The 120577-nt window shown below is 44.8% G+C and overlaps 3 protein-coding genes across 17 annotated transcripts in view; all 3 read right to left on the bottom strand.

Moving 5' to 3' along the window:
* Window positions 1-9078: 9078 nt before the first annotated feature.
* LOC126533794 (monocarboxylate transporter 12-like) lies at window positions 9079-19091 on the bottom strand. The gene is made up of 4 exons (XM_050180989.3): window positions 16899-19091; window positions 14752-14895; window positions 11314-12291; window positions 9079-10896 (listed from the first exon to the last, which is right to left on the bottom strand). The coding sequence occupies exons 1-4, from the start codon at window positions 17119-17121 to the stop codon at window positions 10775-10777; spliced, it is 1467 nt and encodes a 488-aa protein (XP_050036946.1). The 5' UTR covers window positions 17122-19091; the 3' UTR covers window positions 9079-10774.
* Window positions 19092-23298: 4207 nt separating this feature from the next.
* On the bottom strand, window positions 23299-92734 carry LOC126533798 (monocarboxylate transporter 3-like). Of its 12 annotated transcripts, none has more exons than XM_055072378.2 (8): window positions 70838-70951; window positions 68271-68339; window positions 66910-66991; window positions 54049-54250; window positions 51610-51859; window positions 50905-51048; window positions 33283-34260; window positions 23299-23457 (listed from the first exon to the last, which is right to left on the bottom strand). In XM_055072378.2, the coding sequence occupies exons 5-8, from the start codon at window positions 51830-51832 to the stop codon at window positions 23330-23332; spliced, it is 1473 nt and encodes a 490-aa protein (XP_054928353.1). In that variant the 5' UTR covers window positions 51833-51859; window positions 54049-54250; window positions 66910-66991; window positions 68271-68339; window positions 70838-70951; the 3' UTR covers window positions 23299-23329. The 12 variants fall into 12 exon arrangements, with proteins under 12 accessions (XP_054928353.1, XP_054928359.1, XP_054928351.1 ...); XM_055072384.2 differs by having other exon boundaries at window positions 54156-54250; XM_055072376.2 differs by lacking the exons at window positions 54049-54250; window positions 70838-70951 and adding an exon at window positions 73426-73546.
* Window positions 92735-105837: 13103 nt separating this feature from the next.
* LOC129380198 (monocarboxylate transporter 3-like) overlaps window positions 105838-120577 on the bottom strand; it is a 16683-nt gene continuing 1943 nt past the window's right edge. For 2 of the 4 annotated variants that reach the window (XM_055072387.2, XM_055072386.2), the window contains exons 2-6: window positions 117750-117834; window positions 113436-113693; window positions 112710-112853; window positions 108288-109265; window positions 105838-105999 (exon numbers count right to left, since the gene is read on the bottom strand). In XM_055072387.2, the coding sequence (XP_054928362.2) occupies window positions 105872-105999; window positions 108288-109265; window positions 112710-112853; window positions 113436-113658 (1473 nt within the window). In that variant the 5' untranslated portion in view covers window positions 113659-113693; window positions 117750-117834 and the 3' untranslated portion in view covers window positions 105838-105871. The remainder of the gene's footprint in view (window positions 106000-108287; window positions 109266-112709; window positions 112854-113435; window positions 113694-117749; window positions 117835-120577) is intronic. The other 2 variants (XM_055072388.2, XR_011895827.1) reach the window with 2 other exon arrangements.

Below are 120577 nucleotides of genomic sequence, written 5' to 3'. Positions count from 1 at the left end.
TTAAATATATCCGGAAATCTTATTGCAGGCTTGAGCAATCAAATAGCGTTGGCTCGCTCCATCTTTCAACGCTATTTCCACTTTTGTGGAAACGCTTTCAACGTTTTTGCACTTCCGCAATTTGAGAAAATTTAGAACTGTGATAGTGCAGAAATCTAACACCGAACGAAGAGTGTGGTATCGACAGGGAGAAAGGAAGCCTTGTGAAGAATCTGTAGGTAAAATCAGCCACGAGTTTCATTTTACAGTAAAGCTGTATATGGCTAGTTTCTGGACAAAATTCCGTTCGTCTATCGAGCCGTGTAGATCGAGAATTTCTCCCCATACGTGGGCCGATGCCTAAGATAGTGCGATGCCGGGCCGACCCACGGCGGTCAAGGAGGCTTTAAGCACTTCGCCAACTTGCAAAAATACCTTTATTATCTTAGGTCCAAATACAAGCAATGGAAAGCGGAGAGGTGTACCTGACAAGCATCTGTTTTGCTACTCTGCACTAAAGTAAGGAAAAGGGAAACTAGAAAAAGGAAAAGGAAGGAAAGAGTCCGCATTGAGTTCACGAGGAAGCATGCGCAGGAGCACTATGGACGGGCACTCAGGCCGGTGCACCTCAAACGATGGATTAGTGCACGGAATCCCTTTTTTTGCCAGCGACATATGTGGCTACAGTCCGAGTACTTTTTTTACTAATAGAGCGCTGAAGAGTTCATAAGGTTTAAGGTTGTTTACTCGTAGTAAGATCAGGTACACTCGATAAGGTTTACTCGTAGTAAGATCAGGTACAGAAATGCCCGGTCGTTTTCTCGCACCTACAGGAATCGCTTGCAGGGCTATCGGTGATTCCAGTTTGGTAGGAGCAAGCCTTGGTAAACGCCACTCGCACCCACAGGGGAACAGCGACGCTACTTCGCAGTGGGAATGGCTAGATGGCAATTTTAGTCGTAGCTTTTAGTCCAGCTTGCGCAATAGGCGGTTTAAGACAAGTGGGAAAATTAAGACTGCTTGTGTCCTTTAGTGGGCAAAAGAAGTTCCCGACCAACGTTCATCGTCTCCAAAAGTATTCGAAGCGTCGGGGTGTATTTGTGGACCGGCCGGTAACCTTCGTCAGAGTAGTCCTTGCTAAAGATTACAAGTGCGCCGGAAGCCACTTCACAAATATGTTGCGCCCTGTTTACGGAGCATATTTGCCTAATACAGGAGCGCAGATTGTGCGCTAAAATAGGCTTCTACAGAATGGCTTGTTTTTAGAATAGCAAAAAAAGCATAAATAAACAAATATCCTATATCCTAAGGAGAGATACAATAAATTTAAAAATAATTATTGTGTAGTGGAAGTCGACGCCGCATAGATCCGGCAACTGAGTATTTATGGCAAGCAGCTTCAGGTATTTGCGACTTATGGGTGTTCCGTAGTTTATTCCTTGTTGTTACATGCGCGTAAATAACTGATTAAAACAGCTTAACCTAAACAATCACAATGGCTGCTTGGTTCTTGCTGGTTTCCGCCATCGCTATTTGATTTGCTGGACGACTCTGCAACCACAAAGGGTTCATACTGACGCGGAATGAAACAATAAAATCATGTTATAAACCTTAAAAAAGGTTACGTCTTTTTCGAGTGCTCAAAACCTGCATTTTCTAAAAACTGAAATTTACGTGCCAATAAAACTGCTACTTCTACAGTAAAACATATTTGTAGTTGGCAAAAGTGGCCAGCTGTTCAACATCATCACAGACTCAGGCCCACCCAGCTGAGACACGCCCCAAGTACTACTACTACTACTACTACTACTACTACTACTACTTGTAGTAGTAGTAGTAGTGGGTAACACTTAACAAGCTTAACGATTGAGTGCTGCCGCACGCATGCGTCAAAATCCCCAAAATAAAACAAAATGAACTGAAGGTAAATATAAGAAAAAGAAAACAAAGAATAAAAATAATAACTTCGAAACGAATACTGTATATACAACAAATTGCAAAGTGAACACAAAAGAAAAAGGACAAGAAGGGCATTGACAATAATGCAACAGTGCTAGAACATGGTCCATTGTTCGCTCTAGGAAAGCGGTGATGATATAAGCTTAGAGACTTTTTGTGGCCCTATCTATAATGTCAGTGTTGGATCTAGAAACGCCATTTCAGGCGCCGACACTCATTCAAGCTGAGGTGGACAGATTGTTGTCTACAACTTGCGGAACGGTTTAGGAGACATGAATTCCCTCTATAGTTTGGAAACACGACCAAGATAGCACAAACACCGCATTGCAAGACATTTAGCGGGAGCAGAAAAGCGTGACGTTACATAATATATTCACCGACGATTACAATATTTCCTAATGCGAAATTTGTGCGCAGCTATATCTGTGTTTTTATTTCGATATATATTTGCTGGCGTGGAGGATGTCTCGTGCGGCACATTGCAAACGGAGCGAGCGCGATTCACAGCAGCCGCCGCAGACAGACCTCCCCTCATGGAGCGCTTTGTTTCCATATATGGTATCGGTGTCGTCATCAGTGAACAGGCGACGCACGTTGTTCTGGCGCCATCTCGTGGTCATCGTCGGCGCAGCGCGCGTCTTGCATGGCACTACTAGTAGTGGTTTAATTTGGGAAAGGCGCTTTTCTTTTCAACCTTTCGCCATAATCTCCTCCCCCGCTTTCCTCCTCATGGTTTCACTGCACCCACCGCCTCGGCTTTGCTCCTCTTCACTATCACCGTTATTCATTCCCCGCTGCGCTCCGCGTTCGCTCTTTCATCCTTCGCTGTGTGCCTTCAATCGTTTACGACGCCTACGGACGCCGATGCTAAGCGCAGGAACGGTCGCCTAAGGGCTGTGTTCTAAAAAGTAGACCGAGATCATTGATCTTACAAACTAAAGACAACACAATGCACAGAATAGAAAAAAGATATCCTTGCTGTTTTGAGTGGGAAGGTCATGACATGGAAGGTGAGGTTATTATCTTTGCACCATTTAGAAAAAGAAGACAGGTCACACTTTAGGATGCGACAGACATGAACAGTATGAATTTACTTTAATATATTGATGTCATCGGCCCATATAAGGAAAGAATTGCGAAGAGCAGGAAGAACGGTAATAATAAAATTTAAAGAAAAAGGAGTGGTCATAATACTGATCCTTGCAGGACGGCGCTAATTTCCATGTAGAAAGAAGATGTTTGGCCTTTGACGTAAACACAACATGATCTATCAAGAAAATAACTTCACTCAATGCACAAAAATAACTGGCTTTAATGAAGCAATTGAGAAGCAAATGATGCATTAGTGTATGCGAGTGGCTGCCTTCTCCTGTAGGTGCCCCTGTAGATGAGAGAGCGGACGCTATACTTCTCAAGGACGCCTTCACAAAGAAACCAACAGTCAAAACAAAAAAGCGCAATTTGCTGCTACTTTTGCTCTTTTTATACCCTGCCACTTGAGCTGTGTGTAGTAAAATGGCATAATCTGTCGCAATGCACTCTGACTTATGAAATAAAAAGAGGATTGCGTTACACCCCGGCACGGGCGTTAAAAACTTGCAGAGGTACCAATCTATATGCACAGTCATGCCGGCGGTTCAATATTGAAAGGAAAACCCTGCTTGACGACCTGCAAAGCATAAGTGTTCCCCTAAAGGCCAGGGATTGTTTTTAAAGAGATCTCACGCCTTCTACGCGTATTTACACGCGACATTGGTGATATAAGCATATAGCAGCAACTTCATGAACAGTTAAAAGATACGAACAGGCAGAGAACTTGCCGGCCCGCAACACCAGGCTAATACTGCCTGTACGAAACGCCGTAACCAACCGAACAACCTACGTAGTAATATACTCCAAAGCCTGCATGGCGGTAAATGCTAAGGCTGGGTGCGCCAAGATGTACTCTGAAAAGAGAGGTAAAAATGGCAGCTTTATATTTATAAAATATTACGACAGAAGCTGCGGCTCCTTTTTCACACTACTGCTGAAGGACATGGACTGGCGGAGCTTGTGCTCCCTTTGTTACCATTTGGAACGATTAGTTATTCTATGGCAAGGAAAGTCACCATCCACCCGAGTGTAGCGAGAAGCTTGAAATGAAGCTTATCTGGGATTCTCAGAAACCTTCGCAGTTGAACAACAATTTGCTCTGGCCTTGGGAACGAACCCAAGAGATAGCACCCTAAATTTGCTCTGGTCCTGCGATCGAACCCAGTAATACCTTTCCAAGGCGGGCATTGTGCCATTAATACCCCAAAGCACAGAAAGATGAAGAAAAATTTCTCCTGGGGCTTCGAACGAGAGAGTATGGCCTTTCCAGGGTGGTCACTGTGCCATTATTATTTCAAAGCACGGGAACTTTTGCGCTGCTTCGAGTACGAAATTACTTCGCACTGCGGTCAGTGTGAAGGTGAGGCGGGGGGGGGGGGACACGAGGGGGGGGGGGGGCTGATGCTGATGATGATTATGATTGCCCAATGAACAGGCCGAAAGGAACAGACCCAGTTTTGCGCTTTCATTTTGTCTATGCAATGAGTGAAGCGGGTGAGCTTTCCGAATTTGTATAAGGTAACATGAAAGTGCGTATGATGTTCCCATACAGCATGACAAAAACGTGCAACAGGTTTTCGCTCTGTACAGCAACATCATGAAGCCATGCATGAAAACTGGCCCGAGCGTCCTCGCTTTTAAGCCTAATATTCTATATTGAGCAAGCTGTCGGTCTGAAGGGACAGGGTCGCGCCGTTCATATCATTGGTAATTTGCCGAAGTTGAAAGTGCACATCTATTGTAAACCGGCAGAAGGTACCACGCAAGAAGACACATGTTGCTTATTAACATAGGTAGGGCTAACAGATTTTACGTGGTTGGAAAATGGAACCATTGCTATATATGTTAGGTGGATAAGGACAAGCTCAGGCACTTGACACGCTGTGGTACGTTCTGTGTATATGTCTTCTCGCGCCAGAGTTCTCAACCCGACCGTGCACCTATTTACGTTTGTTGGCGTTGCGTGTTTGCACAAAGAGTCCATAAAAAAAATAAAAGAGAGCAAACAATGAAAATATACAGAAAGACTAAGCCAAAAAGATTTTTCTATCTCTATTCTACTTGGTGCACTGGTTAGTTATTTTCGTCTTGGCGAAGTAACCCTGAACCCTGTGCCGTAACGCCGAAGCCCGTTAGCGGTTTTTCTATTTGAAGTAGTGCCAAGAGTGATCTCTCACTGCCAGCCATAACAGGGCAATGCTTTCAAGCCGCTGACGAGACGAGCACAAGGTCCCGTAGGCAAGGCTGCTTACTTAGCCTTGTGTACGCAAGATGCTAAGAGTGCGCGGTAACCGATACAGGGCACGTGTTTTTCCACTTCCTTGGTCTGCCAGTCGTCTCGGCATGCGCTGTGCACATTGCATAAACAGGTGGACACTCGTTATTTAATCTCTAATGTAGCACGTTTTTCTAGCTATTTGATTTGTTTACACGGAAGCTTAAACCAAGCGTAACTAAAAGTAACCTATAATTTAGAGGAGTAAAACGTACCTTTTATTTAGGCAGCTTGTTTAAATCCTGCTAACATGCATAACGAGGTGCAGTTGAGTATAAGACGTGACGACGATGGCATGACATTACTAAGAAATCACGAAGAAGTAACGACAAAAACCAGGAGGTGCTAATGCCAATTGTCGCTACTATTTGAAGATCCAGGGCTTAGCGCAACGACAAAAACCAGGAGGTGCTAATGCCAATTGTCGCTACTATTTGAAGATCCAGGGCTTAGCGCCTAATTTTAAATTAGATCCCTGCGCCCTCTGGCAAAGGAGGAGCCCAGTGTCGGGACGTCCTTTCAAAGTTGTGTGCCTGCCAATGCGTCCAAAATTTTGCCAGCCTGCTGTCGGTATCACGTTGATTTCAGATTGTTACCCTAGTAGAGCGCTGTCTGTTTCGCTCAGCAGGGAGTGCAATGTATCGTCGTACGGCACAACCACCGAGTCGGACACCGCTTTTCTAACGTTTTATGAATCGAGTATGACACATTAGCTGAAGCTGTAACATTTATGGGCGTTAGTCTCATGGTCAACAAATGCTCTAACATAGTTGGCATAGTTATGTATTTCACGAATGCCCTCCAAGTTTACCTGCCAATTGCGAAAAAAGAAACATTGCTCGTCATTGTGTCCCGTTGTTTTGAACACTGATAGAATGACAGAATATGAGATGGAAAGATGAAGTGGGATCTACCAACTGTTCATTTTTCTCCCTGAACACGTCTGAATACGGGGTGATGGAATGAAAAAATTGAGTAGCCACCCTGCGAAAGTGGATTCCCACTTTGAGAACGACCACTACAGCTACTGAGGAGGATACCCAATGTTTTATTGCGTAAGAGTCATGGTAGTAACTGTAATTTAGTGTAATGGTACTGGTACTGTTACAGCACACCACCGCTGGTCATGCTGGCGTTTCTTTTTCCCTTTGTCACTCCTAGTATACACGCTACAACTCGGGACTCCTAAATACGCGTTGCCTACCCATAACGGTGCAGCAGCAACCATGAAATAAGTTGCTAGGCTGGTTCTTTTATATTCTAAAGGCTAGGGATGTCACTCCCGACGTCGCAAGTTGCGGTCGCTGTGGCAGCTAGCGCAACAATAATCTTTACCGGGTAACGTATGTGGGGAGCGCTGCATGCTTCGAATTCTTATCAGGAGCGCCTTATGATTAATTATAAGATTAAGATACTTCTTTTGGCCTTGATTTTTATTGAAACGAATGGTGTTCAGTATGTTGCATGCATGATTCCAAAAAAATGTATTCACAGCCGCCGCGGCTCGGCCCGCTATCGCACCACCTCCGGGATCGGCCCGCATTGTGGCCCACGGATATGAACACGAAAAACGCCGACCAAGGCGAGGCTAACAGCTTCGCTGTAATGTGTGTAAAGATCGTAACGTTTGACGACGCAAAAGGCAAAAAGAAAAAAAGAAAGATTTTTTTTTTTTTTTTTTGGCCTGCACCCGTCGTATCCAGCGAACTCTATTTCGGCGTCGGTGAACGTTATTAAAGGCATGCATACACACTTGAAGTTTGTTCTTTCGTGATAGCAGAGGCCTCCCTCATCTCCCTTTGCGTATTTGTTTAAATGCGATTCGCATTCCTAAAGTGACTGAAGCACGTGGCAGGGGCTGCCTGTTCATGTCTATTACCATTTTCTCGCCCACCTGGATAACTGGGCACTCGTCGTCGAATGATTAGCACATCGGGCTGCTGCGCTGATTCATTGCTAGTCTGGTGTGCTCGTCTCGCGTTCAGGATATGGCCTGTGCATTGGTAGCAATTCAGAGTTTGATAGACGTCGGGTGTCGGTGGGTCATTGCTCCCGGTGGTAAGCACTGCCCCGGGTATCTCGAGAGTGCTGTTTAAGCAAGCGACGGCACAGGTGGCACGTATGATCACCCGCGTCTCGCAAAAAAGAAGTGGCATGAAGGAGGAAGATACAGTCAAGTTGGTTAAGAGCCTCATAATCAGCCGGATTACGTACGCCCTCCCATATTACAACACAAACAAAGGCGAACGGGACCAGGCCGACGCCATCATAAGGAAAGCGTTCAAAACAGCGCTTCACCTGCCGGCCAACACCTCGACAGAGGAGCTGCTGGCCCTCGGACTCCACAACACGTTCGAGGAGCTCAAAGAAGCACAATTAGGGTCGCAGCTACTCAGACTCCAGCAGACTACCACGGGCAGAGAGCTCCTAAAAAAACTGGGGCATAAAGAAATTGAAAGGGAAGAACAAAGAACGGCAAACCTACCCGATGAGTATCGCAGTACCATCAAGGTAGGGTCCCTGCCAAGAAACATGGACCCGAATTTACACACAGCCAGGCGGAACGCTAGGGCAAAGTATGTAGAAAAATACCTAGCAACCAAGGCGAACACGGTATACACGGACGCCGCGCTATATCCTCGAGAACGAAGGGAAAAAGAACAAAGAGTCGTCGCGGCAGTAATAGGCTCGGACTATAGGGAAATCGCTTGCGCGTCGGCACGGGATTGTACGGTAACCGAGGGAGAGGAAATGGCTGTTGCTCTAGCAGCTGTGGAGGGCTACCGCACAAATAGATCCCTTATAATTCTAACAGATTCCAAGGAAGCATGCCGAAACTACATTAACGGCAGAATCGGTCTAAAAGCGCTCCAAATCTTCCTCCGCGCAGGCCAACAGAATAAACCCATTAGACACACCATCTTTTGGGTACCGGGGCACACTGAGATTGAGGGCAACCAAAGGGTAGATAGGATCGCTCGCGAGCATACAAACCGAGCGGACCTAAACAGAGATCCTGAGGACTTCATGACAGTGATCCCAACGTACTCTGACTTACTAAATTACCATAGAGGGACGAGGATCAGATATCCCCCGCCTCAGAATACACTCACTCAAGAACAGGCAGTTTACTGGCGAAAGCTGCAGACAGGAACTTTCCCAAATTTACATAAACTATACAAAATGTTCCCAGGTCAATACAGGGACACATGCCCGTGGTGTGGCGCAATACCCACACTTTATCACGTCACATGGGAGTGCAATACGAATAAGGCATTCCACAAAATAGAAAATCCGAGTGCGGAGCAGTGGGAGAGCGTGCTCTCCAGCGGCGACCCTAGCCTCCAACGGAGGCTGGTGGATCATGCCCGACGAGCAGCCACGCTCAGTGGTGCCCTGGAATAGGGGCGCCAACCATGCAGGCCGGAGATCGGCATCAACCAATAGAAGATGAAGACATCCGGCCCGACCGCTGAATTACTCTTTCTAGGGCAATAAAGTTTACTTCCTCCTCCTCCTCCCCGTTTTAATGCGTAACCAAGTTTGGGCTAGTTCTATTTGAAATTTGTTCGTCTGAAACACGTGACACGATGCGCGCCGTAGGTAAACACGGTGTATATGACAATGCCTTATTACGATGTGAGTACTGAGATTTATGACTATAGACCTACAGTCAAAGTCGACATAGAAAAAGAAAGGTAGACCACACCGGTCGGCACAACAATTAACGCTACCATGTTTCCGCAAAATAACCCGTGTAAGAGTCAGCAGACTAAAACATTTCATTTCATTTTATTTAGAAAAGCACATAGAACCCTTACAGTTGCCGCAACAGTCAGCGCTAAAAGAAACCAGGCCGTACACTTTCCAAAAAATGTTACTATACCACGAAGAAAGAAAGCAGGCCACTACAGTTCCAAAACGAGCAGCTATGTTCTAGAGCTAGCGTAGAAAGAAAGCAGGTTACTATGTATACACTTGCCGCGACAAGTATACCATACAGTCGGCCGTATACCGTAAAGTCAGAAAAAAATCTGATCCCTGCAGTCGCCGCAGCAAGTAAGTATACTATATGTTTGGTCATGCCATACCGTCGGCGCAGAAAGAAAGCAGGCCACTGCAGTTTCGCAAGGGACTGTATGATACAATTAGTGTGGAACAAAAGATATAATGATATTTTATTTTTAGTATTTATTTTTGAATACTGTAAGCCGTGAGGCGGTTACAGGGTAGATGCAAACAATGCAACTTAATAAGCGCACACAGCCACAAGTATAACATTCATACAAACCTAGTTCGATTAATTGGAGACCAACAACCATGAAAACATAATTGCCCAGCGCCCGTGTGGATCCAGACCGGAAATACAACATATTTACCGACTTATAGTCAAATACTACGATCGGTTTCAGACCAGAGGAAATCGAAAATTCCACGAAAGACATGACAAGAAAGACTAGAGAATAACAAGAATTTCTGTCCCGATAAGTAACGGGACGGACAGTGTTCGAAATTGAGCAGGTTATCTGCTTGTAAGAGAACCTGAAGCAGAGAATTCCATTCTGCTGTTGTTCGTGGAAAGAAAGAGTACTTAAAGGAGTCAATTCGGGGCGTCGTGGGTGTAATCTGATCTTTGTGAGAAGTTCGCACAGCTCGCGAAGAACGCTGCTCAGGTAAGAGTTTGTGTTTAGGTTGAAGTGGTTATTGCGCAACAGATAAATAGATTTTCGCCTGGCGGCCTTTCTTCGGTTTGAAAGTAAAGGTATGTTTAGCTCACGGAGCATGTCAGTCGCTGAATCTGTAAGTTTCAATCTAGACAAAATTAACCTAGCCGCCCTTCTCTGAACTTTTTTAATCTTCTTCAAACATATTGACAGTACTGGGCTTTACAGCCTATGGAAATCTAGACTGTCTGGTTGTCATACCCGAAAGCCTGCGATCTATAAGATCCTTTTTTTTCGAGAAAGTGCAGCTTGTAAGAGAAGTGTGCATGCTACGCAGGAACCTCTGCCTGACTGTATGCACTTGTTGGACACCTGTGTGCTTGTCAGAGTTTTGGTTTTGTAGCTATGTCCACTCTGTAAAGAACAAAAGTTTGGCATGGTGTAGTGGTGAGATACTCGGTTCAGAAGCGTTAGGTCGTAAGTTGAAATCCCCGGATAGGGAAATTTTATTTTTTCACTTCCTATTGCACTAACAAATTTATGCAGTCATAAGAACTCTCTGTCGATTTTTAATTAAATATTGATCAATAACTACAGGACGTCCCAAGATACGACAAAGTGGAATTTTCTGTTGTGTTTTGCAACTGGGCGGGTTCACAGATTTGCTTTCTATGACCTTAGAAAACCACCTTGAAGCACCTTAGTGTCCTTGAACACGAAAGTGACGCGGCATGGACATCCTCAAATAATTTGTTCTCTGGAGACTACCTTACGCAAGTATGAAATAAATAATTCTAAGTTTCGGTTATCTATGCTTTCTCCGGCGTGCAGAATACTTCGCAGCCCACACGCAGCAGAGGACAATGCTAGCGCCAGCTATCATATGAAGTAGCATGTCGTAGGACCCGTGGTGATCTCGACAGTATCCTGTAAGAAACAAGTGACCAAAATTAATCCACCTTTGTTCGCGTTTTCCATTCAATCGATAAGAGCTGAACACTTTTGGTGCCACTTTGCCTTCCAAAGGGTCAAGATCTTTGTAATCCTCACCGAGACAAATTATGGTGAACTGTCACAGCTCTCAAAACAAGGATGCATACTAAATACGCAATGAGCGCTGAGTTCGCATGTTTAATATGCTTAGAGAATTTGTTGCGCGAGCGAAACTGACACGATGAGATTCACCAAAGAAAAGAAAAGAGGGCAATATTCTATACAATTGAAAGTAAGCATGACATGGTTGTATACAACTATTCTATGGGCAACAAACTTCTTCCTACATTTCATAATTAAAAATAAGAAGAATAAAAATTGTGATGTGGTACAAAAGCTGTACATACGCACCAACGAGAAATGGTCTTGTTAGAAGAATGACGCCATTGCAGAATATAACTCCACCCATCAGCAACGGCAGCGAGTCGACTCCAAAGTCGTTGACCAGACACGGGGCTTGCAACGAAGCCCGTAATCCATTGCTGACGCCAGCAAGCACAGAACATACGAGCAGCGACACAAATGTCCTTAGCCACACCAAGAGTTCATAAGAAATGCACTGAAGAAAGAATCCTAGGAGCATTACACCTTCCAATGACAAAAGTCCTGAGTCGATAACGAGACCACTGAGGGGTCTAAGCACAATATCGCCAACGGCAAAGGCGTTGAGAAGAAAAACTGCTTGATATGGAGCGACGCCTTTATCAGTCGCAATGTCCACTGAAAGCAGAAGGAATGATGCCACCCCAAACATTATAACGGCGAATGACAAGGCGTTGACAGCGAACGCCAGGGTCCAGAATTGTCCGAATTCTGTGGCCAAGCCTTGTCGCCTTTCTTGATTCAGTCCTGCGGGTTTGCGGCACGGTGTTATCAGGCGAACGGCTTTAGTTACGATGCTGTTTTTGAAGGATACGGGTATTTGATTGCCACCTAGATATTTCACGTTTGGAGTAGATGATTCGTCTGTTTCGATAGTGCTTTGTGTTCTCGATTCGAGAGAAGGCAGTAGCCGCTCTTCTGCCGTAACTGCTGACTTTTCCAACGCTCCGACGCGTAGAACTGTGGAGGAGCTAAGCTCGCGCGTCATCCATTCTGGGCTTCGGGTGACGATAACTGCTGGACATGCGTTCAAGGTGATGCCTGCGAAAAGCAGAAAAGTGCCGCGAATGCCGTAGGTGACACGGAAGAACTCTGCAAGCGTTGGCACAAACAGCATGTTGAGGCCAGCGAAGAAAAAGATGATGCTGCAGGCGGTTGCGCGCCTCTTCTCGAAGTGCTGCGACGCGAGCACGTTGACCGCAACGTGGATGCCCGCCAGTGATACACCTGCATTCACCAAACAAAAAAGTGTGCACATCAAGAATTTCCTCGAAGTCCGCTTGCAACGCAAGTGGGTCTCTAGCATACAGGTATAAATCACACGAAGTTATAGCTTATACCACCTTCGACATCCTTTTGAAGCAGACTCACAGCGCTACAAGAACTGTGTAAGGTATAGTGACCAAGTGTAGATAAACGATTAAGGCAGTGGTGCTATGTTTATCGGCGCCTAATCATTGTACTGCTTTTCAGCAAATTGGAAACAAGCACCGAGAAGTGCCATTCGTCTATAATGTAGAGAAATGGAAAGTGTAGTATAGCCACAGATGTCTTGAGAACTGTTTTGGGGATCAGCACGCAGCTTGCCCGTTGACGTTCTGCGTCACAGTAACCAGTACCGACACATGTCAATTTTGCACCCTAAATAGTGATGGCAAAGTTCCGTCTTCCTGTCCCAGTGATTTTTGGCAATGAACAAGCAGAAGCTTAGAGCCACGCTTCATGAATGGCATGTTCAACTCCATTCTAGAACATGTCCGAGAGATACTTATGGTTTCCTGTTAACTACACATTAACTCTTCCTTAGCAGACGTCTAGTTCTATCTTCGAAGATTGGACGTTAAATGCTGAGCTGAAATGTTATAATTGCACCTACTACATACAGAACGTTGATTTTTTCTTCTTACCACGTTGTAGTTGACACCACTCCTAACATCACAAAGCGAGCTTATGATTCTGAACGCTGCTTACCGAAACTGCACTGTAAAACACAAGGCACTCACCTCATTGGGATTAAAAGAACAAGAAGTAGCAAATGAAATGGCATCCGAAATATGTTGTGTCAGTTTTCATCGAGTTTCCTTTAACTTGTCTAACAATTAAGCACTAACACGCGAATAGTACTGCCAGGCGGAAAACAATAAGACGAATCCATAAATAATGGTATCTTAGCAATCTATCTATACTTTAAACGCAATGGTGTGCATGAGCCATGTAATTGCAGAGAATAGATAGAAGCGTGAACATGATCAGTCGTGGCATGGCAATATATGTTAACACACACCTGCATGCGTATGTTTTTATTTTATGTTTTTAGCAGAAAAAACAACAACTAAAAAGCGGCAACTAATAAGAGCAATAAATAAATAAATAAATAGACAGTGCTTATCACATGTTATAAGGCTAATATTTTCAAATTGTTAGCAGTGACGACAATGGTGCCTAACAGCACACGTTATACAGGGTTTTTCAGCAAAGTCGAGCCAAACCTTGTGAAGTGCAAGTAATCGTTGCGAAAATGAACCAACTTAGCACTGTTCGCTGTCCCTTTGCGTAGTTCAAGGTAGTTTTTTGTATACTATCAGCTTAGGCAATTAAATTACAAGAAATGATTAAACAACTTTACAGTCATATATTAAATGCAAGATCTTCAACGTAGAAGCTGGAGTGCCTAATGAGAAGTATTCAAATAATTTTTTTTCCACGATCATAGCCGCTGCAGTTTCGGTTTCTCCGGCTCTAACTATAGCGCGGGAGATTTTGAATAGTGCCACGTATATACGCCCTTAGGCGCAGTGCAATAGCAACCTCGTACATTGCACGTTTCGATGCAGGACGCAGACCGAAGTCCCGAACCACCCTTGAAGAACTGAGATGTATCGAAAACAGTGGTGTTTAGTTCAACGTTCGTCGAGATATCTTCTCAGTCGAAGCGACGGGATATGCGGTAACTGACGCATGCCGATGCTTGAAGCTCTGGCAGTGTTGCTGTTGACAGGTTTTGGCTGCCGATGGCCGTGAATCAACAGAGGAACCGGGGGTCCCACTGCAGTCATTGACTTTGAGACCCGCGACTGCGTACTGTTTGTCCCTTACTCATTGTTATCGAATGACGAATAAACAAACTGAAACTGAAGAGTGTGGCCGTGACCTGTCATTCTTGCTAGAGGACTATTCAAGCCTCCGGTTCCTGCGTGCCTATTAGATCCCTTGTTGGTAGAGTGCTTGAGAGCCCTGACGTCGCAACACGCAAGCGAGAAGTCACGTGACCTTGTTTTTTTCGAATATCGCACGCTTTCTCTGTAGCCCTGAAAAATTAAAACTACCGCAGCTATCAGCACAGAAACAAAATATTCGGATATTTCTGAATAGTTTCTACAACTTCTACACTGAAGAGCTTGCGTTTAGGTTAATGCTTTAAAGTTGGTGAAATATTTATTGGTAAATATCAAAAAGCAAAAAATCTCCTCAGTTGCTCAAGGCAACAGCGGACAATACTAGCTTGGTCGCATTCCCGTAACTCACACGTGGATACTTTAATGTTTCCCCCGACTTAGCTGAAATATGGTGTTTGTAAATTATCTATGCTGATGCCCCCTTACAGTCAGGTTCTTTTTCACTACTGATACGTCCTCTTACCAAAAATTGGACAAGTGCATGGTGATTTTATAAGCAACTTGTTCTTACCAAGTACAATGCCAAAGAAAATAGTAAGTATAAGAATGCTGTCAGCCAAGGAGCAGATGCAGAGTGCGATACCGGCTGCCACTGAGCAGACTAATAATACTGCTTGGCAGGAAGCACGCCGGCAGAGGTATCCCATGAGTGGCCCTGCAATAAAAAAAAAGAAAGAAAGAAAGTGCGTTAGAATTATGTTTGGGATTTTTAGTGTTATGTTTGTTGCTCCTTGGCACACATGCCTTTGTAGCGAAATTCCACCCTTCTTTCAGTCAAAACTAAAACAGTGAAAAAATATTTTTGCAACTTATTTCTTTTTTTTAGAAACAAATGCAGAAGGAAAGCAAGGCATTTTGGGGAACATTGTATTTTCTTGGTGTAATGGTATTCAACTATCTCACACGTTGCTCAATGAAAGAATAACGTAGGAATAACTCCGTTACAGAACAGGGCAACAGACCAAAGAAATGAGAATGCAAATAGTCCAACTTAGCGGGCAACAAAAAACACAGCTGGAGCTTTCAATAAGACAGCAAGAACTTTCACATCAAATGAAAAGTTAGCTGCCCACTAGAATTAGGGCTGAAGACTACAATTTTTAACAAGATATTTAGCCAACGTAGATAGATCGAAACGCAAAGAGTAAAAAAAAAATACCTCGTCTCTTTCCTGTAATGGTTCTCTTACGATTGTTCAATATTAGCCGCTGTGGTGCCACAAGAAAAACAGTATACACGAAGTGTAGAATCAGGCATGCCGAAAACTGTACAGAATAGCGACAATAAATAAGGAACATACTATACAATAGTATCGTGTAGCAAAGTAAAGAAAGGAAAATAAAGACAGGTAGGGAAGGTCTTGTGCTATCTCAAAGCACATTGCCATACTGTTTGATGTTCGAGAACAGCTACTTGTAAAAATTATCACGAACGCGACTAGTGTGTAGCGTGTGAAATTGGTGCAAGAGGCATTGAACATGATCTGCCAGAACATAATAGTATCCAGCCATTGAATAAGGTAGAAGCAGTAGGCTCGACTGAAGCATATGAATTTGAGGAAAAGCAGGGGAAGGAACTGAAACTACAGTGCAGTCTAGTAGAAGAGGCCTGGAAGCCTGCTTACTTGAGGAAGTAATAACAATGTAATTGTACCTGGTAGCGAAGCTTCCATAGAAGCCCATAAGTTCAAGAAATGGCGATTCATCCGGGGTTCATGGTGCTTAGCGCCATTTGTATCACGAGGGAATACTTCCAGCATAAAAAAAAAGATAATGTTACGCCGTATTCGTTTAAAACAGAATCGACGTCATTTTGTTCTCAAATGTGCGAAATTCGTTTTGGTGGTCGGCCATTAGAGCTGTATATTCAAACGGCCCGCCATTCGCCTTGATGTCTGTTTCGAACTTTCAGCGCGCTAACCGATGCAGCAGAATGTCAGCCGTACTGGTTTAGATATCGCACCCCTTCATAAAACACACTTTCTTCGGAGGCCAATGAAAGCTTTGGATGTAAAGTAGTGGTCCCGTCGTTTCTAGTTTCCACTGAACAGGTAAAGAAACGATGAAACTGCCCGCGCCACATTCACAAAAATGTTGACAAGGAAAACAACCCAACTTGTGATGATAGCGCATTGCAAGAGGTGAACTTTACAAGCGCGCCTCTCTGCGCTCTTCATTGCAAGTGATAGCGGCGTCGTATAGTTGGCGAGAAAAAAACACATATTTATTGCTAGCAGTGAAGTAAAATAGAGTTCTATTTTCTTTGCTCGTCGCGCGTATATCAAGTTGACAAGGAATGGTATTTTCGTTGAATGCATCAAAGTGTATCGCATTTCAATGAAAAACCCCTTTTTAACTTTCTCAACGTTTGTTCTCTCGTCACATTGTCACGCTTGAATTCTGACCGCTTGCTCTGAACCGCTTTTCGCTTGAAGCTTCGCGATACATTTGGATCTACCTTGGTAATAACGCAAAGAATGGAAATTTTACTCACATTCGCTTAGCCAAGTGTGCGAATAGAGTTGAATTTTTATATGCGTTAGCATCTTTCAAGAGGCCAACATTCGTGGCACGTGTCACTGGAACGTTCTCAATGAAAAAAGGTTCGCGTCGTCCTCGTAGTCATCAGGCATGCTTACGTTTGAGGTAGTCAACATACCGCCCAAGCAGGTGCAGCTACCGCACAGTATGAGAGGCCACGACGCCTCTCCCCTGCTGGCGCCGTAGCTGTGCACGATGCCATAGAAGAAAACAGCCAGGGCTTGTTGAGAAACGGTGGCCGCCGACAGCAGCCAGCTAAGGAAGCCCGCCGTCACCCAGCTCCAGCGGGAGTCAACCCCGAACCACGGGTCATCCCGCAGTGACGTCCTTGAACGCACCATGCTTTGGCACTGGTGAGGTCACCGGGGATTTAGCTGCTACCACCAATGGCACAAGGTGAGATGGCGTAAAAATGGTCTGTAACACACAGTCTAGGCGTCTCTCAGTGTCTTGATTACCTGCTTCGGCATCCTAGCTGTCGCACCTTTCAGCTGCTTATCATGAGGCCGTCGGAAGCTATCACTCCTATGACAACAACGTGGCGATAGCTAGAATCGACGGCCAGCTGGCAGATGGGAAAGAAGCCAAGCTGACACCTTCATTTGCGGAGCTGAAGCACCCAAGGCTATAAAATACAAGTCGCAGGGGATGTACAATTACGCGATGTTTACGTTGAGGAAGAATATGGAATGTCAGTTACCGTACCACTGTAAACAAAGGCGCGTGTAACCATAGATTATATGAAACATAATTCCATGCTTCACAGCAGATCATTATTGAGAAATAATAAATTGTTGTGCACATTTTATTGTGGACTCTTTCCTAAAACCAGGTGGGTTACTCTTGCTACTGCTTTTATCTAGTCAAAATTGTAAGAAAAAAGAAACGAAAGAAAAGCAACGACGTAACATTTAAAATCACTGTAATTGCTCCGTCTTTGTTAAGTGGTTTTTCCCGTCTCACAAGAAACACGCAATGGCAATTCTTGAATGCACTGTTTCAAAATATGTACGAAACTTAACGGCAGAACCAGCGTGGTTGGGTCGCGAATTGGGCAACCAGTTTGTCGTGCCACCTACGAATTCTTTGCGGTTGAAAAAATTCGTGACAACTTTGAACTTATACTCTATGATGATAGATCGGTTTGCTATATGCGCCTTCATAGAGAAGCTTTCCCTGTCCAATGTCGTGGAAAACCGCACACTACTTGCGCATAACGTTAGCACGTGGTGTCTGACGTGCCGCGCATTCAAATGATGCTAGAGTGAAGAAAAAAGGTTAGCTCACCTGTATTTGGGTCGGTTCTCTCCGTAGCTTTTCTTGGAGAAGGGCACCCACGTTGTGAAGTTGGTCACGCAGTTTCATACATCTGATAGCTCAAAATGTCTGCCGCGATTTCTGTAAGGTTGAGTAGACAGGCGCGACCACTGAAGAGCATGGAAAAGCAAAACCACATTGCAGGGTTTTGGGTCAAGGCCAATTGAGTCTCAAGTGTGGCGCCATGGGGAGAAAGACGGGCCTCTCTATTCGAGGTTGCTGTGCAAACATCCTCGATAGATAGCATGTCCGACCCAGTTTTGCCGGCAAAAGTGGATGTTGGTGCCTTGAAGTGGGCCTTTATTCAGCTTTAGATAGCGGAAAAATGAGAAAAACATAAATAAACATAGACAACGCGATTGTGCACACATTCAGCTGATGAGAACTTGTTGATATAATATGTTAGTTGTAAGAACAACGCTGTAGTGAAATTTTGATTTGCATAGGCCCGTTTCCCGCTTCTCGCTTGAACTTCAAAACATCACGGAAGAATGCTTTTTATTTATTTATTTATTTATTTACCTACAGAACTCTAAGGGCATCAGTACATTACATAGGTGAGAGGAAAAATAGCAAAATAGAACGACAAGATTACCGGAAATGAAGCGTAATACGTAATAGGTTAAATGGTTTGTTCTAAATGGGTTGCTTCTGTATGGAAATAATTTTCTAGTAAGCCCGAATGCGTTAAATAAAAGAACGTCGAGATTTATTATTAATAGTAACGGCATAGATAGCATGAAAACATAAAAGCCGTGCACGGACTGCCCTCACTGCATTCCGCCGCAAACATTGCAGAGTTTCCAAATTTCACCAAATCTATTACGATATCCTGCATCTCCGCGTTGGTCTCATTTCGCATCCTGCGTATATTTTTCACGCTTCGATGACAGTAATTAGGTAAGTCATAAAATGAAGTATAAAGATGTATTATTGATGTTAATAAAACACCACAACACGAAATAAACTACAATAAACTATAGCTGCTGCGGCGATCTCGTCGGTGCGACGTTTACGCTCGGCGGCCGATTGGACGAGGACTGGTCGAAGGACAATCTGCACACTGGCTTTGTCGGAGTCAGCGCCACGAAATGCTGCCGCACTGCGACGACTCGCTGACGCCGGTCGCGTCGCCGGCATCAGACATCTTTAGAATAGCGTTTCAAGCAAACGTAAACGCATTACGTACGCAAAGAAAGATCGCCGTCCTCACTGCGCATGCTCCCAGCGTTATTGGGTTTCTGTGGTTTACGTGCGCTACGATAACGTACGTTATTTGGCCAGTTGAACGTTCGTTATGTTTACGGACGCTAAGAAATGGCGTGGTCGAACATCCTAAGCACGAGGTCGCGGACGCAAATCGCGGCCGCGGCGGCCGCATTGCGATGGGGGCGAAATGGAAAAAAACGTCCCTGTCCCGTGCATTATAGGCACGTTAAGGATCCGCTGATGGTTAAAAATAAGTCGGAGTTTGAGCGAAGGCATTATGTTTTGATGATCATATCAACTATTTGACCAAAGCTGCAGATTGCAACGGCAAAACTCGAAGCGTGGTTTTCGTTCGTGCGAATCAAATTTCAGGTCACAAAAGTTACCATGAATCTCCCGACATCTGCATATAAACCGAACTCTACGCATTTGCAAACGACCCTGGAAAAATTTGCTAGGGGGCTTTTAAATGAGCGCTGAGATTTCTGAAGTAGGAATCAAAAATATTATGAATGTACATGGTATGTATATGCCCAGGATTTGTGCGTGTACACGCTATCGTATGCAAGATAATTTTGCATTACGCATCTCAAAGCATCGCTACAAAATTATGTAAAGTGCCTTTGTCACATCTTCATTGCATATAAATATCGTGTCCATTGTATATACTCAACATGTTTTTATATATCGTTACAATTAGTTTATTTGTAACTGCGTTTCCGCGGGCCAATCATGTTATAGTCATAGTAGTAGTGTTATAGTCATAGTAGATTCAAGTCAGGCCATGTGGACTCGGGCATTTCTTCGAACACGTGCCATGTATATAATCCTTCATACTCTTGCGCATGTTATTGTCCTGGCGGAATTGTGCCGTCATGGGAGTCAAAGTTTTCGTATTGTTTTTGGTTGAAATAAACTTTTTCTAAGCACGAAACTTTTTAAGACTGTCTATGGGAGATACCAGAATTGTAGCCTATCATTCAAATTACATTTTTTGTTGATTTACTTTATGGCGCATATTTCAATCTAAGAATTCTAGCTGGTGAGCGTGCAAGGCATAGCTTATTCAACACGAATTGACAAAGACTGCACCAGTGTCTCCATATTAATTTTCAAAGTGTCCGACGGCCTGCATTAGCGTTCCATGGTTACTTTCGGCCACGAAGCCCTGAAAAATTACAGTAGTTCCGAGAATTGTCTACTAAAGCGTAAATATTGTCTGGCTCGGCTGTGACTTTGTTTTTGCTTAGTGTTACTTACCGCATTTACTCGATTCTAAGCACCCCCTTTTTTCATGATCGCGATGCCCAAAGTGAGGGGGGGTGCTTAGATTTGAAAAATCTAGAATGACCCCCCTCCCTCTTTTCGCTGCGACATCACGACGAGATGGGTGCGAGAAATAACATTTTATTTTGCAAACATCCAAAAGAAAAATCGGTGAAGACAGTGAACTCACCGCTTTTGTCGGCTGCTCAGTCACTATCCCTGCCGCTCCCGAGTCCGCGCGGCTCTACAGTCCGGCTGTGCGGCAAAATTGCGCCGCGGACGCCGTTCCACCTCGGGACTCCGACGGCTCCGGCTCGATGACAGAGCGAGCAAGCGCGCTTGGCGGCCTTGGCTGTGCGCTCTTCCTAACAAATAGCGGGGTGCTTAGATTTGCATGCAAAATTTTTTTCCCAATTTTTTCGCGAAACTTGAGGGGGGGGGGGGGGGGTGCTTAGAATTGGCGGGTGCTTAGAATCGCGAAAATACGGTACTCGCCTTTCCCAGCTTGTGCACGTCTGCCAATGCACTTGCCGGTGGCAAAGAATGCTTAAGCTTTAATAGACAATTGTTAGATTTTCTCGCCCCATGCGACCACTTGAGTGCAATCGTACCAATTGAGCCGGAACGCCAGGCAGGAGCGCGTCTCGCAGTAAAACACGTTGTGGGGCTAGTTGGTGCATAGCTTCCAAAAGATGAAACGCCAACTGTGACGACACACGAAGAAGGAACAAAGGAGAGGACAAGGCGCTTCCTGTCTTTCTTCCGTCTTAGTGTGTCGTCCCTGTTGGCGCTTCACCTTTTGAAAGAGCGCGTCTCGGCGGGACAGAGCGGTCGAAAGAGAACACTAGCTGCTGAAGCAGCGCGGGAGGCGTTGCGCGAGGAACAAGTGCATCGCCGCGATGCCACGCCACCCTCGCTGTCGCTCTTGCAAACCTGTGTTACGCGCGCCCGTTCCTTGTCCACACAAGCTCTCGCCTGCGTTCTTGCTGCGGCCTCGGTAAGGCCCAAATGAAAACGCGCCAAGCGTCTCAACGCGCTCGCTTGCCCGCGAGGTGCTCATAAATCGAAGGACGCTCAGCAGTGCTCAATTGGAAGACATTGGGTCAGCCCAAAATCTCAAGCTGGGCGACACCCAAATTTCAAGTCGGCCCGCCCTCAAATTTAAGCTGGCCCATCACCAAAATTTCCTATCACTGCTCGCGCGTTCGTCGTCGTCTTCTTCCACAGCTGGCTGGCTCTATCTAGAAAGAAATCGTCTTACGCCTAAGAGGGACGGACGGACAGTTTTCTCGTTGGGTAACCACAGAAATGCTTACCCATAAAAAAACCATCTGCTTCGAGTGGTAAGGAACCTAGCAGGAAAGGCGTAGCATCCGTCGATCCATCATGATCATGGACCGCATATGGGGAAGTGGAAGTACAATACTGTGCACGCCAAAGGGCTGACAGGTAGGCAGGAACGGAAAGAGGAAAGCAGGCGAAAAGTAGTGTATGAGCGATGCAGTTATGTAAGAGTAACAGGGCAACATTTAGCAAAGATTATCACAGGCGAAGAGCTAGAAAAATATTAAGCGGATTCTAGGCGTTCCTTGTTGCCGAACCCGTAGAAAGAGGAAAAGAAGCTATGTCACATGCCACGCACCCGTACGACTGGAATGCGACAGCATCACTAGTAGCAGTAACTGCCACCCGTCTATATACACTGCCTCTAGAATCTGCTCGCTATACAAGCAAAATTGAAAGAAACCCTTGATAAGACACGTATCATGAAATCGGGTCTAGGGGAATTGTTCACCAAGTCAATCTTTTTGAATCCTAAGTGTCCGGCAGAAGCGAGAATTTGATAACACAATCTCCGGTTTACGTAACACAATCTCCGGTTTACGATCACGCCTGATTACCACAGTCGTCAAGCTTCCCGTCCCGCCACCGTCATGTAGGCGACTTCTGCAATGAAATGTTCACTCACCGTATTCTTCCAAAAACGGAACGCTCATGCGCTTGACGCCACTACGACCGGGCCGGTTGGTTCGGTTCCATAACTTTAGACAGCGCAAGAGAGAGTAAAGACGAAGAAATACACACAACAATAGCTAGCATTCGGTCGGCTAAGCGAATGAAAACAGGTGAAGATCGGCTTGGCGAATAAACAATGGTGGCGCTTGTCCTCTGAATTCCTTACATTTCCGTCTCTCCTGAACTGTGACTTCCAACATCATGGTCATATTTTTCGCCCGGAGAAAACAGCGAGGACATGCCGTCACCTGACGGACGCTTCTGGCGTTACTTTGACGGGACGGGATGGTTGGCGAGACGACTGCTGGAACCGGGTCTAAATTTTTCCAGTGTAGGTCAGCTTCTTGTCATGCCACCTCCGGCACTCAGCCATTGTGCTCTTGCGTGCCCTATGTCGAGGATCAACATATCTCGCACGAATAAAACACACGAAAACGGTCACGTCACCAATCGGGAAGGTACGCCAATGCTGCTGCGCTTATGGTGGTGATGCCACCGGTTCTATAGCCGGCTGCTACAGTTGCCTCAGGCTTACCTGTCAATCAGATACAAGGATAATTGTAGGTAATGTTGCTGTCATTCTCAAAGGGAAAACGCATCGAGTCACGTATCACATTTGATATCATGACAATGGAAACCCAAAATTGCAACCTCTGAGTAAGCATCACTGAAGGCAGTTCTTTGATAAAAACTAAAGAATAGAAACAATGTTCCTTCGCCTAAACACAAGTTTTTATTTTCCTATATAAGCCGTTTTTGCCGTCTCAGCACGTAAAGCTTCGCCATCCATATGACCGCAACGACAGCGTTTACTATAGCCACGAAATGAAGAAGGCCATCGTAGGATCCCAGGTGGTCCCTCCAGTAACCTGAAAAATTGGGATATAAATAAAATAAAGAGCCTCTCCCAAAGTATCGTGTCTGCTAGCGTGCAATTTTAAATCGTGTAAATGAGTTCGATTCGGGGCTACTAATAATCTGCTCGACACCCAAATGCGTCCGTTGTATCGCAGAAATTCATTATGTACGAGTAATTTAATCCCAAATTTACTTGCAAGAAAAGTGGGTAAAGGAAATTTCACCGAGAATTTGGTTCCCTCACATGCGTTCGCGTTTCGTCGCTATGAAAGATCACAGTGCGTGCCCAGTATGCATAGTACCAAGCCTGAACTCTGTTATCGCCTAGCAAAAATAAAAAAAAAATAACATAAATGAATAAATAGGTAAATATAAGAAACAAACCAAAAGGAAAAAGAACACATAGATTTACTATCCTCTCAAGTGGCTTGTTCGAAGAAGTCCATAAGTACTGAGAGGCATCGTGTCGAAGCTGATATCGCTGCAGTAAGCTGTATGGTCGCTCAGTTTCGCAAGAGTGGCGCGACCTTATCCTCGGTCAAATAGAGTGATGAGCTTTCTGCTGCCAAATTGATTGCTGTTTGCCTTTCTCGTCACGTGGCACATCTGTTGGTGCGGTGTCTGAAAGATAACACTGCACTAAAACACTCCGCGTTAGGGCTTTTTTTTTCTTCTTGTTGTGGAGGGAAACTCCCATTTTCTTGGCCTCAGAAATGTCACCGTGTAGGTTTTATAGAGCCAGGGAAAAATGGAAACGTTTGTAACCAAGAATTAAGCAGTGGAACCGGAGGACAGGGATAGTCAGAGGTAATAAATAATGCTGAACAAGAAAAAACACTGCAGAGTCGTCAGCTGTTTTAATACTTAAGAAACGCTGAAGAATCTTTTGCCGAGCTTTGCCTACGATAGTCACATTTCCCTAATTCGATATACTTATTTCAAAACTCTGGGACCTCCTGCTGTAATACTATTACCATGTAACTACAATATGACTATTGCAATAAAGTTCACATGACTTGAGTTTTAAAAAAGAAATGATACTTGTATGAACAGTTATAATGAGACCATGAAGCTTTGCAAGAGGCTCGTCCAAAAACGTGTGACAAGGGCATAAAAAAAGTTAACATGACAAACGGTACAAGAAATATTGTAATTCAAAAAATTGTGATGGTACATGGAGTGGCTGATCACTTTAAGTTAACCAGATAATTTGAAAATTGCTAACAAAATCCTAATTGATCCAAATGAAGCAATCAACCAGTTAGACTTAGATACCGATTAGCTTGCCTTCAGCAATGTAAAATATTATGAACAATGGTACTTTGGCACAGTTATCTAAACAGATCGCTTCAATAAATCCAGGAAGAGTTTTTTTTAACAATCATAAATAAATACGTTTTACTTTCTAAATGAAGTACTTTGGAAGTTTTTTTAAAATACCTGATATTTTTATATGTGACATTCCATGTGAGGCATATGCCCCCTTCCCCCAGTGCAGGTTAGCCAACCGGACGTGCGTCTGGTTAACTTCCCTGCCTTTCCTGTCTTCTCTTTCTCTCTCTTTCCTCTCTCTCTCTCTTTCTCTCGGAGCAGTAACGGAAGTATTCCGTAGTCAAGCTGAATACTAAGCATATGTGGCCACCTTCGAGGAAAAGTCCACATATTCTACAGCTGTGACATCTATTCCCAGGAAACGCAGAAAAGTATAGAATAAGCAAATAACTAACATCTGTTGCTATGGGACCTTTCGTTCTAGTTGATTGTGTACTAGTGTTAGGGATGATGTAGGCGAAGCAAACACACAATCTCCAATCAAACGCAAAAGCTGTGCACTTTAACTCGCAAAGGTTCTTTGCAAGCATCATTTATAGAACTTATATACTTATACAAGCGACTATAGAACTTTCCGAAGACAGCGTATCAGAGAGAACAATTTACCAACACAACCAAGATTGCTTGTGTTGGTAAACACAAGCAATCTTACGGCTTCATGAAGAGTCGCTGGCGCCCCTGGCAAAACATAACTGCCGGAGATTGCCGCGAGACAATTGGAGATGCGTCATTTTCCCTTCCCCATCAAAGACCCCATAATTATTAGGAAAGATGTTCCTCGTCTGTACTCAACTTAACCGTTCAGAGTAAAACAAAGCTGTTCTAGCTTTTCTGCTTCTCCTCTCACATGACAGCAAAACTCTTTGCGATAATGTCAACCTCGAGCTTCATGTTGTTTCAACGCTGTGCACAACATTATGGATCAAGAGCACGAACTTGGCGCTAGAGACGATGGCAGTTAAGAACTTGGTGTCTCCTGCTGTGCGTTGCACACTTTTTCGCAATAGGTTCGTACGCTTCGTTACTCCTTTGGCCAACATATTTCGAGGAGTTGTTGTTTAAATCTGACGCGATATGGAGCTCCGAAGCGGACCTGCCCTGGCGGCGTATCGACAATGCCGCGTGACGGAGAGGCTACGGCAACGGTGAGTGCAGCGGTGGCCACATTTACTGCAGGCACTCGCTCTCGGCCCCGCTAGCGCCCGGTCAAAATAGACTTACATCCCCACCCACACGGATAAATTATTCTGAGCTACTCTTAAGCGTCGCTAAATAACTTTACCTGAACCTGCAACCTCTACGCGCACTCTGTCTCTAACTCCACTACGCTTGCAGACTTTTTTTTTTCTGGAGGTTTCTAGGAAATATGGCATTGGGCAAACACAATCTTTTTTATTGAAGCACGCGCGGCGCATGCTCAAGATTAGATATGGCTGATTCTACTCTGCCTGGCAGTTCAGAGGTCAATTGCGCCTCCGAATAAGGAGAACTACGTGAGCAGTGCGTCGGTTCTTGGGCCAGCAATCCACATCGTTTCCTACATAGGCAGCACATTCGGTAACGGTGATGGTGTATGTTCTTATTTTCGAAAGACGCAAGGTTAACGCTGAAAAGCAGAGGGGGAGGGAGGGGGCGAAAGAGTGCTTGTGGTTGGCCAAATATAACATTACAGAACACCCGAATAATTTGAGCTCGCATGAATCATTTGGGATACAATTTCACTACCAACTTTGGCTGCCATGACATCACTGCAAAGGGAACAGCCTCTCGTGTTCGCACGCGTTTTGAAATAGCCCCCCCCCCCCCCCCCCCCCATCCAGTATTGCTTATATGGCACGCATTCTGCGGATCTTTACGAGGAAGGTTTAGCCCGCGAGCTCCTATCCAAACACATCAGACGAGAGAAATCATTTTTCTCGATGACCACTGCGCGAGTCCTCATCAAGTTTGTTGCACCTAAAAACCAGAAATGAATGTGTTTGCGTCACACATAAATTTTTAATACGCCAATGGTAAATTACCAAAAGCCAAAATTATTGGGTATCAAGCTTACATGTCTAACTAAGCAATCAGATATAATATAAATCCTCGAACCTGCACTTAATAATACATGGTCCTGTTGTTTGTGTTCTTCTGTCCTGATCTTTGCGCCCTGCTCTTCAAAAATACATCCTAATCGGAGAAAATAATGCATGACACCCTTCTGAAATGCACTTGTAATTTGTCTGCAGCTCTTTCGAAAAGTTTTTCGTAAACTAATAATTTCAAAACCGCTGAATATATGTATTTCACGTTTGTTTGCTTTAAATGAGCAACAAACTCATTTTGGGTTACTGCGATACCTGTTTTTGGTGCGCACTTATTGATATTAAACCACGGGCTTTGAATATTTTGAACTCAACACCTTCTCGAGAATTTCTCAAATACTAGCTCGGGAAAAGCACACACAATAGAAATGGAACAAGAGGTAAATTCGCAAACGGGTGAAAGCATGACTTAAAGTACAATTAAAAAAACTTGCAGGTCTCGTGTACTGTGGGAATCGGTTTTGGCTAGCCGGCATAGCAACATGGGCATCATGGTACACAAATTAGAGTTTCGGATGTAACGTGAAGCTGTAACAAAGTAGGTAGCGAAACAAGTTGCACAATAAGCCTTAGAGTGTTTACTGCGGCGTTCTTAGGAGGGAATATTACCAGGTTTAAGCAAGCAATCTGCTTTCGAGAAGCAAAAGAAAAGCATGTGTCGTATTCGTTGCGGAAGGTAATTCCTCGGTTGCTGGGGCGCTATAACGTAAAGCTATTCCAAAAAAGTTTTCTCTTCCAGTTCCATAATCAGCCATCCATGGTTGGTGAAAAACTTTTTGGACCACCTTCTACATTCGGCGCGAAGCGACTGAATCGGCCACTGGAGGCGGAATGATCCCGTTTAGAGCAAGCGAAAGGCCGACGATTGTGGTCTAGTAACTTTAGGATGGGGTAACGGAAAGGCCCGCCGAGCAAGTTGATAATGTGACAAGATTTCATGGAAGGAGAGAAGCGATCCCTGTACAGTCCTAAGTCGCCGGCCGTGAGTCCGCCGGAACCACCGCATTGTGAAAGACCTCGCGCACAGTCATGGGCCAACTGATTGTCGTTATAAAAAAAATTGTGGGGTTTTACGTGCCAAAATCACTTTCTGATTATGAGGCACGCCGTAGGGGAGGGCTCCGGAAATTTCGACCACCTGGGGTTCTTTAACGTGCTCCTAAATCTAAGTAAACGGGTGTTTCGCCATTTCGCCCCCCATCGACATGCCGCCGCCATGGCCAGGATTCGATCCAGCGACCTCGTGCTCAGCAGCCTAACACCATAGCCACTGAGCAACCACGGCGGGTAACTGATTGTCGTTAACATGTCCTCAGAGTGCACATTCCCATATGGGCCGGGAACCGTTTGATGATATTGTTACGTGTGGAAAGACACAGACGAGATATGCTATTTACACGCTATTTACACTGGAGCCAGGCAGCCAGGCTGACACTCGCTCGTGCCGAGGGCACCGACCAACTTCTTCGTCGTTCTCGCGGCTGCTCGTCTCTCGCGGAATCATATCGTAATATCACCCCCCGGCGGCAAAAGCACCGTCACGGTGCTGTTAAATATCCAAGGGGCATGGAGAGTTGTAGGGCTTGAGTCGGGCAACGTGGACAATGTCACTGGTTGTCACAGCGGAGGACGTCGTGGGCGTGGCTAGAACGATTTCATAGGTGACATCGGTCACTTTGCGTATCACGCGATATGGGCCTGTGTAACAGAAAAGCAATTTTTCACAAAGGCCGACTTTACGCGATGAGGACCAAAGCAACACGAGGGCTCCGGGCACAAAATGGACATCACGGTGACGGAGGTCGTAGCGTTACCGGTTGCCACTCGGATGCGTAGAGGTGTGGATACCACACACATAGCACGTGGACTACTCGTGAAGCTGTGAACGCATACGAGACAAGCATGCGGCCTTACAGCAGGAGACCTTGTGTTCGGTTTCAAACCGATTAGCACTGCTTACGGTGGCAGGTATTTCTGATCTAATTAACTAACAAGAGGCAATGACTAAGGACAAGATGAGGGGTTTCGGTGGGGTCTAGCTAGCGCAGAGAACTATAGATAACAGGGTGATGAGGGTGGTACTGGCGCCTGTGACTGGAGCGTTTTCCGCCAGCTAACCTTCATTGACTGCTAGACTATCGCAACGGTGCGCAACCGAACTGTAGGAAGGACGATATAATGAACGCTCAGCGAAGACTAAATGGCAGAGTGATGTCTTAAACGTTGCGAAAGGGTTCCACGATCTTATACTGCCACGTAAGAATTTTTATTGCACTCGAACAAATTCATTCTCTCAGGCAGCTCCGAGGGACCAGCGCTACAGTGACCAACGGGCAGAAATCTTCCATTTAATTTTTAACAGGGCTGTTTGCGGCTCTTGCGCGAAAAGTCACTTTTATTCCGCATATTAATGCACATTTAACGCGTGCACGTTGCCCTGACGTGGTGCGTTATCGCGGTTTTGTGACGCTGCATGAATGACAGGCGAAGCGGGCACATACCGAAAACTTGTGTCTCGTAGCGGAGAACTAAGGGCGAAAAAGCACTGAACCAGAAATAGTTACTTTCGTTTTGCTTGCTTTAGACGTGCACAGCAGGTGTGTACATATTATATCGAGCAGGGAGTTTTTGCGGCTTTCGCGATGTTGCGTGACAGACTGGCGAAGTGGGTGTGGCGCAGACATTTTTTTTTGCTAACACAGGAGGGCTGGTTGATAAAATTAAATAGAAACTGTTTTCAATAGTTTTACGTTATAGCGCCCTTATGTGACGGTACTTCGAGGCATCATAAATCCAGCTTGAAATATGTCAGCTAACGGAAGCTTTCATTTCCAGATGCAATAATGATCATCAGCTCGCACAAAAGGTGTTCGGAGTTCTGTCGAGAGACAAAGATTTCGACGTCAAGGCTGCCAGAGAGAACGAAAGCAGCCATGAAGGCGCGATGTACGTTCGAAACAGTAAAAGAAGAACCCTCGCACTTTAGGTTGAGAACGGAGCGCCTCTGGCCGTCACTATGCAACATGAAAGAGCGACATGCCACGCGTTCGCTCGTTGTACATCATGCTGAACACGATGGTACTGCTGCTTGTGCACTCATTGGTTGTGACCGCCTGGTGATCGCAGCGTTGTAAACAGTGTCTGTACATACACCACATTATGCATTGCGATCAATGCACCTTGATAGAAAAAGAATGGAAGAGTCACTGAGAGGTAGAATCCTAGACCAAACTATGTTGACCCTCAGGGATATATATATATATATATATATATATATATATATGTATAATTTCCTAGAGTTCATTTTGAACCACAGATAATTTTCCCAATGCTTTCCTTGGCTTCATTGTCTGTTGGCTTTACATGGCGATGATTGCAAAATGTCAATTACATCGCTTTTCCTGCTTCTCTATCATTCATAACGAGGGCCTAGAATCTGGTAATCTTGACGTGCCATAGGTTAATTAGTTAAACACTTAGTTCGTGAATTTTTTGTTGATTAGTCGATTCAGTATTTCTACTTTATTTATGCAAATAATGTCCACCTCTACGATTAGACCAGCTCATGTACTAGAATGGTACATGCTTATACCACAGGCCATTCGTAATTGAAATTGGTCGCTTAAAAAGCACACACACACACACACACACACACACACACACACACACACACACACACACACACACACACACACACACACACACACACACACACACACACACACACACACACACACACACACACACACACACACACACACACACACACACACACACACACACACACACACACACACACACACACACACACACACACACACACACACACACACACACACACACACACACACACACACACACACACACACACACACACACACACACACACACACACACACACACACACACACACACACACACACACACACACACACACACACACACACACACACACACACACACACACACACACACACACACACACACACACACACACACACACACACACACACACACACACACACACACACACACACACACACACACACACACACACACACACACACACACACACACACACACACACACACACACACACACACACACACACACACACACACACACACACACACACACACACACACACACACACACACACACACACACACACACACACACACACACACACACACACACACACACACACACACACACACACACACACACACACACACACACACACACACACACACACACACACACACACACACACACACACACACACACACACACACACACACACACACACACACACACACACACACACACACACACACACACACACACACACACACACACACACACACACACACACACACACACACACACACACACACACACACACACACACACACACACACACACACACACACACACACACACACACACACACACACACACACACACACACACACACACACACACACACACACACACACACACACACACACACACACACACACACACACACACACACACACACACACACACACACACACACACACACACACACACACACACACACACACACACACACACACACACACACACACACACACACACACACACACACACACACACACACGCACACACACACGCACACACGCACGCACGCACGCATATATATATATATATATATATATATATATATATATATATATATGAACCAGAAGAAAGAACACGGACAGGCCCGATTAACATGAGTGGCATTCCATGAGGCAACAAAACACGGCACCAAGTACAGCATAGGGGAACATATTTGTACTTCTTCATTGAATTAAAGAAATGATAAATAAATAGACATTACAGTGGATGAAAAAACAACCATTCACTTTCTGAGGTATTTATGAATCCGCAAGAGCTAGCCCTGGAAGTGTTGCTAGCCAGCACCTGGTTAGTGTGTGTGTGCGTGTGTGTGTTTGTGACATACAACAGAAGGAGGCAAAAGCACTGCGCAAAATATTATTGGAAATTGTGAATATTTTCAGACGAAGATCCTTACTATCTTAGGTAAAGCCGAATCGCGCAATGCGGCACTTTCAAAACAATATTTATGTATTTTTCGACTACGGTCTCTTCTTTTGGGGATGCGTGGTGGCGGTCAACTATACTTTTTATATCTAATCCAGTTTGAGAATTGTATATGTTGTAAAAAAAAGCTAAGCCATTTTCTGCGGTATCTTAGGTCCTTCCATTGCCGTTTCATCTTACGCTCGGTCGCAGTGATGTCAAGCGTTTCAAGACCATTTCCCATTACAAAAAATAAAGTCAAATTATTAACCACTCTAAGCGTCTCAGCTAACTCACGAAAACGCATGCGTATTTGAGTATCGCGCTTCTTGCGTGAAAATACAGCTCTTTCAGGTTTTCGCTCAGGCGACAAACATTCTGGTGCAAGAAGCCTAACCCTGACTCCTTATATTTCTAACATGTCTGCACACGGGCACACTAGTACTAATATAATTTGTATGTATAAAGCCGGATAGACTAGTTGCACGTATTGCACATGTAATGAAAATGCGACACGGTGCCACTACTGACCACAACAGTTATACCTTTGTAGACCACTGAAACACCGCCTCCCAACGACAGTCACTCTCTCGTCTTTCTGAAACTGTAGCACTGAGGTTCAGAAAATGTGATTTGACTGAATGACAGCGGAAATGCGCGAGATTTTTTTTTTCAGGCATAAACTACGTATATTTATAGTAAGCTAGCACTGTGTGTGCTCTTCCCTTCAGACGCAAATAGTTGCTACATCATATTAGTCCCGCTTCAAGCATATTGACGTACCGTCCTGCGACAGGGAAGCTAGTGAAAGCGGTCACTTTGTCGGCATGCGGCCGTTCATGGCCTAATAGAGAAAGCATCCGTTTGCTGCGCTGTGGCTCCTTGTTTTAAATCCACCATGGAGTACTTGTGATTCATTGACATTTTTAATTGCCGAGACAGGTGCCGATTAGTCAGACATATGGGAAGTACACGAAGCAATGTGCGCATTGAAATCTTGTTTGCACCAGAAGCTGCCGCCATTTGTTATGCATAGAGAATAGGCTACAAAACGCTTTCTTTCAGGGTAGTCTGAGATTCCAAGCCATTGAAGAAGAAGCTGTGCAAGTATCTTAACGCCACTTTCGCGTTATACAGAGTATGGCTTGGGGAAGACGTGTTCTTTTAGGTTATCGTGCTCTGTCCTGTCGCCTTCTTCATTTTTTTTGTGAAGAGCAATCGAAATAAAGCTTTTGTTTTCATGAAATAATCTGGATATCGCTTCACGTCTGAAAACGTATCTGGCAGGTTTTTTTTTTTTTTTTACATCTGGCATTAAGGATTTTAGATCGGCAAGACTTCACTTACCAACCAGAAATGGTCTTGTGAGCAGGACGACGCCAGTCCAGAAGGACACTCCACCAAGCATGAGTGGCATTCTTTCGATTCCAAAGTCTTTAACCAGAAAAGGCGCGAGCAGAGTGACCCTCAGTCCGTTACTGACACCAAATAGCGCAGAGGAAGCCAGCATAAGCGGGAAATGCTCTAACCACACGAAGAGTTCAAGCGCCAAGAACTGGAGAATGTATCCGATAAGCATAACGCTCTCTAGTGATAAAAAACCAGAGTCGATTATCAGACCACTCAATGGCCGCGCCACAATGTCTGTCACTGCGAAGGCGTTCAGGAGAAAGACGCCGCTGGATGGAGGGATTCCTCGGTCCACGGCAACGTCCACAGAAAGCAAAATAAAGGTCGACATTCCTAGCGCGATGACAGCGAAGGATATCGCACTCACGGCGAATGGCACGCTGGCGAATTGTTTCACAATCAGAGTAAAACTTGGTTTGGCTGCGTCGTCCTTGCCCACTGATTTCTTTTTTGACGAGAGCAACGGGGTGGTCTTGAGGCCGAAGTCGTCGTTCTGACGGAGTGGTAGTTCTGCGAACTTTGTTTGGTGCGCTTTGCCGTTCGGCATTTCGGCGTCGTTGGGAAAGCACCCATTGCGCGTCTCAGCTGCAGGCAGGAGAAGATTGTTCGGAATGTTCCCATTGTCCTTGATAAGACTGTGCCGCGTTTCGCTAAGAGAACGCTTTTTCGATTTTGTCCACTCAGGACTTTGGACGGCGAGAACCGGAGGAAATGCGTTTAGAGCCATGCCACCAAGTAGAAGGAAGGTGCCGTGGACCCCGTAAGTTACTCGAAGCAGCTCAGCCAAGGGCGGCAGGTACACGCTGTTGATACACATGGCCGTGTAAATTACACTGCACGCTGTTGCACGGCGTTTCTCGAAGTGCTGGGACACGATGACGGTAACGGCAACGTGAACGCCACACACCGCTGTTCCTAAAAGAAAAGAAATAATATACAAGACAGGTGGATTAGATTACATGCCTTGATGCCTGAGAGAAGCAGTAATATTTCGTTCAAAGTCCGTTAATTCACTCCGCGCTACGCGCACCTCACATATACGAGTTTGTGAAAAGTTTATGAAAGTTAAAAATACTTAGGACTCGCATAGCTATTGTAACGCCTTGGATTGAATTCACACCCAAAAGCATGACATTTCCAGCATAACGTTTTAAAAAGCAAGTACAAACCAGGAAATAAGCGCAAGTACAAAAGTGCCATTTTTTTATTTCTTCTTATAGCGTTCCATGCAATACGTTTCATTGTTTACCTATGTAGATGTAGATAGGTTTAATACGCCATGAGGTAGACGTCTCGCGTCATACGAAGTGACGTACGACGTAATACTGTAAAAGCGGCAGCAACAGCATGAACAAAACTTATCGCTGCTTAAAAGAGTATGCGGTAGTTGAGCTTAGAGTGCCGGTAGTGTACGCTTTTGTTGTAGGTCTTTCCATTGCACAAGATTTTGACATTTCTTTTTGTGCTTTTGTGAGGCTGCTTGTTATGCTCGACTTGTTTGCTAATGTTCATGTATTTGTTTGATTTCATTGTACATTGCTTATCGTCGTTGTTTTCCTGATGCAGACCGAATAAGTTTGATTTGCATGGATTAAGATGTTCAATTAATGGGTTCCCTGGCATGTGTTGGGAATTTGTTTTCTTGGCATGTTGTTAGAAAAACCTGCTCTTGTGTTGTATATAGGCCCACCTACTTGCACCAGAGTTACGGCTCACAATATATATAAATAAACGAAAACAAATGCCATCCCAAGTAATTAAGATATACATGCAAGGTGCCAAATAAGGGACGGCAGGAGGAAAACGAGAAGGTACAGAAGTCAGTATGCATATTGTACTTTTTAAATAGCGAAACATTAAAAGTAAACCCCTCCTTCAGTGGATAATATCTCAAGTTACATCTATATTTGAACTACGCAATCTGCCTTTTCATAACATTGCCGCACCGCTCCTTGTATTTCGTTCATTTCTCTTCATTTACGCAGAGAATCTAGTCACATATGCGTTTATGAATTGAACATTATTTAGACAACTTGGTCAGCACACTGAGTACGTTAAAACTTTAAGTAGGCTACTAAGTCCGTCCCTGTTTAATTGTCATCTTTTTGTAAATATCTCAGAATCTTTTGTGCAGTACTTTCCTATGTACATTGAATAAGTTTGGCCTAAGCTTTTATTGTCTTCTTACCTGTGGTTCATGTAAAACAGGTAGCATTAAAACTGAGATTGCTTCACACTTTCTGTCGCTGGAAAGTTAATGAAGCAAATAAAAAAGACACCCAAGGAGGCGCAGGAAACCGAACACCTAGGGCCACTGTCGTGCTATCTCATACGACGTTCTGAATAAAATGATGGCGTTTTAAAGTAGCTACGAAACGTTAGTGCATATTAATACTGCCGTATTTTCCATACATTGGTGAGAGCAGCATTCCGGGCAAGTTCGTAATCCATTACTTAAATGATATTGCGCGACAAAAAGGGTAGATAGGTCTCTTCGTTTTCTTGATCTTCGCCTAAACTTTCAGGACAACCAAACGTGTTGGTCGTATGAGCCGCGAGCCAACAAGCCACTTCTGCCGTATGCGTCCGCACATTCTAAGCTTGTTAAGCGGGCCATTATCAGTTTGTGCTTCAAGAATGCCCTTAGCAAGTCTTGCGGTCATGTTGTGGACGTAAGCTCTGAAACGCAAACTTTACGTTTGTCCTTGGCTGGATATCCTAGGGTGGTGCTAGTGTCTGTCGCGGAACGCATTTTAAGAGAAGCGCGATCCAGTACGCAGAAGTCAGTTGCCGATGCCCCTCCCGGCACACGCCCTAAAGTAAGTGTCATACCTTACATGCACGGGATATCCCACAACTAGAAAAAGATTGCGCGAAGGGCGAAGGTAAGAGTTGTTTTTTCTGCTCCCAACAAGCTCGGCAGGCTTTGCAGGCTGACGGATCCAAATGCCGTCCCTTCTGATAAGTGCAGAAAGCATCTCCGTAAAAAGTTTGTCGAACGTGTCCACCGGTGGTGTACAGCCTCCCGCTTTCATGTGGGAAGAAGTATATCGGACAAACTGGGCGTTGCCTCAATGATCGGCTCCGCGAACACAGCAACAATGTAAACAATGGCTCTGGTAGGTTCTTGGCAATCCACTGTCGCGATCATGGATGCAAGCCTCTTGAGGATCAATGCACGATTGTTTCACGTGGCAGCACGCAGCTCATCCGTGAAATATCTGAAGCGTAGATGATCGCGAAATTGGGTGACACGTGTGTTAGCTTCCCGTCTCTGGCTCTCAAAGAAAAAGAATTAAGGTTCTTATACGCGGCATCACATAACTCGTAACCATGTTACGTGAATTCGCAGTTCATTTCCTTGTAAGCGCATGCGCGATCTACGCTGCCTGCCATGTATAAAACCGAGGCAGTGGCACAAAAACTTAGTTGAAAGTTTGCGCTTGGTGTGTCGTCTCTCACGTCCGTGTCGTTTTTTGTCACGCAATATCATTTAAGTAATCCATACATTGGCACGCGAGAGGTTGCCTTGGAAAAAAGGCCAGAAACATATAGAGTCACCGCACGTGTGCAAGACGCAGACGGGTTTTAGGCTTGTGATGAGCCCGCTACTTCTCAAATAGCATGCTTCCTGGAACTGGCGCCAAACTATTGGTGTTAATAAACACGGCGCCGCTCCCTGAAGTGCCACATTGGACGAGAGAGAGAGAGAGAAAGGCAAAGGAAAGACAGGGAAGTTAACCAGAGATTATCTCCGGTTGGCTACCCTGTACTGGGAGAGGGGTAAGGGAACGCGACAGGTGAGAGAAAGAAGGATTAAAAAAAGGAAAAAAAAACCTATACACGCACGTACACGCACGTACACGCGAACTGTTTCTGTGGGCACTGTCACGCAGCCCACAAGGACATTCCTAGTCTTACACAGTGTAACCGTACAATCCTACGTCATACAGTGTGCAGTCACAATCTGTTAAAAAGTCCCGTGTTTTTCAAGTACCGCAGCAGCGCTTTCATAGCGGATCGCGCAGATGTTCGCGTAGGCCAGTTTCTAAGGATCTTGTTTTCTGTCATTGGGCGTTTGTCCAGTTTGTCTAGGGTGGCTGAGATGACTGCTCTTGGCGGGTTGAAACGAGAGCACTGACTAAGAAGGTCCTCAATTGTTTCATTAAACCCGCAGATGTCACATAGTGGGCTGTTGGACATTTCGATAAGAAAAGAGTACGCATTTGAAAACGGTTCTCCTAGCCATAGATGGACTAGAAGGGTGCAGTCACGTCGTGGAAGCTCGGGCGGAATACGGAGCTGTAAATTAAAGTCCAGGGTATGAAGGCGTGCACTTGTGAACTCAGATGAAGTCCACTGAGTTAGTGTCAGGTCACGCGCAAGTACGAAAAATCTTTTCGCTGCGTCGGCTCTCGAAGGAGGAATGGTAAAGCAGTTGACGCTGTCATGGGCAGATCGGGCAGCTGCGTCTACTCGATCATTGCCATGTATTCCACAGGGACTAGGCAACCACTGATATATGATATCGTGTCCTTCGTCAACTATGCGAGGGTGGACTTCTCCGATCTCTGCGACGAGCTGCTCATGTGACACACGGCGCAGTGCTGAGAGTACACTCTGTAGGGCTGCCTTGGAATCACAGAAGACTGACCATGCTTGGGGTGGTTCCTCCTGAATGAAATGAAGAGCCGCACGCAGGGCTACCAGTTCAGCAGCTGTCGTTGATGATACATGTGACGTCTTGAGTGAGTGAGTGAAGAAACTTTATTGCAGGTCCGGCGAGGACGCGAACTCGTCGCGCACCTGGCTAGTGCCACGTCGGGACCGGCAGGTCTAGTGCACCGGCCCGGTTGCGGGCACGCCGGAGAGCCAGCATTTGCTTTTCTAAAGCGGGGCTACGTAGAAGCGCGTCCCACTCCTCCTTGATGAACTTGGGGTATGTCGCCCTGCACTCCCAGAGCATATGCGCTAGAGTGGAGGTCTGCCCGTATGAAGGGCAGGCGTCGTCGCGATACACGCCCGGGTAAGCCTCGTGGAGAACGGACAGACACGGATACGTGTTGGTCTGCAGAAGTCTACGCGAAACGGCTTGCGCCCTATTCAACTTGGTGTGAGGGGGTGGACAGACCCTTCTAGACATGTAGAAGAATTTAATAATCTCGTTGTGAGTAGCGGGAGCGTCCCTGTGGCCGTAGGGAGGAGGGGAGTCGGTGCTTCTTGCAGAGGAAGTGCGGTCTGGGAGCTCACGCGCAGCCTCATGAGCAGACTCATTGAGGCTCGGGGGAGCACTCTCGACCGACGCTACGTGAGCGGGAAACCAGTCGATTGAATGATGCGTGAGAGCATATCGACTCGAGCTGCTAAGAAGACGAGCAGCTTGCTTGGCGATGCAACCCTTCTAAAAGGCCCTAACTGCCGTTTTGGAATCGCTATATATCTCGGACCCAGACCATCTAGCAGGGCGAGGGCGATGGCGGCTTGCTCGGCGACTCCGGGGTCTGAAGTGCGAATGGAGGCGCTATTGGAAATCTTGCCGCTGGAGTCGACCACAACGATAGCAAAGGTCTTCCCATCGCTATACTCCGCGGCGTCGACGAAGCTTGCTCTAACGTCTAGTTGCTTGGTCTGTTTGAGGATGGCTGCTGCTGTGGCCTTGCATCTGCTCTCGTTATGAACGGTATGGACATTTCGGGGCACAGGGGCCACTGCGAACTTGTCTCGAATGCACCTAGGGATCGGGGTACTGACCATCGGGAATCCCGCAGGGTGGTAACCCAGCACTTCGAGAATGTATTTACCTGCCGCTGTGGTGCTCAGGCGAGTGAGTTGCGCGCGTTCTTGGGCTTCGGCAATCTCGTCGGCAGTGTTATGCACCCCCAGCTTAATGAGATCCTCGGCATGGGTCCTGATGGGTAGCCCGAGAGCCCTCTTGACCACATTGCAGATGAGAGCGTTGAGCTTGTCTCGCTCCGCTCTGAGCCAGTTGTGCTTAGAAATTGTGTACTTAAAGTGACATAGTACGAAGTCATTCATAAGCCTGAGGAGATTGTCTTCCTTCATTCCTCGGTGCCGGTTTGCTATTCTGCGAACGAGGCGGAAAGCGTTGTCCGTCTTTGCGATGATCTTGCGGGGAGCCGTTCCGTTCCCGCCGTTGTATTCGACAAACTTGACCAGGACCCGAATAACGTCGCCCCGGGGTATCACCCCTCCCCCCCGTCACAAATGCGAAGACTGATGCTGCTTTCGGAGACTGGCTTCCAATCCTTGGGTCTGCCTCCCTTCTCTTTTCTGTGAAGCAGAAGCTCAGACTTGGCGGGGGAGCATCGAAATCCGGTGGGGCGGAGATACTCCTCAATCACGTCGATCGCCTCCTGCATGGATTCTTCGACTCTGCCATCGCAGCCGCCGGAGCACCATAAGGTGATGTCGTCGGCCTATATGGTGTGCTTGACGCCCTCTACGCGTGCCATCCTCTCAGAAAGACCAATCATGCAGATGCTAAACAGTGTGGGTGAGATGACGGCGCCCTGAGGAGTGCCCCGCCCTCCCTAGGGCACATCGTCGGAGCAGAAGTCCCCAATGCGAAGCTTGGCCTTCCTGTCCGTAAGAAAAGAGCTGACGTAGCTATGGAATCTGGAACCGAGACCCAGGTCTGAAATGGTCTGTACGGTGAAGCTGTAGAGCACATTGTCGAAAGCTTTCTCGAGGTTCAGACCGAGCAAGACTTTGACGTCTCTGGAACGGCCATCCACAATCTGATGCTTTATTAGCTTCATTGCATCCTGCGTCGAGAGTCCGGCGCGGAAGCCGATCATGTTGTACGTGTGAACCTCGTTGCCTTCGAGGTACCCGTTGACCCTGTTGAGGACGACGAGCTCCATGACCTTGTCGACGCAGGAGGTTAGAGAAATCGGCCTGAGGTTCTCGATGTTCGCGGCCTTGCCGGGCTTGGGAATGAGCACCGTGCAGGCCATCTTCCATTCTGCAGGAACAACGCCGCTGTTCCAGGACTCGTTGATTTTGTCGGTAAGAAAGGCGATCGACGTGTCCTCGAGGTTTCTCAACATTCTGTTGGTGACTCCGTCCGGACCCGGCGCAGACTTGCGGTTGAGCGCGAAGATCACCTGTCTGACCTCGGCAACGGAGAAGTCTTCGTCGAGCTCGGGGCGTGGAAGGCCTCGGTAGTCCGGTAGTTGGGTCACCGGATCTCCGTCGCGACGGACGGGCAAGTACTTCTGTACGAGTTTTGAGAAGTGGTCATCGACCATGGGAGACCTGGTGGCTTCGTGAAAGGCCCGGGCCGACGTATGCCTCATAGCCAGAATGTGACGTTTTTAGTTGTATTTTCACGGATCTTGTTGGCTTCACCACAGGGGCAGCTGAACTTGCAGATGTGACTGAGCCATCGATGTAAACGTGTGCGCGGCCACTGTGCACCCCATGTAAATTATCTAATGTGGCTTGCTTCAGGGCAAACTACGGCATGTTGGCTTTCTTCATGATTTCTAGGATGGTGAGACGTATTTCAGGTCTGCGCAGGCACCATAAACGGTGAGGATGGTCTTGCTGCAGGCACGCAGTTCGATTGAAATGAGGTACGATTTGGGACAATTACACCACTGAAAGTTGCGTGTGGCCCTTCTATGGGTAGAGGGGCAAGATGGTGAGAAAGTAATCGGGCAACGTGCCGAATATGCGCCCTGAGAGCGTCTGTTGCCAAGTACGTTGATATTGGATGATCTCGAGCTATGACAATCGTTGCCGCTGTATACGCACACCTCGGAAGACAGAGACACGTCCTTAGGGCTTGAGCTTGTAGCCCCTGGAGTACACGCATGTTTGTTTTGCAGGTGTTCCCAAGCACAGGGAACACCTGCAAGCCTTGTTCACCCCTTGTTCGCCTTGTTTCTCGGTTCCCAAGCACAGGGAACCGAGGAACAAGGCGTTATAAAGCTGCAGCATTGACCGCACCCAAGTGCTCCATGACCTTCCGCCCAGAAATTTGAGGTTATTATGAGGAAATTATTGTCATCAACCTCTTCTTTAGGGATGAAACGTGCGGGCTCCATGATAGGTCGCGGTCGATAATTACCCCTAAGAAGCGGTGTTTCCGGGCATTTGCAACTGCTTGCCCATTGACACATACAGAGTAACGCCTCATTGCCTTCCAAGCGAATGTAACAAGGCAGCATTTCTCTGAAGACATCGTTAAGTTCTGTTTTCGCAAGTACAGTGATGTTAATGTAGCTACCTTTTGGAGCCGTGCTCGTACCTGCAGTCGTGTTACAGGAGATGCCCAAATGCAAATGTCGTCGGCATATATTGATACAGGAACTGTGTTGGGCGAGCATCTGACGAAGCCAACGAGCACTAGGTTGAATAGCGTCGGGCTCAATGCTCCGCCTTGTGGTACTCCACGGAACGTTTGGTGTTCAGTCGTGGCGCCATTCTCGGTGATCGTGAAGAAATGCCTGTCAGTCAAATAACTGCACAGCCACTGAAAAGTGCGACAAACGTTTCCGGCTTCAATCAGAGCATCTATAATGGCATAATGTGCTATATTATCATAGGTGCCTCTTATATCAAGGAATAATGCCGCAGTGAGTCGTTTCAGACGTTTTTGATTCTGAACAAACGGGACCAAATTGATGACGTTATCTATGGATGAGCGCCCACGCCGGAAGCGAGCCATAGCATCTGGGTACACGTTGTAATTTTCCAGGTACCATTCCAGGCGCGTCAAAAACATTCATTACATTATTTTCCCTATGCAACTGGCCAGAGCGATGGGGCGGTACGAGGACAAATCTAACGGTGATTTACCAGGTTTGAGAAGTGGAACCAAGTGGTTGCATTTCCATTCACGTGGAACCAAACCATTGCGCCAAGACTCGTTGTAATGGTTTAGCAGCATGAGTCGGGCTTTCTGCCCAAGATTGGCGAGCGCTGTATAGGCAACGCCGTCCGACCCAGGTGCTTAAGAGCGCCTGCACGTCCCCAATGCCGCTTTAAGCTCTTCCACCGAAAACATTACAGCCATGCGGGAATCCCGTGGCACAGGAGTGGCACATGGTGTAAGTGCGCGTTGAAGCTGCAAGCTGGCAAGTCTTGAGCAAACTTCTTCAGCAACATCAATTTCGCTGCGACCTTGGTGCAAAGCGAGGGATTTCAAAGGAACACGCTGTTGCGGTGACACGCGAAGTCCACGCACGGTTCTCCATATCTGAGATAATCCTTGAGGTGGATCCAACGACTCACAGAAACGTTCCCATCTTTGAGATTGTAGTGAATCGACACGGCATTGAATCTTCTTTTGCGTCCGCCTTGCCTCTCGGAAATCATGGATGGATTTAGTTCTCCTGTATCTTCTTTCAGCCCGTCGGCGAATTGCTCGTGGTCGCTGCAGTTCGGCTGCAAATTCTTCATATTTCGGGAAAGGCTGAAAACTACGCGTAGCCTCTTGCATGGCCTTTTGAATTTCGTGTTCCAGACTTGAATGGTTGCCTGGCTCACCTACTCCCTCCATGTGCGACCGAAACGCCGACCAATCAATTCGCCGGAGGGTCGTGGAGGAGTATTTAGATAGTCCCTTGATCTTCAGGTACATCGGAATATGCTCACTTCCATGTGACTCGATGATTGCACGTTTCTTTCAAGACTCCGAGAAACCAGGGTCAAGTCTAGGCAGCTGCTGTACGTAAGCCCGCGTAAATATGTCGAACTACCATCGTTGAGGCAGTAAAGGTGGTGCTGTGTGGCAAGGGATTCTAGTCTCCTTCCCCTGGAGTCCATCTTCAATCTCCCCCAAAGCTGATCGTGAGCATTAAAATCTTCGGTGATAATCGTAGGGCCGGGTGTCGATAATATCACGTCGTGCAGTCGTTTAGAGTCGAAGACACTTGAAGGAGCAATGTAAACAGCGGCGAGCGTGAAGTAAGCTTATTCGTTTTCACAATTAACCAACGTACTGGTTGTCGTCGTGAGGTGGGACCGGGTGCAACACGTATGTCAGATCACATCTAATATATACAATTACCTTGCTCACAGCACCACAGGTGGAGGACATGACTGCCTCATAGCCAGAAATGCGTATAACATTCTGCACGTTCGGTTCGCAAATTACAAGGATGGGAAAACGGTTTTTGAAGACAAAATGTCTAAAATCTGAAATTCTCGATTTGAGACCACGGGCATTCCACTGCATTAGAAATGCTTGCTTGACTTCCTTGTGGAAGGGCAGCGAGGGGCGGGCCATGGTGCTATGCGATGCTTTCAAGTGCGGGAGTAAGCGCGTCCAGTACTGTCAGTAGTAGACGCATAACATTCGTAAGCGATTTCAGCATAGCAATCACTTGTGAATCCTTGTCTCGCATTTGGTCAACTGTAGTGACATTTGAATTTAAGTGGCGAGTCATGTGCTGTGGCTCTGTTGCGTGGCATGTCTTCGGCAGTGCTGGCCACACCTCATTTGATGAAGCATGAATATTATGGCCGCTTTTTTCGTTGACATTCGGGCTCTTACTGGAGACAGATGGAACAGGAGGCGGCGTTGCCAGACGAGACATTTCCCTTGAATCGGAAGAGGATTTCGTAGACGTTCGTTTCCGGGAGCGATGTCGCCTTATCGGTGCAGAAGCATCTCTTTGTGATGATCCGTCTCTGGTCATTTCTCTCAAGATTTTCTGCTCTTTCTTTAGGCGTGGACAGTCTTTTGAGGATGCAGCGTGGGAGCCTTGACAATTTGGGCAACTTGTGCTCTTTTGCACGGCAAGAGTCCGTGTCGTGTTGTTCGGAACATAGTGGGCATATCGTTGTATTTCGGCAGACAACACTCACATGTCCAATTCACTGACACCTTCTGCACTCAAGTGGTTTGGGTACGAAAGTGGCCGACCTTTATATGTGATGGTAGGCAGTCACCTTTAAACACGAGCCTTACACAGGTCGACTTGCCAAGACGCCGAGCTTGTAGTAAGGCAACACCATCTGTCGCAGGTTTGATTAAAATTGGCAGGCCGCTGTCGCTAATCGATGTGTCAATATCATAAACAAGAGCAGCCGTGGTTTCGTTGTCCTGCGGAATGAGGTAGTGCACATTGATGTTGTCCAGGAGCTTTACTGCAATCAAAGCACTGATTGCGCTTCAGTTGTGGACATCAATAGGCAGGACGTTCTTTCGAATATTAGTTCTGATATCTTTGATTTCTCCTGGGACAAGAGCCTCCAGAGAAACGGAAATCGCTTGTCGATTAAGGCGGTTGAGGTTGTCCGCAGGTGTGTCCGGCGCAAAAAGAATTGTGTGCGCCGATGACCTTCGCTGTGGCATGACAGTAGACTTACTTGACGAAGACCGTGCGCTGATGTTTCTTCTCTTGGCCTTCCGGTGTACCACCCTTTCGAAGCCTTCGTCATCTGAGGCGTCGTCGCTTGAGCAGGAGTACACCACAGTGTCCTCGCTGTCAGCTTGACTAGTAGGGCAATTTCTCTTCCTCAGGCCGGTTCCTGCCGAAGCAGTCACGTCACGTCGGCAGCCTGCCGACTCCACTTCCATTGCCATGGCAATGGGAGCGGCGTCTCCCAGTAAAACACGGGGAAAAGCCAAAAATACTGAAGCGCGAAGGCCCAGTGGTCTCTGCAAGAATCACTTCGTCTTCCTTTCTCTCCGCATTGGACGAAATCGGAATTGATGACCATGTGCTAATATTTGCCCTTATGTACATCTCACCTTAACGAGAAACATTGAACGAATAGTTGCCGCAGTTTCCTAGGTGGGTTGTGGATTTCAGAGCTCTAGCCATAAACTTGGAAATGTTTGGCCGAACATCAATCTCCTCGGTAAATGACGGCAAGCAAGTTAGTCGGCACAAGTAAGCGCAATATTAGTCGGCTAGTGACGTTCGTCTACTAGTCAGATTTAATAAAACCAAATAACGCGTGTCGTAAACCAATTCTTTAATGTTGTTTGTTTTATTCTTTGTAGTAGCTTTTCCGCTAATCCTCAGTGGTACCACAATCACCAGACGCAAATGGAGAGCGCGAACCTCTGCTTTAAGGTTCGTAACTTCTACAATACCCAAAGCTGACGTACGCGAAGTTCTTTGGAGCGCCAAACATTTGACGACCATATTCTCAACTCTTTTAAAATGATTAGCAATGTTTGCCTCTTTCGTCCTCCGTTTTCGCGGTCAGTGGCTGTCGGTGGTCCGTGGTTGGTGGTCGATGGTCGGACTAGCGACAGAAAGGAGGCGAGGGATGGGCGTGTGCTCTCGCGCGACCGTGGTCCGGGGAGGTCCGGGCCAGAATCGGGTGGGAAGAGGTTCGCTCGTGGGGTTTCTTTCTTTCGTTTGTTTGTTCGAGATTGTTCGGTTAGATTGACAGTAACCTTCCATGGTTTTGGCACGTTTCTGTTTCTCAGGTTGCGTTTACGAGTAGTTTCAGCATGTTTAAATTATATGGCAAAGTATTGCACACTAATTTATAGTTTTTAGGCTATTAGCGGCTCATAATTCACGTATGAGGTCATTGGGGCGGTCTCGGTAATGCTGCACAATATTCACCCCACCGGGTAGCACTTGTGTCGTCATTCGCAACGACCGGCTTTTCTTCTAAAAGGAAGTCAGTAATGGCTAGGCTGGATTCCCATAAGCGTTATTAGCCAAAGTTTTCATCTTTATACATGGCCAGAATGGCAACACAGAAATGAGCTCAGTCATTGCTAATTGTATGTCGCCGATATCCATTCATTTGGAACATTTGTCTGTGAGAGTTGAGGCACTGGTAATAGTGAGAGAACTAAATACTACTCCACAACTGGAGAAAGGAGAAGACGATCTGGAAAGGTCAAAAACAATGATGCGAAAGAGATAGAATTGGCGAGAGGGACTGAGGTAGGGGGAGAGAAATGAAAGGCGTAAGGCAGGGAGCTTAACGAACGAATTGCTCAGTTGGCTAACCTGCCCTTCCGGAAGGAGAGAGGGTAAAGCTTGTATAAAAAGACTTAGGTAAGAAGAATGAGATAGTTGCGAGTAAACAATTCATCTTGGGTAGTAGGCGCGAACATATAAAAGAAACAAGAAAGGAGACGGGACAGAGCGCAACTTACAACTGCTTTATTCGGAGCCACAGCACACGATTATATAGCCGCCTTAGATGCAAGGAACACAATCAGGCTAAGATTGATATGGAAACGAACTGGTTAACTATTTCCTTTCAGCCGTATATAAAGATATTGATGGGTCGCTGACGCACATGCTTTCTTTCTTTCCGTTAAAAAAAGCTCCAATTACCTACCGAGCTTTTGCATCTTTACTCTTTGCTAGAATCCTTGCCCCTGAAAAACATGGTTCACAAGAGCGTGACCAGCCGGACTGATTGTGCTTGGGTATGTTTGGCCCTTTTTTATCTTGCTGTACAATTCGTTCATGTTCCCTAATTCGGTCGTTAACGCAGCGCCCAGCTTGCCCTATGTAGGAGCGGCCACATGAGAGGGAGATTTCGTACACGACACCTTCGGCGCACTTCATAAATGGTCGCCCGTGCTTGGTGCCGCATAAACATTTATCTTCCCGTATTCTTTCGACACTAGAACACAGGCTTCCGAGCTTTTTGGGGCTGAAAACTCAAGCGGCTTCCATGTCGGCTCGCAACCTTCTTTAAATTGTGGGCCATGTTGTGTACATAGGGAACCACCACAGGCCTGACCACCTTTGCTCGAGAGGAATCTTCCCCACCTCTCACAGCCAGACGCTTCATTTTTTCTAGTAGTCTTTCAGTGACTGCCATTACAATCGAATCAGAAAATCCTGCTTAAGACAGCCTGGCCAATCGGTTCTGAAAGCTAAACGGCATCCAGTGAGGGCACGATTTTCCGAGGGCGGCTTTCAGGCAAAGTGAAGCAATCTCCCTTTTTATTAACTTCGAATGGGCGGAGTGGTATGGCAGGAGCCCTTACTCTTTTACGACGTGCATATGGCCAAAAAATCTGATCCGCACAAAACTTAATATTTATATCTAGAAACTGTCACGCATTTCAATTGTGAATTGCAAGCCATTTCCATGTTGTTTGAATATGAATAAAACATCATCTACATTCTCTTCGAAGTTCAAATTCCGTCCTTATCATAAATACCAAAAAAATTATCCACTTGTCTAAAAACTTTAAAAGCGTGCCTAGCCGGTAAAACCTGATGTAAAACTTGATCCATTTGTGAGAGAAAAATATTACACAATACTGGCGCCACACAGGATCCTATACATATGCCGGCTTTCTGCAGAAAACACTGCTGGTCAAATGCTATAAAAGTCGATTGCAAGTAAAACTCTAAAAGGGTTTAAAAATCGTCAGTGCGAATTCCCGCATTTTTCTGAAAGAAAATGGGTTCGTTTTTTCCTATACACTCGCGAACTGCTGCAAACAGGGCCTTGTGAGGAACAGAGTAAAATATATCCACCACATCCACGGAAACAGCACGCCCAACATCACATTGCTATTTTAGAAAGTCACAAACTTCATCTGATTTCTTTGTAAGAAATTGGTCGTCTACTTCAAGTGTACTCAAATGTTTCAACAAGAACTGGCTTATCTCCTTCTGCCACGACCATTTTTCCGTGACCATTGTTCTAAACGACATGCCTTGCTAACGCGTTTTTACTGAAAAAAAGGATTTCAAGGCATGATTTGTGCTTATTCTTCTCTGTTTGCCAATACGGTCTAAACCAAACTGCTCACATAGTGCAACAGCTCTGCTCTTAACTGTAGTTGCGTTAACTTTGACAGGCGAAAAATTCTTTTCAAGTGCCTGCGCAGCTCTTTCCTAGAAATTGCCTTCAGATAACACGACAAACCCTCCCTCCTTATCGGCTGCTAAGAGCCTTAGGTAGTTATTTCTGAAGTATGTCACAATAGCTCCAGTTGAAGTTTCCTAGTAAAGTGAACGCCCCCGGTCACAGGACTTAATAAGGCAGTCAACACCTTCCAGAAGGCACGTCTACTACTCCTCTGATTCTGCCTTTCTCGCGATTCGTCGATTGATGGCAAACAGGTCAAGCGGCCGCACTTGCGGTTCACGTCCATACTTGGGCCCCTTTCGCAGAACGGATGACATCTCGTCAGGTCGGTGAATGTCCCCCTCAACCACCAAACCACCCTGACTGGTTTGGTTCTTCTTCTTACTTCTTTCGTGCAGCAACTTTCTAGCATGCACACCTAGAGATGTTCAGTCATTCTCGAAGCTGACCTCTTAACGGACCGAAAATTCTTCTCAGCTAGCCAGGTAGGGTATTGTTTTCGACAGGCGATGCAATTTAGCAGGTGAATATGGCGCCAGAGTTCTGACCTGAGGATCCTACTCATGCGCATCACATGTAGCCAGGAGGGTAGAACTGGCCGGGAAAGAGAACTTACTTCAGCTGGTACCACTGCATTCTTGATACAAAAGGCGATGTTCCTTGCGCGACAGGTATATGCGACAGCAGATGAAATCCACTGCTCCATGAAACACGGAGATGGCAGACACATAGAAAGGCCCACTGTACGAGAGATATAGCTTAAAAGGACGTCTTGTTTGGCACTGAGTACCCAAGACAGTGTTGAGTACCCAAGGTGAATTGTGACCAACTCATATGCACCTCGTGCAAAAAATGGCTCCTGCCACACGACTCGGCCCATTCGAAGTTATTAAAAAGGGGGATTGCTTCACTTTGCCTGAAATTCGCCCTCAGAAAATCGTGCCCTCACCGGATGCAGTTTAGCTTCCAGAACCAATTGGTCAGGCTGTCTTCAGCTGGATTCCCTGATTGGATTGTGATGGCAGTTGCTGAAAGCCTACTAAAAAAGGAAGAGTCTGGCTGTGAGAGCTGGAGAAGGTCCCCCTCGAGAAGAGCTGGTGAGGCCTGTGGTGGTGCCTTATGTACACAAGATGGGCCACAATTTATGGAAGATCGCTAGCCGACATGGGGTGCCGCTTGTGTTTTCAGCCCACAAAAAGCTCGGAAGCCTGTGTTCTCGTATCGAAAAAAAATACGGGAAGATAAAAATGGATCGGTCACAAAGCATGGCCATGCGCTTATGAAGTGCGCCGAAGGTGTCGCGTACGAAATCTCCCTCTCATGGGGCCGCTCCTACATAGGTGACACTGGGCGCTGCGTTATTGAGCGAATTAGGGAACATGAAAGAAATGTGGAGCAAGATAAAGAAGGGCCGAACATACCCAAGCGCATTAAGTCCTGCCGGTCACGCTCTTGTGAGCCATGTTTTGCAGGGGCGGATTTTAGCAAAGAGTAAAGATGCAAAAGCTCGGAAAGTAATTGAAGCTTTCTTTACCGGAAAGAAAGAAAGCATGAGCGTCAGCGACCCATCAATATCTTTGTATATGGCTGAAAGCAAATATTTAACCAGTTCGCTTCCATATCAGGCTTGATCTGATTGTGTTCCTTGCGTCTAAGGCGGCAATTAATTGTGTGCTGTGCCTCCGAATCAAGCAGCTGTGAGAGGCGCTCTGTCACGTCTCCTTCCTTGTTTCTCGTGTGTGTTCATGCCTAGTAACCAAGATGAATTGTGACCAACTCGCCCAACAAGGCGTCCTTTTAAGAGCAAAGAATTAAAAATAAATTGGAAAGGATTGCTTAGAACAGATGCGATTACTACAAAGATGAAATTCGGCCTGAAATTCACCATAGAATACAAAACTGGTAGCGGCGTTGGGCAGCTCAATTTCGGAGAGAGCTCAAGAAGTGCGAAAAGAGAGCGTCGCTGTGACGTTACGCTAGAATACAATGCGCATAAATGGTGCGTCCTTCATTCGATACACACAGCCGGGATTGTGCGGAGGCACGCAGGAAGGAAACTAAGGAGAGGCCCTGACGTCACCCTTTGTGAAGCTAAAGTGAAACCTGAAGTTGGCGTTGCTCATGGCGTTGCTCCGCCTATCGGGCCAGCTCTCCTCTCTTGTTTACATTTCTCGCGAAACCACACCGCGCTGCGCGCAAGAGTTCTGCGCGGACCCGCGCGCTCCGCAGCAATACTAAGCAATCGTTAGCACGTTAGCATGATTCCGAGAAAAAGGGCTAAATTTCCCGAGGATATTCCTTCGCCCGTAGCCATTGCCGTGGCGCGGTAAATTGCGTACAGCGTTGCATGCGCGATCATTTCACGAATTTTAGTTCCTCCTGTCCCACCTGGCCAGAGCAACATCTGGGAGAGCACGGTCCAGATAACGCAGCGCAACAAAACACGAAGACCAACGCAAGCCTGCCCGCAGGGCTCCTTTGCCACGGTACGAAACCTACGGAGCAACACGTGTGAGCGCACAGAACCAAAACAAAGCCGCCATTGTGGCCCGAAAGGCGTGGCCGCTACGGCAAAACAATGAAAAAATCAACAAAAAAGAGGAGACCGTACTACGTCACTTCCTCCACACTTTTCTCCTAGCGCGCGCAGGGGGTAGGGCCTCTCCTCAGTTTCCTTCCTCCATGTGCGGAGGTAATTTTCACGTGTTCTTCCTTGATTGAGTAGTTGTGTTTAACGTAAGTATCACAAAAAAGTAAGGGCTCGCTTACCGTGGACAATTCCAAATAGGATATTTAAAGCGAATATGCTTTCAGCGAAGAAACAAGCGCAGGCTGAAACGCCTGCCGTTAAGCTCGACACGAGCAAAACGACTTGACAGGAGCATCGGCCGCAGAGATACCCCATGACCGGACCTACAAAAAAATAGCGTTCAGTGAAGTTACACACATAATAAACTTTCGCTATAGCTATTCTCGGCAAATTATTTCTGCCAATGTTCCCACAAATGTCCCCACTCCCTCTGCATTAACCACAGTACTATCCACTGCCTCCCTTCTGAAATGGGCGAATGTGCCAGGCTTAGCAGGCAGATGGGCACCACGGACTCTAGGAAGTGCGAACTTTTACTTGTTCAACATAACCGGCGAACTCATTAACTCATCTCAATGTACAGTACTCGCCAAAACAAAACACGACAGCGGGACCCGTGCGACAGTCGCAGCAGTCAGGTCTGCGGTTAACCAAACATCCGCTCAACTGCGACCAGATGCAGAGACCCTGCTTTACAGAACGCTTTCACCCTCGCGGTATACCAAAGTGTAGTAACTTCCTTGCACGGGTGCCTACGGGTGGTTCGACTATCACATTTCATTCGGGGAGTGGGGTACCGTGTGAGCTGAAATAATGTGAAAGTGCGACGCTTTGTCCAAATTACCTATCACTTTGTGATATGCGTGAATGAGACTTCCACGTACCTGCCAAGAAAGCCAGAGTGTGGGTCAGCACAAGTGGCCACGACGCCTCCTGCCTGCTCACATCGTATGTTTGAACGATGCCAAAAAACAGCACACCCACCGAATGCTGCGCAGTCAACACCATAGTCAAGGATATGCTCAGGAATGCCGCCGTCACCCAGCTGCGTCTCGAGTCCAGCCCGAACGATGGGTCGCTCTTCAAGGAGTCCAAAGTCAGCGCCATTGGTTCACTACTTGGTGCACACTGTAGCTGCGATATCGGTTATTGGTAAGAAGAATGCGTGTTAAAAAATTGATGCTGCGTTAGAAACTGCGTTTGATTACATTTCTGGTGACAGATACACCACGCGTTCTGGCCGTAGAAAGATTTTGCGCGTTTTGTTTGTGATATTCGACTCTGGCAATTTGTTTTTTACCGCATGTTGCTTCATCGGTCTCTTAAGGCAGTCCCTATGTTCATCTCCCACGCTTGCTGGTATTTGCCACATATAGGACTTTGAATGTTCTCGACCATTTGCTTTGCTACTTGTCTGTGCTTTCAGCATAGATGTATCTCCTGTTTGATTTTTTTTCTGTTTTGCATCTTATGTACCCAGTCCTGCCATCTTTGTCAAATCGTAGCAGGTAAACCTAATAAATGAAGAAAATAAACGTCAAAGAGCATACCGATTCGTGCAACTAACCAATAATTCTGGTATCTCGATCATCGGTGCCTGTGAATCTTCCATTTCAATGGTTAGAATAACCATTATTCATTAATGTGGAGTGTCATTAGAAGCAGTACACACCCTGAGACTCAGTCAGTTATCCTAATTCAGAAACTGGACTGGTGCACATGAACAAGGACTAAAAATGAAGCAATCGCGCTAGCAGAAACTCATCGGGATCTGACATTACTGCCTTCAGCAGCTGCTTCTAATAAAGCCACCTTAACTTCAACAATAAATTTGAGAGGTCCACGCATTTTCTAACACATAATATTACAAACTGTGAAGGATATTATCTAGGTGGTTTTTAATAAGAAGAGCTTGAGGTAAATGCCTGAGCGCACCTTTTTCGAAGATTTATTAGCCGATTTTTAGCAGGAGCAGTATTCGCACGTTCATGGCTGTTCTCAATAGAATGAAATGAGCGCTGCTCTTCTCTGAGTAAGCATGGAATGTTCACTCTACGCTTGTGTCTGCGGGCGCACTTTCTAATGTTTATTTCTTTTAAGGACCCCACTTTAGTGTGTATAGATAAATAGTATATGCTAACGTCTGCACGGTTTGGGAAACCAGAGCACTTGCTTATTCCTACTAATAAAGCAATAATTTTATATAAGATCGCATAATTGTATAGTTTGTGGGAGTGGATGAACACTTTATCTTTCCTTTACTTTCGTGCTTGTGCACTGATGAGTGTTCATTAGCTGATTATGTTGGCACCTGCTGAACACTTTTGCTGTAGTACGTGCCCTGTTAGGAACATTGTAATAAAATGAAATTGAACTTCGTACAGGAAATATATTTCATATATTATCATTTCGATGTCTATGTTATTTTGAATCATTTATTAGAAGTGTAAATATATATATATATATATATATATATATATATATATATATATATATATATATATATATATATATATATATATATATATATATATACAGAAAGAAGTATTTCAAAGAGCAGCATGTGTAGCTGGGCTGATCGGTGCTTTCTCAGTAAATACATAGGGACACCACCTCTAACACGGAAGAAAGAGGACACGCCGAGCGCTGTAGTGAGTATTCATGAGATCCACTCGCAGATTTTTAGAGTTTAGCAGAAGTTTGGTTCTTTACAGAATGGCCCAACTAAAGTGCAGGAAGAGTACCCAATAGCAATGGTCACGAGGAAAACAGTCATATCTGTACTGGATGCCACAGCATGTATATTACGTCTTTCAGGAGTGTCACTACGGTCGTTATATAGAAATAAAAAAAATGCAATCCCGAAAGAGGGAATGGTATTATCATTGTATGCGGCCACACGGTAGTTGTAATGATCTGTGCTGCAAAAACGAAGAAACTGTATTGAGGGGAAAATAACACCAACGTATGTACTCATAATAACAAAGCTAAATATGCGAGACAATCGACTGTATGTTCTACTTGGCGAAGCTACACGTTGGGTTTTGTTCTTATGACACCGTAATAAGTAAAGCGCTTGTGAAGACGGCATGAAGAACGAGAGCTCTTCATGAGTCTTCCTTCTTTGTCTGGTTCTTTTCAAGCACTTTATACCTGTTATCAGGTCTCGAACTCCCAACTGATCAGGAAGGATGATACAATTCGATATACACTGATGAAGCATATTGAGGAAACACTTTAAACTAGACTTCCTTACTGGAACAGTGTTCGTAAAGAATTATGGAAAGAGGGCAGGTTTATATGCTACTGAGCCCGTAACGTACGGTGCAAGAGTATGGTATGGCATGATGAACCTTATTCAGATTCTGAAGGTCAACCTTTTAGTTGACACAGGCGGCTCCCATGTCAGGACAGTAAGGTTTGACCTTACCGCCGGAATGGGGGCCTTCTGGACGGCCTGTACTTGATCTAAAAGAACTCCACAGTGAAGGACTCGTCGCCATCAGCCTCTTTTCTTGTCACAGCCTGTAAAAGACACACTACACTGTCAAAGCATATGATCCAGAGTAATGATGCCATTACACTTCTCGCAATTGATTGGTTAATAATAGTTTGGAATTGGGTAAGTTCTTGTCTGTAAAAATATCAGAGTAACCGCTTTAGCTCTATTGAGCTTAGCGTGTGGCACTGGGAATTACCTTCTGTTCATGCAGTAATGCTTCGTGATTTCATTATATGTAAGTAATTGGTCCCTGTTCTCCTCCTGTATATTATTGTAGTCCTCGTCGCGTACTGCAGGGATAGTAAGACCTTATGCAGCTGCGTTAGCCATCTCGTTTAAATTCTTCCGAGATGGTTCGACAGACCCCATGTGTGCAAGAAACCAGCGGATTTCGATCCCTTTGCTGTCGATCTCATCGATCAGCTGGGAAGCTCTTTTGGTTACAAAGCCTTTGATAAAGTGTGCAATAGCCATCTTAAAGTCACTGTAAGTTCGCGTCCACTTATTATCCCTTAAAGCCAATGCTATCGCTTCTTGTTCCGCAACTGTCGTGTCTTGAGTCATGATTGTAATAGCATCCCGAATCAGACCATCTGCATCTACTGCTACTGCCGTAAAGGCTTTCTTTCCTCTGACCCATGCGGCATCTACAAAAGCAGCATGTTCTCTGTCGTGTTCTATCTCTTGCAGGAAAACTTTGGCCCTAGCCTTTATTCCTTCGAAGTTGTGCACTGGGTGCATATTTCTGGGAAAAAGAGTCGTCTTGATTACCTCTCGCATGCTATCTTTTAGTTCTACTAGGTTTTTATTTGAAATTTTCAATTCGGATGAGTACCACCTTACCTCTTCGAGTATTGATCTTCTGGACCTTGTTCCGGAGAGGCTCTGTCTGTGGGAAATTCGCCGAGCTTCAATGATCTCGGCTATTACGTTGAGGAGCCCGAGTTTCATTAATTTATCATCCGGCATGGTAAGCGGTATCCCCGCTGTTTTTGACAAGCCTTTTCATTAATATTTTGAACTTATTTAGCTCTGTCTGCGTCCATCTGAGCATCCCAGCTACATATGAGAAGTGACACAAGGCGAAAGCGTGGACTAGTCTCATGACGCTCTCCTCTCCCAACCCTCTGTGTCTGCTAGTGATTCTTCTTAGCAATCTTATTACCCCTTCAGTCTTGCTTGTGATGTGTTGTATTGTTCTTCCGTTTCCCCGTTTGCCTCCAAGAATAACCCTAAGACTCTAATCGGTTCTACTTGCTTAATAGATTTGCCTGCCTTCTTGGTTAGGACTACCCCCCCTGCCGAGACGGCTGAAGAAGTGGCCATCGCCCTGGCCACTCTAGATCCCACCTGTCACACCATCATGTGTGACTCTCCCTCAGCCGTCACTAACTTCAGCAAAGGCCGTATTTCTCCCCAAGTTCTGGCATCCTCTGCCACGCACCACACTCTAAAGACAGCATGATCTCCCTGACATAGATTCCGGCGCATGCGGGCCCTGTTCATTCACACCTCCCCATTCTCAATGAGGTCACCCACTCCATTGCGCGAGGCCTAGTCAACGGCGCTGGAGTCACTGGAGACGAGTTGGACACCAGGGATAATTTGACCACTTATAATGACATCGTTAAGGCCTGTTACCTTGGTGGATGAACCTCCGCCCCCCCCCCCCCCCCCCCTCAACCCAAGTTCTGCCGGGCGCAGGCTACCACCCTGCGTTTGCTATGAACATACACGTACCCTTCACCCACCCGCCACCACCTTATATTCCTAGATGTCTACACTACCCCCAACTGCCGGTGCTGTGGCATTCACCCGGCGACGCTTCCGCATATGCTGTGGGAGTTCCCAGCATAGTACACACACATGAACACCACGACCCTCTCGTGGAGGTTGCATGAGGCTCTGCGGATCTCCGCCTTCGATGACCAAACCTGGGCGAGGCAAGCGACGGCGACGGCGAGGCAAGCCCTCGACGTCCCCGCATGGGAGGCTAAGGTCCGCCCATCGTAAAGTGCTGGTTCTACAACAAAAGTTTATCCCCCCCCCCTTCGTGGTTAGTACTAACCTGGGTTTTTGCTCGGGAACATATCCCCTCAGTTTTCTACCCCTTCTACTGTTATTGAGTACTAAGAGTTCAGACTTATCAGCAGAGCATTTGAGTCCGAAGTATTCTGAAATGAACTCAACCTCATAAATGCTTTCTGAAGTCTGCTTTCCGCCTTTCCCATACTTCCTTCAGCGGTCAATATAGCCACATCGTCTGCATAAATGGTAAAGAGAATGCCCACTATCGATTTGAATCTCTTTGCCACTTTTGAGATGGCTCTTTGCTACTTTTGACATGGCCACGTTCAAAAGCGTAGGTGAGAAGACCTTCCCTTGCGGCATCCCTCTGTCACCGAGATTAATTTACTTTGTTTTAGTATCGTCGAATGTAAGGTGAGCTGAGCGATTACCAAGAAAGGTTTTAACCACTTCATAGCGTTTTCTGTCCAATCCCAGTTCGGAAATGACTTCAGGTTTTGCTCTATGGTTAATTCTGTCAAAAGCTTTTTCGACCTCCATCCCCAAGGGAGCTCGAGTGTTCTTTTATTTGGCTAAGATCAGTTGATGTTTGAATAACAACATGGAATCTTCTGTGGACATGCCTGGTCTGAAACTAATCAGATTATATGGTAGGATCTCAGCCCTCGACATATTTCGTTAACCTGTTCAATATGATATGCTCCATTGTCTTCCCTAGAACTGATGTTAACGACATTGGCATGAGGTTATCCAAGTTGAGTTATTTTCCCGGCTTTGGTATTAAGATAGTACTGACAGTACTGTATTCTTCTGGATATAGCCCATCTTTCCATAATTATTTAATGTATGTAGTCAGATATTGATTCGTCCTCTAAATTCTTAAGCAGTCTGCTAGAGACGCCATCCGGGCCCGCTGCTGACCTACCATTCAAATCATACAGTGCATTGCGTACTGCTTTTTCCTTAAATTCCTGATCCATAAAGTTTCACTCTACCCCTAAGTAATCGGCATAACCTACTTCCTGATCCTCTTTCCTGAGAGGCAAGTATTTAGCTACCAATCGCTCAATTATGCTCTCTGCGCTTGCAGTCTGACTTTCCTGTTGTACCAGCTTCGCTACTGCCGTACGTCTATTACCATTAGTGCCTCTTTCGTTGAGCAAATGCCTGAACAAACTCCAATTGCCTCCACATTTTGTCCTTCCATCTGCAGATTTACCCGCCTCATCCCATTTTTCTTTCTGCAAATATCGTGCGTGCTCCTCGATGTCTCTCTTGAGCAGAGCAATTCGTTTCCTAGGTCTTCTGTTTAAGCGTTGTGATTTTCATCTTTGTAAAATCGACTGCTTGGCTTCGACCAAATGCGCCAATCTGTTGTCAATTTGTTGGACCTCTTCCTTTGTATCTGTAACCTTAGTTGCTGCAATCAAGTTGTCCCTAAGCTGAGCTACCCACTCTGATAGTCTGATGTACTCCTTTTTATCTGTCTCTGCTCTGTCTTTTCTGATTTTCCAGATGGATTCCCGCATATGTAAGTGAAATGCTTTAGCTCCACGCATGTCATTTCCACCATTATGTGTAGTATTTAATGGTCGCTCCCTAGAACCGCGCCAGAGTTGGTCCAGTCTTCCCTGGGTAAGTTATTGGTAAAGGATAAGTCCGCGGTAGTGTCCCTACACGTGGAAGTGCCACACATAGTAGCATATGCTGCGTCCGTGACAAGAGAGAGGCCTAACTCCGTGGCGAGATTGCAGATACCTTCCCCTTTCTTACTCCTCCAGCGGTAACCCCAAGATTGGTGTGGGACGTTGAAGTCCCCTCCTATTATGAGGGGCGCATTTTTGGCTACCCCCAAGGCCTTAATAAAAATATATATGAAGCTCTGTCTCCTTTCTCTGGGACTGCTAATATGTTGAGGCAGAACAAACTTTGCGCTTTGCCTCTGGGCCTTTGAGGACCATTTCTAGGAATATGTGTTTAATTTTACTCGCCCATAATTTTAAATCATGCTATATGTAGAGAATTTTCTTGTCAGTTAGGGTGGCAATTCCTCGGCCCCGTTCCTTCCCTTTGCAGATTAGTCTACAGCTGGGAGCCATGTTCAAAAGAGAAATGCATGGAAGTCAAAGAGAGTACGCAAAATGAAATGAGGAACAAATGGCGCAAATAGCGGCCGGCATAGAGTTAGCAATAGAGAAAGATCCCATGGAAAAGTGGGGTTACATTCAGTTAGAACTACTCATTAGTACAAAAATAAAAGAAGTAAAAGGAGTAAATCGCTGGAGCGAAAAGAGGAAGCCACGAAGTTGATGGAATAAGGAAATTAGGGAGGCCATCGAACAATGACGGTTGGCATCACGGGAACACAAAGAAGCAAAGAGGGCGCCGCTATCTGAAGAGGAAATGCGCCAAAAATGGGAATCTTGTCAACAAAAGAAACAACGAGTGCAGGTCCTCGTCCAGGCTAAAATAAACCAGTCCTTTGATCACTGGCGGGCTGAAGTTCGCGATGCAACTAAAGCAGGGTCAAGGAAAATTCTGGAACCATATAAACTGGCTCGGTAAAGGGAATCACAGAAAGCAGGAACATATTCATGATGCCGAGGGAAAATATTTAGAGCGAGATTGCGCTGTGAACTACATTGGTTGAGGTATAGCTGAGTCATTTAGGAAAGACGATAAGGTAATCGCCTTAAATGAGAGAGCAACACAGGATAGCACAATAGAAAACAGCTTAGAACTGACCAATCTTAACTGGAAAAAGGCGCAGGGAAATGTTCCAAAATAGAAGATAGAAGAAACAAATAGAAGAAGGGATAGAAGAAATTCTAATCATGTTAATTAATGGACTTGATCCAAGAAGCAAGGAAACGCTGATAAAAGCATTGGAGGAAGTCATAAGAAATAAGCAAATTTGGCACAGCTTAAACAGAGTAAAATGAATTTGATTCACAAAGGGAAAGGTGATAACACGAACATAAAATCCTTCCGACCAATTAAGATAACATCAGTTATATATAGGCTGGAGATGCAGGCGGTGAAATTAAAAATGCAGCCATGGGTAGAAAGTAATAGAATACTCGGAGAACTTCAGAACGGCTTCAGAAGTGGTAGGCGCTTAGATAACAGCCTGCTCGTACTTACCCAATGCATTGAAATAGCTAAGGCGGAAAATAGACCTCTGTTTTCAGCCTTCCTGGACATAAGCGGTGCATACGACAACGTGAACAGGGAACTCCTGTGGAATATTTTAAAAGATGAAGGTATCGGTCATGAAGTAATTGATTTCATACAAGAACTATATAGAGAAAATATTGTTGAAATGACATGGGGACGAATTAAGAGTGCGGCAACTGTCGAGGTACACAAAGGATTAAGGCAATGTTGTCCTCTATCACCGCTGTTGTTCATGCTTTACACGATAAGTATGGAAAGAAGGCTACAAGGAAGCAATCTAAGGTATAGTCTGTCGTACAGATTAGGCGGAAAGGTTGCTGAGCAACGACTACCTGGTTTAATGTATGCGGACGATATTGTACTGTTAGCAGATAGCCAGGAAGAATTGCAAACTCTGGTTAATTATTGTGGAGACGAAGGGGACAGTCTAGGTTTCAGTTTTAGCGCAGCTAAGTCCGGTATGGATGTTTTTCAACGATACAACTGATCAGGAGCTTACAATACAAGGCCATGAAATAGCCCGAGTGGCCGAATACAAATATCTCGGGGTATGGATAAACAAAGGGCCGATGTACAAGGAAAAGCACGAACAGTCTCTCATAGCAAAAGGGCGAAGAGCTTCCGGGATAATGAAAGATAGGGCATTGGGGGGGTACAACAGGTATGAAGTACTGAGACGTATTTGGAAAGGATTAATGGTGCCGGGGCTTACCTTCGGGAATGCAGTCCTGTGCTTAAGGGCAGGAGTTCAGTTGAGACTAGAAGTAAATCTGAGAGCTGTTGGAAGATTAGCACTAGGCGCCCACGCGAAAACAAAAAAACGAGGCAGTACAGGGGGATATGGGCTGGGCATCGTTCTAAGCACGGGAAGTTCAGAGTAAAATCCTATACGAAAGACGCTTGAGGGTATTGGATAATAACAGATGGGTAGCTAACGTATTTAAATACCTATACCGAAATAGCGTTGACTCAAAATGGCAGAAAAGAACTAGGAAGCTAGCCAGTAAGTATGCCAGACACGAGAGCGGAGAAAGACAGAGCTCTAAACGACAGGTTTAAAACTCAAAAGATCAAAATTGGATAAATTCAATGGAAAAGAAGCGTAGTGTTGAACTATATATCGGTACTGGAAACAGCAGATCAGAAAGGAAGCGTTTTATGATAACTCAAGAGACAGTGCTCTACTCTTTGAAGCAAGGTCAGGATGTCTTAGAACGCGGAGCTGTAAAAAGAAATTTAACGAAAAAGAAGACACGTGTACTGTGTGTGGTAGATCTGTAGAAACAATAGAACATCTCATAATAAAATGTAATGATATTCATCCCGATGTCGATGCGGGCACAGTCACGCTTCCTGAGGGCCCTAGGGTTTGGAGAAAACAATAGTCATGTAAATAAATATGCGGTGGAAATTAGCAAAAGCGATTGGAAGACTGGTGGCTCAAAACATAGAGGTGGCATGAGGTTAAAAGTGTAGGAAGAAGTATTTAAAGAAAATGGCGACTTTAATAACTTACAACACAGTTCAACAAAAATAAGAAGCTGAGCATGGCGGTAACTGCCATCACGCGGTTTCCAAGGGGACGCTCCTACCTTCCATGCATCCGTCCATCAGGGGCCCCGCTGAAATGGAGGCGGACCAATCAGAGGGCGCGGGGAGGGGTGAGGAGCGGACCAATCAAAGCGCTCGCCTGGGGAGGCGAGAGGAGAGGGGTATAGGAGCAAGTGTTTCGCCGGTGCCCGCCATTTCGCTACATTTGATTCCACTGGGCGCGAGTGGAAGCGCCGAGGCCGCGCAAATCCCGAGCTTCGAGAGCGAGAAGCGCAAGCAAAGCGCCGGTGGAGGGAAGCCTATCTCCAATTCCAAGAGAAGGCAACCCAAGCCAAGCGCCAGCAGTGGCAAGCTCACCGCGAAATTCGAGAGTAGGAGGACTAGCAGAGACGTCGCCGCGGGGAGATTCTTCCCACGGAGAGTGCCGATGGACAGTTCAAGAACGAACTCCTCGACCGTGAGTGCGGCCACAGCTGCAAGGTGTGTGATAGACTGTGGTTTGGTCACAACCTCACGCAACTGAAGACTGCGCACAATCCGGTACTGAAGCTCGAATTTAGCAAAACGACAGCGAGACAAAACTTTCATAAAAATTGCGCTATACAGGAGTTCAAACTTGAGAAAACGAGCACTAACTTCACTGTCTTGACAGCTTTCACTGCGTGGAACTGGCTTTATATTTTTATTTATTTATTCGGAAGCATTATATGCCCCATTTTCGAAATTCACGCTGCGGCCTGACCGAAACATAGTACCGAAAATGGCCGACGACGCAAGGAGTAAAAACACGGCAGTAAATGCTTGGAATCGCGTGGCCTTTCTGCGCGTTGCCTTTATGCAAATGCTGATGGAACACGTCTGGTGGTGTGCGGGTCAGCGTCGTCATTGCTCTCTATCTAATGCCCGTCGTATCGTTTTCTAATTCGCCCCTCTGTTCACATAAATAGACGTATCTCTATCACTTCCGTGCCACAAGTCCTTTTATTACATTTGTTGATCTAAATACGATGATTGTAGGGGCTTGGCACACGGCCACCGTCGTTTTCTATTTTTAACACATTCTCGACCGCGCCAAGAGGGCGCCGCTGATGTCACGCTGGTGAAGCGTGCGTGTTTGAGAGCTCTGTCAGCTGGTGCCCCAGTCATTCTTTGTGCGATGTCACGGCACTGAAACTTCTTGCATGCTTGTGCGTTTCTCGTTTCTATGTACATGTATATGTATAACACGTATAACGGAAGACGCAGTCTGGCAACTTTCAGGGCACAACCTCGGCCTCATCACAGAAAGAGAGGATAGAAAAAGAAAAAGAATATATGAGAACGAAGGGAAATAAAGTGGCATAAAAAACAAATATAGAGGAGATTCAAGTATACATCCACGTTATGCGAAGCTTCCTTGGTTTGGTAGGTAATGGTCGCGGTGAATCATAAATCTTCTGCAACGAAGAGGTAATGCTTTCGATAGTTGTGGCACACTGAAGCGAAGTGCAGTCCTATTGCAAATACCAGCGCTTTGGAGTTTATTCACTTTGGTAGTGGACCAAAATGGATACGTTCGCACTTTCTGTGAGTCACTGGGTCGTAAACACGGTCTGCAGAAAAGAGCTGGGCCGCACTGGCACGTGCATAAACGCGTTGGTTATCGGTGGAGTTTCCAGGCGCGTACTGAAAACTGGACTGGTTTATCGTTTTTCACACTGCTTCCAGTGCGGAAGAAGCAGGCGTTGTTGAATAATAAATGTCAATTACAGTTATACCGGGAGAAAGTAGTCTGCTGTGCTTAATAACAATTTAATTTTAGGTCGTAAATCTCTTGTGCGTTTCTTAGCTTGAAATAAAGATGCGTGAGCTGCTCAGTTTTTGCATGCTTAAGCGACATTGAAGATCACTTTTGTTATTCGCATTTCCCATATGACTGTGCGGGTACCTAGGATCTTGAGCGAAAATACGCAAATGCAGATACCGGCTCGTTTTGTTTAGTAGTTTGTTAAAAGCGAAGCTTTCCGAACCTCACCACGTTTCGCTACTATGGTTGCCCATTTGCTGTTCCCTTGCCGATTAGACCAACCAATCGCAGCGTAGTACGCGCGCCACACTGAGTTGCTTGCAACGCCACCAGATGCGTTCGGCAGTACGATAGAATGCAAAAAATGGAAATGAAAAGATCCAGAAACCAGAATTACGGCGCATCCGTTGCTGAACGGTAATGGAAAACTGAACTATTTTTGCGGTTAGAATGGATGCGAATTGTGCAATGTACGTATGCGCATGCTGCCTCTGAAACTACGATGCATTCAAAGCGCCTTTAATACTGAGTAGCAGTCATCAACTCGTCTTAACAAAAGGCTCGCTATAAGTTGTGTGCGAGCGCGCTTGTGTGTGTGTGTGTGCTTGTGTGTGTGTGTGTGTGTGTGTGTGTGTGCGTGTGTGTGTGTGTGTGTGTGTGCGCGTTCGTGTGTGTGTGTGTTTGTGTGTGTGTGTGTGTGCGTGCGTGCGTGCGTGTGTGTGTGTGTGTGCGTGCGTGCGTGTGTGCGTGTATGTAATCGTGTTTCCACTCCTTATCCGCTGTCAGAAAGCTTCGCTGTATACAAGGTGTTTCAGCGAACACTTTCAAAATTTTTTAGATGTTGCCTGTGGCAGATAGCTCAATTCTAGTTCATTAGCCGGTCTACTCAAAGCGGCGGAAACTACTTGAAAACAAAAATTGAAATGCAAAATCGACTAATTAACAAGAATTACCTAATTAACGTTTTATGTAATTATCTTATGACCCATATGTCAATTTACAAATTCCAGCAGTGGACTTCGCAAGGGGGATCCAGGAACGAATTCTCAGGACGACACTAGTTTCAAGATATAAATTCCCAAATTTTGCAGACAAATGCTTTGGCGTTCTACCTAATTGGTTAACAAAACGTCGTTTCATGCACTGAAGCACACAAGTAACTGGAACGCCGAAGCATTTCTCCGCAATGTCCGAGAATTTATATATCGAAACTCGTATCCCTCTGAGAATTCGTTCTAAGTCGATCCGCCTTGCGAAGCCCACTGCTAGAATTTGCAAATTGCAATATATGTCATAAGGTAACTAGCTAAAAATATAGTTAGTGAATTCTTCTTAATTAGTCGATTTTGCATTTCAATTTTTTTGTGGAAGCTGCGTCCGCCACTTCTACTAGACCTGCTCATCAATTAGAATTGACCTATCTGCCACAGGCAACCTTTAAAAATGTTGAAAGTGTTCGCTGAAACACCCTGGATGGATGTTTGATGAAACATTCGATGAAACACCCTGGATCGTTGGATATGCTGAATTTTTTTTATCGTCCTGACATCAATGAGGGCTTATTGGTCAGCAGCAGCTTGCATGCTTATATATCGTGCATGTTCACCTCGCTTATGCCGGATTCACATGCGTAACGTGTTCGTGTAACGATGCTATAGTAGTGTCACAGATCGATGATGCGACGTATGACTACATGTTGTCGCAATATTGTGAAGTCGACACGGAATAGCAAACCCGGTTGTTGTTCTAACTCGATCAAACCGACCCGGGAAAACGTGCGGCTGAACCTCATTATCGCACCGATAACAAAGCTGACGCATGTCATGCGCTCTTACTCGCGTTAGAGTACAAAGAGAGAGAGAGCAAGAGGTAGCAAAGAGCGTACAAAAAAGAGTAATAATTCTGCACCTCAAATATACGCATTTTGATCTTTCGCTGTGCGCCCAGGCCGAGATCTTTTACTCCTTGTGAAGATTTGTTCTATAGCATGCGGACTGGGTCAGTCTACACGCGATCGGCCCGTCCGGACGCGATCATAGACGAAAGTGATGAAGAAAACTCACTCCAAAGTTCAGGTTTGGAGGTAGCGTTTTTTTACAATAAACGATTTTGTTCTGCGTATAGTGCCGACACAAGAAATGTCGAGCGCCGACATACGGTGCCTTCTAAGCATACGTATATGTCTTGTCGCCGCAGGCTGCTAGGCGCACTCATCTACGCCTTTATGACTGAGATATGCGACTACAGAGGCGTTACGATGGGAACACATTGTTAGACTAAGATAACGTTTAGCTTCTCTTATGCGAAGAACGAAAAAAAAGAAGAAACAGTCTCCAATCTACGCTGCGAAGGTGGTTGGACAGCGAAGCTGTAAACGGCAACTAGAACGACTACGCCTTGCGACGTTGGTTGAAATTATTCACGTGGTGGCACTCAGATGTGCTTTGCCCAATTATTAGCCTAAGAGGTTTCGATGGCCTGCGACCTGGCTTGCGCCGCTACTTCGTGCACCTAGAAAAAGTGGACCAGAGAGAAGAGGAATTCGCCGCAACTAGTATGCACACGGATTTTCAGGACTCCTCACTGTACCTGGCCTTTCCCATAGTACTGTCGCAACACAAATAATTTGCTAGGCGGGTTCTTACTTTACGTACGAATGTGTTGTTAGGTCACTTCCTTTTTTCGTCTGCTACAGTCCAGCTGCGTCACTGCGGCAGCTTGTGCAATAGTAATCTTTACCGTTGAAGCGTATGCGGGGAGCGCTGCGTACTTCCCATTGCATGTACCCGGAGGACCGCCTTGTCATCAAATTTGTGGTTCGGATGCTTGTTTTGAGCCTGCTCTTTATAGAAACATTATTATATTATGTTTTTTTTCTTTTCCCTAGTGAATCGTGAACTAATTAATTCTTTTGTCATCTCGGTTGCACTTGCGGTTGTAGTTTGTAAACAGATACGGTTTATAGATGTGTTGTATTCTATGCATTTTCCATGTACTGCCACCCTTACTCAATGCCTCACTTTGAGGCCTCTAAGGTATTTTTAAATAAATATGCTCTTCTGTATGTCGTAAGCGTGATTGCAAAGACCGAATGTAGAGTTCGCTTCACTTGGCCTAGTGCTTGTAGCGTCTGCGTTGCAGGGGTGTCAGCCTTTGCATTTAGGGGGTATGAGCCATTGATGATGATAGCTTTCTGTCGACGTTACACCGCGATGAAATCCCTGGATCGTAGCCGCGGGCAGCTTCGCTGTAAAACGGCTATCAAAATATGCAATTTACCCGTATAGCGTCTGGGATCGGCGAATAAGTCGAATACTTGTTTTTTCGAGGTTAAAGCACAAATTGTAAAAGAATTCAAGTTTTGCAGCACTTTAGGGCATACTATTGGATGCGGACATTTTCTTTTGTCTCATAGAGGCGTAAGACTTAGTGCTAGGATATCGCGCAAATAATATATCTTTGCGCGACTTCTAAACACGAATTGAGACTGTGTCTGGTGGTTGACCTGATAGTTTATTCGCGTCTTTACACGTTTCGGCGTGGCGCAGTGGTAAAGTACTGGGCTTCGGAAGATTAGATCAGATGAATAAATCCGGACAGTAGTTTTTCTTACGTTTTCTTACTTTTTGTTGCCCTGAAATGGTCTCCGTAGCTTTCTTTGCGTTTTGGAGGCCACGTGCAGGTTTCTCGTCAGCGGTGCCCGATAACATCGAGTTTTGAAAGAGAAGTACGAAAGAGGAGTCGTGCTTCAATACAAGCCTCGCATCACTTGTTTTGATGGTGGGAATATGCTGCCTCGCTGTATTGATTCTACATTAACCCATCATTGCCTATGGTCTACATGAGATGGATTCTGTCGCAATTTTTTAGACTTCGCTACATTCGGTATGGCCCCATATATTTAAAATTCCGAATCATCGGTTTAGTCCACAAATAAAAATGCGCAAACTTAATGGCATATATACTGTTTTACTTTCAGCATTGAGCCAGGAAAGCGCCAGATAGCCACCAGAAAGTAATCACAAGAAGCTATGATATTTGCAACAACTTGACCGATCACAACGACAAAAGTAAAAAATATGCAAACACAGTGAAAGAGCGGCAGCAGGCATACAAAAAAAAAAAAACAAAAAAACTCACCACTAGGTAGTAATTCGATGAAACGAAGTCGCTAATGTGTGATGCCCTTGTATTCTAGTGATGGATATGACTTCATTGACGGCTGGAAAAAAAGGTGGGGTGAAGGACGAGCTTTGAAAACTGCATGGGAGAGCATACGATCTATTATGCGATATTGTGAGGTCCACGCTGCATGCTTCGCAAGAATATCTCGCTCTGGTGTTCATTGCAGCATTGTCTACAAATCGCTAAAATTTTCTTACTGTTCTTTAAGTATATTCGAAGTGCCGTTCAGGAGACACAGATGATCAGCAATAACCCAGCAGGGCAAGGTGTGGAGCAATGGACGAAACAGAAAGGTCACGCGACGTAGCGGCGGAACGAAAATGCTGGTTCGGAGATGGCTAAGATAAGAACTTGATAAGAGAATGCTGCCTAGTGTTGTCACCTAAGGAGATGGTAGCTGCGTTTTCGCTTTTATCTTATCCTTTTACAGCACACCTTTCGTTTGGGAAGCCAGCTCAATGCAAAGGCACACCGCGCACGCAAGTGTGGTATTCATGTCAGTTTTTCACCAAATATTACAAGACACCAAACGCCAGTACGCAACTCCGCAATGCGAACCGTGCTTGGTTTTGGCAGATAATTGTTCTTAGAAATATTAACTTTTCAGCAGCGAATGGATAGTGTTCTTTGTGCAATATGTTTGGAACTGATGCGGAGTGCAGCGCACGGTGAATTTCTTCTTGTAAGAACTGTTGACCCGAGTTCGGTTAAAATGGTTGATTGAAGAGCCGCTTTTACCCTACTTTACATACCCAGTGCCCCGTATACCCACAGGTACAGCCCGTTAACCCGCGACCCAAATTGGTGTCAGAGGCGATCACTGAATAGCGGCACGTTGCCAGTGGTACATCTCCAGGGGCAAATAGCTTGAGACATGTGTTCGCCGGAGCAGCCCACTTTTCCAGAAATGCTAGTTGTCAATAAAGAGGTTAAAGAGCTCTCCCATACCCAGCGCCGCGTGCTTAATGGCCCCGGGTTCACATACACAGTGTGGCACATGCCAAAGTTGATCTAAAATTCGTTCGTTAAAAATGGGCACATACCCAGTTGCACGCACCTACAAAAGCGGCCTATAAGTTTAGTCTACTCGACCTTCAATATTTGCCCTCATTATTGTACTGCGAAATCTCAGAAGAGTGGGGAACAAGTGTATATTTATTCCGATCCATATCAAAGGTCAAGCAAGGTAATGCTACAAATTTAGAACAATTGCCTTATTATTTCACAAAGGTGAGCCAACACTCAAGATAATGCAGAGAACGCTAGAACGAGGAGCAGCGAAACAGAGGGGTTCGCATTTTCTAAAAAATCCTTACCATTACAAGCCAGCATTCAATGAAGCCAAAGAAAGCATACTGGTAATTAGGTGTCGTTGAAATTGAAATCTGGAACATAATGAAAAAAAGGGGAAATGTTGAAATTGTAAGAAAGATAACTTGTCGCTGGTGCGGACGGAACCACAACCTTGGCGTTACGCGAGCGATACGCCATCAGTTGTGCTACAGCGAAGGCCATTAGTCCATCCAGTAACTTGGGTAGGTATGTGTATTAGATCTCGCCCTAGGCGTGTTAGCCAGCGCCAATCAGAGCCATAATGGGTGGAGGGGGAGGACCCTTTCCTTTGCTCCATAGCGCCAGGTAACAAGCGAACTTAAAAAGGCAGACACATGGCTAAAGCCCTACATGCTGCCTGATGCCATCAAGGCTGCCAGGTTCGAGACCCCATTTATGAATAAAGAGAAGGGCAACAGAGGCTTCGATTTACGTTATGATAATAATTATGACGAATTATCTAATCAATCATAACACCTAAATTTACCAGCGTGCGTAAAGTGTCGTAGAACTAGAGACCTTTGGTCTCATCACCGTAGGTCGTAGTTTTTTCTTTTTTTTAAGGCAGCTTGATCCACGTTGAGTCGAACTTGCGGTAAGTGCCCTTATGGGAGAGGCGGTAAGTAAGTGCATTGTAAATTCTGGTGCCAAGATAAATAACTAATATCATAAATACTTCCATTTTTGTTCACTATCCACATATGGGCCCAGTTTGCAGTTGTGAAGCTGAAGTCAGGCCGTAGTGAAGTAATAATTTGCTCAAAAGAAATTGTAAGACACTTCTGAGATATCCTGGCTTAAGGCTACCGGCATGATAGTTTCGACTATTTCTTTTTCTTTTGCATGAAACGAATATCCTAGATTTTTAAAGTCTAGCAAAAAAAAAATATTGACGAGCCTCTGAGCACCTTAAATATTTTATTGCGATAGCTTTTGTGCAGCCAGTTTCTGTCTCATAACGCAGGACATGGTGTAGTGACTTCATTCCACTGTATGTCAACACGTGGAAGCAGAAGACTGCGACGTTTCCACCCTCCGGCTCGCTTGGTCGCCTCGTATGCTGCTACTCAATGGAAGGGTCGATGCAGCAACATAGTGGATTACCGAACTAACCGGAACTAGAAGGGTTGGGAAGATCACTGAGCAGCAACAGAAAGAAACCGATACGTATAGTCATATTATATCGCGTCATAGAATTTATATCGCAATAACTGCATTAGATATTTAACGATACTTACATTATTCTCACTGAGTGGTTACGCGGCCAGCCTTAATTAGCTATGCCTGATTTTTTTAATGTGCGCTTGTGATGCCACTACGCTATATTAGGCTTACCCCGCAAGTAACTCGTGGGATTTTTTAGACTTTTTCGCTGCAAGGTAAGGATATCTAAGATAAGTGATATTATAGGATCGTGCGTCTAGATGGAGGACATCATTACACTGAGTTGAAAGGCAGGTTTTATAATTTATTTTGATATGTAGAGCGGCGGGGCTAGATTTACGGAAGACAGCGACTACTATCAGCTGAGATGAAGTAACCTTATGATTTTAGCTCCTCAAAGCATTGCAGGTTTGTCGCATCGCTGTCGCGCCCGGATCTATCTGAGGGCAGCTTTGTGCTTAAGTGATGCATGTTAGTGCAACTGCGATGAAATATCTCCCCTAAAGGAACTTGGTGATCCTACTGACGTACTTCAACTCAGAGTAGCCTAGCTTGTTTAATTGAACTGACTGCCTGCTTGCATTTCAATCAACCTAAACTACAACAACAAAAGAAACCGAGATGCCTGCGGCAATTGGTGATGTTGAGTTTGCATGATCTTCCTGCTTGACATTTGCTGCACGGCGATGCGTACATTCTTGTAGCCAGTGCGAGATCCGCAAATATGATGTTTTGGGTTGTGCAACAATAATGATGCAGAAGGCGGAACGCATGCGACACACAAACAATAAGAACCATCGAAGAGCCAATACAGAGACCACATGTGCGGCTGAATGCCAGTCTCCTGCTGGAAGACAGTTTGACCTTCATTCCAGTAAATATAAACGTGCTGCGCATGAAAATGTGACGGTGCAGGGCAATATATGATGAATACACTGCCGTCAGCGCGTTTCATTGCAAGATAACCATGCGTAATCGTTAATAGCGTAGCGTTGCTTTATACATTTCAGTATAAAGCCACGCCCGAGCTCACCGATCCACGTTAACGCTCCGACCGTGCTGCCAACTGTAGCTCGATGCCGCGGCGAATACACTCCGTGTGATTAAAAAAAATGTTATTCGAGCTAAAAACACACCCGCACACTATAACGGTCCCAAAACATTAAACGTGGCGAGTGTTAAGGTAAACATAAAAGTCACACTGATGTATACTTACTGACGCGGTTACCGCACAGGTGATGCCACATTGAGACAAAAAAGAAACATTTTACCTGTTTTTAAGAAGACTATTCCATGGAAGTTTTCTTTATCCTTTGCGCCCAAGTTGTCACAATGTGCACTCGTATGCCCGCATTTGCTACCTTTATGTGTTGGCCCCGATACTTACAATGCATTGAAGAAGACGCACAGTGGAGGCATGGGAAGGAGCGTGAACCAGAAAGTCTTTTCGGCTCGAGGACACGGGAGATACAAATATGGTTCAAGAACACGCAATATCAGGTCGTTGTCTTTCACAGAGCGGAGGAAAACATCTCGAGGGACACTCGTGTCCCATCCGCTCTCGCCGATATCGGCACATTGAAGTGGGTCTTTATCGGACGCCGCGAGAGATTAATGTTTCATGCGGGTGTGTAAGCAGTAGAATGAAAATAACTCGTTTACAAAGCACACGGGTTGGAAGCACGTGGCTGATAAAAAAAGTAAGCGGCAGAATTTCGTCTGTTGGTTTGGGGCTTTTGCATCTGCGTAAAAACATGTCAAGTTCCACCTACGTTCGTTACGTATGTGCATGCAGGTGAATACGCTTACGCATGTTTCTTCGTTCTCTTTACAGAAGCAGGGTATTTTCAAGTGTCAGTTCTAGTTTCTCGTGTTTGGTTCTTCTGTTGGAGAGTAAAAAAGATTCAGAAAAAGGTAGGGCGCAGCGCTTGCCTAATATCCTAGGTTATGAAATTTAATCGAATGCTCTGCCCTAATTATTCATGTTCGTATTTGAAAAGAAACGATTGGTATTTTAGAACTATCAAAACTAACGAACTATTTCGCGAAAGCTGAACAATAATCTCTTTTTATTGTTACTCATGTGCTAAACAAAGTATCCCAAACTATCAGTAGTGAGCCAACGACAGGCGTTATCGAAACCATGCACAGAATAAAACGTTGTGCAGCCTATGTTTTTGGTTTCTCTCCTTAGGGCTACATGACAAGCTGCGAATGTTAATCGTGATCTCTAATTTAGGGCCTTTGGTAGTGTAGCGATCTGACAGAATTTTTTTTTTTGGGTGTTAGAACATGTCATGCTTTTTTTTTTTTTTTCTGATGCTTCCGCATCGCAGTGGCTATGGTGTTGGGCTGCTGAGCACGAGGTCGCGGGATCGAATCCCGGCCTCGGCGGCCGCATTTCGATGGGGGCGAAATGCGAAAACACCCGTGTACTTAGATTTAGGTGCACGTTAAAGAACCCCAGGTGGTCAAAATTTCCGGAGTCCTCCACTACGGCGTGCCTCATAATCAGAAAGTGGTTTTGGCACGTTAAACCACATAATTTAATTTTTTTTCCGCATCGCACAAGTCCTTTAACAGCTTGTTATTTTTTTTCTCTAAAACTGCTCATATTTTTTGTAGCCCTTTCTTTCTAACATTCCTGGAGCGGCCATTCGTTTGTCTCCGAAAACTTGCGTGGAACTAGGCTCTAAAGTGGTTCAAAGGCTATTCAGGCTGTTTGTTTTTTTCTTCTTTTTTTCATATTAAAATTAGTGATCATGTCTTGAAAACACTTGTTTTGTTCCTGGTGCATAGTTAGCATTTTTCGCCCTAGTCGTAAATGCCTGGGCAAATATATGCTGCAGTCCTTGACTCTTTGATATTCGATTCGATATTCCAAGGTAAGTATTCGTATTCGTTTGTATTCGAATGATGTGATGGACCGAACCATCATGTCCGGATTGCTACTCCGCGCTGGCAAAGGGGAACGCATGGAAGAAAGCGCGCGAAATTAATAGAAATGGTCGCACGCGCGCACGCACACGTGAAAATAGAATCCAAGTCTATCAACGGTCGAAGTGAGCTGTTGACAGCAGGTAATGCAGCAACGACTTAGTTACCTCCTGCGCCATCAACGGGCATTGCTATGCTCCAACGATCATTGTTTCCGCATATGGAATTGAGTCGAGCCAGGTTAATACTTACGGGGACGGTTCGTCAGTCGTACTATTCCCTCAATCGAATCGTGAAGCGCTTGTGTTTTCCCTGCTTCAGAAACGTAACAGCGCGCATTTGGACGAGGACGTAAACCGAAGAGCAACGATAAGCGAACTCTTTATCGCCTCTTCATTCTATATCAACGTCTGAAATAGCACCGTGTCGTTTCGAATAACGCGTAACCTACTAGGATCATCCTTTAGGTTACTGTTTCCTTCTGGATTTATAAAATGTATATACTTGATTACAACAGAACAACCACTCTTATGTATATATTTACTAAGTGTGACATGCGTTTAGTTTATGTGCATCGCTTTACTTGTCGTTACAGCGTTGGCAGTGGTGTTATGTCATCAATGCACAAATGTGAGTGCACTGGTGAGCTGTTGTTTTTATTTGTTTATTTTTTTGGCGTACGGTGATGATTAAAATCGGAAACAACATATTCAATGATTTCCTCGCCGCACTAGTCATCAGGCGAAACACTGACGGTCGCTCCAATGCGAAAAGAAAGAAAATACTTGCTGAAGGCCGCTTCGAGCCTTAGCGGACAAAGTAGGGCAGCATCGCATCGGTAGATTGTAGATGTGGTGCGCAGGCGGAGAGGAGAGTTCCGCTGGCGCAGACGCGTATTTTGAAAACTGAGCTTGTCACACGCATAGAACGTCGTCGCTCGTGCGAACACTAGGATTCCTGCTGCGGCACGTATCCTTAAAAACATTTTTTTTCGCAGTGACGAGGGTAAAAGCGCCGAATGATATCGTTGCTACCTACCTCTTGCGGTGATGACACCAGTGCAGGTACAGAAGTACATGGGCTTACTCCGTACGATGCATTCCTACGCTCCGACTTGGCATTCGAGATGTTTTGACGTTGAAGCTGTTATCTGACTGGGAGCTCATTCTCTACGCGCGTGTCTTTTCAGGGCTCGCGAAGTAGCGACGTCGCAACCAACGAGATAAAAAGGCCACTAACCGCTGGGTCAACAGAGGAGAAACATAAGATTAGACGGAAAGAAAAAAAAAAACTCGGTAGGCGCACTGCAGAGTGTCCTCATGTTAGAACTAACTCGATTTTTTTTTTTTTTGCTAGCGTTATCCTGTTTATTGCACACACATGATTGGAGGAAACCAGCTAAAGCACGCTGCCTAAGCGGATATAGCCGTGCTTATAGTTTGTGCCAGAACGCAATTGCTTTCATTGTGACGATGACATCGGCAAGGATGTTCTTTTTTGCGAAGCAATTCATTCATAATCTGCAGAAGACTACAGTAATGTTTAACAGTCTCGGAAGAGAACAGCAGTTTACGATAGGTAGCGAGGGTGGGGTGCGTTTGACAGGCATTCTCAGATCATGAACAGCAGGTTGTCCCTGAAGAGAAAAGTGTATAATAGCTGAGTCTTACCAGTACTCACCTACTCGGCAGAAACCTGGAGGCTTACGAACAGGGTTCTACTTAAATTGAGGACGACGCAACGAGCTATAGAAAGAAGAATGATGGGTGTAACGTTAATGGGTAAGAAAAGAGCAGATTGGGTGAGGGAACAAACGCGAGTTAATGACATCTTACTTGAAAACAAGAAAAAGAAATGGGCATGGGCAGGACATATAATGAGGAGGGAAGATAACAGATGTTCATTAAGATGGTTCACCGTGTGCCTACCAAAACTGACAACAACAAAAACATCGTTGCCCGTTTTCTCTCGCGAACAAAAATGTCCGACTTCGTGAGAAAAGCAAGGAAAGCGCTGCTAACTCTAGGTTCCATTGGCATTTTGGTAAGTAAAGAACGCCTCAATACGTGAATGACCATCTAACACCTGAAAATAAGGCCTCTCTTTTCTAAGGCCTTAACTTTAAAGAAATCTAAGAAATGTCAATTCTTGTGGACTGACGACGGCCAAATAAAGGCTCGTCAAACAACTGGCAGCCAGGTTTTTTGGATCGCTACGGAGGCAGACCTTTCTGTGATCACTTAGCTACCTTCTCCTTAGACAAATAGCATCACCAGACAAATTCGCAATGTCATCATGTCTTAAAATAACGAGCTAAATAATTATTTGTCCAATAATCACAAATCTATCATTCATTTCAACACACGAAGCATACGCAGACACTATAATGACTTTTCAACTCTTATTGTGACACTTCAATTCTCATGGTCAATAATTGGGATCTCGGAAACTGGCTAAGTGACCACGAACAGAACCTGTTTTGCGTTCCTAACTAAGAAGCAGAATACTCAAATCGTCCCTACAGCTGTCATGGCGGTGTCGCAATCTGTATTTTAAGTACTCTTACGTACAAAACAAGGCACGACCTTCTCCTCAGCACACGTGACTGTGAATCAGTGTGGGTCGAACATAAAGGTTACTTTATTAATGTGGACAATAAAAATCTAATAATAGGTTGTGTAGATTGCTTGCCTTCATCGTCTGTGGATGATTTCTGCGCCACGCTTCATGACGTGCTGAATATCCTTGCAGACGAGAATAAAAACGTTATAATTATAGGTGATATTAACATTAACCTCGCAGACAGGTCGTCCGCCTACGCCTTACAACATCAAAATTGTTTCAATAGCTTCGGTTACGAATGCTTAATAAAGGTGCCTACGCGGTGCGCTAACTATGTAGATGGTAGAATAATCGATCATGCGCTTTCAACTTTGCTCTCTCCACCAGACGCAGGCATCCTGTTACAAAATCTGACTGATCACTACCAGGTATTTTTGCGCTTTCAGAATAATGAGAACTCTGTCAAAGCCACTTACACAAAGCTGACACTTGACAAAGAAGCTTTTATTTATTCCCTGAGCCAAGCTAATTGATCTTCTATAGCAGATATGAAAAATCCACAAACTGTGCTCTTTATATCTGTGCTAAAATCGTATTTTGACTGCCACACCCGCAAAATCAAACGCAGCAAGAAGTTTGCGTCCCCACAGAATACATGGCTGTCAGATAAGCTTGTAGCCTTGATGCGGAAAAAAGACAATCGGTATAAGAAAACGAAAATAGGAGGTACAAAAGATTTTCCAACTTTCTTGCCATCGAACTTTTATAAAAACAGCTAAAAACTTAATTACGGGGAAAATTTATTAGAATGCGGAAAAGACATCAGTAAGAAATGGAAGATAGTAAAAGATTTTTTAAATAGGCGACACAATCGCGACATTTTCAAGGAAATTATTCATAACGAGAGAGCGTACGCCTCCTCACAAAGCATTGTTGACGCTTTTGCAGAATTTTTTCTTTAGCAGCGATTCCCATATACCCATGCAATATAACCATTTAATGCTAAGCCTACCTGACTCATTCTTTCTTTTTCCAACCACACCACAGGAAATAGAAAACATTATAAGAGATGTAAAAAGAACAAGTCCAGGTCTTGGTAATATGCATTCGAATCACATCAAGCGAATTGCGCACCTAATCTCATAAGTTCTCGCAAGCATCATTAATTTAAAGTTCAAGACTGGAATCTTCCCACAAGAACTAAAACGAGGTAGAATTACTCTTGTGTTTAAAAAGGGTGACCGTGCCTTGATTACTAAATATAGGCCAATATGCATTCTACCCTTCTTTAGCAATATTATTGAATGGCTGGTAGAAAAGCGCCTACCTAAGTACCCATCTAAATTTAATATTCTTTCACCATTCCAATTCGGCTTCCGCAACGGCTATACAATCGAACTTGCTCTTATCGCCTTAACTGAACCATTAAATGTGGCAATCGATAAGGGCATGTATGCTGGATCAGTGTTGGTGAATCTAGCTAAAGCCTTTGATAAAATTAACCACCGCATTTTATCCTTTAAACTTGAATCTATCGGAGTAACAGGTCCTGCTTTAACTTTGATACAAAATTACTTAGAAAATAGTACACGAACAGTTAGAATTAATGGTCTTCTTTCTAAATCAATGATAACAAATGTTGGTGTATCTCATGAAACCATACTTGGCCCACTCTTGTTTTTAATAAATGTTAACGACCTGCCTAATTGCCTGCTTTCCTCGAACTGCATTCTTTATGCAGATGACACGACTATCTTTAAGTCTGACGTTTGTGTAGGGAACCTAGCTTCGAAACTTAATACCGGCTTAAACAACGTGTTAAATTGGTGCAATATTAACCAGCTCAATATAAACTCCTCTTAAACTAAATTTGTTTTATTCACGTCACACCAACGCTCATCCGCATTCATTCCTCCGCTCTACGTTCGTAATAATTTTATCGTGCGCAGTACTTCCTGTAACTACTTAGGTGTAGAATTTGATTCTAACCATAAATTTCATCAACACATAGCGAACGTTATACAGAGGGCACCATATGTAATAAGGCCACATTTAAAAGCTCGCTATGTATATAACGAGAAGACACTGCTCTCTTTATACTACTCATTTATCCATTCACATATAAACTACTGGATTGCATGTTGGGGCAATACGTATCGTTCTAGAATGGTACAAGCATGTACCGCAGGCAATATTTAAATATTAGTGAAAGGTACCGCTTAACCAGATTATATATATATATATATATATATATATATATATATATATATATATATATATATATATATATATATATAATGTGTGTGTGTGTGTGTGTGTGTGTGTGCGTGTGTATGTGTGACACTCAACACATATATGCAACAACACTGCGCAAATAATCATTTGAAAGTGCGGGAATATCTTCAAACGGAAGCTCATTCCAGTCCCTTAATGCCTAAGGAAATTTCAAAACAATATTTATGCATTTTCCGACTACGGTCTCTTCGTTTGGAGACGCGTGGTGACGGTCAACTACACTTTTTCTACCCAATCCTGTTTGAGAATGGTATATGTTTCCGATATATTTTCCGTTTCAGCTTACACTCGGGAGCAGTGATATCAAGTGTTTCAGCACAATTTCCTATTACAAATCTAAGTCTAATAACTAACCACTCTAAGCGTCTCAGCTAACTCACTAAAACACATGCATGTTCGTGTATCGAGCTACGTGTGGGAAATACAGCAGTTCGAGATTTCCGGTTAGTCGACAAACATTCTCGTGCAGGAAGCCTAAACTTGACTCATATTTCTAACATGTCTGGACACGCGCTCGCCAGTAGCTCATACAGTTTATGTGTATAAAGGAGAATAGAATAGTTAAATCTTGTTGCACCTGCTATGAAAATGTGACACGGTGCCATTACTAACCACAACAGCTGTACCTTTGGAGACCACATAGAGAACTTCACTGAAACACCGCCTCCCAACGACAGACACTCTCTCGTCTTTCTGAAACTGTAGCACTGAGGTACAGAAAATGTGATTTGACTGAATGACGGCGGAAATGCGTTGGATCTTTTTTCAGGCGTTAACCACGTATATTTCTAGTCAGCGAGCACTGTGTGCGCTGTTTCTTTCGGACGCAAATAGTTGCTATATGATATTAGTCCCGCTTCAAGCACTTTGAAGTACCATCTTGGGACAGGGAAGCTAGTGAAAGCATACACTTTGTCGGCATGCGGGCATCCATGGCCTGATAAAGAGAGCATCGGTTTGTTGCGCGGGGGATCCTTGTTTTAAATCCATCACCGGGTACTTGTGATTCATTTATATTTTTGAATTGACGAGACAGATGCCAATTAGTCAAATGTATGGGAAGTACACCAAACAACCTGCGCAATGAAATCGTGTTTGAACCAGAAACTGACGCCATTTATTATGCATGGAGGATAGGCTGCAGAACGTATACTTTCAGTGGCGTCTGAGGTTCGAAGCCATTCAGGAAGAAGCTGTGTAGGCATCTTAATGCCACAGTCGCGTTATACAAAGCGTGGCTTGGGGACGAAGTGCTCTTGTAGGTTATCGCGCTCTGTCGTGTCGCCTCCTTCCTTCCTTTCTTTTTGTGAAGAGCACTCGAAATAAGGCTTTTGTTTTCATAAAATTATCTTATTGTCGCTTCATGTCTAAAACATATCTGGCAGATTCTTTTGTACGACTGGCATTAAGGATTTGAGTTCGGCAAGACTTCACTTACCAACAAGAAATGGTCTTGTGAGCAGGACGACGCTAGTCCAGAAGGACACGCCACCAAGCAAAAGTGGCATTCGGTCGATTCCAAAGTCTTTAACGAGAAAAGGCACGAGCAGAGTGATCCTCAATCCGTTACTGACACCAAATAGCGCAGAGGAAGCCAGCATAAGCGCGAAATTCTCTAACCACACGAAGAGTTCTAGCGCCAAGATTTGGAGAATGTATCCGATCAGCATAACGCTCTCTAAAGATAAAAAACCAAAGTCGATTATCAGGCCGCTTAAGGGCCTCGCCACAATGCCTGTCACTGCGAAGGCGTTCAGGAAAAAGACGCCGCTGGATGGAGGGATCCTTCAGTCCACGGCAATGTCTACAGAAAGCAAAAGAAATGTCGACATTCCTAGCCCGATGACAGCGAAGGATATCGCACTGACGGCGAATGGCACGCTGGCGAACTGTCTCACAATCAGAGTAAAACTTGGGTAGGCTGTGCTGTCCTTGCCTACTAATTTCTTCCTTGACGAGACTAATGGGACGGTCTTGAGGCCGGAGTCGTCGTTCTGACGGAGTCGTACCTCTGAGAACTTTGTTCGGTGCATTGTGCCGTTTGGCATTTCGGCGTCACCGGGAACGTACCCATTCCGCGTGTTACCTCCAGGCAGGAGATGATTATTCGGGATGTTCTCCTCCTTGATAAGACTGTGCACCGTTTCGCTCACAGAACGCTTTTTCGGTTTTGTCCACTCGGGACTTTGGACGGCGAGAACTGGAGGAAATGCGTTTAGAACCATGCCACCGAGTAAGAGGAAGGTGCCGTAGGCCCCGTAAGTTACTCGAAGTAGCTCAGCCAAGGGTGGCAAGTACGCGCTGTTGATACACATGGCCGTGTCAATTACGTTGCACGCTGTTGCACGGCGTTTCTCGAAGTGCTGGGACACGGTGACGGTAACGGCAACGTGAACGCCACACACCGCTGTTCCTAAAGAAAGAAATAACATACAATATGGGTGGATTAGATTAGCGGCCTTGATACCTAAGGAAAGCAGTAATATTTCATTCACAGTCCGTTCAGTCACTCCGCGCTACCGCCTCACACATGCGAGTTTGTGAAGTTAAAAATACTTAGGACTCTTTTAGCTATGGCAATGATTTGGTATGAATTTACACTTAAAAGCATATTTACAGCATAATGTTTTAAAAAAGCCAGTACAAACAAGGAAATAAAGGCAAGTATTCGTACAAAGGTGCCGTGTTTTTAATTCAACTCTTACAGCGTTCCATGCAATACGTTAGTAGTTTATCTCTGTAGCTGTAGATGAGGTACATGACGCCATGAGGTAGACGTCTTGTGGTAACGAGCTTCTTACCTCTCGCATCATTCGAAGTGACGTCATATTAATGTAAAAGCAGCAGCCACAGTATGAACAAAAGTTAGCGCTGCTTAAAAGATTATGAGGTAGCTGAGTGTGCAGTGCGGTAGTGTGCACTTTTGTTGTAGGTCTTTCCATTTCGCAAGATTTAGTCTTTTTTTTTTGTGCTTTTGTGCGGCTGCTTGTTGTGCTCGACTTGTTTTCTAATGTTCACGTATTTGTTTGGTTTCATTGTACATTGCTTATCTTCGTTATTTTCGTAATGCAGAAAGAATACATTTGATTTGTATGGATTAAGATGTTCTAATAATGCGTTGGCTGGCATGTGCTCGGAATGTGTTCTCGAGGCATGTTTTTAGAAAAACCTGCTCTTGTGTTGTATAGGCCGAGCTACTTGGACCAGATTTATGGCTCACAATATATGTAAATAAAAAAATTAAAAAATACCATAACAAGTAAGATATAAATACAAGGTGCCAAAGAAGCGCCGGCAGGAGGAAAACAAGAAGGTACAGAAGTCAGTATGCACATTGTACTTTGTAACTAATGAAACATTGAAACTATACCCTTCCTTCAGTGGATAACATCTCATGTTATATCAATGTTTGAACGACACCATCTGCCTTTTCATAGCACTGTCGTCACCGCTCCTTGTATTTTGTTCGTTTCTCTTCATTTACTCAGATAAGTTAGTCATATATGCGTTGATCAATTGAACATTATTTAGACCACTTGCTCAGCGCAATCAGTACGCTAACAATTCTAAGTAGGCTACCAATTCCGTCCCACGGCAATTGCCATCTTTTTGTAAATATCTCGGTAATTTTGTGCAATAATTTCGTATGTACATTAAAACAATTTGGCCTAAGATTTTATTATCTTTTTACATGTGGTTCATGTAAAACTGGTAGCATTAAAACTGAGATTGCTCCACACATTTTGTTGCTGGAAAGTCAGTCAAGCAAATGAAAAAAAGACCCAATGAGGCGCAGGAAACCGAATATCTAGAGCGACTGTCCTACTATTTTGTACGACGTTCTATATAAAACAATGACGTTTAAAAGCAGCTACGAAACATTAGCGCATAAAAATACTGCTGTGTTTTTCACGCATTGGCGCGCGAAAGATTGCCATGGAAAAGGGCCAGAAACATATAGAGTCACCGCAAGTACGCAAGACGCAGAAAGAGTATTAGGCTTGCGTTGGGGGACCCGGTACTTCTCGAATAGACTGCTCCCTCCAACTTGTCCCACAATACTTGTGCCAATAAACACGGTGCCACTCCGTGAAGGGACCGCTGCCGCATTGGAAGAAATCGGAATTGAGGACCACGTGCTAATATTTGCCCTTATGTACATCTCACGTTAACCAGAAAGATTGAACATTAAGTGGCCGCTGTTTCCTAAGTCGGTTGTTGATTCGAGAGCTCTAGCAATAAGTTTGGAAATTTTTGGCCGGACTTCAATCTCCTTGGCAGACGACAGCAAATAAGTTAGTCGACACAAGTAAGCGCAATATTATTGTCCTAGTCATGTTTGTCTGTTAGTCAATTTTATTTAAATTGCATAATGTGTGTCGAAAGCAATTCTTTATTGTCGTTTATTTAATTAATTTTACTAGCTTTTTTTACTAAGTCTCAATGGCGCCACAAACACGAGACGCTACTAGAGAGCGCAAACCTCTGCTCCAAAGTTCATAACTTTTACATTACCCAAAGCTGGCGTACGCAAAGTTCCTTGGAAAGCCAAGCATTTGACGACCTTTTTCTCAACCCTTTTAATATGAATAGCAATCTTTGCCTCTTTCGTCCTCTGTTTTCGCGGTCGGTGGCTGTCGGTGGTCCGCGATTAATGGCCGATGGTTGGACTAGCGAGAGAAATGAAGCGAAGGATGGGCGTGTGCTCTCGCGCGACCGTGGTCCGGGGAGGTCCGGGCCAGATGCCGGTGGGAAGAGGGGAAGGGAGACTCGCGCGCGTGGTTTCTTTCTTTCGTTCGTTCGTTTGTTCGGAAAATTTAGGTTAGATTTGCAGTCGTCTTTTATGGTTTCGGCACATTTATTTTTCTTAGGTTGCGCTTACGAGTAATTTGAGCACGTTTCAATAAATGTTAAAGTATTGTACAATAATTTATGGGTTTTAGAAAATTCGCGGCTCATTAATCACGTCTACTTCAAGCGCCTTTCCTTGTACTTTCTTTTAATTCTTTGCTGCTTTAACCCACGTTTTGTACACATCTTTTTTTTTTTTCTTTTTAGAACCTAGAGTCCCGTTGCAGTCATTGATTTTGACACCCTCGTCTGTATACTATTTGTTATTTGCTCAATGTTTTGTGAATAAAGAATAAACTGAAATTGAAACTGAAGTCACTGGGGTGGTCTTAGTAATGCTGCACCATATTCATCGCACGGGGCAGCACTTGTGTCATCGTTCACAACGATCATGGTACTTCGACTTTTCTTGTGAAAGGAAGACATAGTAATGGCTAGGCTGGTTTCCGATACGTGTGATTAGCCAAAGTTTTCTTCTTTATTACAACACTAGAATGGCAAAGAAACTAATGAGTTAAGGGATATACTAACTGGAAGCCGCCCATGTCCATTTATTTGGAACATTTGTATGTGCCAGTTGAGGCACTGGTAATAGTGAGAGAATATGAAGACAGGAATTATGGGCTACCTCATAACTGGGAAAGGGGAAGACGAACTCGAAAGGTGAAAAATAATGATTCGAAAGACAGAGGATTGGCGAAAGGGACTGAGAGAGGGAGAGAGAAATGGAAAGCGATATGTAGGGAGCCTAACGAGCGAAGTGCTTGATTGGCTAAGGTGCTCTTTAGCGGGAGAGAGGGTGAAGCATGTATCAGAAGAAACTAAGGTAAGAAAAATGAGAAAGTGGCGAGTAAACAATGAAGAATACCCACCGTGGTAGCTCAGTGGTTATGGTGTTGGGCTGCTGAGCACGAGATCGCGGGATGAAATCCCAGCCACGGCGGCCGCATTTCGATGGGGGCGAAATGCGAAAACACCCGTGGTACTTAGATTTAGGTGCACGTTAAAAAACCCCATGTGGTCAAAATTTCTGGAGGCCTCCGCCACGGCGTGCCTCATAATCAGAAAGTGGTTTTCGTATGTAAAAACACATAATTTAATTTTAATTAAACAGTGAAGAATAAAATGGAAAAGATGAAATGCGGTCAAAAGTGACGAAGTAAAAATGACCATAACTTACAAAACTGCTTGCGGCACTGGGCAGCTCAATTCCGGAGAGAGCTCATGAAGTGCGACAAAGGGGCGTTGCTGTGACGTTACGCTAGAATGCAACGCGCATAATGGTGCGTGCTTCATTCTACACTCACAGCCAGGATAGTCTTGAGCTAATTTTTACGTGATATTCCCTAATTGTGTATTTGTGTTTAAAGTGAATGTCAAAAGAAAAGATAAGGGCTCGCTCACCGTAGACTATTCCAAAGAGAAGATTTAAAGCGAATATGGTGTCAGCGAAGAAACAAGCGCAGACTGAAGCGCCTGCTGTCAAGCTCGACACGAGCAACACGACTTGACAGGAGCATCGGCCATGACCGGACCTAGAAAGAATAGCTTTCAGAGAAGTTACCCACATCATAAACCTTCACTATAGCTATTCTTGGCAAGGAATATCTGCCAATGCTCCCGCAAATGTCCTCACTCCGTCTCCATTAGCAACAATACTCTCAAATGAGGAGTCATCTAAGGACACTGCCTCCCTTCTGAAATGTGGGAATGCGCCAGGGTAGCCGGCAAATGGACACCACAGACTCTACGAAGTGCGAACGTTTGCGTGTTTAACATAGTCGGCAAACTCATGAACTTCTCTCAATGTACAGTACTCGCGAAAACAAAACACGATAGCTAGACCCGTGCGACAGTCGCAGCAGTCGGGTTTACGGTTAACACGCAATCCGCTCAACTGCGACCAGAGGCAGAAGTCCTGCTTCAAAGAACGCGTTCACCTTGGCGGTATAACGCAGTGTAATAACTTTCTTGCACGGGCGCTCACGAGCGGTACTGCACGTATCAGCAGCCAGACGCTTCGACTCTCGCGTTTCATTCCGGGGACTACTGTATAAGCTGAAATAACGTGATAGTGCAACACTCTGTCCAGATTACTTATCATATTGTGATATGTGTGAATGAGAGATCGCTTCAACGCACCTGCCAAGAAAGCCAGGCTGTTGGTCAGCACAAGTGGCCACGGCGCTTCCTGCCTGCTCACATCGTATGTCTGAACGATGCCATAGAAGAGCACACCCACCGAATGCTGGGCAGTCATCACCATCGTCAAGGATATGCTCAGGAATGCCGCCGTCACCCAGCTGCGTTTCGAGTCCAGCCCGAACGATGGGTGGCTCTTCAAGGAGTCCAAAGTCAGCGCCATGGATCCACTACTTGCTGTACACCGTAGCTGAGATGTTGGTTATTGGTAAGATGGATGCGTGTTAAAAAAATTGATGCTGCGTTACAACCAGCGTTTGATTTCTTTTCTGGCGAGAGATGCCCCACGCGTTCTGGCCGCAAAAATATTTTGCGCGTTTTATTTAATTCGAATCTGGCAGTTTGTTTTTACTGCATTATTCGTCATCGGTCTGTTAAGGCCCGTTCCTTTGTTAATCTCCCACGCTTGCTGGTAGCATATGAACATGCAGGAGTCTGAATGTTCTCGACCATTCGCTTTGTTATTTGTGTGTGGTTTCAGCATAGATGTATCCCCTGTTTGACTTCTTCCCCTCTTTGCATCTTATGTAACCAGTCCTGCCATCTTTTTCAAAATCTAGCAGATAAATCTTATAAATGAACAAAATAAACGTCAAAGAGCGTACCGAGCGGTGCCACTAGCCATTAATTCTGTTATCTCGAGCATCGGTGCTGTAAATCTTTCATTTCAATGGTTCGAACAAACATTATTCGTTAATTTCGAATGTAATTAGAAGCAGTGCACCCCCTGAGAGCCAGTGTGTTATCTTCATTCAGAAACTGAACTGGGGCACTTGAACAAGTACTGAAAAGATAGCAGTCGCGCAACCACAAACTGATCGGGATCTGATATTACTGTCTTCAGCAGCTCGTTCTAATAAAGCCACCTTAACTTTAATAATACATTTCAGAGGACCACGCATTTTGTAACACATAATACTACAAACTGTGAACGATATTATCCAGGTGCTTTTTCATAGGAAGAGCTTAAGGTAAATGCCTGACTGCACATTTTTAAAGATTTATGAGCCAATCTTTAGAAGGAGCAGTATTAGGATGTTCATGACTCTTCTCGATAGATAGAAATGAGCGCTGGTGTTCTTTGTGTAAACATGAAATCTTCACTATACGCTTGCGTTTGGGGGTGTACTTTCTAAAGTTTATTTATTTTAATGACCCCAATTTATTGTGTATAAAGACAGAGTATATCCTAACGTTTGCAAGGTTTAGAAAACCATGAGCCCTTGCTTATTCCTACTAATAAAGCATCAATTTTAGATAAGATCACATAATTGCAACTGTTTGTGAGAGTGGATGAACACTTTATCTTTCCTTTATTGTACTGCTTGGGGACTGATGAGTATTCGTTAGCTGATTATCTAGGGACCTGTTGAGCACCTTTGTTGTATTACGTACTCTGTTAGGAGTGTTGTAGTAAAATGAAATTGAACTTGGTACAGCAAATACATTGCATATATTATCATTTCGATATCTCTGTTGTTTCCTATAAAACAGTAAACATAAATAAAATAAATTACAAATTTATTAAAAATAAAATATATCAATATAAACAGTAACTACTTAGAAAGAAGTATTCCAATGAGCAGCACTTGTCATTGGGCTTATTGGTGCATACTCAGTAAATACATAGGGACAACACCTGGTACACGGAAGAAGATAGACGACACGCCGAGCGCTGTAGTTAGTATTCATAAGATCCACTCACAGATTGTTACAAGTTTAGCAGAATATTTTGTTGCGTACGGAATCGCCAAAACTAAACTACCGAAACAGCACCCAGCAGCAGTGGTCGCGATAAAAGTGGTCATATCTGCACTGGATGGCACGGAATGTGTATTACATCTTTCAGGAATGTCACTACAGTGATTATATAGAAGTAAAAAAAAAGATGCAATCCAGAAATAGGGAATGGTATTATCATTGTATGCGACCACACGGTAGATGTAGTCATCTACGCTGCAAAAAAGAAACTGAATTGAGGGGAAAAGTAACACGAACCTGTGCTCGCATAATTGCAAAGCTAACTACGTGAGAAAATCGACTTTCTCTTCTACTTGAAGCTATAAGTTCGGTTTTGTTCTTATGACACCGTATCAAGTAAAGCGCTGGTGAAGACGGCATAAAGAACGAGAGCTCTTGATAAATCATCCTTTTTTGTCCAAGTCTTTTCAAGGACTTTGTGCGTACTATTATGTATCGAACACTCGGCTGATCGGGAGGGATCATAAAATGGGATATACGCTGAGGAAGCGTATTAAGAAATACTTTAAGCTAGACCACCTTACCGGAACAGTGTTCGTAAAGAGATTGCAAAAGATGAGTGTTGGTTTATATGCTGCTGGGAGCACGTGACGTATGGTGCGAGATTATATTATGGTATGCTGAACTTTATTCAGGTCCTGAAGATCAGTCTTTAGGTTGACGCAGGTGGCTACCACGTCGGGACTGTAAAGTTTAACTTTAATGCCGTATCACGGACCTTCCGAACGGCCTTTACCTTATCTACAAGAGCTCCGCTATGAAGGACTCATCTCCACCAACCTCTTTTCTTGTCATAGTCTGTGAAAGTTACAGCACACTGTCAAAGCGTATGATCCAGAGTAATTACACCATTACACTTCTCGCACGTGATTGGTACCTCTCCTTCTGGATATTGCTTGTTAATAAAGTTTGGACTCGGATAAGTTCTTGTCTGTAACAATCTAGGAGTCGCCGCTTGAGCTCTATTGACCTTAGCGTGTGGCCCTGCGAATTCCCTTCTGTTCATGTAGTAACGCTTCCTGATTTTATTATATGAAAGCAATTGGTCCCTATTCTCCTCATGAATATTATTATGGTCCTCGTCGCGTACTGCACGCATAGTATGTCCTCGTCCAGATGCGTTAGCCGTCTCGTTGAAATTCTTCCCAGATGGATAGACAGACCTCATGTGTGCCGGAAACGAGCGGATTTCGATCCCTTGGCTGTCTATCTCACCGATCAGCTGGGCAGCCCTTTTGGTTACAAAGCCTTTGGTAAAGGGTCCAATAGCATCTTATAGTTACTTCAAATTCGGACCCACTTATTATTCTTCAAAGCGAACGCTATCGTTAGTTCTTTCGCGACTGTCATGTTTTAACTTGTGATCCTTATAGCATCCCGAGCCAGACCATCTGCATCTACCACTATTGCCGTAACGGCTTTCTTTCCGCTGACTCATGCTGCATCTACAAAAGCAGCATGCTCTCTGTCGTGTTCTATTTCTTGCAGGCGAGATTTGGCCCTAGCCTTTATTCTTTCCAGGTTGTGTGCCAGGTGCATATTTCTGGGGAAACGAGTCGTGTTGATTATCTCTCTTACGCTATCTTTTATTTCTACTGTGTCTACACCTGAAAGTTTGGATTCGGATGAGTACCGCCTTACCTCTTCGAGTATCGCTCTTCCTGACCTTGTTCCAGAGAGCCTCTCTCTGCGGCCAACTTCCTGAGCTTCAATTATCTCGGTTATTGGGTTGAGGAGCCCAAGTTTCATTAATTATCATCCGGCGTGTTAAGCGGTGACCCTACTGTTCTTTTGACAAGCCTTGTAATAATCTGTTCAACTTGTTTATCTCTGTCTGGCCATCTTCGCATCCCAGCTACATATGAGAAGCGACACAAGGTGAAAGTGTGGACCAGTCTCATGACGCTCTCCTCTCCCAACCCTCTGTGTCTGTTAGTGATTCTCCTCAGCAATCTTATTACCTCTTCAGTCTTGCTTGTGATGTTTTGTATTGTTATTGCGTTTGTACCATTTGCCTTCAGGAATAACCATAAGACTCTATTGGATACTACTTGCTTTATAGGTTTGCCTGCCTTCGTGGTTAGTACTAACCTGAGTTTTCCCACGCGCACATATCCCCTCGGTTTTCTACCCCTCCCCCTGTAATGGACTACTAGGAGTTCAGACTTATCAGCAGAGCATTTGAGTCTCATGTCGTCTAAAATGGACTCTACCTCATAAATGCTCTTCTGAAGTCGGCTTTCCGCCTATTTGATATTTCCTTCAGCGGTCCATCTAGTCACATCGTCTGCATTATTGTCAAAGTGAATGCCGTCTATCTGTTTTAATCCTTTTGCCATTTTTGAAATGGCCAGGTTGAAAAGCACATGTGACAAGACCGACGCTTTTGGCGTCGCTCTGTCACCGAGGTCCAACTTCTCTGATTTAATATCCCCGAATCTAATGGGAGCTGAACGATTGCCAAGAAAGGTTTTAACGATTTCATAGACTTTTCCGCCCGATGCTAGTTCAGAAATGCCTTCATGTTTTGCTCTATGCTTAATTCTGTCGAAAGCTTTTTCGACTTACGACCCCAAGACAGCTCGAGTGTCCTTTGGTTTGGCTGAGAGAAGTTGATGTTTGATTAACAACATGGCGTCCTGTGTGGACAGGTCCGGTCTAACCAATCAGATCATATGGTAAGATGTCATTGTCCTCCACATATTTCATTAAGTTGTTCAATATGACATACTCCATTGTCTTCCCTTGAACAGATGGTAATGAAATTGGCCTGAGGTTATCCAAGTAGAGTTGTTTGCCCGGCTTTGGTATTATAATCATACTTGCCGTCCTCCATTGTTCTGGATATAGATAATCTTTCCATAATTCATTTTTATATGTGGTCAGGTATTTTATTTATTTGTTTCTTACATACTGCTAGCCTCCATTTGGAGGCTGTTGCAGGAGATGGGAAAATACATTGCATCAAAATAAGAATGACAAACTTATACACTTGTTAGTATTGTAGTTTACAAGAAGACGTAGTTGTGCAATACAATAAAAGGGTGTGACCTTCCTGATTCAGCCCTTAAAGGTTAATGAACAGAAATACAGAAGCATAAGGTAAACAACAAAAACTACATCAAAACCAATTAGAGAAAAAATGCGGTGTCTCTAGGCGATACTGGTAAATCAAGATGCGCACTCATAGACATATCTTTCAGCATAGGGAGGAAATCGTCAGGTGAGCAAATTATAATATCACTAGGCAATGAATTCCAGTCTCTGATTGTCTGGGGAAAGAAAGAATACCTGAATCTGTCAGTGTGGAACCTGTATTCAAATAAATGTTTATTATGTTTAGTTCTAGTGTTTCGCTGTTCAGTGAAAGACACATATACACCACTGTTTAATTTGTAGCCCCCGTTAAGGAGGTGGAGCAGAAACTTGAGGCGTATAAATTTTGCACGCTTGTACATAGTCGGGAGGCAAGCTTTATCAAGGAGTTTTGTCAGAGAATCATTACGGTTGTACCGTAATGATAGATTAAACACGCTTGTACGCTTGTACATAGTCGGGAGGCAAGCTTTATCAAGGAGTTTTGTCAGAGAATCATTACGATTGTACCGTAATGATAGATTAAACAGAACGCAAACGGCGCACAAACAATAAAAATCATCGAACGGCCAAAGCAGAGAATACATGTGTGGCTGAATGCCAGTCTCCCACTCAAAGACAGTGTGACCTTCCTTCCAGTAAATATAAACGTTTTGCGCATTTTTATACAAAACAATGTGACGCTGAAGGGCAATATATGATGAATACACTGTTGTCAGCGCGTTTCATTACAACATAATCATGCGTAATACTTAGTGGCGAAGCGTCGCTCTATGCATTTCTGTGTATAGCCACCGCCACCGATCGCCTACCCACGCTAACGCTCCGACGGTTCTGCCACTTGTAGCTCAATCTCGCGGTGAATACGATCCGTGCGAATAATAAAAAAAAAAAAAACGTTATTCCCCCTCAAAACGCATCCACACGGTTTAACGGTCCCAAAAGATATTAAACGAGTATGGCGAGTTTGACCCCGATTTGTACTTACTGACGCGTTTACCGCACAGCTAACGCTACATTGAGAAACATTCTTTTAACCTATATTTAAGAAGACTATTCTAAGGAAGTTTTCTTTGCCCTTTGCGGCCAAGTTGTCACAATGTGCACTTGTATGCCCGCATTTGCTACCTTTATGTGTTGGCCCCGATACTTACAATGCATTGAAGAAGACGCCCAACGGAAGCATGGAAGGAGCGTGAACCAGAAAGTCTTTTCGGCTCGAGGACACGGGAGATACAAATATGGTTCAAGATCACGCAAAATCAGGTCGTTGTCTTTGATAGGGCGGAGGAAAACATCTCGAGGGACACTCGTGTCCCATCCGCTCTCGCTGATATCGGCACATTGAAGTGGGCCATTATCGGACGCCGATAAAGTGGGTTTCAAGCGGGTGTTTAAGCCGTAGATTGAAAATAACTCGTTTACAAAGCACACCGGTAGGAAGGACGTGATGGATAAAAAAATAAGTGGCAGAACTTCGTCTGTTGGCTTGGTGTTTTTTTGTATCCGCGTAAAGTAACATCAAGTTGCACTTACGCTCGTTACGTATGTGCATGCAGGTGAATACGGTCACGTATGTCTTGTCTTTCTGTTTTCCGAAGTAGGATATTTCGAGCGTCAGTTCTAGCTTCTCGTGTTTGGTTCTTCTGTTGAGCACTAAGAAAGATAATAGAAAGCTAAGGTGCAGTGATTGGGTAAGATTTTACGTTTTAATATGAATCGAATGCTCTACACGAATTATTCATGTTCGTATTTGACAAGAAACGATTGTTATTTTAGAATTTTCCAAACTAACAAAATATTTCGCAATAGCTGAAGAAAAAAGTCTGTTTACTGTTAGTAATGTGCTAAACAAGGTATCCCAAGCTATCAGTAGTGAGGCAATGACAGACGTTATCGAAACCATGCACGCAATAAAAAGTAATGCAGCCTTTATTTTTGGTTTTTCTCCGGAAGCCTACATGACAAGATGTGATTGTTAGTCGTGGTCGGTAATTTAGTGCCTTTGGTAGTGTAGCGATCTAGCAGGTTTATATTTTTTGGCGCTAGAACATGTGATGCTTTTTTTTCTGATGCTTATGCAGCGCACAAGTCCTTGAACAGCTTGTTATTTTTTTCTCCAAGACTGCTCACGATTTTCTGTAGCCATTTCTTTCTAATATCCATGGAGCGGCCATTTTTTTCCCTCCGAAAGCTTGCTTGCAACCAGGAACTAATGTTGTTGAAAGGCTTTTCTGGCAGTTTTCTTTTTTTTCTTTTTTTCATATAACCATTAGTGATTCTGTCTGGCAAGTACTTGCTTTGTTCCTAGTACATAGTTTGCTTTTTTCGCCCTATTCCTGAATGCCTGGGGCAAATGTACGCTTTAGTATTTGATTATTAGATATTCGATTGTATATTCGATGTTAACTATTCGTATTTGTTTGCATTCAAAAGGTTCGATTTTCGTGATCCTCTTGTAGGTAAGTTAAGCCAAACCACATCTGGTTCGCTCCTCCGCGCTGGCAAAGGGGAACGCATGGAACAATGCGCGCGGGATAAATGGAAGTGGTTGCACGCATGCACGTACACGAGAAAATACAATCCAAGTCTATGAACGGTCGGAGTGAGCTGCTGACAGGAGGTAATGCAGTAATGACTTGGTTACCTCTGCGTCATCAACGGGTGTTGCTATTCTCCAACGATCATTGCTTCCGAATATGGAATTTAGTCCAGTCCGGTTAATACTGACAGGGACGGTTCCTCAGTCGCACAAATTATTCTGTCGATTCGGGAAGTGCTTGTGTTTTCCCTGCTTCAGAAACGTAACAGCGCGAATTTGGGTGAGGACATAAACCGAAGAGCACCGACAAGCGCGCTCTTTGTCACCTCTTCATTTTATATCAGCGTATGAAATACCACTGTGTCGTTTCGAATAATGCGTAACCTACTAGGAGCATCCTTTAGGTTACTTTGTTTTCTTCCTGATTTATGAAATGCATAACTTGCTTGTAACATAACAACTACACTTATGTACGTATTTACAAAGTGTGTCATGCTCTCAGTATATGCGCTTCGCTTTACTTGGTGTTACAGTGTTGGCAGTGGTGCCATGTCATCAATGTATGAATCTGAGTTAACTCGCGAGCTGTGGTTTTTTTTCTTTGGGCACACTGTTATGACGACAGTCGGAGACGACATGTTCAATGATTTCCTCGCGACACTAGTCATCAGGCGAAGCACTGACGGCCGGTCCAATGCGAAAAGAAAGAAAATACTTGCTGAAGGCCGCCTCGTGCCTTAGCCGACAAAGTAGGGCAGCATCGCATCGGTAGCGTATGGAAGCGGTGCGCAGGCGGAGAGGAGAGTTCCGCTGGTGCAGACGGTTATATTGAAAACTGAGCTTGTCCCACACATAGAACGTCATCTCTAGTGCGAACACTCGGATTCCTGCTGCTGCACGTATCCTTAAACACATTTTTTTTTCGCAGTGGCTAGGGTAAACGCGCCAAATGATATGATTGTTACCTACCTCTTGCGGTGATGAAACTTGTGCAGGTACCCAACTACATGGGCATACTCCGTACGGTGCTCACCTATGTTCCAATTTGGCATTGGCGATATTTTGACGTTGCAGCACTTATCTGACTGAGAGCTCATTGGCTACGCGGATGTCTTTTCAGGACTCGCGAAGTAGCGACGTCACAAAGAACTAGATAAAGAAGGCCACCAACCGGAGGGGGGGGTTGTCAACAGAGGAGAAACATAAGATTACACGGAGAGAAAAGAAACTTGATAAACGTGCTGCAGAGTGTTCTCATGTTAGAACAAACTTGCTTTTTTTTTAATTACGTTGTCCTATTTATCGCACACCCCCAATAGAATGAAACCAGCTAATGCACGCTGCTTAAGCGTATATAGTCCTGCTTCTAGTTTGGGCCAGAACGCAAGTGCTTTCATTGTGACGATGACATCGGGACGGATGCTTTTTTATTGCGTAGGAATTCATCGGAAGCTAGGAAACTGTCTCTTTGTCCTTGTCATCTTGAGATTTTTGACTCTCTGTAATGACAAAGTTACGCAGCTGCATTGTGGCCGCAACCCATAGAAAGGTCACATTTTTGTTGCAACACAACCCCTAAAGGAGTCTGAAACCATTTTTTTCTATCGAAACGTGGCACCCTGGGAACCTAAAAACTGCTTCCTTCTTTTCGCAGAGGAGGCTATCTCTCCCCATAACCTGGACGGTGCGCCAGTTTGCCTCATGCGCTAACAAATTATAGCACGTGCCAATTGCCGGTAGTTTCGGACAACACATTTTCGCGCCTGGAGAGCCGGCACCCGCCTCCTTTTTAGCTCTTTCCGATCTTCCAGCGATATAAAGGGATGAGTGGCGGTCATTGGGGTATCCCAATGGTGAGGTGACGGTAAATTTTTCCTGTACTGTCAGCTCTGTCAAATGATCGCCTCAAGCTTGCGGTGAAGGGAATCCAAACTACATTGGAGGAAGTCCACAATAGACTCAAATACTGAAAATATACAACTCATGCAACTAAAACCGACGAGGATTAGACGTTGCCGGATATTCCAGTGTCTTACTATAACTCCAGGTCACATCGCGCTCACCGTTTGTCGAAAGGCGGATTTATTAAGTGCATTGTACTTGCAACTGCAGCATTTGAGGCTTGATATGACTTTATTATGATTCTTTATTACTTTCAATTTAGAGAACTTATTGTACCATTCTTCTCCCTCAGTACACTAAACCTTTGCACTTCGAGTGTCGCCTGACACCGGCCAAAACGCCGAGAGCAAGTGGGACTATACTAATTCAGGTACAATCAAATTAGCAAGACGCCCGAATCTTCAACAAGACACTCCCTCACCAGAACAGGAATTGGCCTCCTTAGTGCCGTATTCGGCCACTCCCTCCGAAATGACTCATTCGATTAACCAATGGCCTTGAGTCCCCAGCAGGTGCTGAGCAGCTGACCAAAACGGCGGTCAGACCTGTAATGCAGCAGAGAGTGTTAAGAATCTCTGGACCTGGACAGGCCGCCAATAGAAACTGACCCTTGCAGCGTTTAACACCCGAACCCTCTCGAGAGAGGTTAGCTGAGCAGGACTGCTTGAGGAACAGTCAGACATAGTTTGGATGTTATCGGCCCTAGTGCGAATAGAAGAACTGATGAGGCTTATACATTGCCGAATAACGGGCATGTCCTCTGCTATGGAGGTATCCTAGAAAAGAAGCAATACGGAGTAGAATACCTAATTCATAAGGGCATAGCGGGTAACACTGACGTATTAAACAGCATTATTGAGAGGGTAGCACTAGTGGTAATGAAGCTCAATAGGATGTATAGAATACACGTAGCACAAAGCTGCGCCTCAACATAGAGCCACGTTGATGAAGATCTTGAATTAGCGATGCGAAAAGTGCAAACTCAGTATACCGTAGTCACGGACGACTTCAATGGAAAAGTGGGAGAAAAGCACGCTGTTGAATGAGCAATTGGCAACTACAACGTGGATTCTAAGAACACCCGAGTTGAGACGTTGGTAGAATTTGCGGAAAGAAATAGGCTGAGAATAATGAACGCCTTCTTCAGGAACCGTTGGAACAAAAAGGAGACCTGGAAAAGCCCTAATTGTGATAGAAGAAATTAAATTGGTTTCATACTTTGGGTCGATCCCAGCATAGTGCAGGATGTACAAATGTTACGTAGGGTAAAGGGCAGTGATCATAGATTAGTGAGGGCTAGGATTCACCTCAATTTGAAGAGAGAAAGAGTGAAGTTGGCCACAAAGAAACAGGCCAACCTAGACGCAGTAACTTTAAAAGCAGGTTCATTCAGGTTGGCCCTTCCAAACAAATATGCAGCTTTACAACAGAGAGATGAAGATGATATAGAGGTAATGAATGAAATCGTAACTAGGCTAGCTGCAGAAGCAGCAATTGAAGTGGGAGGCATCTCACCAAGGCACCTAGTAGGCAAGTCCTTCCAAGTAACAAAGGACCGAATAAAGAAGCGAGAAAAAATGAAAGTGTCGAACTCAAGAGATAAGATAGAATTCGCAGAACTGTCAAAACTGGTCATCAAGGCGAAAATACGGGATATTCGAAATTCTAATGTGAGAAAGATGTATGCACTGAAAGACAAACCTAGATGTATGCATTCAAAGATAAGCTGGATAATATCATCAGCAATCTCGAAGATATAATAAAAGCAGCGGAAGAATTCTATAGTGACCTCTACAGTACCCATAGGAGCCACGATACCTCCATTCGAAGCAGAATGAACAGGTTGCAGAAACTCCTCCTATAACTAGCGATGAGGTCAGAAGGGCCTTGCAAGAAATGAAACGGGCGAAAGTGGCAGGAGAAGATGAAACAGTCGATTTAATCAAAGATGGGGGAGAAATATTGATTGAGAAACTGGTGGCTCTCTAGACGAAGTGTCTATCGACTTCACGGGTCCCAGAAAATTGGAAGAATGCAAAAAATATACTAATCCACAACAAAAGAGACGTTAAAGAATTGAAAAATTATGGGACCATTAGCTTACTTCCTGTATTATATAACATAATCACAAAGATAATGTCCAATGCAATGAGGGTAACACTGTACTTTAATCAACTAAGGGAAAAGGCAGGTTTCTGGAAGGGGCACTATACAACGGATCACATCCATGTCATCAATCAGGTAATCGAGAAATCCGCAGAGTACAACCAGCCCCGCTATATGGCTTTCATAGATTACGAAAAGGCATTTGATTTATTAGAGGTACCTGGAGTACAGGCCACCTACGTCTATATCTTGGAAAATGTCTACAGATTCCACAGCTACCTTAATTCAACACAAGAAAAATATGAAGGTACTTATAAAGAAAGGAGTCGGACAAGGATACACCATCTCTCCAATGCTATTCACTGTGTGCTTGGAAGAAGTATTCAAGGTATTAAATTGGGAAGGCTTAGGCGTAAGGAGTGAAGGCGAATATCTCAGCAACCTTCGGTATGCAGATGGCATCGTTCTGTTCAGCATCACTGGAGACGAGTTACAACAAATGATTGAGGGCCTCAACAGAGAGAGTGTAAGAGGTGGGTTGACTATTAATACGCCGAAGACACAGATAATCATGAATAGCCGGGCAAGGTTACAAGAGTTCAGTATAGCCAGTCAGCCTCTCGAGTCTGTCAAAGAGTACGTTTACCTAGGTCAATTAAACACAGGGAACACTGACCACGAGAAGGAACTTCACAGAAGTAAAATGAATTGGAGCCAATGCAGCAGACGTTGTCTGCTCCTGACTGAGAGCTTACCGTTATCATTGAAGAGGAAAGTATACAATCAGGGCATATTAGTGCCGCTGACATATGGGGACTGAAACAGAAGCTTCAAGAAGGACTTGGAGACTGACACAGAAGCTTGAGAAAAAGTTGAGAACGCGCGAAGAGCGATGGAACGAAGAACGCTAGGTATAACATTAACAGGCAGAAAGAGAGGTTTGGATCAGACCGCAAACGGGTATAGCCGATTATTTAATTGATATTAGGAGAAAAAAAATGGAGCTGGGCAGGTCATGTAGAGCGCAAGTTACATAACCAGTGGAGGACTAGGGTTACTGAATGGGTGCCACTAGAAGGAAAACGCAGTCGAGGACGGCAAAGGACTAGGTGTGACGATGAAATCAGGAAATGCGCGGGCGCTAGTTGGAATCGGTTGGCGCAGGACAGGGGTAATTGGAGATCGCAAGGAGATTTCTTCGTCCTGCAGGTGGGAATAAAATAGGCTGCTGCTGCTGATGATGATGATACGTTTATCTGTCAGCCAGAGAAGCGCAGTTTTCCGAGAAAAGGGCTCGAACCGACTAAGCATGCATCCTTTCTGGGCGCCATGCTTACTATTATAATTACTACTTTGTTGTTGCAAAGAATTCCTGAATTACCGGTATCACCCTATATTCACGCGTTACAAGAAGTGTTCGCCCTCTTTTTGCTTGAATAAACAAGTAAGAAATAGGGGTCGTGTACTAAGGGATCAGTAATCAAATGCCAAAGAGTAGTAATGATTTGCGGCTTTCGCAGTTGACAACTTATTCAAAAGCTCAAGAGAGCTAAAAGGGTGTCTTAAGAGCGGTGAAGGAGGTCTTAGCTGTACTCGAGGGAGAATAAGAGGTCTCGATTTCAAATTTTGTAGACATGGAGGGAAAATTATAGCCTATCCACATGAGAAGTTAAATGTCCGTGGTGAAGGCATGGTATTTCCTAAATATTCTTTTCAAGAAGAGTTCGAAAGCGCAAATAGGTGGGCAACCTTTTAGAGAGGAGAACCATATGAAGCCATTATTGAAGTGCGTGGTTTAATTTCACTCAGATGAAATTCCCATCGGTACTGTGCGAAACAGCTTCGCTGTAAATTGGCCTGGGATCCTTGAAGGTTACGCAAGTATTCTATCTTTTTCAATGTTGTCTAAAGGAATCTCATTATAGATTGCGAAATTTAACTGTGTTTGAGGCAGTTTTATTTAAAAGAAGAAAGGATTGCTCAGATGATCTCTGTAATTATTGGCCTACATTGTCCTTGCAGCGAATAATGTTCGAGAGTAACTCCAGAACTCCGGGGACAACGAAGGGCCTTTCTCAGAAGCTGATTATTTACACGCATGAGACATGCCACAATCCTAGTGATGCTCTGGATCGGTGGGCATTTATAATATTGATTTGCACTTCACCTAACGTTCCTAAACACTGTGTGTTCTGCTAGTCTAAGTGGTCTTTTGTCCCGCTCTGCGTAATGTTAATAGCAAAAGATATGCCGATCATAAGTGCCGTGGCAATCTAAGTAAGCGAAGGTTTCCGTGCTGTTTGCTTTCATCGACGATAATTAGCGGGGATGTTGACCGCGAATGTTTAATTTATTACGCGTCTAGTACAATACTGGAGTGGTGAAATGAAGTTAAACCTTACGCTACGTGCAGAACTGCTGTTTGTGCAACCCACAGAAAGACGTGTTTGCTTGATGCGTTGTTGTGTGCCGTTGTTTAAAATCTCCGAGAAGGCTATCATTGTCACTGCCTCGCACGGCACTTCGCATCGTGACAGTGCTGCTAAACATTAATTGATAAAGGGGTAATACGTGCCCAACTACAATCGGATTGAGGCACGACGTACCGGCAGACTCCATATTTCTTTTTACCCCGTGGAGTTCAATAACGTGCACCTCAATCTAAGTGTAAGACCATTCTTTTATTTCGCCATCGTCGAAATACGGCTGCCGCGGTGAGGATCAAACTCGCAGCCTCTAGCAATGTCCAAGCCACAAAGCTGCGTGTGCTATTCTTTACCTTTCTGTCTCCTCGTATCCTTTCCCGAGTACAGGGTAGCAAAGTGGATACCTACAGTATCTTCCGGTTAACCTCCCTGCCTTTCACATCTCATTTATTTTTTTTTCTCTCTCTCTCCTTTCTCTCCTTGAGCACAAGCCTCAATAGCGGAAACGGAAAAGGAGGTGATCAAGTAACGGTCGAAGCAGATGGTAAAATATGTAATAATTTAGGTAGCCAATCTACGCAGACTAGTAAAGCAAGTGCTTCATTATTGGCTACCACAGATGCACGTGTATTCTGTGCACTTGACGGTTTAATGCCAACAAGACACAGTGTCCGCATGCCTGCGGTGTGAAAGGTCATACTGTTTGACAATGATAAGGTTGAAGTGGGATCCTGAGATGTTATAAAAGAGTATACTCTGGTCACGGGAAATTCAAAGCCCTGATGATAGGCATACAGACTTTGCGATGGCAGAATACGGGTGCGTGTAGTAGTTTAAAGAAGGTGCGTATTCTTACAATTTGGTGCTGTGAAACTCGAGGTTATTATGAAGGAAGCCTAGGAGCTCCATTTGCTTCTGATTTATTTATTTATTTATTTATAATTTATATATTAGCATCACTGCATGCTCCAAAAGATCTTTATTGTTCTCAGGGTTCATTACAAAATGAATGAAAATATAGAATAAATTTTGCAAGTCGGCCAAATGTAATAAACTGTAGATATGTGCTTAATAAATCACGAAAAAGGTTTTCTTGTAGCATGAGCTGTCAAAGAAATAGTAAATAAATTACTCATCCGTATTTTAGCAAGTATAAAGAAAGTGCACAGTTACCGCAATTCTTCGCATAAAGGCGGTAAAATGCATATTAAAAATTACAGGTAAACAGCGAGAATTCCTACAATGCTATTCAAGTCATTCCTACGAGAGGTATTAGAGATGCTACATTAGGAATAAAATACGAAAGAGACCTCTGGAAGCACCTCAAGAACCTATATATTACAGACGATTGTCCCCAACACAGGAATGGTATAAATGAATTAATACAGGTGATTGTTGTCTCCACCACAAAAGTTAGGACATGAATTTTAAAGCACAAGAAAGTTCGGCACGAATATGCGTGAGTAGAGGAAGTTGGAGGCAAAGGGTGCCGGCACCACCCTTTGCCTCGAAGGGCACACATTGGGCCGGTGGCAAGTCCGGCACCACTTGCAAAGCCGACCACTGCGGACCCTCCGGACGGAGCGAGGCTGGCTCAAGCAGCACCCGGCGTTGTCACCCCCGTCCCGTCGGCACCGCTGCCAAGGTAGAGTAGTCGACCGCGGAGGCTGCTGGACCTTTACTCGCCTGTGTAGCAGGCATCATCAACTTGGCTGGGAGAGCGGCAGAGCCTGATGCTCGGAATTTCGACGTTGAAAAACTGGGGGTAAGAGGTTGTAATAAGCATGGGACGCCTCCTCAGGCGCAATCTTCGCTGGCCCGCCAAGTTCGGTGCCCTGCCAGGCTCTGTGCGCAACGTTGATCACCGCACCAATAAGCATCGACAAGGACAGCTGCTCGGCGGTCAGTCATCGTTCACCGCCACCACGCTGCGGAACGTCCGTCTAACGGAGGATGCCTCGAGCCCTCCTTTGTTCATGAACCCGGGCGAATTGCAAGTTACTGAGGTATTCTTCATTAACTCTTATCCCCAATTCTTCCCAATCCAGGTCTCTGAATACCTCCTCTAAACACGCTTTGAATAGCATTGGAGAGATCGTATATCCCTGCCTGACGCCTTTCAATATAGCGATTTTGTTGCTTTCTTTATGGAGGACTACAGTGGCTGTAGAGCCGCTATAGATATCTTTCAGCATTTTTACATAGTCATCATCAGCCTGATTACGCCCGCTGCAGGCGAAAGGCCTCTCCCATACTTCTCCAAACGACCCGGTCATGTATTAATTGTGGCCATGTTGTCCCTGCAAACTTCTTAATGAGATCCGCCCACCTAACTTTCTGCCGTCCGCTGCTACGCTTCTCTTCCCTTGGAATCTAGTCCATAAGCCTTAATGACCATCGATTACCTTCCTTCCTCATTACATGTCCTGCCCACGCCCAATTCTTTTTCTTGATTTCAACTAAGATGTCTAACTCGCGTTTGTTCTCTCACCCAATCTGCCCTTTTCGTATTCTTTAACTTTACACCCATCATTCTTCCTTCCATAGCTTGTTGTGTCGTCCTCAATTTAAGTAGACCCCTTTTCGTAAGTTTCCAGGTTTCTGCCCCGTAGGTGAGTACTGGTAAGACACAGCAGTTATACACTTGTCTCTTGAGGGATAATGGCAACCTACTGTTCACGACCTGAGAGTGCCTGCCAAACGCACCCCAGCCCATTCTGATTATCCTGATATTTCAGTCTCATGATCCGGATCCTCAGTCACTACCTGCCCTAAGTAGAAGTATTCCCTTACCACTTCCAGTGCCTGGCTACCTATCGTAAACGGCTGTTCTCTTTTGAGACTGTTAAACATTACTTGTTTTCTGCAGATTAATTTTCAGACCCACCCTTCTGCTTTGCCTCTCTAGGTCAGTGGGCATGCATCGCACTTGGTTCCCTGAGTTACTAAGCAAGGCAATATCATCGGCGAATCACAAGTTACTAAGGTATTCTCCATTCACTCTTATCCCAAATTCTTCCCAATCCAGGTCTCTGAATACCTCCTGTAAACACGCAGTGAATAGCATTGCAGAGATCGTATCTCCCTGCCTGAGGCCTTTTTTTATTGGGATTTTGTTGCTCTCTTTATAGAGGACTACGGTGGCTGTGGAGCTATAGATATCTTTCAGTATTTTTACATACGGCTCGTCTACACTCTGATTCCGCAGTGCCTCCATGACTGCTGAGGTTTCGACTGAGTCAAAAAGTTTCTCGTATTCAATGAAAGCTCTATATAAGGGTTGGTTATATTCCGCACATTTCTCTATCACCTGATTGATAGTGTGAATATGGTCTATTGTTGAGTAGCTTTTAAGGAATCGTGTCTGGTCCTTTGGTTGACAGAAGTCTAAGGTGTTCCTGATTCTGTTTGCGATTACCTTAGTAAATACTTTGTAAGCAACGGACAGTAAGCTGATCGGTCTATATTTTTCAAGTCCTTGGAGTCCCTTTTCTTATGGATTAGGATTATGTTAGCGTTCTGCCAAGAATCCGGTACGCTCGAGGTCACGAGGCATTTCGTATACAAGGTGGCCAGTTTTTCTAGAACAATCTGCCCACCATCCTTCAACAAATCTGCTGTTACCCGCTCCTCCCCAGCTGCCTTCCCCCTTTTGCATAGCTCCCAAGGCTCTTTTTCTTTACTTCTTCCGGCGTTACTTGTGGGATTTCAAATTCTTCTAGACTATTTTCTCTTTTATTACCGTCGTCCATGGCTACCACTGGTACAGTATAAATCTCTATGAAACTCCTCAGCCAGTTGAACTATCTCATCCATATTAGTAACGATATAACCGGCTTGTCTCTTAACGCGTACATCTGATTCTTGCCAATTCCTAGTTTCTTCACTGCTTTTAGGGTTCCTCCGTTCCTGAGAGCATGTTCAATTCTATCCATATTATACTTCCTTATGCCAGCTGTCTTACGCTTGTTGATTAACTTCGAAAGTTCTGCCAGTTCTATTCTTGCTCTAGGGTTAGAGACTTTCATACATTGGCGTTTCTTGATCAGATCTTTCGTCTCCTGCGATAGCTTACCGGTATCCTGTCTAATGGAGTTACCACCGACTTCTATTGCACACTCCTTAATGATGACCGTAAGATTGTCGTTCATTGTTTCAACACTAAGGTCCTCTTGCTGAGTTAAAGCCGAATACCTGTTCTGTAGCTTGAGCCGCAATTCCTCTATTTTCCCCCTTACCGCTAACTCATTGATGGGCTTCTTATGTATCAGTTTCTTCCGTTCCCTCCTCAAGTCTAGGCTAATTCGAGTTCTTACCATCCTATGGTCACTGCAGCGCACCTTGGCGAGCACGTCCACCTCTTGAATGATGCCAGGGTTCGCGCAGAGCATAAAGTCTATTTAATTTATAGTCTCGTCATTCGGGCTCCCCCACGTCCACTTTCGGCTATTCCGCTTGCGGGAGAAGGTATTAATTATCCGCATATTATTCTGTTCTGAAAAGTTTACTAATAACTCTCCCCCGCTATTCCTAGTGCATATGCCATATTCCCCGACTGACTTGTCTCCAGCTTGCTTCGTGCCTACCTTGGCATTGAAGTCGCCCATCAGTAGGGGGTATTTTGTTTTGACTTTACCTCATTAAATTATGCTCCAATTTGCGGCGTTTCATCAGCAACTTCGTCACCATATTAGCGCTTTGGACGCAGCTTCTCGCGGGTAACCATGACCTCTTCGCCTGGCCGCCAGTTTGCGATGCCGCATTCACGACGCTGCGTCGTCTTCTAAGCTCAACCCCTATACTGCGAAATTTTGACCCAAGCGCATCGACAGAAATACGCACGGATGCCAGTGGCGTCGGCATTGGCGCAGTTCTTGCACAACGAAAAACTGGCTTCGATGAATACGTTGTTGCCTTCGCTAGCCTCGCACTAACGAAAGCGGAAGCAAATTATTTCGTTACAGAAAAAGAATGCCTGGCTATCATTTGGGCCATATATTTGTTTCGTCCTTACCTCTACGACCGCCCGTTCGACGTCATTATGGAGCACCATGCACTCTGCTGGCTGTCCTCCTTGAAATATCTTTCAGGTCGCCTCGCTCGATGAGCGCTTTGCGCACCAAGAGTATGATGCTCGAGTGCTGTACCGCTCTGGCCGTAAACGTTCGGACGCGGATGCCCTGTCTCGCTTCCCAGTGTCAGACCAGCCCAATCATCAGAAAGTACAAATATGCGAGTCCTCCCTCACCGCCACGGATATGATTTCGGAGCAGCAGAAGGATTCATGGATTGTTGCTATGCTGGCTTTTCTGTCAGACCCATCAGCGCCTTCTACTGGCCGTACATTGCGTCGCCGAGCACACCACTTTGCTGTTTGTGACGGGCTCCTATACCACCCTAACTATCTCTCGGGCGGCCGTAAATGGTTACTCGTGGTTCCTCGGCATCTACGTTCGGACATATGTGCAGCGTTTCACGATGACCCACAATGCGCACATGCAGGAGGGCTAAAACATACGTGCGCCTGCGAATTCGTTATTACTGGCGCGGGATGTACCGATTCGTCCGCCAATATGTCTGCTCCTGCATTGCTTGCCAACGCCGCAAGAATACCCCTTATGCCTGAGCTGCTCCACTGCAACCATCGTCTTGTCCAGGACGGGCCTTTGACCGGGTCGGAGTTGATCTTTATGTGCTTCTTCCAAGAACTTCAGATGGCAACCGCTGGGTGATAGTGGCGATAGACCATCTCACACGCTACGCCGAAACTTCGCCTCTGCCCTACGCATCTGCGCGGGATGTTGCCTGGTTCCTTCTGCGTAACATCATACTTCACCATGGAGGCCCCAGAGAGTTGCTAAGCGTCAGAGGCCGCGTCTTTCTGTCTGCTGTCTTAGAAGCCCTGCTCAAGGGATGCAACGTAATTCACCATACTACTACTGCATACCACCCGCAAACTAATGGCATGACTGAGTACTTTAACCGCACTCTTGGCGATATGTTAGGCATGTACGTTGCATCTGACCGAACCAATCGGTACCGAATTCTACCCTTCGTGACGTACGCTTTTAATACCGCCACACAAACCACTACAGGATTTTCCCCGTTCTTTCTTCTTTACAGACGGGAGCCTTCCTGCACAATGGATACCATCCTTCCGTATCGCCCTGACACAATGGAGGCTACTACCCTGTCCGAGGCTGCTGCAAACGCGGAAGAGTGCCGAAAGCTCGCCCGCACATTTACTTCGGAAGATCAGCAGCGACAGAAGCGCCTTCGGGATATTCCTTCTTCTCCGGCACGGTATGCCCCTGACTCACTCGTCTGGCTTTGGGTTCCTGCTACCAGCCCTGGACTTTCACCCAAGCTTATGTCCAAGTATCAGGGTCTCCACTGTGTCGTCAGTCAAACGTCTCCTCTGAACTATTTCGTAAAACTCCTTGAGCCGCCTTCCGATAAGCGCCGCCGAGGGCGCGAAATCGTGCACGTTCAGCGGCTCAAGCCGTACTTTATTCCACCTGTGCTATCTTGCCCGTAGGTCGCCGAGACGGCTCCTCATCTCCGGGGAGGCAATTGTAGTGGAGAAGAACGAGCAGCAGGCACTGCTTCGAGAAAGACGACGACAACGAATGGTTGGAAGCTTTGTGCCTGTGTTGCCGAAGCTCTGTGTCCCCTCGCTGCGATGCTCTGCTATCTGAGCGTTTTATCAATTTCACTGTAACGCCTCTTGACACTACCAGCACTGCCACCAATTTATATAGACTGCCTCTAGAATCAGCTCACTTTACAAACTAAATTGAGACCCTTGTGAAGGGACGTATCGTGAAACAGGGTCATGATCTGTAACCAACTCGCTCTTTCTTGAATCCTAAGTGTCTGGCATAAGCCGAAATTTGATAACACTACCTCCGGAATATGTCCAATATACTTCAGGCCTGATTACCACAGCCGTCAACCTCCACGTCCACAATCAAACGTTCACTCACCGTATTCTTCCAAAAATGGATCGCTGATGCGTTTGAAGCCACTAGGACGGCGATGGTTTTTTCGGTTCCATAACTTTAGATAGCGCAACAGAGACAAAAAATGAAGAACTGCACACCACACTAGAATTTGGTCGGCTAGGCGAATAAACAATTGTGGCGCTTGTACTCTGACTTTTTTAGTTATCCGTCCCTCTTGAACTGTGACTTTTACCGGCACCGTCATCTTTTTCTCCAGGAGAAAACAGCGAAGAAATGCTGCTGCCTGATGGACGCTTCTGGCGTTACCTTGACGGGACGGGAAGGTTGACGAGACGACTGTTGGAATCGGGTCTTACACTTCTTCCATTGTAGGTCGGCTACTTGTCGCGCCACCTCCGGCACTCACCCAGTTACTCTTGCGTGTCCTAAGTCCAGGAGCAACACGCCTCACGAATAAAACACATGAAACTGGTCACGTCACGAAGCGGGCAGGTAGGCCAATCATGCTGCGCCTAAAGTGGTGATGCCAACGATTCTACAGCCGGCTGATACAGTTGACTATGGCAGACCTCTCAGTCGAGTACAAGGCTAATTGTGGGTAATGTTGGTGCCATTCTCAAAGGGAAAATGCATCAAGTCACGTTTCACATTTGATATCATGTCAATGGCAACTCAACATTGCAATCCCCGAGTAAACGTCGCTTAATGTAGTTCTCTGTTAAAAAAACATAAATAAAAGGCGTTGTTCTCTGGTATAAATACAAGTTTTTATTTTACTATATGAGCCGTTGTTGCCGTCTCCGCACATAAAGCTTCGCCATCCACATGACCGCAACGACAGCGTTTACTATGGCCACAAAATGAAGAAGGCCATCGTAGGAACCCAGGTGGTCCCTCCAGTAACCTGAAAAATTAGGATATAAAAAAAATAAAGAGCCTCTCCCAAAGTATTGGGCCTGCTAGCTTGTAATTTTAAATCGTGCAAGAAAGTTCGATTCGAGGCTACTAACAATATGCTCGACACCCAAATGCGTCCTTTGTATCGCTGAAATGAAGGCTCTGTACAAGACGTTTCATCCCAAACTTACTTGAAAAGAAAGTGGTAAGAGTGAATTTCACCGAGAAGTTTTCGCCTCACATGAGTTCGCGTTTGGTTGCTATGAAAGATCACGGGGCATGCGCTGTAAGCATGGTACCAAGCCTGAACTCTGCTATCACCTAGCAAAAGGTAAAAATAAAATAAATGAATGACTAAATAAATATGAGAAACGAGACCAAAGAAAGAAATATAAATTTACTATCCTCTCAATTGGCTTTTTCGAAGACATCCCTAAGTACTGAGAGGCATAGTGTCGAAGGTGATATCGCTGCAATGAGTGGTATGGTCACGCAGTCTCTCAAGAGTGGCGCGACATTAAGTCGGTCTGATAGAGTGGTGAGCTTTCTGCTGCCAAATTGATTGCTGTTTACCTTTACCGTCTCGTGGCATATCTGTCAGTGCAATCTCTGAAACATAACACTGCACTAGAAAACTCCGGGTTAGGATATTTTACTTCTTGTTGTGCAGGGAAACTCCCATTTTCTTGGCCTCAGAAAATTCACCGTGTGTGTTTTATAGAATCAAGAAAAACTTGAAAAAAATTGTGACCATCAATGAAGCAGTAGAACAGAGCGATTGAGATAGCCAGCAGTAATAAATAATGCTGAACACTGCAGGGTCGTCAGCAGTTTTAATACCTAAGAAAGGCTGAAGGATTGTTTGCCATGCTTTAACTACGATAGTCACATTCCCCTGACTCGATATAGTTTTTCCAAAACTCTGGGACCTCCTGCAGTAATAATATAACCATGCAACTCCAACATAACTGTTTCGACAAAGTTGACTTCACTTATAAACAAGAAATAATAGTTGTATGGACAGTTACAAATGAGACCAGGAGAGCTTTGCAAGAGGCTGGTCAAAAAATGTGTGACAAGGACATAAAAAGAGACAATATGACAAACGATTCAGGAAATATTGCAATGCAGAAAATTGTGGTGATATGTGTACTGGCTGATGACTTTCAGTGAAGCGAATAATTCATAAATTGCTAACAAAAAAGTAATCTGTCCTAATGACGCTATAAACTAGTTAGACGTTAGATACCAATTAGCTTGCCTTCGGCAATGTCGGAAATGATGAACAACGGCAATCTAAACAGATCGCTTCAATCAACCCCGGAACAGGCTTTTTAACATTCGTAAATAGATAAGTATTATTTTCTAAATCACGTAATTTCGAAGTTGGTGTAAAGTACCTAATATTTTGATATTCGACATTCCATCGGAGGCTTATGCCCCCTTCACCCAGTGCAGCGTTGCAAACCGGACGTGCGTCTTGTTAACCTCCCTGCCTTTCCTGCCTTCTCTCTCTCTCGCGCAGTAGTAACGGTTGTATTCTGTAGTCGAGCAGAAGACTAAGCAAATGTGGCCATGTTTGAGAAAAAGTCCGTATATTCTACAATAGTCACACCTATTCCCAGGAAGCGCAAAAAGGTATAGAACAAGCAAACAACCAAGATTTGTTCCTATGCGTCCTTTCGTTCTAGTTGCTTGTGTAGTAGTGTTTGAGAAGATTGTAAGGCAATTAAATACACAATCTCCAATCAAACGGAAAGATTGTACGCTTTAACTCGCAAAGGTTCCCCGCAAGCATTACGTATAGAACTCATGCGCTTATACAAGTGACTATAGAACTTTCAGTATACAGCGTATATAGCAGACAACATAATTTACCAATACCTCTCATGGCTTCAGGAAAAGTTGCTGGTGCACCTGGCAAATGAAAACTACTCGGAGATTGCCGCGAGACAACTTGCGATGCGTCATTTTCGCTTCCGCACCAAGACCCACATAATGATTAAGAAAGCTGTTCCTCGTCTGCACTCTACTTAACCGTTCACAGCAAAACGAAGGTTTTCCAGCTTTACTGCTTCTCCTTTCATACAACAGCAGAAACTTTGGCGATAACGTCAACCTCGAGCTTACGTTACCTCCACGTTACAGATCGAGAGCATGAGCTCGGCGCTGTAGACGATGACAATTAAAAACTCGGCGTCTCCTACTGTGCGTTGCACACTTTTAAAGCCAAAGCTTTAAGGTTGTTTTGTAAAACTGGCATTAAGGATTTGAGTTCTGCAAGACTTCACTTACCAACAAGAAATGGTCTTGTGAGCAGGACGAGGCCACTACAGAAGGACACGCCACCAAACAAGTGTGCCATTTGGTCCATTCCAAATTCTTTAACGAGAAAAGGCGCGAGCAGAGTGATCCTCAGTCCGTTACTGACACCAAATAGCGCAGAGGAAGCCAGCATAAGCGGGAAATGCTCTAACCACACGAAGAGTTCTAGCGCCAAGAATTGGAGAATGAATCCGATTAGCATAACGCTCTCTAATGATAAAAAACCAGAGTCGATTATCAGGCCACTTAACGGCCTCGCCACAATGTCTGTCACTGCGAAGGCGTTCAGGAGAAAGACACCGCTGGATGAAGGGATCCCTCGGTCCACGGCAATGTCCACAGAAAGTAACATAAATGTCGACATTCCTAGCGCGATGACAGCGAAGGATATCGCACTCACGGCGAAAGGCACGCTGGCGAATTGTCTAACAATCAGAGAAAAACTTGACTTGGCTGCGTTGTCCTTGTCCACTGATTTCTCATCTGACGAGAGCAATGGGACGGTCTTGAGGCCGGAGTCATCGTTCTGACGGAGTGATACTTCAGCGAACATTGTTTGGTGCGCTGTGCCGTTCGGAATTTCGGCGTCACCGGGAACGCACCCATTCCGCGTGTCACCTGCTGGCAGGAGATGATTATTCGGAATCTTCTCATTGTCCTTGACAGGACTGTGCACCGTTTCGCTGAGTGAACGCTGTTTCGGTTTTGTCCACTCGGGACTTTGGACGGCGAGAACCGGAGGAAATCCGTTTAGAACCATGCCACCGATTAAAAGGAAGGTGCCACGAACCCCATAATTTACTCGAAGGAGCTCAGTCAAGGGGGGCAAGTAAGCGCTGTTGATGCACATGGCCGTGTAGATTACGCTGCACGCTGTTGCACGGCGTTTCTCGAAGTGCTGGGACACGATGACGGTAACGGCCACGTGAACGCCACAAACCGCTGTTCCTAAGAAAAGAAATAACATACAAGATCAGTGGATTAGATTAGCTGTCTTTATGCCTAAGGAAAGCAGTAATATATTATTCGCAGTCCGTTCAGTCATTCCGCGCTACCACCTCACCCATACGTGTTTGTCAAGTTAAAAATACTTAGGACTCGCATGGCTATGGTAATGCTTTGGTATGAATTCAGGCTTAAAACTACGACCCCCCCCCCCCCATTTCCAGCATAACGTTTTCAGAAAGGAGGTATATTCATGGGAATAAAGGCAAGTACTACAAAAGTGCATTCTTAAGATCTCCTCCCACAGCATTCCATGCAATACCTTAATTTTTATCTCTGTAGCTGTAAATGAGGTACATGACGTCATGAGGTAGATGGCTTGTGGTTACGAGCTTCTTATATATCGCGCCATATGAAGTGAGGTACACCATAGGCACTATAACGTAAAGCTATTCCAAACTTTTCTATTTCAATTCTGCAATCGGCCCTCTGCGATTGGTCAAAAACTTTTTGAACCACTCCCACTTCGCCTGTCTGTCACGCGACGTCATGAAAACTGCGATAGCTCCCTATCCGATATGCGCGTACACACTGAGTACGCATTATTTGACCGAACAAAAGAAAAATGGGTATTTTTTATTCGACGCCTTTTCGTCATTAGCGCTCGGCTGTGGTCAAAAGTTTCCGTGCTGCGCCAACTTCACCTGTCTGTGACGCGACGTCACAAAACCGCGAAAACTCACTACGTCAGAGTGACGTGTACGCGTTAAAGATGCATTATTATGCCGAAGATAACTGAAAGTTTTTTTCTAGATAGCCATAGGGTGCCCCGTTCCGAAAGGAATAAAAGATGGCTGCAGCCGACCGTTCAGGCACTGGCTACTGGCACCTACCTCAGAGCCTGGGTTTATTTGCGTACAATAAAACTTTTTGCGTGGTCGTGTAACGTTTTCAAGCACTTTCGGCACGTTTACGGCCTCGCTCTGCCAACTTCCTTGCTGATGATCCCTTTTAGCGGCATTCTTAACCTTCCGTTGCATTCCGCCGCGATGTTTGACTAACCACCTCAAGCTAAGTAAGGGAAAGCGGACCAATGGCAGATGCCGGTACCACCCTCTTCATACGGTAATAGACTTTCAGTGCACTGGCTCGGTCCCATCGAATCCCTCTCCACTTGACCGTGCTCTTCGCCTCTTGTCAGCCAATTAGATAATACAAGCAGCTCCCTGTATGCAATGTTATTCGTTTTTAAACGAACAAATGTGACCCCCTATAACAGAGGAGAGCGATTGATTGGTCTATTCAGACAACACTACGGGTGACCGCCGTATGCTTGCGCCGGCAGTTACGCAAATTTGACCTCAGGAGATTTGAAGAAAAACATATTGGAATAGTTTTTCTTTATAGGGCCCCAATTCTGCAATCAGCTCTCCGCTATTGGTCAAAACCTTTTTGGATGACACCCACTTCGCCTGTCTGTCACGCGACATCACGAAAACCGCGATAGCTTGCCATGTGATATGACGTGGACACACTGATTATGCATGAGTGGACCGAAGAAAAGAAAACTTGTTATTTCTGACTCGACGCATTATCGCCATTAGACCTCGGCTATGGGTAAAAAAATGTTAGGGTTGCACCCACTTCACCTGCTTGTCACGCGACGTGACAAAACCGCGAAAACTCACTGCGTCAAAGTGACGCATATGCGTTAAAGATGCATTAATATGCCGAACAAGACAGATTTTTTTTCAAAATATCCCTGAGTTGCCCCGTTCAGAAAGGAATAAAAGATGGCTCCCACCGGTCACTCAGCCACTGACTACTCGCACCTGCTGGAGAGCATGTGTTTATTTGCTTACTATAAAACTTTTTGCGAGGCCGTGTAATATTTTCGAGCATTTTCGGCATGTTTATGATCTGGCTTTGCAAATTATTTTTTGCGGAGCACCCTCTTCATACGGTTACCGAATTTCAGTGCACGGCTCGGCCCGATTGAATCCCTCTCAACTTGAGCGTGCTCCTAGCCTCTTGTCAGGCAAATATATGAGAGAAACCGCTACTAAGTGTGGGCCGTGTTATTCGTTTTTAAAGCAAACAAAAGTGACCTCCTATAAATGAAGTGAGCGTTTGATTGGTCTCTTGAGACAACTCTGTAGGCCAACGCCCGATGCTTAGGTCGCTGGATACGCAAATTTGACATCAGGAGATTGGAATAAAAACATTGGAATAGTTTTACGTTGTAGGACCCCATATTAATGTAAAAGCGGCAGGAACCACGTTACCAAAACTTAACGCTGCTTAAAGGAGTATGAGGTAGTTGAGCATAGAGTGCGGTAGTGGACACATTTCTTGTAGGTCTTTCCATTGCACAAGATTTAATCTTTTTTTTGCTTTTGTGCGGCTGTTTGTTACGCTCGACTTGTTTGCCAATGTTCATGAATGTTTAATTTTATTGCACATTTCTTATCTTCGTTGTTTTCGTGATGCATACCTAATACTTTTGATTTGTATGGATTAATATGTTCTATTAAAGCGTTCGCTGGCATGTGTTCAGAACGTGTTTTCTTAGCATGCTGTTAGAAAAACCTGCTCTTGTGTTGTATATGAGCCCATCTACTTAGAGCAGAGTTATGGCTCGCAATATATGTAAATAAACAGAATAAAAAAACATACCTTCACAAGTAAGATATAAATACAATATGCTAAGGCATGGCAGCAGGAAAACGAGAAGGTACAGAAGTCTATATGCATATTGCACTGGGTGCTAGCGAACCATCGAAAATAAACTCTTCATTCAGTGCATAACTCTCAAGTTACATCTATGTTTGAACTACGCCATCTGCCTTTTCATAACATTGCCGTCACCACTACTCGTATTTTGTTCGTTTCTCTTCATTTACGCAGAGGAGTTAGCCATATATGCGCTTATCAATTGGACCTTATTTAGACCGCTTGCTCACCGCAATAAGTACTCTAATGATTTTAAGTAGGGTACTAATTCCGTCCCAGGTTAATTGTCATCTTTTTGTAAATATCTTGGTATGTTTTGTGCAATGCCTTCGTATGTACATTAAATCTATTTGGCCTAAGCTTTTATTATCTTTTTACGTGTAGTTCATGTAAAATTGGTAGCATTCAAACTGAGATTGCTTCACAATTTCTGTTGCTTGAAAGGCAGTCCAGCAATTAAAAAGACCACCCAAGGAGGCGCAGGAAACCGACCATCTTTGGAATGGATGGTCAGTTTCTGCGAAAAGGGAGCATTGCTCTGACGTTACTGCATAGAATACAACGCGCATAAGCGGTGCGTCCTTCATTTGAAACTCACAGTCAGGATAGTGTTGAGCTAAGTTTCACGTGATATTCCTTGATTGGGTAGTTGCGTTCAACGTCAGTGTCCCCCCCCCCTCCCCCAAAAGAAGAAGAAAATAAGGGCTTGCTCACCGTGGACAATTCCGAACAGGATATTTAAAGCGAATATGCTGTCAGCGAAAAAACAAGCGCAGACTGAAGCGCCTGCTATTAAGGTCGACACGAGCAAGACGAGCTGACATGAGCATCGGCCGCAGAGATACCCCATGACTGGACCTAGAAAAAAATAGCGTTTAAGGAAGTTACACACATAATACATTTTCGCTATTGCTATGCTGAGCAAATATTTTCTGAAAAATGGTCCCGAAAATGCTCCCACTCCCCCTCCATTAGCCAGGGTACTGTCAAATGAGGAGTCATCTAAGCCCACTGCCTCCCTTCTGAAATGTGCGAATGCGCCATGGTAACCGGCGAACGGGTACCACATACTCTAGGAAGTGCGAACTTTTACGTGTTCAACATAGCTGGCAAACTCATCAACTCCTCTCAATGTACAGTACTCGCGAAAAGAAAACGCGACAGCAGGACCAGTGCGACAGTCGCAACAGTCGGCTCTGCGGTCAACCAGTGATCCGCTCAAGTGCGACCAGATGCAGAAATCCTGCTCTAAAGAACGCTGTCATGCTCGCGGTATACCACAGTGTAAAAACTTGCTTCGACGGACTCTTACGGACCGTTAGACTATCCCGTTTTATTCCGGGAGTACCGTATAAACTAATATAATTTGAGAGTGGAACACTCCGTCCAAATTACCTATCAATGTGTAATATGCGTGAATGAGAGATGGCTTCAACGCACCTGCCAAGAAAGCCAGACTGTTGGTCAGCACAAGTGGCCACGACGCTTCCTGCCTTCTCACACCGTATGTGTGTACGATGCCATAGAAGAGCACACCCACCGAATGCTGAGCAGTCTTCACCATGGTCAAGGATATGCTCAGAAATACCGCCGTCACCCAGCTGCGTCTCGAGTCCAGCCCGAACGATGGGTCGCTCTTCAAGGAGTCCAAAGCCAGCGCCATGGGTCCACTACCTGGTGCACACCGCAGCTGCGATGCTGGGTTATTGATAAGATGAATGCTTGTTAAAAAAATGATGCTGCGTTACAAACGGCGTTTGATTACATTTCCGGTGACAGATACCCCACGCGTTCTGGCCGTAGAAATATTTTGCGCGTTTTGTTTATAATATTCGAATCTGGCAAGTTGTTTTTTATCGCGTGATTCGTCATCGGTCTGTTAAGGCCGGTTCCTATGTTTATCTCCCATACTTGCTGGTAGCATACGACACATGCAGGACTTTGAATCTTCTTGACCATTTCCTTTGTGACTTGTCTGTGCTTTCAGCATAGATGTATCTCCTGTTTGAATTTTTTCCCTCTCTGCATCATATGTAACAAGTCCTGCCATCTTTTTGAAGATGTGGGAGGCAAACCTAATAAGTTAGCAAAATAAACGTCAAAGAGTGTACCGAGTGGTGCAACTAACCAATAAATATGGTATCTCGATCATCGCTGCCTGTGAATCTTTCATTACAATGGTTCGAACAACAGTAATTCGTTAATCTGGAGTGTAATTCAAAGCCTTACACCCCCTGAGAGCCAGGGAGTTATCCTCATTCAGAAACTGAACGGGTCCACCTGAACAGGGACTAAAAAGTAAGCAATCGCGCAAGCCGAAACTCAGCAGAATCTCTATTTACGGTGTTCAGCAGCCGCTTCAAATAAAGCTATCTTAACTTTAACAGTGAACTTGAGGTCCATGCATTTTCTAGCATATAATACAACAAACTGAACGATATTATCCACGTGCTTTTTAATAAGAAGAGCTTGAGCCAAGTGCCTGAATGCACTTTTTTGTAAGATTTATTGGCCGATATTTAGCAGGAGCAGTATGAGCGTGTTCATGACTCTTCGCGATAGAAAAAAAGAATGAGCGCTGGTGTTCTTTGAGTAAGCATGAAATGTTAACTCTACGCTTGCCTTTGGGGGCGTAATTTTTAAGGTTTATTTCTTTTAACGACCCCACTTAAGTGTATAAGAAAAAAACTTTTGTACGGTTTAAAATACCAGAGCACTTGATTATTCCTACTAATAAAGCAATAATTTTAGGTAGGATCACATAATCGCAGATGTTTGTGGGAGTGGATGAACACTTTATCTTTCCTTTATTTTCGTGCTTGTGCACTGATGAGTAATGATTAGCTGATTATGTGGGACCTGTTGAGCACCTTTGTTGTACTATGTACTCTGTTAGGAGTGTTGTACTAAAATAAAATTGAGCTTGGTACGGGAACATTGCATATATTATCATATCGATATGTTTGTACCATTTGCCTTCAGGAATAACCATAAGACTATTGGATACTACTTGCTTTATAGATTTGCCTGCCTTAGGGGTTAGTACTAACCTGGGTTCTTCCTCGGGAACATATCCCCTCGGTTTTCTACCCCTTCTCCTGTTATTGAGTACTAGGAGTTCAGACTTATCAGCAGAGTATTTGAGTCCAATGTCTTCTGAAATAGGCTGTACTTCATAAATGTTCTTCTGAAGTCTTCTTTCCGCCTGTCCCGTACTTCTTTCAGCTGTACATACAGTCACATCGTCTAAATAAATGGTAAAGTGAATGTCCTCTATCCCTCTTGATTTCTTCGCCACTTTTCACATGCCCAAGTTGAAAAGCATAGGTGACAAGACCAACGCTTGTGGCATCCCTCTGTCACCGAGATCCATCTTCTTTGATTTAATATCCCCTAATCTAAGGGGAGCTGAGCGATTGCCAAGAAAGGTTTTAACCACTTCATAGAGTTTTATGCCCAATGACAGTTCGGAAATCACTTCAAGTATTGCTATATGCTTAATTCTGTGAAAAGCTCTTTCGACATCCAACCCCAAGAGAGCTTGAGTGTTCTTTGGTTGGGCTAAGATCAGTTGATGTCTGATTAAAAAATGGCTTCGCGTTTCAACCATGTGGTCTGAAACCAATCAGATTATACGGTAGGGTGTCTTTGTCCACCACATATTTCGTTAACATGCTCCATTGTCTTCCCTACAAGCGATGTTAACGAAATTGGCCTGAAGTTATCCAAGTTGAGTTTGCCTGGCTTTGGTATTAAGATAGTACTGGCCGTCCTCTATTCTTCTGGATATGCCCCATATTTCCCAAATTCATGTATGTGGTCAGATATTTTATTCATTCATCGTCCAAACTTTTAAGCAATCTGTTAGAGATGCCATGCAGGTCCGCTGCTGACCTACTATGCAAATCATACAGTGCCGTGCGCTCCTCACTTTCCGTGCATTCCTGATCAATATATTTGCAGTCTACCCCTAAGTGATCGGAATAACTTACTCCCTGTGCCTCTTTCCTGAGAGGCAAGTATTAAGCTGCCAATCGCTCAATTATGCTCTCAGCGCTTGCAGTCCGACTGTCCTGGTGTACCAGTTTTGCCAGTGCCGTACGTCCATTAAGTGTAGTGCCTTTTTCGTGGAGCTGATGCCTGAGCAAACTCCAATTGCTCCACGTTTTATCCTTCCATCTACAGATTTACATGCCTCATCTGATTTTTGTTTGTGCAAATATCGTGCGTGCTCCTCGATATCCCTATTGAGCTGAGCAATTAGTTTTCTAAGTGTTCTGTTTAAGCGTTGTGATTTCCATCTTTCTAAAATTGATTGTTTCGCTTCGATCAAATGCGCCAATCTACTGTCAATTTGTTCCGCCTCTTCCTCAGTCTCTAGAGCCTTAGTTGCTGCAGTCAAGCCGTCCCTAAGCTGAGTCACGCACTCTGGTAGTCTGAGGTGCCTCCTTCTACCTGTCTCTTCTCTGTCTTTTCTGATTTTGCTGAATTGACCCCAGTCTATGTAAGTGAAATGCCCCGTCGTTTCCACCATTATGGGTAGTATATAATCGTCGCTCCCTAGATCCGCGTCAGAGTTGATCCAGTCTTGCCTGGGTAAGCTATAAGTGAAGGATATGTCCGGGGTAGCATCCTTACACGTGCAAGTGCCACACCTAGTAGGATAGGCTGGGTCCGTGATAATAGAGACGCCTAAATCCGTGGCGAGATGCCAGATTCCTCTCCTTTTTTTACTGCTCCAGCTGTAACTGCAACATTGGTTTGAGGCATTGAAGTCCCCTCCTATCATGAAGGGCGCATTTTTGGCTACCCCAAGGCCTTATTAAGATTGCTTTGAAGCTCTCTCTCATCTCTCTGGGACTGCTATATATGTTGAGGCAGAGCAAACCTCGCGCTTTACCTCAGTGCGTTTTTATGACCATTTCTATCAATATGTATTCAATTTTACTCGCCGCTAACTTTGAATGATTCTCTATGTAGGAAATGTTCTTGTCAATTAGGGTGACAAGTCCTCTGCCGGGTTCGTTGCCTTTGCAGACCGAGTTAAAGCCGGTCAGTCCGATTTCTTCCGCTAGAGTTTCCTGCAGCGTTATTAATTTGAGCCTATTTTCAGCCGTTTTGATTATGTGTGCAATTGACGCTCTTGTTTTGCTGAAATTCTTTGCAGTTCCACTGACACACACTAAGTCTCTTCCTGCTATTCATTATTATTGCCGTTACCGCCTCACATGCTACCCCCAGAACCCGCCGTAGTTGCTCAGTGGCTATGGTGTTCGGCTGCTGATCACGAGGTCGCGGCATCGAATCCCGGTCTCGGCGGCCGCATTTCAATGAGGCAAAGTGGGAAAACACCCGTGTACTTAGATTTAGGTGCACGTTAAAGAACCCCAGGTGGTCGAAATTTCCGGAGTCCTCCACTACGGCGTGCCTCATAATCAGAAAGTGGTTTTGGCACGTAAAACCCCATAATTTTTTTTACATTCGGGATGACCCCACATTTTTAAAATTCTGAGTAGTCGGGGCGAGTCTACAAATAAATCTGCCCACACCTAACGGCATATATACTGCTCTACTTTCTGCATTGAGTAAGAAAACGCCCAGATAGCCACCAGAGTGTAATCAGAAATAAACTTGGTTGCACTCGATAATAATGTTTAGCAACAACTTGGCCGATCACAATGACAAAAGTAAAGAAAAAACAACAACGAAACAAAAATAATGAAAGAATGACAGCAGGAATACAAAGGAACTCACCGCTAGGTAGAAATTCGATGAAAGGATGAAGTGGCTAATATGTGATGTCCTTGTATTCACGTGCTGGATATGACTTCATTGACGGCTACAAAAGAGAAAAAAAGGGGAGAGGAAGGGCGAGCTTTAAAACCGCTAGGTAGAGCATATGATCTATTAGGCGATATTGTGAGGGCCATGCTGCATGCTTCGCAAAAATACTTCGCTCTGGCGTTCCCTGCAGCGTTGTCTAGAAATCTGTAAAAATTTCTTACTCCTTTTAAAATATATTACAGGGCCGTTAAGGAGACACAGATGATCAACGATAACCCAGCAGGACAAAGTGTGGATAAATGGACGAAGCAGAAAGGGTGTCCACGTTTCTGGCGGAAAGAAACTGCTTTCTCGGAGAGGCCTAAGATAAGAACTTGATAAGAGAATGCTGCCTAGCGTTGTCACCCAACGAGACGGTTGCCGCGTTTTTGCATTTATCTTATAGTTTCACAGCACACCTTTCCTTTGCGAAACCAGCTAATTGCAAAGGCACACCGCGCACACAAGTGTGGTATTCATGTCAGATCTTCAACAAATATTCCACAAGACCAAACGCCAATGCGCAACTCCGCAATGCGAATCGTGGTTGGTTTTGGTCGATAACGGTTCGCACAAATAATAACTTTCCTGCAGCGAATGGGTTGTGTTCTTTTGCGAAGTGTTTGGACCTGATGCGCAGTGCTGCGCATGGTGAATATCTTCTTTGAATAACTGTTGACCCGCGTTCACTTAAAATGGTTGATTGAAGAGCGGCACTTGCCTTATGGTACATATCCGGTGCCAAGTATACCCACAGGAACAGCCCGTTACCCCGCCACCCAAATTGGTGTCAGAGGCGATCACTGAATAGCGGCACGTAGCCAGTTGTACATCTCCAGGGGCAAATAGCTTGAGACATGTGTTCGCCGGACCAACCCACGTTTCCAGAAATGCTAGTTGTCATTAAAGAGGTTAAAGAGCTCTCCGTTACCCAGCGCCGCATGCTTAGTGTCCCCTGGTTCACATACACAGTGGCACATGCCAAAGTTCACCTAAAGTACGTTCGTTAAAAATGGGCACATACCCAGTTGCACGCACCTTCAAAAAAGACCCATCAGTTTATTCTACTCGACCTTCAGTATCTGCCCGCATTTTTATGCTGCAATATCTCGGAAGAGTGTGGAACAAGTGCATGTCTATTACGATGCATGTCAAAGGACAAGCAAGATAATGTTCAAAAGATAGAACAATTGCCTTATTTCCTTACAAAAGTAAGCTACCACTCAAGATAATGAAGAGAGCGCTAGAAGGAGGAGAGGGTAAACAGCGGGGTCACTTTCTTTAAAAATTCTGACCATTAAAATCTAGCGTAATATGCAGCCAAAGGAAGCATAGAGGTAATTCGGAGTCGTTGAAATTGAAATGTGCAACATAATGAGGAAAAGGGTAAATGAAAATGGACGAAAGATAACTTGTCGCCAGTGCGGACCGAGCCACAACCTTCGCTTTACGCGGGCGATACACTACAGCGAAGGCCATCAGTCCATCCACGTGGCTGTTTATGCGCACTAGATCTCGGCCTAGGAGTGTTAGCCAGCGCCACTCAGAGCCGTGGCAGGTGGATGGGGAGGAACGTTTTTTTTTTTTTTTTGCGCCATAGCGCTAGGTAAGAAACGAAATTAAAGCGGCAGGCTCGCGGCTAATAAAGCCTTACATGCTACCTAATGCCATCAAGGCTGCCAGGCTCGAGACGCCTGTTATGAATTAAGAAAGACAAGGGCATCTAAGCCTTCGTTTTTCATTGTCACATTAGTTATGACTAATTAGCTAATGAATCATGACAGAAAAATTCACCAACGCGCGTAAAGTGTCGACGAACCAGAGACATGGGTCTGATCACACCGTAGGTGTCTTTTTTTGTTTTTGTTTTAAGGCAGCTTGGTCTACGTCGAGTCGAATATACGGTAAGTGTCCTTATGGAAGAGGCGGTAAGTAAGTACATTATAAATTCTGGTGCCCAGATAAATAAGTAATATATTAAATTCTTCCATTTTTTTCGCTATTCACATTTGGGCCCAATTTGCGATTGTGAAGTTGAAGCGAGGCAGTAGTGAAGTCCTAATTTACTAAAAGAAGTTGTAAGACAGTGCTGAGATACCGTGGCTTAAGGCTACTGGCATGATAGTTCTGATTATTTCTCTTCTTTTGCGTGAAATGAATATCCTAGATTTTTAAAGTCTAGCAAAAGAAAATGTTGACGAGCCTCTGAGCAGCCTAAATGTTTTATTGCGATAGCTTTTGATCAGACAGCTTCTGCTTCATTACGCAGGAAATGATGCAGTGACGTCATAACAAAGTATAGGATCATGTGGGAGCAGAAGGCTGCGACGTTTTCACCCTCCTGCTCGCTTGATCGCTTCGTATGTTGCTACTCTATGGGAGGGTCGATGCAGAAACATAGTGGACTACCGAACTAACCAGAACTAGAGGTGGTGGAAAGATCGTATAGCAGCAGCAGAAAGAAACCTATACGTGTAGTCATATTATATCGCGTCAAAGAATTTATATCACAAAAACTGCATTAGATATATAATGATACCTACATTATTCTCATTTAGTGGTTACGCGGCCAGCCTTAATTAGCTATGCCTGATATTTTTATGTGTGCTTGTGATGCCACTATGCTATGTTAGGCTTACCCCGCAAGTAAATTGTGGGATTTTCAGTACTCTTACGCTCCAAGATATGGATGTCTAAGCGGAGTGATACTTGAGGATAGAGTGTGACACGGCTGCGTCTAGATGGAGGACTTCATCACA

Source organism: Dermacentor andersoni, chromosome 7, assembly GCF_023375885.2.
Source record: "Dermacentor andersoni chromosome 7, qqDerAnde1_hic_scaffold, whole genome shotgun sequence".
In the NCBI taxonomy this organism is placed as follows: Eukaryota; Metazoa; Arthropoda; class Arachnida; order Ixodida; family Ixodidae; genus Dermacentor; species Dermacentor andersoni.
This window is presented reverse-complemented; position numbering and strand designations above follow the sequence as displayed.

Bases quoted from the DNA above. Each gene is read 5' to 3' on its own strand.
- LOC126533798 (XM_055072381.2), bottom strand. From the start codon at position 51,832: ATGGCGCTGACTTTGGACTCCTTGAAGAGCGACCCATCGTTCGGGCTG. The intron at 51,049-51,609 runs GTACGTGGAAGT...ATTTTTTTGTAG, and splicing joins CACTCTGGCTTTCTTGGCAG to GTCCGGTCATGGGGTATCTC. The intron at 23,458-33,282 runs GTAAGTGAAGTC...CCAATTTTTCAG, and splicing joins CACAAGACCATTTCTGGTTG to GTTACTGGAGGGACCACCTG.
- LOC126533794 (XM_050180989.3), bottom strand. From the start codon at position 17,121: ATGGTGCGTTCAAGGACGTCACTGCGGGATGACCCGTGGTTCGGGGTT. The intron at 12,292-14,751 runs GTAAGAACAAGT...TGGTGAATGCAG, and splicing joins TTTCTTTGGCATTGTACTTG to GTGTATCACTGGCGGGCATC. The intron at 10,897-11,313 runs GTGCGTATGTAC...TGTTTCTTACAG, and splicing joins AACAAGACCATTTCTCGTTG to GATACTGTCGAGATCACCAC.